Here is a 144179-nt window from a genome sequence, read left to right as displayed (position 1 = left end):
AGATTGGTTACAGGTTATGAAGTCGTTTAAGATGACACTACTACTACTACTACTACTTATCACTTCTATAGCACTACAAGGCATACACAGCGCTGTACACCATACACGAAAGACAGTCCCTGCTCAAAGAGCTCACAATCTAAAAAGACAGGTAAACAGATAGAACAACTAAGAATTAAAGAGAATTAAAGGGAATTAAAGAGGTGGGGTACAGGGCAAGTGAGTAGAGGTTAGGAGTCAAAAGCAGTGTCAAAGAGGTGGGCTTTTAGCCTGGACTTGAAAACAGCCAAAGACGGGGCTAGACGTACAGGCTCGGGAAGTTTATTCCAAGCGTGAGGTGCAGCGAGATAAAAGGAACAGAGTCTGGAATTAGCAGTAGAGGAGAAGGGGACATGTGCCTAGTTCTGCTTTGACCGTGATCTTGATTAAGGAGTGTTGGCCGATGCTTGACTAAGTGGAGTCTTCAGGAAGGAATTTTCTGAAAAAGTAGGCTTTCAGGTGTTTATGAAATGTTAGGTAATTGTTCATGAACTTTAGGTCTTTTGGTACTGAGTTCCAGAGTTTGATGTAGACATAGGCGAAGCTGGTCATGCATGTAGATTTATATTTTAGGCCTTGACATCTAGGGAAGTGTGGGGTGAGATAGCATCTTATACTTTTGGAGGCATGGAAGGGCATAATCGAACGGGGCTCCCAAGTTGTTATGAGGGCGTCCTCGCAGGACGGCCCCATAAAGGGGCGGGGCAACCTGTATTATCGAATCAAGATGGGCGTCCATCTTTCGTTTCAATAATACAGTCGGGGACACCCAAATCATGAAATTTAGGTTGACTTTATAGATGGTCATCCTTAGGTCGTTTTTGAGATGGTCGTCCCCGGTTTTCAGCGATAATGGAAACCGAGGACGCCCATCTCAAAAATGAGCAAATCCAAGCTATTTGGTCATGGGAGGAGCCAGCATTCGTAGTGCACTGGTCCCCCTCACATACCAGGACACCAACTGGGCACCCTAGGGGGCACTGCAGTGGATTTCACAAATTGCTCCCAGGTGCATAGTTCCCTTACCTTTGGTGGTGCTGAGCCCCCCAACCCACTCCCCACAACTGTACACCACTACCATAGCCCTAAGGGGTGAAGGGGGGCACCTACATGTGGGTACAGTAGGTTTGGGGGGGGTTGGGGGGTTTGGAGGGCTCAACATTTACCACCACAAGTGTAACAGGTAGGGTGGGATGGGCCTGGGTCCGCCTGCCTGAAGTGCACTGCACCCGCTAAAAACTGCTCCAGGGACCTGCATACTGCTGTCATGGAGCTGGGTATGACATTTGAGGCTGGCAAAAAATGTTTTTATATTTTTTTGGGGTGGGAGGGGGTTGTTGACCACTGGGGGAGTAAGGGGAGGTCATCCCCGATTCCTTCCGGTGGTCATCTGGTCAGTTCGGGCACCTTTTTGAGGCTTGGTCGTGAAAAAAAAATGGATCAAGTAAAGTTGGCCAAATGCTCATCGGGGACGCCCTTCTTTTTTCCATTATCGGCCGAGGATGCCCATCTCTAAATCATGCCCCAGTCCCGCTTTCGGTACGGTGCCAACACGCCCCCATGAATTTTGGTTGTCCCTGCAATGGAAAGCAGTTGAGGACGCCCAAAATCGGCTTTCCATTATGCCAATTTGGGCGATCCTGAGAGAAGGACGTCCATCTCCCGATTTGTGTCGGAAGATGGGCATCCTTCTCTTTCGAAAAGTCACCTGATTGTTAGATAAATAATGTTCCTAGTCCCACAATGTGTATCTACATTAGATTTCACACAATAGTTAGTTTTGGGGTCAGTCCATGATGTATCTTTCATAGTAGAATGACACTATTGACAGCGCCCACATGACTTATGAGAAAAAACACCATCTTTTAATTCTGGCTCATGATATCAATTCCTACCTAAATATTCCCCCCCCCCCCCCCCCCCATTGTCGTGCCCCAGGTATATGATATAATTGGGAATTCAGAAAAAACTGAATATAATTGCATATACTGTAAGAGCAGTGGACTTTGATCCTGGGGAACTGGGTTCAATTCTCACTAGATCTGCTTGTGACTCTGGGCAAGTCACTTAATCCTCCATTGCCCCAGGTACAAATAAGTACCTTTATATACTATGTAAATCACTTTGGATGTAGTTGCAAAAACCACAGAAAGGCGGTATATCAATTCCCATTCCCTTTCCCCTTTTAAGTATCCATACCACTTTCAGACTAACTCTTGTAAAGGGGAGAACACAGGTAAGGACCTCTTCCACTGGATGATTCTGTTCCTGTAACAATAAAGGGTACTGAGCAAATCTAGGGGTCCTTTTACTAAGGTGCGCTGAGCAGTGGCCTGTGCTGATGTAGACGCATGTATTGGATGCGTACAGGTTCATTTTTTAGCGCACATGCAAAAAAGGCCTTTCTGGGGGGCCGAAAATGGACGTGCAACAAAATGAAAATTGGCGAGTGTTCATTTTGGGGCGAGTGTTCATTTTGGGCCTCAGACCTTACCCCCACCCATTGACTTAGCAGTAAGGTCTTACGCATTAACCGGGCAGTACATGTCAGTTCACATACAATGCCGAATTCCACTTGGTTAGCGCCATGCCCCAGAAAATTTCTGGCACAACTAATAGGCGTGCATAAAAAATGAAATTACCACCCGAGTCACGCGGTAGCTCAAGAATTGAGCCACAAATTTGGAAAGTGGCTCAAATATAGAACCCTTAGTTGAAACAATCTGCCATCCCGGTGGGTTCTCTTGTCGTTTGTATATATTTGGTACAAAGTAAATCTTTGGCATCTGCAGATTAGATTCCATCAAGAAAACAGCTTCCTTAGAAGTCAACATCCTCCATTTCAATGCTGGCTCCGCTATATCCTTCATTTGTATCTGCCAATAATTTACAATATGCTGTCTCATTAGTCAGTTGTCTCAAAGCTTCATTTTGATATTGATCTGTCCCCCATATGACCATTGCTCCTCCTTTACCTACCTTCATTACTATAATGGATCTCATACATACATTACATTGTGGCGATTAGCGGTATTGTTTGAACATTTTTTTCAGACTCCTGATGCAGGTCAAATATGCCAAAATGTGGCTCGTATCAAGGCTAGTGAAGAACAATAATGAAGAATTACCTGAAACCTTTGGTGGATTTTTGTTCCATGTCACCTCCACAATTGTATGTAAATACCACGCACTAATGGTAACATTGGCTCTACAAAGTGCCACCTTAAATCTGGGCTTATCACATGGGAAAGGCCCACATTAGAATGTTCTAAGCTCAGATTTCACCATATTTTAGTAAAAGGGTTCCTTAGTCTTCTACTGCTCATTTTCAGTGTTGGCTGGCTAACAGATGGCTGGCTATCCCTTGGCACTGTTACAGCTGATCTATATTTAACCCTATTTGCAGTCTCAACCTTGTCTGCAAGATTGTGACTTACAATTATGCTAAAGTAGCTGAAAGATTAACTTAATACTTTTAGCTCTCACTGTGAATCATAAATTCAGCTTTAAACATAAATGAAAATGGAGGAAAAAGACCTCAAATGTCTCGACTCAGCAACAAGTATAGTCCCTTAGTGCCAGCACATCACAGACTCCAGTCTTATCATTGGTCTAAAAACCTCCAAATTTTCAATTAAATAAATTTTATATCTTTAATTTTTAAATATTTTTTATTTTTAAACCCTGCACCATAGTTTGCTTCATATGGTTCAACTTTTTCAACAGCACTTATTAACTACATGTAGTGCAAGAGCAAAAAACAAGCATGAAGTCACTTAGCTTTTCCTTTTCCCAACAGGGCTCTCCGTTTCACTCTTTATAAGGCTTCGTCAGGGTACTAAGTGCTTCCAAAACCTGAAAAAATAACTCATTAATATCATTCAATAGTGCCAAAAAATATATTTTCAAACATAAATCACAGTGGAATATAACGCTTACTGAACTTGTGTCATCAGAATATATTTATTTATTACATTTGTACCCCGCGCTTTCCCGCTCATCGCAGGCTCAATGCGGCTTACATAGTAACAAGAGAATACAATCTGTAGTATCAAAATCAACAAGGATGTATGTGATAGGACAATGAACAAGGAGTAAATGGGATAAAAGAGGTATGAGTGAAAGGAGAGGGATAGGTAATGAGGTGGAGCGATAAAGGAGAAGATAAGGAAGAGCATGGAGGGTAAGAGGTTGGTAGGAGAATATCTGAGTCATTGTTATTAATGATTAGATGAACCGATAAGTAGATGGGTTGCTTATGTTTGCTTATGATAGGTCAAGTCGTTCGGGTAAACCTGTTTGAATACATGGGTTTTCAATAGTTTCCTAAAGGGAAGATATTCACTAATTGACTGAATGTATCTGGGTAAAGCATTCCAGAGTTGGGATCCCAAGAAGGGGAAGTTAGAAGCATGGTAGGTTTTGTATTTTAGTCCTTTGCAGTTGGGAAGGTGCGGGTTAAGGTATGATTGTGAAGATGTAGACATATAAAATTCACATATATGTTTTCAAGCACAATTATCCACTTTCTAGATATTGAGGTCAACATAGCAGACCAGAAGTTTATCACTAAAGTTTATAAGAATAACACCGATTATAATACTTTTGTTCAGTATCAGAGTTGTCACCCAGTGAGACTGGAAAACAGCCTACCATTCCTGTAAAAGGAAAGACTTTAAGATCTATGCTGGAAGATTTAATAAGGATTTAGATAAAAGAGGTTATCCCAGCAAAGTAGTTAAATCAGCATATAAAAGAGCAAAACATAACAGGGAGCTTCTGTTACAAAAACCTCACTGAAATGCAGAAGATTTGGATAAGATGAATACATTTGTTGCCTGGTTTTCAACTGGTGGAGATGGATTGATCAAAATCATAAAGAGAAATTGGGCTGTGATGCAATCACCTGAAGTTTTTCATGATCACGAAGTAAGAGTGGCTTTTTCTAGGTACAAAATCTCAAAGAAATTCTTAGTCCAGCAAGTCTACCATCCATAAGATATGATGTAACCTCTGACATCGTAAGTGGACATAAAAAGTGTGGCCACTGTAAGACATGCTCTATGATGTTGAAACATAATACAGATTGTCAATCTATCTATGTGATGTACGTCTTGATGTGTGACTGTCAAAAAATATATGTGGGCAAAACCACAAGAAGCTTACATCAAAGGATTACAGAACATCGTTCCTGAGTGAAGAAACAAAAAAAAAGGGAGCACCATTGGTTGCACATTGCATTGAAAGAGAACATGGGTTTGAGGCATTCCATTGCTTTGTCATTGATCATGCTCTGTTGAGTGTCAGAAGAGGCGACAGGAATAAAATATTGGTAAGACGAGAACAATGCTGGATTTTCATTTTGAAATCCCTTGAGCCCCGGGGCTTAAATTCACAGATTGAGTGAACAACTTTTCTTTAAACTGCCTCTTTAAATTATTTATGTGTGAAAGGCATTTAACCAATTTTTGTAGGTATTGAAGTTATATGTGATGTAATCTCAGTTCTGCTTCCGGTTCGAATAAAGAGGTTGGCGTTGTGAAGCCACCAAGCGCCATTTTTTAAGTTCAGCACATAGGAGATGTTCAGTAAGCATTATATTGCACTGTGATTTATGTTTGAAAATATATTTTTTGGCACTATTGGATGATATTAATGAGTTCTTTTTTCAGGTTTTGGAAGCACTTAGTCCTCTGACAAAGCCTTATAAAGAGTGAAACGGAGAGCCCTGTTAGGAAAAGCAAAAGCTAAGTGATTTCATGCTTGTTTTTTGCTCTTGCACTACATGGAGAATTGAATCATCGACGTGCTATAGACGTAATCTACTTAGATTTTAGCAAAGCTTTTGACACGGTTCCTCACAGGAGGCTCTTAAATAAACTAGATGGGCTGAAGATAGGTCCCGAAGTGGTGAACTGGATTAGGAACTGGTTGACGGACAGACGACAGAGGGTGGTGGTAAAATGGAGTTCGCTCGGAGAAGGGAAAGGTGAGTAGTGGAGTGCCTCAGGGATCGGTGCTGGGGCCGATTCTGTTCAATATATTTGTGAGTGACATTGCCGAAGGGTTAGAAGGTAAAGTTTGCCTATTTGCGGATGATACTAAGATTTGCAACAGAGTGGACACCCGGGAGGGAGTGGAAAGCATGAAAAGGGATCTGAGGAAGCTAGAAGAATGGTCTAAGGTTTGGCAATTAAAATTCAATGTGAAGAAATGCAAAGTGATGCATTTAGGGAGTAGAAACCCATGAGAGACTTATGTGTTAGGCGGTGAGAGTCTGATAGGTGCTGAGGGGGAGAGGGATCTTGGGGTGATAGTACCCGAGGATCTGAAGGCGACGAAACAGTGTGACAAGGCGGTGGCCGTAGCGAGAAGGTTGCTAGGCTGTATAGAGAGAGGTGTGATCAGCAGAAGAAAGGAAGTCTTGATGCCCCTGTACAAGTCATTGGTGAGGCCCCACCTGGAGTATTGTGTTCAGTTTTGGAGGCCGTACCTTGCGAAGGATGTTAAAAAAATGGAAGCGGTGCAAAGAAAAGCTACGAGAATGGTATGGGATTTGCGTTCCAAGACGTATGAGCAGAGACTTGCTGGCCTGAACATGTATACCCTGGAGGAAAGGAGGAACAGGGGTGATATGATACAGACGTTCAAATACTTGAAAGGTATTAATCCGCAAAAAAATCTTTTCCGGAGATGGGAAGGCGGTAGAACGAGAGGACATGAAATGAGATTGAAGGGGGGCAGACTCAAAAAAGATGTCAGGAAGTATATTTTCACGGAGAGGGTGGTGGATGCTTGGAATGCCCTCCCGCGGGAGGTGGTGGAGATGAAAACAGTAACGGAATTCAAACATGTGTGGGATATGCATAAAGGAATCCTGTGCAGTAGGAATGGATCCTCAGAAGTTTAGCCGAAATTGGGTGGCGGAGCAGGTGGGGGAAGAGAGGTTGGTGGTTGGGAGGCGAGGATAGTGGAGGGCAGACTTATACGGTCTGTGCCAGAGCCGGTGATGGGAGGCGGGACTGGTGGTTGGGAGGTGGGAAATACTGCTGGGCAGACTTGTACGGTCTGTGCCCTGAAAAAGGCAGGTAAAAATCAAGGTAAGGTATACACATATGAGTTTATCTTGTTGGGCAGACTGGATGGACCATGCAGGTCTTTTTCTGCCGTCATCTACTATGTTACTATGTTACTATGTAGTTAATAAGTGCTGTTGAAAAAGTTAAACCACATGAAGCAAACTATGGTGCAGGATTTAAAAATAAAAAATATTAAAAAATTAAAGATATAAAATTTATTTAATTGAAAATTTGGAGGTTTTTAGACCAATGATAAGACTGGAGTCTGTGATGTGCTGGTACTAAGGGATTATACTTGTTGCTGAGTTGAGACATTTGAGGTCTTTTTCCTCTATTTTCATTTATGTTTAAAGTTGAATTTATGATTCACAGTGAGAGCTAAATGTATTAAGTTAATTTTTCAGCTTTTGATGTTGTTGATACAAGTGATTTTTGCTGAAATAGTGTCTGGAGAGTTCTTGAACAGAAGGTAGCTGACTAAACAGAACTCTTTCATGGTTGCTCAGCTGCGCTTTTAAAGTATCCTATGTCTGCTTTTATCAATGCAAACTGTAACAATAATATCTCAGAAATGGGAATTAAGAATACCAGTTAAAAGTGACCCTATATATTTAGTTTCAGTGTATTTCTCATTTCATTTTACTACAAAACCGGATTTGAATTCGTTTTAAATGAATTCAACACTGATAATGACCTTGACATATTGAAGATAATGTCCCTGACATCTAAACATAGCATTTCAAACACTTATTATTATGATTAGGGTTTAGGTGAATGTAGTTAAGGAAAAGATAGGATGAAAGAGAAATAGGAAAGGGAGCTGGGTGTCTAAAACACTAGTCATATTATTACATTGAACTAGCTGTGCTTCTGAAGCATTTTTTATATTCAACGACATAAAGAACATACCCCTGGATTCTACATACGTAGTTCACCCAAATGTGGGCGTCCAGGGCAGATGTGTGTACAAATTAGTTAACTAAACATCAACAATCAATAATTGGAGTTTACTGGCAAAAATGTGGATGTCCATGCCATCTGCCCTACTTGCTATTCTGTAACATCCTCGCCTAAATTTGAGAAGGCATGCAACTTGGAGTTCATCGAAGAGGATCATCATTGTCAGAAGTGAGCTTTTAGGGCTCTGTTTACTAAGGTGAACTATCATTTTTAGCGTGCGCTAAAATTAGCACACACTAAATGCTAGAGATGCTCATATATTCCTATGGGTGTCTCTAGCATTAGCACACTCTAATTTTTAGCATGCGCTAAAAATGCTAGTATGCCTATAGCGTGGCTTAGTAAACAGGGCCTTTTCCTTCCAAGTGCATTTTTATGGAATGTTTTTTGATATTTGTTTTTTTTTTCACTATTTTTAGCACTAGTTTGGGGAAGTGCACAAGAAATGTTCAGTTTGTTCACTTTTAACAGCTGAGACCGGTTTTTGAAGTAGTGCTATTTTGTCTCCCTAGGGAGTTTTTTCACTGCTGTTTTTCCGGTCCCAACAGAAGCCATTGATAAGAGTCCATTTAAGAGTATTGTAAAAAGCCTATGAGTCCCCCAGGCCAGTTGAGGCTTCATTTATTTAAATGTACTTATTTATGGGGTTCATTCTTATGGCTCATTCCCAATGGGTGTAGTAACAAAATATTTGGGGATTTTGAATATATATCTTTGGGGCACCTAATGGACATGCTCAGTTGTAGAATTGCCCCCTATATGAGCATACCTTTTCTGTGTCACACCCTGACCCTACCATTTTTGGATCACGCCTTTATAAAGACTGTTATCCAGATAGTCCAATACTGTTCAGAAACTTTGCATACAGACCACTGATGTATGCTTCACACCGAAACACAGTGCTGTGTCAGGTCCTGAAGAATAAAGGTTTCGTTTATTATATTCCTCCTCCTTCTTTTATGGGAGAGCTCTGTGACAATACTCCTTTTACTGGTCCCTATATCAAACAACATATTCAAACCCCTATGGAGGTAATTATATAAAGTGGGTGCTAACATTTATGCACCAATTATGTGCATAAATGATTAGAATAATACATATACATAGAGGGGCATAATTGAACGAAAACGTCTATCTCCATGGGGGTTTATCTCCGAGAACGGGTCCGTGAAGGGGCGGACCAAACCGTATTTTCGAAAAAAATAGACGTCCATGTTTTATTCGACAATTTGTGAGCTGGGCGTTTTTGTTTTTCAGTAATAATGGAAAATGAAAGCGCCCAGCTCAAAAACGAATAAATCCAAGGCATTTGTTCGTGGGAGGGGCCAGGATTCGTAGTGCACTGGTCCCCCTCACATGCCAGGACACCAACCAGGCACCCTAGGGGGCACTTTTACAAAAACAAAAAAAAAGGTAAAAGAGCTCCCAGGTGCATAGCACCCTTCCCTTGTGTGTTGAGCCCCCCAAATCCCCCTCAAAACCCACTGCCCACAAGTCTACACCATTACTATAGCCCTAAGGGGTGAAGGGGGGGCACCTACATGTGGGTACAGTGGGTTTGGGGGGGTTGGACGACTAAGCATTAAGCAGCACAATTGTAACAGGTAGGGGGGGGGGATGGGCCTGGGTCCACCTGCCTGAAATCCACTGCACCCCCTAACAACTGCTCCAGGGACCTGCATACTGCTGCCAGGGAGGTGGGTATGACATTTGAGGGTGAAAATAAAAAGTTGTGAAACATCATTTTTTGTGGTGGGAGGGGGTTAGTGACCACTGGGGGAGTCAGGGGAGGTCATCCCCGATTCCCTCTGGGGGTAATCTGGTCATTTAGGGCACTTTTTGGGGCCTTATTTGTGGAAAAAACAGGGTCCAGGAAAAGTGCCCTAAATTCTAGCTACAAACGCATACTTTTTTTCCATTATCAGCGAAAGGCGTCCATCTCTCCTCGGCCGATAACCATGCCCCAGTTCCACCTTCGCCACGCCTCTGACACGCCCCCGTCAACTTTGTACGCTTCCGCGATGGAGTGCAGTTGAAAACGTCCAAAATCGGCTTTCCATTATACCGATTTATTCGTTTTTGTGAGATAAACGTCTATCTCCCGATTTGGGTCGAAATCTAGGTGTTTTTCTCTTTCAATTATAAGGTGGATAGTCAGACTATTTTTGAAAACATGACTACTTTTCAAATTTACTTAAGATCTCTAATGTGCTTTCTAGGAATTACTATATGCAGATAAAATAATTATGATCACTATTACTCTGCAAATCATTATTGTGCTTTTTTGTACTATTTACTTATTTTATAATGTTTTTATTAGCGTTGTATTTTCTAGGAAATTATCCTACTTCTTCTATATTGTAAGCCACTTTGATCTAGTCTTGGCTTGAATGGCATATAAACAATAAATTTAATGTCATGTAATATATGTATGTATGTGTGTATACATGTAAATGGCAAAATTTGACCTAAGCGCTATTCTGTAAATCTGCATGTATCTTATATAGCACATATTTTACAGCTGCATAGACAGAGTCTGGGCAGAGTACCAGCAGGACTCATACTTCATATGCAACTTATAGAATACTATACACTATCTCCAGGATTCTATATGCAAAAAATTTGGACAAGCCTATGTTAAACTATCAAGTCATTGAACTGAAGCAGATAACATTTCACAGGAATTTTGAACCACAGTCAATATTGATTCATGATTGTCCACTTTTTATTCTAAATTCACAATCTTAACAGTTTGGAGACAATAGTCTTCCAAATTTCTTCTAAGGTAATAGGTCTTACCAGTTAAAACATACAGATAGGGAGATTCTAGGATGGGAATCCATAACTGAGGTGCCGATAGTTTTCCCTTGCTCACTAATTTGGATGTCATTATCCTCTTTGATCACAGACCCTGCTCATGCCCTGCCCTGCTCCACGGACATTGACATACTAGATGGAACTAGACCCAGTTAGTTGACTGCAGAGCATTCATTGACAGACACCATGCTTGCTTCCAACAGACTCTTCCATTTTAATGCAAGGTTGGTCAGAAGCTCTCCCTGACTTTGGGGGACAGTGAAGTGCTACATCCCAGAAATGACTAGGGTTCAGCCAAACCTTCCTTCATTTGAAGCGGGACTGTTCTGGTAGGTGGTAAGCTCACAGCATAAGCATCAAATTTTGTTTGTATATCAGTAGTATTTGTTACCTTTCCCAATACAGAGGGAACAGGCTTCCTTGGTCTCTTTTTAGGCATTATCCCCCCCCCCCCCCCACCCTGGATTCTATATAGGGTGCCTAGGGATCTACACTGATATCCAGGTGTATTCTATAAAAATGTGCATAACGTAATTGGCTTAACAAGCTAATCAGTGTTGATAACAGCACTTAACAAGCAATAGCAAGAACTAATTGGCAATACTTGCTAAGCATATTCTGTAGTGAACTGCACCTAAATTCTAATATGTGCAATTCAAAAGGAGCATGGCTATGGATGGGGAAATGGGCATTCCATGGGCATTCCCAAATTTACATGTGTTGTTATAGAATATGGTGCAGAGTGTATAAATCTACATTTTCATTGGTGAAAAAAGAAGCGCATAGTTTTAGGTGCTAGGATATCAACTAAGCATATGCTATATACCATGCCTAAATCTAGGTGCCACTTATAGAATATGCATAGGCAGAAATGTTTACCATGTGGAATTTTTAGGTGCCTTTTATAGAATCTGGCCCTAAATGTGCCAATAACACTGTGTACCCATCTGCTCTCTATGGTGGCATCTTGCCCCCCTCAACTTACAGTAAGTTTGTAAGTTTGGCACTTAAGCATGTGACCCACCCATGCCCTGCTCATGTGCACATCCTTTGTTGTTACGCACTAAAGCACTTAGGAGCTACCTTATAAAATAACTCCTAACTGCTATTTACTTACCCCCACTTTGGCACTGAACTTCCATTTTAGCATGCAAAGATAGGTGCCTAACTTGTGATGACTATATAGAATTGCCCTGAATGTTGTTTACATTGAAGTTTTGAAATATAAAGCCCCATTTTACATAGACCATAGAGATTGGAATTGAGACATCCAGGTTGGGACATACTCAGTTCCAGAGGTATCTTAGAACAGGATCTAAAATACTTGCAGGAGTACATATGTATTAGCACCCAACCCCAGGCTCCCCATTATCCCTGGATCTTGACTGGAGGTGATTGTTGGTGGTATAGTGTTCTGGGATAGGAGCAGCCCCTCTTTGCTTCTGCTCTGTCCAGCTCCTGGAATCAAATTTGCCACCATGACCCCTAGCAGTAGTATTTGGTTAATACCACTAAGGGTCAGCATTCGATATAGGGGAAATTAGCCCATATATATAGAAGATTGACCCGGGGAGGTCCATGGATGGGGAAGGGATTCTTTTACAGGTCAGGGTGGGACTTTGAGTCAGGAAGAGCTTTTCTGAGTGATATAATATCGGGGGTCAGGGATGCTCATTGGGAGGAACAGGGGGTTGTAAAAGCACATCAAGGGGATCAGGGGCTTGGGAAAGTTGATTGGGGAGGGTATCAGATGTCAGGGGAATCAAATTGGAGGCAAGGAGCAGCACCAATTGGTCTATGGCCATGCTACTTGATTTCATTGAAGACATTCAAAATATAGCTGTGAAAGGAGAAGTACTACTAGCAGATGATTTTAATATGCCAGATATTGATTGGGGTATCTCTATTGTGGGGTCTTCTAGAAGTAGGGAGATCCTGAATTCTCTACAGAGAGAACTGTTCCAGCAGATGGTAATGTAACCCATGCAGGATAAGGCCATACTGGACTTACTTCTTATGAATGGGGAGATTGTTTTTGATGTTGTAGTGAGTGATTATCTGGCATCTAGTGATCTCCGGATAGTATGGTTTAATATTAAGACAGATGTGGAAAGGGTTCATTCAAATGTGAAGGTTCTAGACTTAAAAAAAACAAACAAACTATGTTCAGATGGGAGATTATCTCAAGGAGTTGCTGTCTGGATAGGAACATCTTGAAGAAGTATGAAAGCAGTGGGCAAAACTGAAAGGAGGTATTATGAGGGCAACAAATCTTTTTGTAAGGAAAGTAAAAGTAAGAGGAAAAGAAGGCTGCTTTGGATCTCAAAAGGAGTAGCTGAAAAGGTAAGGAAAAAGAAGTTAGCCTTCATAAACTATAAGAGATCGCAGAAAGAGGAAGGCAGGCGACTTTATCTGGAAAAGCTAAGAGAAGTAGGTAGAGTAGTCTGGACAGCAAAGATGCAAATGGAAGAAAAAAATAACCAATACAGTAAAATGAGGGGAAAATACATTTTTAATAGATATGTTAGTGATAGGAGGAAGTGCAAAAGTGGCATTGTGAGACTCAAAGGTGAAGTGGAGGAATATGTAGAAGCTGATAACGATAAGGCGGAATTGTTTAACAAATATTTCTGTTGTGTGTTTACAGCTGAAGGACTGGGAGCAGGACTACAGAAGACAAACACAAATAAGAATGAAGGCGTGGTGGACCATGAATGATTTACAGAGGACTGTGTTCATGAGGAGCTAACTAAACTAATTTATTTATTTATTTATTATTACATTTGTATCCCACATACAATACAGAGTAGGATATGGGTAGAAGTACACTTAATTATAACTGGAGTGGTAAAATTCGTAGAGTTTGAAGTAATAGGATTATGTGGAAGGGGTACTGTTCATTTCTTAGTTCGATAGATTTGATGCATTGTTCTTGAATTAATTCGGGTCTGCTGGGTAGGCTTTCCGGAAGAGGTGAGTCTTGAGGTCTTTTTGGAATTTTAGATGCGTGTTCACAGTTCTAATGTTTATAGGTAATGCGTTCCAGAGCTGGGTGCAAATGTAGGAAAAGCTGGATGCGTATGTTGATTTTTATTTTAGTCCTTTACAGTTTGGGTAATGCAGGTTTAGAAACGTTCTTGATGATTCGATGTTGTTTCTAGTTGGTAAGTCGATAAGTTCGGTCACGTAGGTTGGGGCCAGACCATGGATTATTTTGTGGACCAGAGTGCAAATTTTGAAGGATATTCATTCCTTGATTGGTAGCCAGTGCAGTATTTCGTGTAGGGGTTTAGCACTTTTAAATCTTGTCTTTCCGAAAATGAGTCTAGCTGCTGTGTTCTGTGCGGTCTGGATTTTCATTAAGATCTGTTCTTTGCATCCCACATATACAGCGTTACAGTAGTCAGCATGTGATAGTACTATTGTTTGAATTATGTTACGGAAAGTTTCCCTTGGGAAGAATTGTTTGATCCGTTTGAGTTTCCACATTGCATGGAACATGGAGGCTTGGCTCTCCAGGGTTAGGTTGGTGTCAATAGTAATTCCAAGGAGCTTCAGTTTGTCTGATATTGGAAGAGTATATTCCGGGGTTTTTATGGATGAAGGGAGGTTTGTATTGTGATGAGAAGAGAGAATAAGGCAGTGAGTTTTTTCCTTGTTGAGTCTGAGTTTGAATGCCAATGCCCAGGCATCCATTAAGCTTAGTCTTTAATGCAACAGTGATTTCTGTTGGATTAGAGCTGAACAGTATGTAAATGGTGACATCATCCGCATACAAAAAAGGATTAAGATTATGCTTGTATAGGGCATGAGCAAGGGGGATCATCATCAGATTAAATAATATGGGTGAGAGAGGTGAACCCTGGGGTACTCTGCAGTCGGTACTCCATGATGGTGATATGTTTGAGTTTGCTTTTACTTGATAGGATCTCATGGTTAGGAAATCCTTGATCCATTTGAGTATATTCCCTCCTATGCCTATCTTGTCGAGTATTCTTAATAGTATATAGTGGTCAACCATATCGAATGCGCTTGACAAGTCGAATTGCAAGAGGAGTATGTTTTTACCTTATGCAATTTCCTTTTTGAACTTGGCTAGGAGAGTTACCAGGACAGTTTCCGTACTGTGGAGCGATCTGAAGCCCGACTGTGATTCATGAAGGATTGAGAAATTTTCAATGCATTCAGTAAGTTGTTTAGCTACAATGCTTTCCATCAGTTTGGTTGTAAGTGGGATGGATGCCACAGGTCGGTAGTTGGCGATATTGTTATTTTTCTTTTTGGCGTCTTTTGGTAATGGTGTGAGTAGTATATTGCCTTTGTCTTTGGGGAATATGCCATACTGGAACAAGAAGTTGAGGTGGGAGTTAAGTTCAGTGATGAATCACACGGAGGGGGGGGGGGGGGCATTAGATAATTGGGGAAAGTGTCCAATTGACAGTAGGCTGTAGAGATCTTATTGGTTGCTAGTGCTAATTGTGGACAAAATAATGGGACTGGATGGAATATATGCGGGGTACTCAAAGAACTTAGGGAAGTTCTAGTGGTTCCAGTGCTGACCTTTTCAATGCTTCTGTACAGTCAGAAGTGGTCCCAGAGGACTGGAAAAGGGCAGATGTGGTTCCTTTCCACAAAAGTGGAAGTAAGGAAGAGACTGGGAAATACAGGCCAGTAAGTCTGACTTCTGTGGTAAGTAAATTAATGGAAACACTTTCAAAACAGAGAATAATTTTTTGTTTCAACATTTTTATTGAAGACAGTGCATATTTAGTGTATACAACATTAAATTCACAAAAGACAGATTTAGTCTGTAACCAGTGAAATACAAATTTTAAACCATCCTCAAACTTTTATCCTTTTTATCCCCATCCCCCCTATCAAAGTTGTTATATTTCAACAGTCTCATGAATATATATCAGATATATATTAGTGTCAAGCCCTCTCAATCCCCCCCCCCCCCCCTTCTTTAAACAGAGAATAATTTTAATTCTGATTAATTTGTATGACTGGGTGACCTGAGAATTGGATTGAGGGAGAGCGCTAGATGTGGTAAAGGCTTTAGCAAAGCCTTTTACATGGTTCCATGTAGACGACTAATAAATAAACTGAGTGCACTTGGTATAGGCCTAATATGACTGGGTTAGGAGCTGGTTGAGTGCAAGGCAACGGAAGGTAGTGGTAAAGGGAGCTCAGAAAAGGGATGCTACCAGTAGTGTGCCACAAGGCTCAGTTCTTGGGCCCCCATAGCTACGCTCCTGTAATGCAGTACACATTAGCATGGGCCCACACTAATGTCTACTGTGTGGTAAAAGCTACATTAGCTGCTTAATGAAGCTTAGTAGAAAAGTACACATATATAAAGGCTACTAATTAAATACAGAAGTAAGAATCTATTTTCAATTTGGAGGTGGAAATAAAAGGGGATTAAAGAGGACCTCCCTTAATTCATTCAACTGTGGTTGGCAGAGATGAGCACTTTTTAAAAACCTATATGTGTCAGGGAACAGCTGTAAAACCCCACATAAAAATATTAGAGCCTACACATGCATTCTTTTTTATGAAATGAGGAATAAATATGTAGATCTTTAACCCAACCAGGCCACACCCAAGCCACATCCCAACAAGTTCCTTTGGTAATTGCTACATTGCAAACATTGAGTGCACAAATTTAGGTGTGATCCCGATTTACATGCACAATATAATTGAATGAGCCAATTAGTGCCAATAATTGGTTTTTTTAACAAGCAATTATTAGCACTAATTAGATTTAATTGGGTGATACATGCCTAACTTTAGGCGAATGATACATGCTTAAAATTTATATGCGGCCCAAAATAGGTGGTGTGGATAGGGGACAATCATGGGTGTTTTGGGCAGAACAGGGTAGAGTTTTCAGTTACATGTATAATTACAGAATAAAGACCCTCCATGTGTAAATTTAGGCGGGGCATTTGCACAATGTTTTCATTGGTGCAAATGGTGGCACCTAAATTTACATGGAACAATAATGCTCAAGTGTTATTCTATAAACCATGCTGGCTTTTTAGAATCATGCTTAAGTGATTATTTTTGATGCTGATTTTATAGAATTTACCCTATTATGTACATCCACATGTTAACTGAGCTCTTTCTAAAATCACCATTTACACATGTCATTTCCACACATAAATGCAGAATTTCCACATCAAAAGTACAGATAAGGCTTCTAAATTAAGTTCCCATAATATAACATTACATCATAATGCTTTTAGATTGAACTGAGATAGATTGACTTGGTTGCTAGGCTGTTGATGAAGTGTATGCAAAATAAGTACCAAGTATTTATTTAGCTAAAAGGCTGTCTTCCTAGTTTATAGCTGAAGCTTTAAATCATGTCCACTTTAATTCACAATAAAAGGAGAGGTCAGTGTGGCCTTGAAAGCTCATGTACTAAATTGTTTTTATGTTGGCCCTTTAAAAGGTGTCACAATCAATAAAAATTTATAATTTGTAATTTTAACAAAGTTTAGTTTTATCTAATTTTATATTGATAATTTATAAGAATTCTCGACTATTTCAACACAACAGTAGTGAACTCTTGTAAATACTTATACTCATATATATAATACTCCCACTTCTCACTGAGGGCCAGATGCACTAAACTTAATGTGCCAGCAACGTGGTTTTTAAACTAGTTCTAGCCAGTTTAGCACGCAAGTAGTAAACCGGGACATGCACAAAAGGGTTCTCCGAGCCATTTTCCTGTCACGGTAGCAGCTAACAAAAACGGAATGCAAAGTTACTATGAAGAGCTAATTACTTCTTTGAGTGTACTAAAGCCATGTCATATGTTTCTTTTTCAAATGACATGTTACTGGCAAGAAATTGGGGGGGGGGGGGGGGCAGTAACGAAATGTAAAGCATAAAATTAATGGTGACTTCCCAAAAATGCAAGGAAGACAAGGGTCCATCAAAGAAACAGCATCTTTGGGAAATGGGCTTGGTTCCACCCCCAGCTGTTCCTACTGCTTCCTTCTATTGGCCGGCTGACATCCTAGAACACCCATCTCCCTGAAGATGGACTGTCATTGGCTGGCTGCTGTCCCAACTCCTCCTCCCTGCAGGGCTTCCCTGATGACATCACTTTAGAGCTGTGAACTGATTGGATCCGAATTTCCTGGTGTCCCCATCCACAGAGAGGGGCTAAACCAATTGGGCAGCATCAGCCTGGGATGTCCCGCCCACTCACTACTGGAGGGGGACACCATCAGGGAGATGGGCATTCTAGGATGTCAGCCAGCCAATAGAAGGAAGCAGCAGGAACAGCTAAGGGTGGAACCAAGCCCTGATGCTGCTGATTCCTTACAGAAGAGAGTAGCAGAGAGGTTTTTCTTACTTTTTCCCTGCAGCGGGAGGCAGGGAGCTGCAATACAGATATGCCCACCCAAAAAAAAGTGCTTTTGTGCTTGCAGAAAAAAGGTTAAATCTACTGCTTTCATACACGCAGCTTGTCTGCGTGTATGAGAGCTGTCTGTAGCATGTGCAGAGCAGCCACGCATACTGTTCTGTGCATGCTCAGCTCACCGACTTGCTTCCCCCATATCGCATGCAAATGAGCTGGGTCGCAAAATCAACGAGCAGCTCATTTGCATGCGATTTTCTTTGTGAATCCCTCTGTGTTTCTAAATTGGTAAATTTTTACCGATTTGGAAACGTAGACGGATTCTTAACGAGACCTTTGTGCATCTGGCTGTGAGTTGGAGATTTTGAGAACTGTATATACCTCAGAATAAATTGAATCATGGACGTGCTATAGATGTAATTTACTTAGATTTCAGCAAAGCTTTTGACACGGTTCCCCACAGGAGGCTCTTAAATAAATTTGACAGGCTGAAGATAGGACCCGACGTGGTGAACTGGATTAGGAACTGGTTGACGGACAGACGCCAGAGGGTGGTGGTTAATGGAATTCGCTTGGATGAGGGAAAGGTGAGTAGTGGAGTGCCTTGGGGATCGGTGCTGGGGCCGATTCTGTTCAATATATTTGTGAGTGACATTGCCAAAGGGTTAGAAAGTAAAGTTTGCCTTTTTGCGGATGATACTAAGATTTGTAACAGAGTGGACACCCGGGAGGGAGTGGAAAACATGAAAAAGGATCTGCAGAAGCTAGAAGAATGGTCTAAGGTTTGGCAATTAAAATTCAATGCGAAGAAATGCAAAGTGATGCACTTAGGGTGTAGAAATCCACGGGAGACGTATGTGTTAGGCGGTGAGAGTCTGATATGTACAGACGGGGAAAGGGAGATTTTGGTGATAGTATCTGAGGATCTGAAGGCGACGAAACAGTGTGACAAGGCGGTGGCCATAGCTAGAAGGTTGCTAGGCTGTATAGAGAGAGGTGTGACCAGCAGAAGAAAGGAGGTGTTGATGCCCTGTTTAAGTCATTGGTGAGGCCCCACCTGGAGTTTTGGAGGCCGTATCTTGCTAAGGATGTAAAAAGAATTGAAGCGGTGCAAAGAAAAGCTACAAAAATGGTATGGGATTTGCATTACAAGACGTATGAGGAGAGACTTGCTGAACATGTATACCCTGGAGGAAAGGAGAAACAGGGGTGATGTGATACAGACGTTCAAATATTTGAAAGGTATTAATCCGCAAAAGAACCTTTTCCGTAGATGGGAAGGTGGTAAAACTAGAGGACATGAAATGAGATTGAAGGGGGGCAGACTCAAGAAAAATGTCAGGAAGTATTTTTTCATGGAGAGAGTGGTCCCCCGGGAGGTGGTGGAGATGAAAACGGTAACGAAATTCAAAAATGCGTGGGATAAACATAGAGGAATACTGTTCAGAAGGAATGGATCCTCAGAGGCTTAGCGGAGATTGAATGGCAGAGCCGGTGGTGAGAGGTGGGTCTAGTGGTTGGGAGGAGGGCCTAGTGCTGGGCAGACTTCTACGGACTGTGCCCTGAAAATGGCAGATGCAAATCAAGGTCAGGTATACACATAAAGTAGCACATATGAGTTTATCTTGTTGGGCAGATTGGATGGACCGTTCAGGTCTTTCTCTGTCGTCATCTACTATGTAGAATGTTATCATCAATTTAGGAAACAAAGATGAGGATAATGTACCCAGACAGGCTATTGATCAGCATAATATATTTAGTTAGAATTGTGTTTAAAATGTTCCTGTTTTGTTGCCTATTTAATGAAAACTGGCTTTGTGAATTCTCAAAATTGACAATAAATATATAACTCACAAACAAGGCAGAAAACAACATCTTATCTTTTTAAATGATCTGGCAAAGACAATCAGTTTAAATGATCTCAGAAAGCAACACTTCTGGGAACAATGGTTATAACAAATGGCATCAGCACTTTACACAATGAACTGAGACACAAAGGTGTCTAATCTCAGCACTGATTATGTATCATCATTTCCCATCAAGGTCCCATCAATTTCTCAACTCATTTTTTATATACAAGTAAAAAAAAACCACACATCTTCAAAATATATGAGTTTTGCAGAAAGGGGGCTTACAGAGTATCTCATAAATGTCTTCTTCAAATGTGGACCTAGAGAAGAAATATCCAATCTGACATCTATGTTTCAGCTAATCCTAGCCTACTTTTGGGGTATGGTGATGAAAAACAAAAAATCTTGCAACAACAGAAATTCTCAAAAACAAAACTACAGATCTCCACAATGTTCCCACCTCAGTAAAACACTGTATTTAAACGTCATGCCTTCCTGAAAAGAAGCCAAAGACCTTCTGAATCAAATCAACTACAATCATCTGTCCATGGAACATGCTCTCTATTGGAGAACTTAATAAAAGCAGTGTCATTCCAAATCCATATTTAAACTCAAAGGATGAACTGCGTTGGTCTTCAGTTCTTCATTAGACTGATAATTTAATTCAAGGGTGACAACCTACAATTATAGAGGCTTGCAAACTTGTTTGGTTTTCTGGACATCCCTAATGAATATGGTGACAAAAAAAGAGAAATATTCCCACCGTAGCTAAAAAATACTAACAGAGTACAAGTTCCCATGAAAGAGGTGTAATAATTTTATTAAATGAGACACATCATGTTTCTACTCTGTTCCACCAATGCAATTTTTATTTTAAAAAAGGGAGAGATATATGAAATCCAACACATCTGTTTTTTTTATTGCACAACCACCTGCATCAGGAATATCTTACAAGTTGACGAAGAAAGATCATCACAACATATATATGCAAATATATACATACATGACATACAAATTAAGGGGTCCTTTTACTAAGGTGCACTGAAAATGGCCTGCAGTAGTGTTGGCGTGTGTTTTGGATGCGTGCAGTATCATTTTTCAGCACACCTGCAAAAAATGCCTTTTAAAAAGTTTTGCCGAAAATGGATGTGCAGCAAAATGGAAAGTGCCGTGCATCCATTTTGGGTCTGAGATCTTTCTGCCAGCCATTCACCTAGTGGTAAAGTCTCACATGGTAACTGGGCGGTAATGACCTACACGCGTCAAATGGCACATTGTGCGCGTCCAATACGCATGTCTGAAAATAGAAATTATTTTTTGAATGTGCGTATCGCACGCACGCCAAATTGAAATTACCACAAGAAACATGCAGTAGCTGGGCGGTAACACCATTTTGGCGCATGTTGGGCACGCGTAGACGCTTATGCGACTTAGGAAAAGGGCCCCTCAGGGCGTGCGCTAACACTAGAGAGACCCATAGGAATAGATGAGTGTCTCTAGTATTTAGCGTGCACTAAAAACGCTGGTGTACCTCAGTAAACAGGGCCATAAGATTGTTATTTCTAATAAATCCAAAATATAGAGAGAAGAGAAGAGACTATCCAGCTTATTTTCGAAAGAGATCGCCGGCCATCTTCTGACACATGATGGCTGGTGATCTCCTGAACCCAGCCAAATCGGTATAATCGAAAGCCGATTTTGGCCTGCGCCAACTGCTTTCCGTCGCGGAGCCGGTGAAACTTCAAGGGGGCGTTTTGTCAGGGTACGGAAGGCAGGACGGGGGCAGGATGGGGGCGTCATTGTGAGATGGCCAGCTTCGCCTGATAATGGAAAAAATATGGCGGGCTCTGATGAGCATTTCGCCGGCTTCACATGGTCCATTTATGTTTACGACCAAGCCTCAAGAAAGTGCCCCAATTGACCAGATGACCACCGGAGGGAATTGGGGATGACCTCCCCTTACTCCCCCAGTGGTCACCAACCCCTTCCCATCCAATAAAAAAAAATGTTTACACATTTTTTTACCAGCCTGTATGCCAGCCTCAAATGTCATACCCAGCTCCCTGACAGCAGTATGCAGGTACTTGGAGCAGTTTTTTGTGGGTGCAGTGTACTTCAGGCAAGTGGACCCAGGCCCATCCCCCCCTACCTGTTACACTTGTGGTAAATGGGAGCCCTCCAATCCCCCCCAAAACCCACTCTACCCACATGTATGTGCCCCCCTTCACCCCTTAGGGCTATGGTAGTGGTCTAGAGTTATGGGGAGTGGGGTTTGGGGGATTCAGGGGGGCTCAGCACCCAAGGGAAGGGAGCTATGCACCCGGGAGCAATTTTTTGTTAATTTTTTGAAGTGCCCCCAGGGGGGGGCCCAGTTGGTGTCCTGACTTGGGGTAAATGTATTTAAATTTATTAGACAGAATTATGTGCAGGCTTACAGTGGATAGAGAATTGGAAGTTTCAGATTTTGATATTTATGGTATCTTTGAGAGTTACCACTTCTGTGCTTGGGTAAATGATAAGCACACACACATCTCGTATCTAGATCTCATAACTACATCCAGGGCTTATTGTGGACTGGGGGAAGGGGCTGATGGGACAGAGGTAGGAGCAACAAGAGAAAAGAGGCTGGATCAGAGAACAGAGAATCCTTCAGGTCTCTCTTCCCTTCCTGTTTTCTGCAGGCTGACTCAAATGGGGGGGCTGAAGTAGAATATCCCTGCTGATCTGGAGTCATAAAAAAAGTGTAGGAGCTGCCTTGCAGGACATTCCCAAAGAAATTAAGCCCTGACTACATCACAGAGGTAGTGAAATAATTGCTAGGCCAAATGAAGACAAGTTAATTCAAGAGGTATTTTGTTGGAAGCAGAATTATTTGAACTGCAAGAGTAGCCTATTGCTGTTGGAGTGAGTTAGTGAGAAAGCTGAGAGCAAGGTATTGGCCCCACTTTACTTTGCTGAGTTAAAATTTAATTTAATGTAATTAATTAATTAATTTATTTATTTATTTATTTATTTATTTGATGTATTTGAATTTAGCTCACACCTGATATGTTGTGGTAGAGACATATGTCTGTTCACCAGAATTGCTCCCAGCTTCAGCTTCATTTCCACTTTAAAGTGACCCAACTCATCACTGTTCTGTTTGGCTGGAGGCCAGTAACCAGTTCAAAAGACACAGTCAACTCTACTGTTTTTCTAAGCTATATTCACTGAACAGCAAAATTTAAGATGAGATGATCTACTCTTTGCATGGCAAGGTTTGCCTTAGCAAAATCCTGTTCCCAGTTTTGCTGTTCCATTTGGATTACCGCGGAATTATCCCTTCCGCTTTTACTTCTTACTTTTAACTGCAAACATCAGATGTAACTGAGTAAAAGTAGTAAAAATTGATGAAATTTTTACTTCAGTAAAAGTAATCTGGGCAGTAGCATTGAATATTATTTTTGTTCAAATAAGGGCCGGTTCTGCCCATGCTCTGCCCCTGAACCACCCTAGTTTCAAGTTTATTAAAATTTTCTATCCCATCCATGGGAGGTTCCATCTGGACGGTTTACAATCTAACGTAGTAGGAAGAAAAAGATAGTGTGGGGGCAGTCAATGCTGATGTTCAGCAACATTAACAGGTGATATTATAGAGTTAAAGGGTTAAGGATACGATATATCACCTTTTTGTGATACAGCCATGCCACTGAATGTCAGCAGTTAGCTGGCCCAAGGGGTCCTTTTACTAAGGACAAAGCCCTTCTCTCAGTACTCTTCTCCACCACTGCCAACTCCAGGCTCCGCTCATTCTGCCTTGCCTCACCCTATGCCTGGAACAATCTTCCTTTACCCATACGCCATGCCCCCTCCCTACCCATCTTCAAATCTCTGCTTAAAACCCACCTCTTCAATGCTGCCTTCGGCGCCTAACCGCTTGAGAAATATAGAATGCCCCAATCTATCCACCCTATCAGATTAACTGTTCACTCGTCCTCTAGATTGTTCTCTTGTCTTTTAGATTGTAAGCTCTTTGAGCAGGGACTGTCTTTCTATGTTTAAATTGTACAGCGCTGCGTAACCCTAGTAGCGCTTTAGAAATGTTAGTTAGTAGTAGTAGTAGTAGTAGTAAAATGGCCTGTGGTAGTGTAGGCGCAGGTTTTGGATGTGCAGAGAATCATTTTTCAGCGCACCTGTAAAAAAGGCCTTTTTAAAAATTTTTGCCAAAAATGGACGCCCATCCATTTTGGGTCTGAGATCTTACCGCCAGCCATTGACCTAACGGTAAAGTCTCATGCGGTAACCAGGCAGTAATGACCTACGCGCACCAAATGCCACTTGGCGTGCGTCCGATACTCATGGCAGAAAATAAAAATTAATTTTCGGACGTTCGGCAAAAATGAAATTACCGCAAGAGCCGCGTGGTAGTCGTGCAGTAACTCCATTTTGGCACACGTTGGGCATGCATACACACTTACGTGGCTTAATAAAAGGGCCTCCTAGTGGTTTAACTGAGCAAAAACCTCTCCTGCCCACTTAAATCACTTTGAATACCAGGCTCTTTGAGTTTAACAAAACCATCCCCATAAAAATAAAAGACAGGCATAAATCCAATCCTACAAATTTTGTGTTTTCATATTTAGCTGGATATTAAGCCAAACCTTGTCAGGTTAAGTGTGGACAAATGTCTGGATGATGCTAATCATCTGAATGTACCTGGTGAACTTTAGCCACACTTACCTGGCTAGAGTTGACCCCTATGAATTTTTTAAAATACGTTTGTTAGTTGTGGGCTTTATTAATGCATGAAAGATTCAAGCAATATCCATTAGCAAAGTTTAGACAGGTTAAAGTTAAATTTGTTTTAGCTGCTTTTGTTTCATGAATCAGTAGTCCCATCACACTAATATGTTTTCACAGACAAAAACACATCATATATTGAACAGTTAATTGCACAAAAAATATGGTGAAATTAGCACAGGTTTAACATTTGTGAGGAGGAATGTCAGTTGCCAAGATTTTAACTGTTGTCACAAATCAAGATAAATGCCAAAATCTTCTGCTTTCAACTAACTCTTCACCCACTGTAAACATGCATGCAGTGCAATCTACTGTACTAATTATTTTTAATATATTTCTCTCAAGCTGGAGGAAAAAGTCCCTGTAACTTGGCCAGCCAAAAACCACTATCCCCCTAACTCTATAAAAGTCACCAAAAATTGCATGCACAAATTTAATTGAATAAGCCAATAAATGCCAATAATCGGCCTAACAAGCAATTATTGGCATTCATTGAAATCAATTAACATGTATGCACATAATAATAATAATATTTATTTCTATTACACATTATCTTAAAAATTCTTAGTAGATCACATAATTTGTACTTTGGTCCTGGGGAACTGGGGAACTGAGTTTGATTCCCACTTCAGGCACAGGCAGCTCCTTGTGACTCTGGACAAGTCACTTAACCCTCCATTGCCCCAGGTACAAATAAGTACCTGTAAGCCGCATTGAGCCTGCCATGAGTGGGAAAGCGCGGGGTACAAATGTAACAAAAACAAAACCCTGTTTACAAAGTCGCACTAGCGGTTGCCACATGGCAATGCCAACACAGCCATGCAACACCATCAAAAATACACAACACAATGCAACACCATCAAAAACACAAAATTTTCTCTCTCTGAGATAAGAACAAAACCATAATAGCACATTCCATCCTATACCAGTAGCCTGTAAACATGACCCATGCCTAAATTTTACATGTGTTCTGGAAAAGGGGGCACGGAAATGGGAGGGTCATGGGTATTTTGGGACAGAGCGTGGGCATGGATTCTAGTTACATGTGCAATTATAGAAGAAGGGGGGGAGCCTTGTGTAAATTTAGGCAGGGGCATTTGTGCCAAGTTTTCACTGATGCAAATGAATGTGCCTAAATTTACGAATGACACCTGTGCTTAAGTGCTATTCTATAAACTGTGCCTAACTTTAGGCGTGGGTTATAAAAAAACGCTTAAGCATTTTTTCAGCTCCAATTTTTATAGGCGCAGTTTACAGAATTCACCTCTATATGGTGTACTTTAGTCATGGAACCAACCATCAGTGGTCTAAAATAACCTCCAGTTTAATCTGCCTACAATATTCAACTAATCTGTTGTGATTATGTTTGAGAATGCATTGAACTGGAAGAATCTGTGAGGGACTGTGCAGCTCCATGAAGCGTTTGAATAACATTTTGAGTAGAGAGCTAGAACTCTGCATTGGTAAAATTTGCGAACAGTCTGAATTATAGTTATAAGTGCAGGAAGGTTCAGCTCAATGCAGCATGGCACACATGTTATAGTCTGTCCGTAAGAATTCTGCTGTAAGGATATGCAAGAAGGAATGTGGGTCCCAGATTCTTTGTTTCTTGTTGTAATGCCAAGAATGCCTTCCTTCTCTCTTGTGTATCCTTACCCCCCTGTTTACTAAAGCTTAGCTCGAGTTATCTACAGCAGGGCCCATATGAATAAAATGGACCTTGCTGCAGATAACTCGAGCTAAGCTTTAGTAAACAGGGGGGTTAGTAACATCAGGGTAAATCCAGATTTTCCGACCACAAAATAATGCTTTAGAGTTTTGAATGTAAAGTTTCATCACCAAATGTAAATCTGCTCAAAAACGAAGCTAACCAACAACGTGATCCACTGTGATATTTCAGAAATTGTGTCTTCTAAAATTGTGGAAATATTGTTTAAATCCACTTGAGCATTTTGAACCCCTTGAACTGTTACCGCACTCTGGGAATCTTTTGAGGCAACGGCAAATAATACATTTTATTTAAAGGTGGCATAGAGAATTCAGGAATTTTCAAAAGGCATTTTTGAAACAAACCCTGGGTGGGCATAACTTTCATTTATTTATTTGAACTTAGCTCATACTTTTTTCAGTAGTAGCTCAAGGTGAGTTACATTCAGGTACACTGGGTATTTCCCTATCCCTGGAGGGCTCACTAAGTTTGAACCTGAGGCACTGGTGGGTTAAGTAACTTGCCCACGATCACAAGAAGCAGCAGTGGGATTTGAACCAAGCATCTCTGGATATTAAGATCAGTGCTCTAAACACAAGACCACTCCTCCACTCTTGGATAAGCCAGAAAATTTAACAAATGAGATTAAGCCTTCTGTTTTCTCAATTTGTTTGATTTTCCTATGGATTTGTCACAGTTATTTGAAAATTCTGGAGTACCTTCACATTCATATGTATTTGTTGAATCTTGCCAGAATGGTCTTTCTGAATTCCTTCAACAGTACAAGTTAAGGAATCAACTTTAGCAACAGGCATTGTTACTTCCTTTGAAGTTTTAATAGTTGGTTGTCTCAAGTCCTGCAAGAGCTTCCATAAGCTTTCCATTGTCAGTACTTCTTCATTGTTCTTTCCTTGCAGCGTCTTTTGGCATCTCATCTGTGCATTCAGCTGAGGCGACCGCAACTTCCGGACTCTCTAGCCACACTAAAGAAGCTGTTGATGTCGCTGGACATGGCGGAGTACTCTGCTGCGGAAGAGAGAGTGAAACATCATGTCCCAAGGAGGCAGCCGCTCCTTCAGGCTACCCTACAGCAGGACCTACAGCTCCAGCAAGGTTTGTGGTTCCAGTAACAAATTGGTCCATCCAAAGCTGCAACAGGGAAGAGGCCTGGGCAGGCCTGAGAAATGCCCTCACTACCCCCTTTCTCTTAGTATGAGGTATAGGTAAAAGGCAAAGAATAGAAACAGCTCAGGAGAGCACTAATGCAGTTCACCAGCCTGGAGTGATGCTGCCATTTTGGCCAGTCCCTGCTAAGTACTGTTTTTATTCACATCTTTGTGGGGTGGGAAGAGGTCAGTGACCATTTAGGGAGTAAAGGATGGGTCATCCCTAATTCCCTCCAGTAGTCATTCGGTCATTTAGGGCATTCTAGATGAAAATGTTGAAGTTTCAGCCCTAGACATATTTTTTGTTCCGTTATGACTGTAAACCGTTTAAGTGTTGAATGTTAGGAATGCCCCGAGCCCACCCCTGAAATGCCCATGACAAGCCCCTTGTGATTTGAATGCACTGCAGACAAATTGCATAGATAAATGTCTTATTTTTCAATATTTTAAATTTAGTCTATCTAATGTTTGCTTTCGAATTCAATAATTCCCTAATGCTACTAGCAAACCCACAAGAACACGCCCAGCAAAGATAAGTGCTATTGTATATATAAAAAACAAAGTATATTTATAAAAAGTAACTTTGAATTAGCACTGAAGAGGGTTTTTTTGACTCATGAGGATACCTGCCAACAGCCGCACTGGAAAATAATCAACCAGCGGCAGACCGGAGCGGTGCTTTTCAGCAATTCAATGAAACAGCACCGGGTATCTGAAGTCATTTTTCCCACAGAAAGTGACTATGAGAAGCATTTGTATGTTTGCTAGTAGCATTATGGAATTATAGATAAATGTCTGCAAAATAGATTTTGAAAATACTGATCTGGACGTTTTGAGATGAAGTTTATCCAAATGCTGCTTTATGACACTTTCAGATGTTTTTCTCTTTCAAAAATAAGCTCTAGAGTGTCTTTGGCTGGACATGTTCTGAGTTTTTTTTTTTTTTTACCTCTGACTTAAATCAGTTCAGTAGACAGAATTTATTCATCCTTAACATATATATGCACATGATACATATCTATACCATGATCTGTTCACGTATGTTATGTTACATGCATGTTACCATGTATGTATGCAACTTAAAAATAGGTAAAAAGTGGGATGATTGACCACAGAAATACAAATCCTGGAGACAATATCATAAAAGCTTCTTTATTGAAGAAAAGACTCGACACAACTGTTGTGTTTTGGCCTACAGGCCTGCATCAGGAGTCTCCTGCTATGACGTAGCGTATATGAATCTGAAATGCCTGAAACACGATTTGGTCCGTGTGACGAACCAAACGTAAAGTGATTGGCTATATTACAAAAGTGCTGCGCTCCTAGTGACCCGCTACGGACAAGCTTACCACGAAAGGTCTTTTTCAAGACCACTTTTGTAATATAGCCATGGTCAAACATCCCACTTTTTACCTATTTCTGTGTTTCCCGTGGGGCGTTCGAGTTCTCCGCTTGATTGCAGATTTTTTTTGAATGTATGCAACTTAACACATTACCATTTGTAATTCTGTTACCTGGAAATGGCAACCGCCATTACGGCAAATGTAAGCCACATTGAGCCTGCAAATTGTTGGCAAAATGTGGGATACAAATGCTACAGATAAATAAATAAATTATGTGCAGGCTTAAAGTGGATAGAAATTTGGACGCTTCAGATTTTGATATTTACAGTATCTTTGACAGTTACACTGCTGTGCCTGGGTAAATGAGAAGCACACACACATCTCATATCTAGATCTCATAACTACATCCAGGGCTTAATTTGGAGACAAAAAAGAAGTGAAATTGTGGAGCTGGGGGAGGGGGCAGATGGGCCAGAGGTAGGAGGAACAAGAGAAAAGAGGTTGGATTAGAGAACAGAGTGACTGTTCACTGCACTTCTTCAGGTCTCTCTTCCCTTCCTCTTTTCTGCAGATTGCCTCAAATGGAGGGGCTGAAGCAGAATATCCCGGAGCTGCCTTGCAGGACATTCCCACAGAAATTAAGCCCTGACTACATCATAGAGGTAGCGAAATAATTGTTGGGTCAAATGAAGACAAGTTAATTCAAGAGGTTTTTTTTGTTAGAAGCAGAATTATTTGAACTGCAGGAGTAGCCTATTGCTGTTGGAGTGAGTTAGAGAGAAGGCTGAGAGCAAGGTTTTGGACCGACTTTACGTTGCTGTGTTAAAATTTTATTTTATGCATTTACTTATTTGAATTTAGCTCACACCTGATAGTCTGTTGTGGTAGAGACATATGTCTGTTCACCAGAATTGCACCCAGCTTCAGCTTCATTTTCACTTTAAAGTGACCCAACTCATCACTGTTCTGTTTGGCTTGAGGCCAGTAACCAGTTCAAAAGACACAGTCAACTCTACTGTTTTTCTAAGCTATATTCACTGAACAGCAAAATTTAAGATGAGATGATCTACTCTTTGCATGACAAGGTTTGCAATAGCAAAATCCTGTTCCCAGTTTTGCTGTTTCATTTGGATTACTGCGGAATCATCCCTTCCAGTTTTACTTTTTACTTTTAACTGCAAGCATCAGATGTAACTGAGTAAAAGTAGTAAAAATTGGTGAAATTTTTACTTCAGTAAAAGTAAAAGTAACAAATGTCATCCTGTACTTCTTTACAAGTAAAAGAAAGAAAACCTTTACTTAAGAACAATAACTAGTTATATTTACTTAGTTACTATACAACACTGCCTATCAGTTTTATAATGGTTGCTAATTTCTTTTCCTATTATTATTTTACACTTCAGTTTAAAATATCCTTATTATGCATGCTGGGAAGCCCAACATTTTGATTAGTGTTACTTCAAAACATCATTACTTTATGGTTAATGGTTTTAAAGGTGAAATACCTAATCCCATTTTGGGAGGAAATTATCAATGTGGGCAACCGTTAACTCATGATATTTTACTATTAACACCAGCTATTAGTAGTAGTAGTTAAGGGGTCCTTTTACTAAAGTGCGCTGAAAAATGGCCTGCGCTGGTGAAGATGTGTGAATTGGACTTGCGCAGGTCCATTTTTCAGCGCACCTGGAAAAAGGGCGCTTTTTTGGCTGAAAATGGATGTGCAGCAAAATAAAACTTGGCATGCGTCCATTTTGGGCCAGAGACCTTACTGCCACGTATTGACAGCGGTAAAGTCTCACGCATTAACCGGGTGGTAATCATTAGTATGTGTACACTGTCGATTACTGCCCGGTTGGTGCCGTGCAGTGGCGTTCCGTGGTTCACTTCCACCCGGGGCGGATCGCTGCTGTGTGCACCCCCCCCCGGCTGCAGGGCAACACGGCACCCCCCCGACATGACCCAGGCGATACGGTACCCACCTGCCTTGCCAGCTCCGTCCTCGCGCGACTCCGCACTTCAGTAAAAGAAGAAAATCACCTCATCGGCCCTTCCCTTACTCTCTCTCTGTCCGGCCCTCTGATGTAACGCTCTATTTCCTCGAGGGCAGGACAGAGAGAGTAAGGGAAGGGCCGACGAGGCGATTTTCTTCTTTTACAGCAGCGCAGACGCGAGGCGACGCACCACACAGCTGCCGGGTGAATGGAGCTCGTCTCGCCAGCAGAGCACCCCCCCACCCGTTGACACCCGGGGCGAACCGCCCCCACCGCCCTGCCCTTGGTACGCCCCTGGTGCCGTGCGCCGGAAATTCTCTGGTGCGCGTAGTGGACGCATGTAAAAAGTGAAATTACCGCCCGGGCCACATGGTAGCCAGGCGGTAGTTCCAAATTGGTGCACGTTGGGCATGCATAGGCGCCTACACGGCTTAGTAAAAGGGCCCAATGTTTCATTGCATAAAATGGGACCTGTGCTAAAGTAGCTCGAGTTGCTGGTAAAATAGCACATCTTAATGGTAGCCCATATTGATAAATAAGTTCACTTGTTGTTCACTAAACCACCTCTCCTCATCCCTATATTCAACAGTCTCATTCTCAACCAAGTGGATAAACTATTGCAATGTGGTACAGATACCTCATAATTCTCTAAATGTTATACACAATTTACATAGTAACATAGTAAATGATGGTAGATAAAGACCTGTACAGTCCATCCAGTCTGCCCAACAAGTTAAACTCATTTTAAATGGAATGTGATACTTTATATGTATACCCGAGTTTGATTTGTCCTTGCCATTCTCAGGGCACAGACCGTAGAAGTCTGCCCAGCACTCTTCTTGTACTAAAAGTTCTGAAGCTAATGTGAAAGACCCTTAAAATTTACACTCAAGCCCATCCATTTCTATTTACTCACGATCAGGGCATAGACCGTAGAAGTCTGCCCAAATTTAATTAGATAATGAGCTAATTAGCACTAATAATTGGCTTTTTAACAAGCAATTATTTGCACTAATTAGATTTAATTGACATTTATGCACAATCTGAAAAAGGGGGCATGGAAATGAGAGGGGTGTTCCTAAAATTAACATGTGTTGTTATGGAATAATGGCGACATGCACATACTGTAGGCATGTACATTTGCATTTGTACCACGTTTCAGTTGATGCAAATAGCTGTGCCTATATTTAGGCGTGATTCCCGGGCATAAGCGTTATTTTATAAATCAAGCCTAACTTTAAGTGTGGCTTATAGAATAGTACATTTTTGGCGCCATAGATATCATCCAGCCCATAACTTCAACAGAAATATCCTCAAAAGTTGAATTTTTCAATGTCATTGTTCATGCCAGAAGTTGGTCACATCTGCGGCAACAAAACCTTCCTCTGACTCAGACTCTGTGACTGGTTATTAATCCCATGGCCCTTTTCAATTAATTTGATGCTTATTTCAGCTACCAACATTGTCATGTGCATCTCAGATTCATTGAAATGTAGCCACAATGGCTGTATCACAGGAAGGCTGTAAGCATTGCTTACTTAAACGTACTGCAGTTCCATGCTTCAGCAGATTAAAGTTGCAATAAGCGATGATTGCCTAGGGCAGCAGTTTCTTTGGTGGTGGTAGTGGGAGGAGGGGGCAACACAAAGCAAAACAATAGGTGTGGACAACCATACATACTCAAAGAACTATCAGCACACACTTTAACCTGCATTTTTATAGAATGTTTCTGTGATGATCATGACTGTTGAATTTATCAAAATCTGGGGGGGGGGGGGGGGGGGGGGGGGGGGGGGGGGGGGGGGGGGCTGAAAATTAGGGGACTGAGGGGATATAAGGCTAAAGGTATGCCTAGGGTGCCCACCACCCTTGTGCTAGCTCTGACAGTAGATGAGTGGTCTTTAGGTGCATTGAAATCTCTTAAACTAGACTTCCATCTTGCTAAGGTCACGTGCTTGCTGTCTGTGAAGCAGGTCCCCCAGGAAAAATAAATCATGCAGTGGCTTGGATTTCAATCAAGCAATCACTCAAACCCTGTGGCATCACTAGAAGTGCTAGAAAGAGAAAAGCGAAGGAACCATGTTCAGTGGTTAGTATATCTGCACAAAAATATCTCAGTATAGTAGGCTGGTCTATAGCTCTTTGATTGCCTTCAGAGCCAGTGTAGGACCATTTTGTTCATTCATAGTGGAAATAGTTTTAATATTGAGAGTCCAGAACTGAATGCCATCTGGCTGTGTACAATAGGAGTGTGCAGCCAAAAATGTTTTGTTTCATATCCTATTTCATGTCATTTATAAGATAACATTTGTTTTATTCTTTTATGGGAGCAATATCATTTGGAGAGCGCAGAGTGCATTCTTTTTCAGAAAGCATATGCTTTGTTTTGAGAGAGTGCACTACAGTGAAAGAGGGTGCAGTCTTTCCAAAAAAGGGTACATTCTTTTCCAATAGTGTGCATGCACAATGGTGTGCACATCTGTTCACTACTGGGAGAAAGTGCACTCTCCTCTGAAACAGGTGCATTCTTTCAGAAGAGTGCATATTTATGAAACAACGTGAAATTTTAGGTCCCGATATTCATCTGGCAGTGGTCAGATAACTGATGTTATCCCTGGAAATTCAATGTTGGGAAGTGTCCAGGCTTCTGCATTGAATTTCCAGCTATATGGGTGCAGTGGAAACTTGGAGGGGCATAATCGAACGGGGATGGCCATCTCTAAGGACGCCCATCTCTGAGGACATCCCCGCGAATGGGAGGGGCATCCTGTATTATCAAAACAAGATGGGCGTCCATCTTTTGTTTCAATAATACGGTTGGGGACGCCCAAATCTCAACATTTAGGTCGACCTTAGAGATAGTCGACCATAGAGATGGGTGACCTCGGTTTTCGCCGATAATGGAAATCGAGGACACCCATCTCAAAAATGACCAAACCCAAGGCATTTGGTTGTGGGAGGAGCCAGCATTCGTAGTGCACTGGTCCCCCTCACATGCCAGGACACCAACCGGGCACCCTAGGGGGCACTGCAGTGGACTTCACAAATTGCTCCCAGACATAGCACCCTTACCTTCAGTGCTGAGCCCCCCAAAACCCACTCCCCACAACTGTACATCACTACCATAGCCCGTAGGGATGAAGGGGGGCACCTACATGTAGTTACAGTGGGTTTTGGGTGGGTTTTGGAGGGCTCACATTTACCACCACAAATGTAACAGGTGGGGGGATGGGCCTGGGTCCGCCTGCCTGCCTGAAGTTCACTGCACCCACTAAAAACTGCTCCAGGGACCTGCATACTGCTGTGATGGAGCTGGTATGACATTTGAGGCTGTATAGAAGCTGGCAAAAAATGTTTAAATTTTTTTTTTGGGTGGGAGGGGGTTGGTGACCACCGGGGGAGTAAGGGGAGGTCATTCTCGATTCCCTCCGGTGGTCATCTGGTCAGTTTGGACACCTTTTTGAAGCTTGGTCATGAAAAAAAAAGGGACCAAGTAAAGTCGGCCAAATGTTCGTTAGGGACGCCCTTCTTTTTTTCCATTATCGGTCGAGGACGCCCATCTCTTAACCATGCTCCATCCCGCCTTCGCTACACTGCCGACACGCCCCCGTGAACTTTGGTCATCCCCGCGAAGGAAAGCAGTTGAGGGCACCCAAAATTGGCTTGGCCATCCTGAGAGAAGGACGCCCATCTCCAGATTTGTGTCGAAAGATGGGCGCTCTTCTCTTTCGATTATGCCCCTGATAGTCAGTTAAGTACAATATTTAGCATATGGTGAACTGCATAAAGATAGCATTGACTTTTATGTGATCCTATTTATGTAGTTACTGTGGCCAGTTAGGTGCTGAATATCGGCACTTAAGCAGCCAAGTGCTGACTCCACATCTGGAATGCACCCCCAAATTTTCCGGTTTTGGCTAGGGTGCTTACCGGACATTTCAGTGGCAGTAGCCAGTTAAGTGCCCATGAATACAGTATGCCTGGTTAGCTCTGGACATGCTTGGATGTTCAACCAGGCCTTTAATAGAAGAAGTAACTAAAGGGTTAGTCACACACTCACACACACACACACACACACACACACACACACACACACACACACACACACACACACACACACACACACACACACACACACACACACACACACACACACACACACACACACAAGGAGTGACTCTTTAACTCATCTTACTCTCTTACCTATCTATATGTTCCATATTGGCTTTACCCTTCACTATCAGTTATAAAGTTCTATTACATATTGTGCTGACATTGTAAATAGTATACCACGCCATACTTTGTAATGTTATTTGAGTATTTTGACTGCTGTAATTGCCTATTGCTCATGCCCTTGAGTGAATTCCTTAAAAAAGGCGGTAAATAAATCGTAATAAATAAATAAATACATTTAAATGACCAGGAGCCTGTCCTGGCAGTTTAAATTGCTTTAAATATTGTAGCGCTCAGGGCTAGAAGCCATTTATAGAGTAGTGTTTAGCGACAGGATCTGTGCCCTATTGGGGGGGGGGGGGGGCAAGGATTTACACCAACTAAAATCTGGTGTACATTCTCATACGCAGATCTCCCTTATTCAGTAAAACCTGTGTGTAAATTCCAGAAATGCCCCTGATCACTCATACCCCCTCCCATGGCCACACCCCCTTTTTAGGTGTCCACAATATTCCTATGGGTGCCTACACAGTTAGCGCACGCTAATTTTGTGCACGTGCTAAAAACGCTAGTAAGCCACATTAAGCCTGCAACTAGTGGGGAAAATGTGGGGTATAAATGTGTTAAATAAATAAATAAATAAACAAACAAACAGGGCCCTTAGTTTGGAATGTGAAATTGTCCCTTTCTGGCATGACAACCCACAAGCTTAACCATAAGTAATTGTCCATCTTTGGCTTTATAGAGATTTTATATGACTTCCTGTGGCTTCTACCTTAATTAGACCTACTTCCTGGGGCAGGAGCAAATCCACACAACCTATCTTTTGGCTGCATAAGTTTATAAATCTCTATCATATCCCCTCTCGGTTGTCTTTTCTTGAAGGTGAAGAGCCATAATCTGTTTAACCTTTCTTGATAAGGAAAGTATTTCATTCCTGTTATCATTTTTGCCATGCGTTTACATAAACCTACATTTATATTGCCAAAAATAATGTGCATAAGATTAAGGGGTCCTTTCACTAAACCACTTTATGCTCTTACCCCCAAATTCCATAAAGGTTGCCCAAATTTGGGCACCTACATTTGGGAATGAACATGAGTTGCGTTTCAACTAAGGGGTCCTTTTACTAAGTAGCAGTAAAACGTGGCCTGTGGTAGTTTGGATGTGTGAAATTTGCACACACTGGGCCATTTTTTTTACCGTTGCTGGAAAAAAGGGCTTTTTATAATGGGGTAGTAAATGGCAGTTATTTACTTCCTGAGCACTTACCACCACCCATTGACCTAGTGATAAAGGCTCACACGCTACTCATGCGGTAATTAGGGAGTGCATGTCAATGTGGTCGCACTGCCGATTACTGCCAGGAACGCCCACCATGGTAGAAAATAGAAAAATATCTTCTACCACTGGAAACTACACGCCAATTTCAAAATTACCACCAGGTGCCCCGGCGGTTGTGTCAATTTGGTGCGCATTACCCGCACGTTAGTCCTACTGCTGCTTAGTAATAGGGCCCCTAAATTAGTTAATAAGCCATTAACAAACAATAATTGGCTGTTATCAATTATTGGTGTTAATTGGCGCTAATTTTGAGTTGCACACGCAATGGCCTATATGCAACTCTAGGAAGCACATGCCTAAATTCTCTTGCACACAATCCAAAATGGAGCATGGCCATGGGAAGGGCGGGGGGGGGGGGGGGGGGGGGGGTGTCATGGGCATTCCTATAAATTATGTGTGCTGTTATAGAATACACCCACTCCACGCGGCATTTTCACCAAGTTATGCGCAGTGTTACAGATTTGAGTGGATGAGCGTCTGACTTCCACACCAGGATTTACACCTGGGTCCAGCAGGCATGTGTCCTGCTGCCAAATTTTAGTCATGGGAGTAGGCATTATTCCCCAGATTCTATATAGTGCAACTTGAGTTGTGCACGCAATTCAGGTCGTATTCTGTATTGCATGCAACTTATTTATCTTAACAAGCCAATCAGCATTGATAATTGCCAATTAACAAGCAATTATTGCCACTAATTGGCTTTAATTAGAATTTATGTGCGCAACTTGCAAAGTGTAGACTATAAGGCGATGCACGTAAATTCTAATGCACACGGTCGAAAAGGGGCATGGTCATGGGTGTGGAATAGGTGGATCATGGGTGTTTCTATAAATTATGCATGCAGTTACACAAAATACACCTGCTCCACATCTAACTTAGTTGCCAACATTTATACCAAGCTTTACTTGGCATAAATTCCTGCGACTAGATTTAGTCACACAGACGATCCCTAGGCATATACTATAAACCGCACCTAGGCATATGTTTTTCAGCACTGATTTTTAAGGTGCAATACAGTAATACCTTGGTTTTCGTTGACTTCGGTTATCGTCGGTTTCGGATTTTGCCGATTTGTTTGCAAAAAATTTCTCAGATTTCGTTGGTGGTCTCGGCAAAGGGGCGGGGAAACCCGTATTATCGAAAAAAGATGGGCGTCCATCTTTCGTTTCGATAATACGGTCAGGGACGCCCAAATCTCAACAATTAGGTCGACCTTAGTTAGAGATGGTCGTCCCTGGTTTTCGGCGATAATGGAAACTGAGGACGCCCATCTCAGAAATGACCAAATGCAAGTCCTTTGGTTGTGGGAGGAGCCAGCATTCGTAGTGCACTGGTCCCCCTGACATGCCAGGACACCAACCGGGCACCCTAGGGGGCACTGCGGTGGACTTCAGAAATTGTTCCCAGGTGTACATCTCCCTTACCTTGGGTGCTAAGCCCCCCAAAACCTACTCCCACAACTGTACAACACTACCATTGCCCTTACAGGTGAAGGAGGGCACCTACATGTGGGTACAGTGGGTTTCTGGTGGGTTTTGAAGGGCTCACATTTACCACCACATGCCCCAGTCCCACCTTTGCGAATCTTCCGACACACTCCCAGGAACTTTGGTCGTCCCCGTGACGGAAAGCAGTTGGGGACGCCCAAAATCAGTTTTTGATTATGCCGATTTGGGCGACCCTGGGAGAAGGGCGCCCATCTCCCGATTTGCATCAAAAGATGGGCGCCCTTCTCTTTCGAAAATAAGCCTGAATGTGTCCTGCTTTATAAAATGTGTATTTCAGCTGTAACTAAAAGCAATATTTTGCTAAATCAAGACTAGGTGCCAGGTCCAGCAGGAGTAAATCCATATAGCCTACCTTTGTCTGCATAGTTTTGTAAATCTCTGTCTCTTAAATGCAAAGTCTAAAATTGTCCCCTGTTGATACAAACCCTATGGGCAGGGCCACCAAGAGACTAGGCCGGGCCCGGGGCAAGGCTCCCCCTGCTACTGCCACCCCCGTCGCTCCCCCTGCCGCTGCCCCCACCGCTGCAGTCCACGGTCTCACCTGCCTGCCTCCACGGCTCCGGGCCCCCTGCATTCAAGGTGGCAGTCACAGATCGCCCCTCTTCTGGCCTTCCCTCCCTGTGTCCTGCCCTCGTCTGATGTAACTTCCTGTTTCCACGAGGGCGGGACACAGGGAGGGAATGCCCAAAGGGAGGTGATCTGTGACTGACGCTTCGAATGCAGGGGGCCCGGAGCCGAGGAGGCAGGCAGGTGAGACCCGGGCCTGGGGAATTTTGCCCCCCCCCCCCCCTCTCGGCGGCCCTGCCTATGGGTGAAAAGTAACCTCAGGATTCAAACCGACTCAGGTATTTTGTTTTTTGATCCCATGTTTTTAATATATGCTCAAATGTTTTCCTGTGTAATTACAGAGAGACAGAGCTTGGATATGTACAGTAGATAAGCTTTTTATAGATCCAGGAAATGGATTGGCCGGAATGGCTGAGATCATTACTTAGCTATTAGACTGTCAGGGAGTGTAGTTTTAATTGAATTGGACATGTAAATTCTAAATTGAAATAGACAAGCTCTTAAATGTAAATTGTAAGAAAGCTGGGTTTGTGGAAGAATTTGTGCAATGCATGAATCCTGCTGTATTTTTGTGATCAGATTCAAGCATAAGATGAATCGATGTAAGACTGGTGCAGATTCTGAGGTTTGCCTTCACTTTTTCTTTATTATATTGTCAATCAAATAACAAATAACAAACAACTGACAAGTGGGCTGTACAAGAGAATTATAATAGATACATTCACTACAACTTAAAAAGTAAGGTCTAAATTGTATCCGATTTGGTCCATTTCTGCTAACATTTAAAAACAGTATTGCCTTTTTAGTTGTAACATTTTCAGATTTTCAGAATAGATGCACTGTATTCCATCACTTTTTCCATTTCCAGTACTGAGAGATTCATCCAAATATCTATAATTAAGAATTCTGATTTTAGCTTTTAACCAAAAAAGACTGTTAAAACACCCCCGGTCACTATTCAAAACCATTTATCTGGATAATGACCACTGTTATCTAGATAAAAGGCTGAGTCAGGCCTATCTGCAAATATTCAGTGCCATTATCTGGATACTGCTGGTGCTGTCTGTGGGTGAACATAAGAAGATAACAGTAGCCAATCCGGGTCAGACTGATGGCCCATCAAGCCCAATATCCTGCTTCTAGCAGTGGCCAATCCTGGTCAAAAGGACCTGACAGAATCCCAAATGGTAGTAAGATTCCATGCTACCAATCCCAGGGACCGCAGTGGCTTCCTTATATCTATCTCAAAAGCAGACTATGGACTTTTCCTCCAGGAACTCGTCCAAACCTTTTTAAACCCAGATACGCTAACCGCTGTTACCACATCCTATGGTAATGAGTTCCAAAGCTTAACTATTCATTGAGTGAAAAATCTATTTCCTCCTATTTGTTTTAGAAGTATTACCAGGTAACTTTATTCAGTGTCAAATCTGGTTTTAGATCATCTTTTATAACTGAAATTGTTATTAGTTCTTTACTGGATAATATTCATCAATTATTATGTAATGGAAAAAAGGTGCTGATACTTCAGTTTAATTTATCTAGTGCTTTTGATCTGGTGGATCATGATTTTTTTTTTATTCTTTTTTTATAGATTAACAAATTATGGGGGTTGTTTACTAAAGCTTAGCTGGAGTTATCTGCAGCAGGGCCCTTAGGAATAAAATGAGCTCTGCTGCAGATAACTTGAGCTAAGCTTTAGTAAACAAGGGGGATATATGTGACAATATATCATCATAAAACTGCCTATAAACAGGGCTTCTATTTTTAGGTACCTATACATTGTAAATTTAGGTGTTTATTTACCTGCTAATTAGGGTTTCTGTGAGGGCACAAAAAATTAGTGTTTATCAGTATTTTTATGACACCGATACCATTGCTGGAGGTGGAATCAAATTTGTACTTTCGTGTCACTGAGGATTTGTCAGCACAGAAAAGACAAAAAAGTTGAGTGGAGGCTATGAGAAAAGTCAAGGGAGCGGTGAGAAAGTAGCAGGGGAAGTGGTGTTTTTCAGTGTCTATTCAATATGCGTAGGCAAAAAAGAGAGCAGACCAAAGCAATCCATCAAAGTCCAAAATAGCATTTATTAGGGCAGGCCAAGCTTTGACCTTACCCAGGCTGTTTAGGGGCAAGCGGTACCAACTGGTGTGCACAAATACAAACACCAAAACTGGTAAAAGTGTCTCTCTTCTTCACTCTCTACTTGTATTGCAAATTGTTTTAAATTCCTTGGGGACAATATTCAGACCATGGGAGTTAGCCCAGTTAACTCCCGTGGTCAGTGCTGAGCCCAGATATTCAATTCCAGGCTGTTTCAGGCGACCAGCACTGAATACCCGGTTTATTTTTGGCTGCTTCAAACTTAACTGGCGAAGCTGATATTCAGTGCTGGCCGGTTAAGTTTGAACTGGCCAAAGATATATTCCAGTTATTGATGTGGTCAAATATGGCTGCCAAACTCATGCTGAAAATCATAAGAACATAAGAGTTCCTATACCGGGTCAGATCAATGGTCCATCTAAACCAGAATCCTGTTTCCAACAGTGGCCAATCCAGGTCACAAGTACATGGCAGAAACCCAAATAGTAGCAAAATTCCATGCTAGAAAACCCAGGGCAAGCAGTTGCTTCCCATGCTGTCTCAATAGCAGACTATGGACATTTCCTTCAGGAATTTGTCCAAACCTTTTTTAAACCCAGATACACTAACCGTTGTTACCACATCCTTTGGCAAAGAGTTCCAGAGCTTAACTATTCATTAAGTGAAAAAATATTTCCTCCTATTTGTTTTAAAAGTATATCCATGTAACTTTCTTGAGTGTCCCCTAGTCTTTGTACTTTCAGAACGAGTAAAAAATCAATTTACTTCTACTCATTCTACACAGCTCAGGATTTTATAGAACTCAATCATATCTGCCCTCATCCATCTCTTTTCCAATCTGAAGAGCCCTAACCTCTTTAGCCTTTCCTCATATGAGAGGAGTTCCATCCCCTTTATCATTTTGGTTGCTCTTCACTGAACCTTTTCTAAATCCACTATGTCTTTTTTGAGATTTAGCAAATAGAACTGAATGCAGTACTCAAGGTGTAGTCGCACCATGGAGCAATACAGAGGCATTATAGTATTTTTGGTCTTATTCACTATCCCTTTCCTAATAATTCCTAGCATCCTGTTTGCTTTTATGGCCACCACCGCACATTGAGCAGAAGATTTCAGTGTATTATCTACAACGATACCTAGATCTTTTTCTTGAATGCTGACCCCCAAGGTGGATCCTAGCATCAGGTAATTATTATTCAGATTATTCTTTCCAATATGCATTACCTTGCATTTGTCCACATTAAATTTCATCTGCCATTTGGATGCCCAGTCTTCCAATTTCCTAAAGTCTTCCTGCAATATTTCACAGTCCGCATGTGTTTTAACAACCTTGAATAGTTTGGTATCATCTGCAAATTTAATCACCTCACTCGACATTCTGATTTCTGTTTCATTTATAAATATGTTAAATAGCACTGGTCCCAGTACTGATCCCTGTTCACCCTCCTCCATTGAGAGAAATGACCATTTAACCCTACCCTCTGTTTTCTGTCCAATAGCCAATTCCTAATCCACATCAGAACCTTACATCCTATCCCTTGACTCTTTAATTTTCTCAGAAATCTCTCAGGTGGAACTTTATCAAAAGCTTTCTGAAAATCTAGATACACTACCTGACCTTTATCCACATATTTATTCATGCCTTCAAAGAAATGAAGCAAATTGGTGCGGTAGGACCTCCCTTGGCTGAACCCATGCTGACTCTGTCCCATTAAACCATGTTTGTCTATGTGTTCTGTAATTTTATTATTTACAATAGTTTCCACTATTTTGCCCGGCACTGACGTCAAGCTTCCCAGTCTGTAATTTCCTGGGTCACTCCTAGAGACTTTTTAAAAAAATTGGCATCACACTGTCCACCCTCCAATCTTCAGGTACTACAAATGATTTTAATAAGATACATATAACTAACAGCAGATCAGCAATTTCATGCTTGAGTACTTTGAGTACCCTTGGATGTATGTCATCCAGTCAGGTGATTTACTAGTCTTTAATTAGTCAATTTGGCTCAGGACATCTTCCAGGTTTACTGAGACTTCTTTCAGTTCCTCTGCATCATCACTCTTGAAAACCATTTTCGGTACACGCAGATCTCTTACATCTTCTCCCGTAAAGACAGAAGCAAAGAATTCATTCAGTTTCTCTGCTATGGCCTTGTCCTCTCTGAGCGTCCCTTTTGCTCTTTCGTGATCTAACAGTCCAATGGATTCCCTTGCAGGCTTTCTACTTCTGATGTACCTGAAAAAGTTGTTACTGTGAGTTTTAGCCTCTGTGACAAGTTTCTCTTCATATTCTCTTTTAGCCTTCTTTATTAATGCTTTGCATCTGACTTTCCAGTGCTTATGATTCTGCTAAGACAGGCAAGGGAATGACTGGGACTCACTTCCGATTGGCCTGTTAGGGATTGAGCTGACGTCTGAGGCAGCAGACTTCAGAAGTCAGATCTATTTAAACCTACCTCTCCCTACAGCCTATGCTTTAGAGTTGATTCCTCTTATCTGAGCCTCTTTCCCTCCCTCCCTCTCTCTGTCTGTGCTAGTAGCACACTGTGCATTCGTTGGGAGTTTGCTTACCCTTCTCGTTGCTTGTAGCTTTCTCTGTGTGCTGGTTGTTCCCAGCGTATGCTTTATTGTTTCCCTACTCTAGCTGCTCTCCTTGATTACCTTGCTTCAGTGCAGCTGTGGGCGCTCTGTTTGCTCTGTCTCTGTGTGCTGCTGAGTTCTGGTAAGAACATTGTTTGTGTTTCCCCTTTGTTAGCTTTAAACCTTTGACTGCAGTGTAAGCCCTGCTTCTTCATGACTTGAGTGTTAAAAGCAGCCCTTCCCTTTAACCTGTGTTAACTCTTTGTCTACTGTGTTTGTCTCCTGATTCTTGTGAGCATTGCTCCTTATCTGATTAGTGCATGTAAAGGCAGCTTGCCCTGTTTGCTTGCTTTCCCCTTTGTCTCTAGTGTCTGTTATTTGATTCTTTGGCACAGCCTTGTGTATTCACTTCACTTCACTGGCTTCCAATCAGATACCGCATTCAGTTCAAGCTTCTCCTTCTTACCTACAAATGCACTCAGTCTGCTGCCCCACACTACCTCTCTACCCTTATCTCCCCTTAAGTTCCCGCCCGAAACCTCCGTTCACAGGACAAATCCCTCCTCTCATTACCCTTCTCCACCACCGCCAACTCCAGGCTCCGCTCATTCTGCCTCGCCTCACCCTATGCTTGGAACAGCCTTCCCGAGCCCTTACGCCAAGCCCCCTCCCTGCCCATCTTCAAGTCTTTGCTTAAAGCCCACCTCTTCAATGCTGCGTTCAGCACCTAACTCTTACCTTTCAGGAAATCCAGACTGCCCCAATTTGACTGCCCCTATCAGACTAACTGTTCATGTGTCCTTTAGATTGTAAGCTCTTTGAGCAGGGACTGTCCTTCTATGTTAAATTGTACTGCGCTGCGTAACCCTAGTAGCGCTTTAGAAATGTTAAGTAGTAGTAGAGTGGTTTCCCTTTACCTTTGAGTCCTGTATGGCCAGCCTTTTGTATTCTTGTGATTGGATTCCCTTGATCCTTGAGTGCTGAGTGGCACAGTCTTGTGTATTCCTATAAGTGGTTTCCCTTTATCCTTGAGTGCTGTGTAGCACAGCCTTGTGTAGTCCTATAGGTGGCTTCCCTTTTCCCTTGGGTGCTGTGTGGCACAGCCTAGTGTATTTGAGTGCTGTATGGTACAGCCTAGAGTGTTCCTGTGGAACTTCACTCTTGTAAAGTCTGTGTCCCATTCTGTCCTCGGTTTTCCCTTTTCCCCCTGTGGGCTTTGCCTGTGCTACCTGTGTTTCTGTGTAGCCTTTGTGTGCATTCTGTTCCCCTGGTCCTAGCCTGTACCTGCCAGCTTTTTGTCTGTCGCCCTTCCCTTGTGTCACTAGCTAGCTCTGTGTGCGTTGCATGTGCTCAAATCCCTTTTGGGACCCCTCATTGTTCTTTTCCCCTTCCCTAGTGTATGACTCAGTTCCAGTTCGGCCGTGAGGCCCGTACGCTTGGAGTCTGTACGAGTGGGTTCCCGTTCGGCCATGAAGCCCGCCTGAGTTGTCTATCTTCCTTTTCTGGTGATGCTAGTTGATTGTCCTGAGTGTGCGGGGCTTTATGGCCGTGGTATTGCTTAGTGCCTGTTTGGTCCACCCTAGGCCTAGGCCAAGGTCCTTCCTAAGCCTCGGCCTAGGCACAAGGGGTCACGAACAGTTTAACAATGTTGCTTCTTATTTTCTTCATTTGGGTCCTTTTTACATTCATTGAATGACAATTTTAGGCTGTAATAGCCTCTTTTACTTCATTTTTAACCATGCTGGCTGTCGTTTTCTCTTCTTTCCACCTTTGTAAATATGTGGAATGCATCTGGTCTGGGCTTCCAAGATGGTATTTTTGAATAACATCCATGCCTGATTTAGTGCCCTAACCTTAGCAGCAGATCCTTTTAGCTTCTTTTTAACAATTTTCCTCATTTTAATATAGTTCCTTTTTGAAAATGAAATGCAGTTACTTTAGATTTCCTTTGCGTTTTCATCCCAGATAGTAGTTCAAACTTGATCGTGTTATGATCACCGTTTCCCATGGGACCCAACACCATCACCTCTTGCACTATAACCTGCACGCCACCAAGGACCAGATCCAAAATGGCTCCCCCTCTCGTCGACTCCTGGACCAGTTGCTCCAAGAAGCAGTCGTTTAGTACATCTAGAAATTTTATCTCCCTGACACTCCTTGATATAATATTTATCCAGTCAATATTGGGGTAATAGAAATCATCCATTATTATATTGTGGTTCAATTTAACAGTTTTCCTAATCTCTGTAAACATTTCTTAATCTTTCTGTTTGCTCTGTCCCGGCAGACGGTAGTACACCCCTACCAGTATACTCCTTCCCTTCATACATGGAATTTCTCTCCATAATGATCCCATGCTGCTGTTTCATGTGGAATGATTATTTTATTTGACTCAATTCCCTTGTTAACATATAGCGTAATCCTCCCTCCAATTTGATCCTCTCTATCATTGTGATACAGTTTGTACCCTATTAACACAATGTCCCATTGGTTGTCCTCTTTCCACCAAGTTTTTGAGATACCTATTATATCTACCTTATCATGGCCAGCCATGTCCCACTGAAAATTTGTGGATAGCCGGTTATGGGGCATTTAACCGACCAGGTGCCGATCCCGGCTGGTGAAATGCTTTTATATCTGGTGGCTTCTGTATTGTTGCTACCCTAATAAATACTATTTTAGACCTTTTTGCATTGTCTCCTCCCTTTTTTGTTGGTCTGGTGCATGTGAACTGATTGCCTTTTTGTTTCCTGGAATTTACACCTATAGATCTATCCAGCCACAGCTGAATTGAATCTAGATGTTTATGTTGTTCATCTTGTGCATTTAGCAGGACAAATTTAGCCAGTTTGATGAAGGGTGATGCATGTTTATCCAGTTAGATTTAACCAACTACCAAAGTTAGCCAGTTAAATCTTTTGGAACTCTGTGTGCCCTGAACTGCCCAAATATGTACATACATTTAATATTTTAATTGTTTTTTTAAATATTGTATACTAGCAAAAAAGCCCCATTTCTGATGCAAATGAAACGGGGGCTAGCAATGTTTTCTTCTGTGTGCATATGGGAGTGTGTGTGTCCCTGCCCTCTGGCCTCTCTCCCCTCCCCCCTCTGAGTCCTTCACTGTTACAGAGCCAGCGATTTGATTTCGTGCTCTGCCGTTTTCCTTCACTGACTGTGTTACAGAGAGGGCGGGGCAGACACTCATAGGGAAACCGGATATCTCGCCCCCTTCACACTTCCGGCTGGAGGCTTCATAGAACGTTGGTGTTGCTTTTTATATAGAGAGATAGTGAACTAAAGCATTCTTTTGGGACAAAAATATTGCTACCCCAAATAAAGGAGACAGTAATTATGGGATCAGAGCAGTTCATTGAGTCTTCCAAGCATCAGTGTAGCACTAGGTGGGGGGGGGGGAGGGGTGAATGGAAGAAAGTCAGGGGTCCTTTTACTAAGCTACACTGAAAAATGGCCTGCGGTAGTGTGGCGTGTATTTTGGGTGCACGAAGATCCATTTTTCAGTGTGTCTGCAAAAAATGCCTTTTAAAATTTTTGCTGAAAATGGACGTGTGGCAAAATAAAAATTGTAACTTGGCCATTTTGGGTCTGACACCTTATCACCAGCCATAGACCTAGTAGTAAAGTCTCGTGTGGTAACCGGACGGTAATGGCCTATGTGTGCCAAAAATGAAATTACTGTAAGAACCACATGGTAGCCAGGCGGTAACTCCAAATTAACGTGTGTTGGGCACAAGTAGACGTTTACGCAGCTTAGTAAAAAGGCTCCTCATATTGGTGGTGAGATACTATTTAACATTAGTACCTGCAACATTGGGGCAGGCACACTGTCCCCTAACACTTACCATCCAAGCCAGTTTGTTTTCTATATGTGTTTTTCAGAGTCCTGATTGCTTCTGCAGTCCTGTCTTCTCACCCACCTGGAAAGATCTGGGGAAATTGCCTGAGATTTTGGGTCAGATCTAACAGTTTACCAGTTATGCCACTAGCAGCCAGCTCTAATGTGATCAAACTTTTTGGAGTTATAGAGCCGTTGCATGTGGAGTCAAGGGCCCTTGTGTGATACAGCATCTATACAAAACAACCACCAAAAGTGGAAAGAACACAAAGCTCCCATGGGGTGGATAGAATCAAAAAACAAGGAGCGGGAACTGGATCAGGCTCTTCAAGAACAGACTCTTGAAGCCAGAATGGCATTGTGGATTTTTATTTAAGCGGACTCGACACAGAGCCATGTTCTGGCATATGCAGGTACTAATGCTGAAAAGTCTCTCACTACCAATATGACTTGTTTCCCTTCACCCCTCCCCCCAGTGCTTTTCAGCACGATATCGATATTTCACCTGCTAGTTAACAATTATTTCTTTTACCAAATGGCCTTTTTGCTAAATAGATACTTTTGTTCTGTTTTCACAGAAGAAAATCCTGGAGCAGGACCGCGATGGACTGGAAAAAGTACAAATGATAGTGGAGTGGATACAGCATCATTTACAGAAGAGAGTGTGTATGAACAACTTGTAAAGCTAAAGGTGGACAAAGCCATGGGACCGGACGGGATCCACCCCAGGATATTAAGGGAGCTCAGAGAGGTCCTGGCGGGTCCTCTTAAAGATTTGTTTAATAAATCCTTGGAGACAGGAGATGTTCCGAGGGATTGGAGAACGGCGGAGGTGGTCCCTCTTCACAAAAGTGGTGATAGGGAAGTAGCTGGAAACTACAGGCCGGTAAGCCTCACTTCGGTTATTGGAAAAGTAATGGAAGCGATGCTGAAGGAAAGGATAGTGAATTTCCTGGAAGCCAATAAGTTGCAAGATCCAAGACAACATGGTTTTACCAAAGGGAAATCGTGCCAAACGAATCTCATTGAGTTTTTTGATTGGGTGACAGGAGAATTGAATCAGGGACGAGCTATGGACGTAATCTACTTAGATTTCAGCAAAGCTTTTGACACGGTTCCCCACAGGAGGCTTTTAAATAAACTGGATGGGCTGAAGATAGGACCTAAAGTGGTGAACTGTATTAGGAACTGGTTGATGGACAGACGCCAGAGGGTGCTGGTGAATGGAGTTAGCTTGGAGGAGGGAAAGGTGAGTAGTGGAGTGCCTCAAGGATCAGTGCTGGGGCCGATTCTGTTCAATATATTTGTGAGTGACCTTGCCGAAGGGTTAGAAGGTAAAGTTTGCCTATTTGCGGATGATACTAAGATCTGTAACAGAGTGGACACCCCGGAGGGAGTGGAAAACATGAAAAAGGATTTGAAGAAGCTAGAACAATGGTCTAAGGTCTGGCAATTAAAATTCAATGCGAAGAAATGCAAAGTGATGCACTTAGGGAATAGAAATCCACGGGAGACGTATGTGTTAGGTGGCGAGAGTCTGATAGGTTCAGATGGGGAGAGGGACCTTGGGGTGATAGTATCTGAGGATTTGAAGGTGACGAAACAGTGTGACAAGGCGGTGGCTGTATCTAGAAGGTTGTTGGGCTGTATAGAGAGAGGTGTGACCAGCAGAAGAAAGGGGGTGTTGATGCCTCTGTATAAGTCGTTGGTGAGGCCCCATCTAGAGTATTGTGTTCAGTTTTGGAGGCCGTATCTTGCTAAGGATGTAAAAAGAATTGAAGCGGTACAAAGAAAAGCTACGAGAATGGTATGGGATTTGCGTATGAGGAGAGACTTGCTGACCTGAACATGTATACCCTGGAGGAAAGGAGAAACAGGGGTGATATAATACAGACGTTCAAATATTTGAAAGGTATTAATCCGCAAACGAACCTTTTCCGGAGATACGAAGGCGGTAGAACGAGAGGACATGAAATGAGATTGAAGGGGGGCAGACTCAAGAAAAATGTCAGGAAGTATTTCTTCACGGAGAGAGTGGTGGATGCTTGGAATGCCCTCCCGCGGGAGGTGGTGGAGAGGAAAACGGTAACGGAATTCAAACATGCGTGGGATAAACATAAAGGAATCCTGTTCAGAAGGAAAGGATCCTCAGGAGCTTAACCGAGATTGGATAGCAGAGCTGGTAGTGGGAGGCGGGGCTGGAGGTTGGGAGGCGGGGATAGTGCGGGGCAGACTTATACGGTCTGTGCCAGAGCCAGTGGTGGGAGGCGGGACTGGAGGTTGGGAGGCAGGGATAGTGCTGGGCAGACTTATACGGTCTGTGCCAGAGCCGGTGGTGGGAGGCGGGGATAGTGCTGGGCAGACTTATACAGTCTGTGCCAGAGCCGGTGGTTGGGAGGCGGGGCTGGTGGTTGGGAGGCGGGGCTAGTGCTGGGCAGACTTATACAGTCTGTGCCCTGAAGAGCACAGGTACAAATCAAAGTAGGGTATACACAAAAGTAGCAAACATGAGTTGTCTTGTTGGGCAGACTGGATGGACCGTGCAGGTCTTTTTCTGCCGTCATCTACTATGTTACTATGTTACTATGTTACTATGTAAAGACCAGCTTATGCTCTTTTTGCAAGAAGCATCATCAGACATATATATCAAGACTCTTGAGGCAGGCACACATGTGCCAAAACATAGTTCCATGTTGAGTCAGCTTAAATAAACATACAGCACCTGTATCCATACCAGCATGATCCTGTCAATATCCATGCTTGCTTTCTAATCAGTGGCATAGTTAGGTAGGGCCACGGGGGCCTGGACCCCCCAAAATTTCATCTGGGCCCCTGTTTTTGCTGGCAGGGGTCCTCAACCCCTGCCAGCTAAAACCCCCGGCACCGGTCTCTGGCGCCGTCGTGTTCCCAGCCCTGCTCTCTCTTCCTCCTTACGTCCTGCACTCTTCTTTTAGTGAAATTGAGCATGCTCAGTTTCACTTAAAGGAGCGTGCAGGATGTGAGGAGGAAGAGAGAGCAGGGCAGGGAATGCGGTGGTGTTGGAGACTGGCACTGGAGAAGGCGTCAGCTGGCAGGGGTTGGGGACCCCCCCCCCCCCCGCCAGCCAAGGTATCTGCTGCTGTGGGGAGTTGCGAGGCGATGGCAGCAGGGCGGCAGACTAAAATATGCCCCCCCACGTCGGGCTCTGGCCCCCTTCCACCACGAGGTCTGGCTATGCCCCTGCTTCTAATAGTGGGCTGTAGTTAATGAGATGCAGCTCTATTTGCTTGTACATGAAGAGACAGGTGGTGCAAAGCAAATGTTCCACTTTTAGGAAATCTTAAGCCATTAGGCATTAAAAAGAAAATTTCCCAAAAGCTATATTTTTATTTCCATCTCTGTCATCTTTATCAGAAAAGTACATTTTCAATATGCCCTCAGCAGCAACTTAAGAATGTTTACTCGCTTGATTGCAAAGATTAAAAAAAAAAAAAAAGAGATTTTAGTTTGAACGTGTCTGTCCCTCCAGAAAATGATCATGCCTAATGAGCTACAATGAATGCTCTACCATAACGTTTTCCTATCCTGCTTCAACCCTCAGCAGTATCCTTTGTAAATAGACAGAAACTGAGGAAAATCAATCTCAGGCTTAGCAGATCTCCCTCAGCTATGCTTCTCCTTCCTTACAGGAAAAAGCCCAGCCCTTTTCACTGACTAAACACTACAACTCCCAGGATAACGCGCCGACGGCCCCTCCCAGCCGTGTCCTGCCCAAACGAGAACGACGACTCGGCAACAAGGTCTACAAGTGCTTTGCTTTCTGAGACTTTCACATTGCAGACCGACCCCATCATCCGCTGAATGAGTGCAGGAATAGCTAAAAAGGTACGTAGTTCTGGACACACTCATGATGAAAATGCTTAGCAGTATAAGAGGTGAAATAGATTCTCAAGCACTGCATGAGAATTATCTTTCTATGCGCACTAGTAGAAGAAAAAGAATCCTAAAGATGAATAAAAAAATACTCTTGAAGGTTCGTTTCTGGTTGAAAATATGACTGTAAAGATGTGTAAGTCAAAATGAAAAATATGTAAATATATATATATTGCATGGAGAAAAATCTGTATTTGCAAAATCCCTTTCTGCTTTACAACAGTCCTGATATATGCTGGATATTTACAGTGTTTCTGTGTTTTTAACTTGCGAGCGAACATGTGTTGCTTAATGTAAAGCAGAAATCGCCTGCTGCAGCAGAGCTTCTCGCCCCAACTTTGTGCTTTAAATTAATTGATGGAAAAAGTGCATACGGATGTCTTTGGGTGGTAATAATTAGAAATGCCCTTAAGCAAACATGCAGTCTACTGGTAAAAAGAACTGCCTTCTCCCCCCCTAGGATGATCAGGTTTCTGTAGAGACAATGCAGTGCTCATCCAGTTTAGGTTACTGGGGAAGTAATGGATGCTTTTCCTGAATGAAATGTGCATCAGAGCCCATTCATTTCTGACAGGAAGCAAAGAACTGGTCTTTACCATCCCCCCCCCCCCCCCCCCCCCCCCCCCCAAGACTAATGGTTGTTCTTGCATGCGATGGCCATCCTGTTTATCTTATTACTACCTGATTGGATATTTGATGTCAAAAGTTAATTAGACCCACTATTTTTTTTAAAGAGGCTTTAAGAGCTTGATCAAACCAATTAGATTTGTTATGATGGAATAACCAGAGACGTCCTGTTATTTAAATAGATCGTGTTTTCGTTGTGCTGTACTTGCAACCTGCTGCTCTGCTTCCTTGTCATGCAGTAGAGTCAGGAGCAATAGACGACAACAGAAGCAGTGAATCATTGATAAGGCCAGTGGGTTAAAGAATCTGACCTGACAGTACTTTAAATAGGAGAAGACTTTCTGGAAACGGCACAAAACATGCACTGTACTTTCACTGACATTTGTCTCCAATCTTGCCCTTCCTTTGGCTGATGAATTGTCTTTGGTTTTATGTTTATTGCTATAACGTTCTCTAACAATTTTTTTCCATCCCAAGGGCCTTAGATAAGTGCAGGGGCTCAGCTGCACCATGTCAGTACGGAGAAGCCAGATCATGAATAACTTTTTTGAAGGCAGATTTTTTTTTTTTTTTACTAGCAGGTTAGAATCCTGAATATGGCATATGTAACTATTCAGGGAGGGGGGGGGGGGGATGAACAAAGAATAGATACATGATAGTTTATAGATATCTCCTGCTGCTTAAAACATCAGAGAAACTGTAGATGCAGTAAATCTAGAGACTTCCTACAGAGACATTTGGAAGCAGAAACAAACTTTAAATATTAAGTGCACGGCAATAATATAAAAAGCTCTCTTCTCAAGAAAAGCGGGTCCTAGGCATTTTCTGCATTCAATACTTTTTTTTTTTTTTTTTTTTTACTAAGGAAAGGCTAGACTGAAAAAAAGGAGGTGACTGAAATTCCTTTTCAGATGTTTATTTGTACATTTATGTCTACCAATTTCACCTTGGGCTGCAAAATGGTTTACGATAAACGAAAATTTACAAGTAACAACACACACATTAGTAGCATACAGTGAAATTTCGGCACCCTATAGCAAAAGTAACAGCATTAGTACATCAAACAATTGTTACAAATAGCAAGTAACTAAATACTGCAGTTGAGATTGTTAGAAGTAAGTGAAATGTAATACAGTTAAATAATGAGAGTTCATTCATTCATTTCACACCTTGCATTGCTACCCTTGCTTCATTTTGTACATACCCATAGTACCAAAGACACAGACCACCCCAGTTCTGTGTTCTCATCTCCCAGAGTCTTTCTGCTAATGATATATGGCAGTTTGTAGATAAGAGCAAAGCTGATGCAGGAAGGCATTCCTAATGCATCTACCAGCCCTGCCTGAGCAAGGCTTCGGAGACAAAACTCAGTAGATGCTTAGCAGCTTCACCAGTGTTTACCTGCTTAATTCCTTAAAAATACAAGGAAAACCAGAAAATGAGTAAGTTAATAAACAGGGAGCATAAGTTAGATCAGTGATTCTCAACCAGTGTGTCCTCAAGAGGTGGGAGAACTGTCAAAAAACGTGGTGTAGACAGCAAGCCTGTGTTTGCTAAACAACCATCAGTGCCTGCAAGCTGGGAAGATCAACCATCTTGAGAGCCAGGTCCTTGAAATGCCCATAATTGGTCCCTATTTCTGCTTCCCCACAGCCTCTGAATAATAACTTCTGCCAACAGCCTCAACTGAAAATGTTGCAGGTCTGCTGTCCATAGGTTCTGTTTGCTATATAGTTTCTGAGTACAGGGCCACCGAGAGACTAGGCCGGGCACGGGGCAAGGCTGCCCCCGGGGACCCGCCCCCGCTGCCCCCCTCCACCCGAGCCGGGCCCCCCTGAATTTAAATCATAGCGCCTCACCTCAACCTCGCTCCGTGTGAAAGAAGCGCAGCAGTGGCAGTCCACAGATCGCTTCCCTTCGGGCCTTCCCTCCCTGTGTCCCGCCCTCGCACAAGTTACATCAGACAAGGGCGGGACACAGGGAGGGAAGGCCCGAAGGGAGGCGATCTGCAGACTGCCGCTGCTGCTGCGCTTCTTTCACATGGAGCGAGGTCGAGGTGAGGCGCTATAATTTGAATTCAGGGGGGCCCAGCCCGGTGGTGGACAGAGGGGAGCGGGTGGAGGGGACTGTGGCGCCGGGCCCCCCTTGGAGGCCCGGGCCCGGGGAATTTTGTCCCCCCTGCCCCCCTCTTGACGGCCCTGTCTGAGTAGCATATTTACGGGTTTTTGTGTTGCTTCACAGTATCTGGCAGTGGAGAGATTGTGTGCTGTTGTTACTGAGGTGATACACTAACTTGGAAAAAGATGAATGAATAAGGTGCATCAGTATTATACTCTCCTAAAAATTCAAAAAGCAGAGGAAAAGACTTCAGAACCACTCTGTGGACTCTTACCAAAGATGATTATAGTCTCAACAGACATCCTAATCAAAAACCTCCATTAACACTTGATTGTACTATTTTTTCAATTTTTGATTTATTTTCACTTTAACTAATATAAGACATTTTCATGAAAAAGCAATTCTAGTCAAAATAACATGTATGATTCTAAGAAAAAAAAGTTGAAAAATAAGGAAAATATAGTTCCATAAAGTGTTAATGGAGGTTTTTGGCCAATGATTATCTGGACGTCTATAAGCATCTGCAGTGGATAAGAGTCCACAGGCTGGGTCTGAGCTCTTTTCCTCCACGTTTTGAATTTTTTTAGGAAGAGTTTAATATTGATGCATCTTATTCATTCATGTTTTCTCAGCTAGTGTATGTGGGTAATTGAATGAATGCCCCATTTGCGATTTTGTATTTGCTACTGAGATGATACCAGAATTTGAATATATGTTTGTTTTGTTGTATGGCAAGTGAGAAATCTGGAACTGATGTGTTGCATAAAGTTTTTTTGATATGGAATGGGCAAAAACATACTAAACTTACAGCTAAATGTTGAAATATTTAGACATGCTTTCTTCAGATATGAATTATAGCGTTCAATATGTCACATATGTCACAATGTCTGTCAGGTGTATCGCAACAGAAGAAAGAGCTGAGAATCGCTGGGTTAGACAGAACAGAGAAATCGGAACTGAGATATCTAGGTCAAGTGCAGTTCCGGTAGAATTTTAGAAATGGATCTGTAGATGTAGAGCAAATCCAAGAAAACAGGAGGAGCCTCCACAGAGAATCAAAGCAAAACAGCAAAAGTAGAGGCTGACAAATGTGCAAACCAATACGGAGATAATATCAAGAAACAGCTTATTCAGAATATTCATATCAAGGACCTGACACGGTCCGTGTTTCGGCGCCAAAGCGCCTGCCTCAGGGGTCACAAACAACTTTCTCCAAGAAGAAGCCGATTGGCTTGAATAAATCCTTTATGTATACACGTGGTTATAAAAACAAGTTAATCCACAGACACAACAAAGAAACAGCCAACTGATCAGCAAGGTGTTGCTTGCTGATCGGTTGGCTGTTTCTTTGTTCTCTCTGTGGATTAACTTGTTTTTATAACCACGTGTATACATAAAGGATTTATTCAAGCCAATCAGCTTCTTCTCAGAGAAAGTTGTCTGTAGATGTAGAGCCATTTCTAAAATAAATGCAGGTATGTACTGGCTACGTATGTACGGGGGGGGGGGGGGGGGGGGGGGGGGGGGGGGGGAGGGAGAAACTATTTTACAAATGTGAATGGCTAAAACATCAGCAAAGGCAACTAGGTAACATAGGCCTAAGTGTCAGCACTGATACATGCAAGTTGGTACTTCAGAACCAGGCCAGGCCCGGGACAGTGCCGCCGCTGCCACGCCCCCCAGACTGCTGTGCAGCCAGACTACAAAAATTGTGTGTGTGTGTGTTTGTGTGAGGGGGCGGAGCCCAAAGTGTGTGTGGGGGGAGCACATTTTGCCCTACCTCCCTGCCCCCGCTGCAACTCCACATACCTTGGCTGGCTTCCTCCAGCGCTGTTCTCGCCGCATTGCCTGCCCTGTGGCTGCTTTTCCCCTCATTCCCCAATAATTGGCTTCTTAACAAGCAAGTATTGGTGCTAATTGGATTGAATGAAAATTTGCACGTGTACATTTTACATGCGGGCCCAAAAGGGGGTGTGGCCATGGGAAGGTGATGGGCGGATAGTGGGCGATCCCATAATAATTTATGTGCATTGTTATAGAATATTGGGGATCTACGTCTAATTTAGATATGGGGATTTACACCAAGGTTTTGTTGGTTTAAATGGTCATGCCTAAATGTAGTCATGGTTCCCAACACTAAGTGCTATTCTGTAACGACACCTAACTTTAAGCACTGTTTATAGAATAGCGCTAAGTATTTTTTTGGCCTCGATCTATTGCTCTTTATAGAATTTAGTCCTATGCCACTCAAGAGCAGGTGGTTGATGCCTGGAATGTCCTCCTAAGGCAGGTGGTGGAGAAAAAACAGCAGCAGGATTCAAAAAGGTGTGGGATGAACACAGAAGATCTCTAATTAGAAAATGAATTGTATATAAAACAAAACTTAAAGGGTTGCATATGCGTTTGCATGTCAAGTGGTGCTTAGATGTCAACTGTGGCTGTAGAAACTAATGCCGGTGCTGGGCTGGCTTGTACGGTCTGAGTCCCACTTATAGCAATCCAGATGAGGATGGGCTGGAGAGGGCTTCGACAGAGACTCCAGTAATTTGGAACATGAGGACAGTGCTGGGCAGACTTTTACGGTCTGTGTCCTGCAAATGACATGACAGATTCGGATTGGGTGGAGTGGGCTTTGACGGCAACTCCAGTAGTCGGAACATAAGGTCAGAGCCGGGCGGACTTCTACGGTCTATGTCCCAGAAACACCAAAGAAAGACCAGGATCAAATATATAATCTCACATTCATTGCTGATTTAATCTTGAATTGATAATGAATGTGACTGTGGGGCAGACTGGACGGACCATTCAGGTCTTTATATGGCATTTTATTTATTTATTATTACATTTGTACCCTGTGCTTTCCCACTCACAGCAGGCTCAATGTGGCTTACATATTATACACAGGAACTTATTTGTACCTGGGGCAATGGAGGGTTAAGTGAATTGCCTAGAGTCACAAGGAGCTGCCTGTGCCTGCAGTGGGAATTGAACCCAGTTCCCCACTCTAACCACTAGGCCACTCCTCCATCACTTACTATATTATTATGTAAATGTTAACATGGATTTTATAAAATATATGTATAAAATCATGACCACCAATGCTCGGCCCTACATCCTCTGAGAATTCCTGCTTTAAAAATTCACACTGGTGTGACCTCAATTTGAGCCCATTTATGCCCCTAAAACAATATCTTATGCATAAAAATGACATAAAAGTATCCTCATAACATGTTTACTTTCCAGTGGTTGGAACTGGGTGTATCTTCTCATTCTGCCATCTGTAAAGAAGCAAAAATGAAGGCATGTATTGTTTTGTTCATAATGTCATAATTATTTCCTGGCTCTATCCTTTCCACACATTTTACTATATATTTTGTTGTTGTTGTTATTGTTGTTGTTTCTTATGTGCAAGCCAGTGTCTCATTTCAAATTTCCTGCCCTGGGATCATTCTTCAGCCCTTTGCGCTGTAGTGAGACGACAACATTTTGGAATGCTGCCAGCAGACGTTTCTAAGTAGAGCAGCACCCAGAGTAATTGACAGTAGCTCCATAATGCTAAGAAAGTCAATAGCTAGGAGAAAGGCATTTTACCTCAAGAATGAAAGGGGACTGAGCAATATTGATGTTGTATTATTTGTGTTTTTTACACATCAGTGTAAAAAAGAAGCAGTATAGAAAACGTTGGAGGTATAGGATTTTGGTTGTTTTATTTTATTTTTTTAAGTTTCATTCTTTGGTGATCAACAAGAGATGTCCTGTTTGTAGGCCAACATTTTTACTGTGAGACTAGAGGAATAAAGGAATCCTGTTCAGAAGGAATGGATCCTCAGGAGCTTAGCCGAAATTGGGTGGCAGAGCTGGTGGTGGGAGGCGGGACTGGTGGTTGGGAGGCGGGGATAGTGCTGGGCAGACTTATACGGTCTGTGCCAGAGCCGGTGGTGGGAGGCGGGGCTGGTGGTTGGGAGGCGGGGATAATGCTGGGCAGACTTATACGGTCTGTGCCAGAGCCGGTGGTGGGAAGCGGGGCTGGTGGTTGGGAGGCGGGGATAGTGCTGGGCAGACTTATACGGTCTGTGGCCAGAAGAGGACAGGTACAAATTAAGGTAGGGTATACACAAAAAGTAGCACATATGAGTTTATCTTGTTGGGCAGACTGGATGGACCGTGCAGGTCTTTTTCTGCTATCATCTACTATGTTACTATGTAGAGAGTAACAAGTTAGAAAGTGCATGACCCATAGGTGTATTTCTCTATGTAAGATTTGCGAGACAAAATTTCGAAAATAGGCTTGAATGAGGTAAATCACTGGAAGGTAGGATGGAGGTAAGGGCTGTGGTGGATAGGGAGGTGGGGATGGGTGGGTGTCTACAAGTGAGTAGCTGGGATCATTTTGCATCCACTACCTATGTGTGAGCAGATGGGTATCTGTGTGTGTGACTGCACGGGCAGTGAGTGACAGGGTGTGGTGTGTCCAAGTATGTGAAGTGTGTGAGTTACTGCTAGTCCTCCTTCCCCTTTCCTCTCCTAGCTCCCTATCATTTTAAATTGTCCCCCTCCCATTTCTCAGCCCCTTTCTTTCTTCAACCCCTCTCTTGTTAGGATATGCATTCACTTCACTAATGTTCCTTAACCATTCAAGGGGCCCTTTTACTAAGCTGCATTAGGCAGTAACACACACCTAATACAGCTTAAAATGTCATACTAAGAGACACACTCAGGCATCCTCTAGTAACTGCCAAATGCATGCGTGCTAACTATATGCTAAAAAAATATATTTTTAATTTTTTGGAGACAACCTATCAGGGGCAGAGAATGGGCATTCCTGTGCTAATCAGCGCATCTACATTAGAGTAGAGGAGTGGCCTAGTGGTTAGAGCACTGGTCTTGCAATCCAGAGGTGGCTGACTGATGCTCCTTGTGATCTTGGGCAAATCACTTAACCCTCCATTGCCTCAGGAGGACCCCAACCCCCGCCAGCCGAGGTCCTCTTCTTCCAGCGCAAGGCTTTGTTCTGTTTGACGTCCTGCACATTGTACGTGCAGGATGTAAGACTCACAGAAACAGAACGAACCTTGCAGGTCAGGCCCCCGTGGCCCCACGTAGCTACGCCACTGGTGGTAAGTACTCACATGGTAACTTTTTAAAAATGGCTGTGCACTAATGGCAACATTAGCGCATAGTCATTCATACAAAAATGAGAAAATTGGCAATGTTATGGCTGTGGTACAAACGGCATTAACAACTGTGGCATAGCCACAGGGAACCTTGGGGGGCCAGGGCCCCCTTACCTTCAGCTCGGGCCCCCTCTGCCAAAGAGGTCACCTTGTGAGTCCCACCTGCGCTGTCAGAGCAGCACTTAAGTCAGCAGGCACGCTTAAGACGCCAATGCCAGCTCTCTCGTCCGTGCTCAGTTCAGCGACTGAACTGATCACACACAGGAGTGCCAATGTCAGCAGCTGAAGTGCATCGCCTACTTAAGTGTTGCTCTGGCAGCAGGGGCAGGACTGACGAAGAGACCTCTTCAGATGGCGGGGCTTAGCATCCCTGCCAGCAAAGGTATACTTTAATGTGGGAGGGGAGGCAGCAGCGGCAGCAACAGGGCAGTGGAGTACCAAGGGGAGGCGGTGGGGGCGGTCCGCCCCGGGTGCACACCGCTGGGGGGTGCCGCGCGCCTGTCAGCTCTTCGTTTTCATGCTCTCTCTGCCCTGGAACAGGTTACTTCCTGTTCTGGGGCAGAGGGAGCATGAAAACGAAGAGCCGGCAGGCGCGTGGCACCCCCCCCCAGCGGCGTACACCCGGGGGGGATTCTTTCACCGGGGGGGGGCGTTGCGCTGTTCCGGGGGGGGGGGGGGGGGGCGCTGCACCCGGGGGGGGGGGCGGGGCACATTGGCGATCCGCCCCTGGTGTCAGCCCCCCTAGGACCGCCACTGCAACAGGGGCAGGAGAAATCTGCATAAGGCCACTTTAAAGCCATTTTTTATAGCAGTTTAGCAAAACCATATCTAAGTATGCACAAAATTGTGTGCATTAACCCGTACAATCACTTTGTTAGATTAAAAAGTTCTCATACAGGCTTAGAAATGATTAAAAAAAGAATGTGTGCAATAAGCTGACAAAATGTCCCAAAATTGGGACAAAAGCCAAATGAATTGAAAAAGAATCAAACACTTTTGGCCTGAGCACATCCTGTTCTGCTTCCCACTGCATGGGTCGTCTCATCTACCATCAAGACTTGGGAACCCTGCTGGCACTGGCTCCTTTGTGTACCTGCTTCAGGGGTCATAAAGTGTTGTGTTGAAAACACTGTTTAAATCCAGAAATAGAGAGCTCACTTTTGTGAGTGAGACTGGTCTTGAGAAAGACCTTTGTGATTGCACGAGGTGTCTGTGGCAAAGTACCACAGTAGCATACCAAAGGCAGGGAGGAGGAGGCGGTCCGCCACAGGTGCAGGCAGCATGAGGGTGTGCAGAGCAGGCGTGCAGCTGTTGGCTCTGCCATCCCCTGACCCCTCTGACTTTACTTCCTGTTCCGGGGCATGGGACCGGCAGAGCTGAGAGAGCTGCGCGTCTGCTCCGTACACCCCCTCGTTAGGTAGGTGTGATGCACTTCGGGGAGTAGCGCTTCAGGGGCTGATGCATTGGGGGGGGGGCAGAGGTGACCCACCCCAGGTGGTGAACAAGCTAGGTATGCCACTGCATTGTCAGCCTCGATATGGGTGAATCAAATCCTTAATGTTTCTTCTTTGTTTCCTGAATGGATGAGAATACTATGAATGAATGTAATTTTCCTGCTGTTAACCTCATTTCCTTGGTACGATATCTGCATGTTAATTCATGCTAATTGACAACTTAATCTGACACATTGCATAGAATTCTGCAATGCATCTCACTACGTTGCTTCTAAGGATATGTTCAGCTATATACATTTAAAAAGCTGCTGTGTGAAAATTGAATTCTGTTGTGTTATTATTTTGTAATTTAATATTTTTTCTTCAAATTTCTTTAAATAGGTTTGTTTGAGACTGCACTTAAGACTACCATATCCATGGGCAGGACCAGACAGCAGATACCACAAAGGAGGGAAGGGGGTGTGAGGTGTCTAAAGGCACAAAGATTGGAGAGCCAGAGGAGGAGCAGAGGAAGGCCATAAGGCACAGTGGTACCCTTTTGAGGCAGCACATATCCCTGAAGCAGGGGTTCTGAAACTTGTCCTGGGGGAACCCCTGCCAGTCAGGTTTCCTGGATGTCTGCAGTGAATATTCATGAGATTGATTTGCATGCCCTGCTTGCATTGCATGCAGATTTCTCTCATGCATATTCAATATGGATATCCAGAAAACTTGACTGCCTGCGGTTCCCTGCCCTAAGACAGGTTTGGGAAACAGTGCCCTGAAGTTAGCAGGAACAGGCTCCTCTTTGACCTCGGTATCTGGTGTCTTCAAAATGTGTTTCTTTGAACCATTGCCTATGCCTCAATCCAGGCCTGGGATTATGGGGTGATTAACAAGATTTGATATCACAGTTTTAGATCCTAGCAGGTTCTTCACTTGATTTTAGACAGATCATCCCACTCATCAGCAGTTTTCTTTCTTGCAGCATTGAAAAAGCTAAGGGGTCTTTTTACTAAGCTGCGTTAAAAGTAGGCCTTAGCGGCCCTTATACAGGTGTTTCCTAGACACTAAGACCAGTTTTACTGCAGCCATTAAAACCCCCATTTTCTATTTTTTGCATTAATAGCCATGCATGTGCTAATATTGCCATTAGTGAGTGGCCATTTTTAACACTTACTGCCTCTTATTTTATACACAGTAAAGGTTCCTACATAATGTAGATGTGCTAACTGGTTATTAAAAAAAAATTGTTACTACTACTACTTAACATTTCTAGAGCGCTACTAGGGTTACGCAGCGCTGTACAATTAACAAAGAGAGACAGTCCCTGCTCAAAGAGCTTACAATCTAATAGACAAGTGAACGGTCGGTCTGATAGGGGCAGTCAAATTGGGGCAGTCTGGATTCACTGAACGGTAAGGGTTAGATGCCGAACGCAGCATTGAAGAGGTGGGCTTTAAGCAAAGACTTGAAGACGGGCAGGGAGGGGGCTTGGCGTAAGGGCTCAGGAAAGTTGTTCCAAGCATAGGGTGAGGCGAGGCAGAATGAGCGGAGCCTGGAGTTGGCGGTGGTGGAGAAGGGTACTGAGAGGAGGGATTTATCCTGTGAACGGAGGTTATGGGCGGGAACGTAAGGGGAGATGAGGGTAGAAAGATAGTGAGGGGCAGCAGACTGAGTGGATTACTGCATGATTAGCACATATACATGACAAAACCAATGTGGAATGCTTTAGCATGTCCTGTGTGAGATCATTTTTGCTGTGCTAGGCACACATTAACACCTAACATAGCTTAGTAAAGGGGACCTTAAGTTAGTAAGGAGAAAAACCTTTTCCAGAAAACATAGCTAGACCTTATACTAACAGATGAAAATCCACAACCACACAAACAGAAGAAGAGACGTACCCCACAACAACCTATACACAACAATTGTCCAAAAATGGGACCAACCAAACCCAAAACCTAATGGGTGCCAACTAGTGAAAATCCCCAAAGTTGTGATAACCAAAGACAATTATCTCCCAATACCAGTGAGATACATCAACACAAGATCAGCAATTAACATAACCAAAACAATCAGAGACTGGATACTGGAGGAAGACCTAGGATTGATCTTCCTGAACAAAACGTGGATACATGATAAAGAGGACCCCATTATCCTAGACCTATCCCGCCTGGATATAAAATTATATACTGGACCAGAACCAGTTAAAAAGGAGGAGGCATCACACTCATATACAGATCCTTCTTCACAGTGGAACCCATTGCAGAATTCATAACAACACAATTGGAGAAATTGTGATAATAGGAGAAATTAATTTATACTTAGAAAAACAGAACACAAAGCACCAGGGATTGTTCTTAATTTCTACAGCTCTGGAACTTCCAATGGTCATCAGTGTCCACAACACATATCAAATAACACACTCTAGACCTAATAGCATATAGATTCAGACTTTACAACACAAAACCAAAGTTGGACAGAGACTCCCTGGCCCAACCACTTAAAACTAAACATGATTTTATATTGGAAAGAGCAAGGACTACCCCAACACAATCAAGAACCATTCACAAAACACGAGGAAAGGTTGACACAACTAAATTCTGGTCCACCATCTACGACTAGCTCTGGTCACCTTAACCTTATTTCATAGGCTTCATAACAGAAAGGGACAAAAGGTGTACCACAGTATTAAATGAAATAAACCCCATGAAATCTAAAAACATACAGAAAAGGAAAGTGGTTCCATGGTACGATGACACACTGAAAGAACTAAAAACCCAATGTGGAAGACAAGAACAAAACTGGAAGAAAAACTAAAATTAAACCACCATTTCCATCTGGAGGAAGGCACAAAAAAGGTACAAGAACAGAATCAGTCAGGTTAAGAGGAAATTCTATAAAGAATAAAATAGGCTCAGATTACAAAGATACAAAGATTGTAAATAGTCTATTAAATACTAAATCTCTCACCATAGGAAATGTTAACTCCCCACCAGTACATGAAATGGCCAAATTTTTCAAAGAGAAAATTATCAACTTAAGGAACAGTCTACCAAAGACCAACACTAACCTCAAAATGCTAATAGACGAACTTGACTCCCCCCCCCCCCCCCAGAAGAATCAGCAGTGGACAGGACGTGGACAAACTTCACACAACTTACTAATGAGATGGTAACAAAAGCGATAAGAAAATTCATGACCACACATTGCACACTAGACACGTTTCCCAACTATTTCATGAATGCTCCCCCTAACCGCTTTATTAACCAAATAACCTCCTAAATAAGCTTAATGGTTTGAGAATGCCAGTTCCCAAAGGAAAAGGGCAACATGCTACTTACACCAATCCCGAAGGACATCAAAAAAATATTAGATACCTCAAACTACAGACCACTAACAACTAAAATAATGGAAGGCATCGTAGCCAAGCAGCTAAGCGAATAGTTCAACAAGTTTTCTATACTACTCGAATCCCAATCAGGCTTTAGAACTCACCACAGCACAGAAACAGTATTAATCACACTTTTAGCTAAATTCAAACAGGAAATCTCAACCGGGAATAATATCCTTTTACTACAATTATATAAGTACATAAGTAATGCCATACTGGGAAAAGACCAAGGGTCCATCGAGCCCAGCATCCTGTCCACGACAGCGGCCAATCCAGGCCAAGGGCACCTGGCAAGCTTCCCAAACGTACAAACATTCTATACATGTTATTCCTGGAATTTTGGAGTTTTCCAAGTCCGTTTAGTAGCGGTTTATGGACTTGTCCTTTAGGAAACCGTCCAACCCCTTTTTAAACTCTGCTAAGCTAACCGCCTTCACCGCTTTCTCCGGCAACAAATTCCAGAGTTTAATTACACGTTGGGTGAAGAAAAATTTTCTCCGATTTGTTTTAAATTTACTACACTGTAGTTTCATCGCATGCCCTCTAGTCCTAGTATTTTTGGAAAGCGTGAACAGACGCTTCACATCCACCTGTTCCACTCCACTCATTATTTTATATACCTCTATCATGTCTCCCCTCAGCCATCTCTTCTCCAAGCTGTATAGCCCTAGCCTCATTAGTCTTTCTTCATAGGGAAGTCGTCCCATCCCCGCTATCATTTTAGTCGCCCTTCGCTGCACCTTTTCCAATTCTACTATATCTTTCTTGAGATGCGGCGACCAGAATTGAACACAATACTCAAGGTGCGGTCGCACCATGGAGCGATACAACGGCATTATAACATCCTCACACCTGTTTTCCATACCTTTCCTGATAATACCCAACATTCTATTCGCTTTCTTAGCCACAGCAGCACACTGAGCAGAAGGTTTCAGTGTGTTATCGACGACGACACCCAGATCCCTTTCTTGGTCCGTAACTCCTAACGTGGAACCTTGCATGACGTAGCTATAATTCGGGTTCTTTTTTCCCACATGCATCACCTTGCACTTGCTCACATTAAACATCATCTGCCATTTAGCCGCTCAGTCTCCCAGTCTCGTAAGGTCCTCTTGTAATTTTTCACAATCCTGTCGCGATTTAACGACTTTGAATAACTTTGTGTCATCAGCAAATTTAATTACCTCGCTAGTTACTCCCATCTCTAAATCATTTATAAATATATTAAAAAGCAGCGGTCCTAGCACGGACCCCTGAGGAACCCCACTAACTACCCTTCTCCATTGTGAATACTGCCCATTTAACCCCACTCTCTGTTTCCTATCCTTCAACCAGTTTTTAATCCACAATAGGACATTTCCTCCTATCCCATGACCCTCCAATTTCCTCTGTAGCCTTTCATGAGGTACCTTGTCAAATGCCTTTTGAAAATCCAGATACACAATATCAACCGACTCCCCTTTGTCCACATGTTTGTTCACTCCTTCAAAGAATTGAAGTAAATTGGTCAGGCAAGATTTCCCCACACAAAAGCCATGCTGACTTGGTCTCAGTAATCCATGTCCTCGGATGTGCTCTGTAATTTTGTTTTTGATAATAGCCTCTACCATTTTCCCCAGCACCGACGTCAGACTCACCGGTCTATAATTTCCCGGATCTCCCCTGGAGCCTTTTTTAAAAATGGGCGTTACATTGGCCACCCTCCAATCTTCCGGTACCACGCTCGATTTTAAGGATAAGTTGCATATCACTAGCAGTAGCTCCGCAAGCTCGTTTTTCAGTTCTATCAGTACTCTAGGATGAATACCATCCGGTCCAGGAGATTTGCTACTCTTCAGTTTGCCGAACTGCCCCATTATGTCCTCCAGGTTTACCGTGAAGTCAGTAAGTTTCTCCGACTTGTCCGCTTGAAATACCATTTCCGACACCGGTATCCCACCCAAATCTTCCTCGGTGAAGACCGAAGCAAAGAATTCATTCAGTCTCTCCGCTACGTCTTTGTCTTCCTTGATCGCCCCTTTTACCCCTCGGTCATCCAGCGGCCCAACCGATTCTTTTGCCAGCATCCTGCTTTTAATATACCGAAAATTTTTTTTACTATGTTTTTTTGCCTCTAATGCTATCTTTTTTTCATACTCCCTCTTGGCCTTCTTAATCTGCACCTTGCATTTGCTTTGACACTCCTTATGCTGTTTCTTGTTATTTTCAGACGGTTCCTTCTTCCATTTTCTGAAGGCGTTTCTTTTAGCCCTAATAGTGCATTCGACATGGTCGATCACACTATCCTACAAACAATTGGAATAGGAGGGAAGGTGCTTCAGTGGTTCAGGGGATTCTTGAACTCCTGATCCTATGAAGTGAAACTAAACTCTATGATCTCCAACCCTTATAAAGCAGAATGCAGAGTACTCCAGGGCTCCACACTCTCACCAATATTATTCAACCTAATTATGGTCCCACTTGCACATTCTCTGTCCAAACAATGCCTCAGTTCCTTCATTTACGCTATATCCCCTTCAAAAAAGACATATGTAACTATCAAGGCCTGAAAAACAAAACAACGTACACAATGTACCACTAGATCTGCACCAAAATCTGGAACTCCTTACCGAAAAACCTAAAATCCATTAATAACTACCTACAATTCAGAAAACACTTGAAAGCACACCTCTTCAAAATACTCCTCCCTGGTCTACCAGCAAACAGGTCACCATTCCTATCCACGATCTTGAACCGATCCTACCAAGACTACACTGATTGTATATGTAACCCCTTTCTATAAAGTTAATTGTAAGCCACATTGAATCTACCACTAGGTTGGAAAATGTGGGGTATAAATGCAATAAATAAATAAATAAATAGCTACAAAGTTCCAATAAAGATTAAATAATTTAAAAAAAGTCTTTCACTTATTAAAAAATGTGAACATGGGTTTTAATCTTAATTAGTTTCACAGTGTGGGATTCTAGTAATAGTATGACATTATGAAATTGAGCCAATCCTGCTGAAACTCCATTGAAAGGCTGCTTTTTATTTTTTAAACACTTTTTAAAACATTTATATCAGTTGCTTTCCAATGTAGGGTAGTTATGCAGCAGCCTTCACCAGCCCTGGACCCATTAATCTGCCTTATTACCTCTAATTTTATGAAACTACATGACAAACTCCAGTTAAGGCTTATTCATTTCTTCTATTACAGCTTTATATTTCTGAAAGAAAAAAAGAAATAAAATCTAGAACTTGAGTTTTTACAGGGCTGATACAAAGATTTTAGAGATAGATGATTCTGTTTGGGGGTCTTTTTACTCGTTTAGCGCATGCTATCTACAGCAGGGCCCAGTGGAATAAAATGGTTTCAGTGGCAGATAACGTGTGTTGATCTTTAGTTGAAGATCCCTTTAGTCTCGCTGTCAGCTGAAGAAATTGGTCTTTGCTGTGCTTGATTTGGATTATGGGACGTTGGATGAGTTCTGGCCTGAATCGCAATCGTGAATCTGAGTGGTGATATGACTTAGAAAATTAATTGACTCTGGATTGATTAAGGATTGATATGATTTGAGCTGGCTATCACAGCATGTCTTTCTGTAGAGCCAGTGACTGGGAAGGGATTACTGTGGGGGAGACAGTGCTTCCTAGTGTTGAGAACTGGTGATATTATTTAATTACTAGTAAAAAAAGGCCCGTTTCTGGAACGAATGAAACGGGCGCTAGCAAGGTTTTCCTGGGAGTGTGTATGTTTGAGAGAGAGAGTCAGAGTGAATGTGCGGGTGTGTGACAGAGTGAGACTGTCTGTGTGACAGTGTGTGTGTGAGAATGAGAGTGTGTGACAGGGCCCCCTCCCCTGTTCCTAATGCCCCTCACCCCGTTCCCTCCCCTCCTTTTCCTCCTCCTTCCCACACTTTGGGTTCCTTAAGGCTTTCAAAAGTCTATGTACCCCCGTGGCCCTAACACCCAGTATCCGGATACCCCACCGCTTTCCTCCTCACCCCTCCCCCAAGATGGAATACTTTCACGTCCTTCATTTTTTAAAAAAAAGTGTCCTATCTACCCTGTGTACAAATGCCCGGCATTCAGATTGTGTTCCTCTCGTAAATTTTCATTTCTTTCATTCATTCAGAACTTGCCCCCCTCCCCTGAACACTTTTGGTTCCTTCAGTCTTTTAAAACTCATTTGTATAGTTAAGATGGAAAAACTCATGATAGGGAGGATCTAAAGAAGGGGCTTATAAGTGGGATTAACTGAGGAAAGGATAGTATTGAGTAAAGCTGCCTCGGGGTTAATTAGAAAAAACAAAAAAGCAACCAACCAGTGGAGTGGGTGAAGGGTTTTCATATTGAAAATATATACACCGGAAAAGCAGGAGTGGACAACCTGCATGCAGCTCACCATTGAATTTTATGTGGCCTGCGAAATCATGGGAAGTAACACGGAAAATGACCCACACAAACATTATTTACCAGAGTTTTATTGTCTGTGGAAGCATTGAAGGATACAACTACAGAAGACTTGGTTGACAGTGTTAGCAACTGTTTTTACTTGCCTCTTCTTATAGACCTCTTTCTGACTCCGTCACACGGGGGACTAATAGTACCTATTTCATATATCAGGTTCTGTATAGTTTCTCTAACCTCCATTGTCACCCAATCATAAGGGGGTCTGTTCTGGGGTGGCATTAGGAGCCGTAATTGAAAACTAATTCCCATAATTACTGCTTTCTGTTTTTCTGGATCTAGGTATATTCTGGGCCATTTATGTTCCCACCTAAATCTTATTAAACATCTGTCTAAGTTTCTGCAAAGACTGAGTGTCACTCGTATGTGATCTACCTTGTAGACTAAATGTTAGGTAAAGAGAAGATAGAATCAATAAAAATAGAGACAGAGATAGGTTTAGATAGATAGGTACATTTTATTTCTTACCCAAACACAGGTCTTCAAGTTGATACAAATACAGACATCAGATTCTAATTTCAACCGCACAGGGCTTCGCCGTCTGACAGAAGCTTTGGAGAAGACTCTCTAACCAAGCCAAAATCTTCCTTCTTTTATACTCTATCCTCTCCATAGAAGTGAATGGTGAAATACCTAGCTAATATTTCGCATTTCTGAGAGCATACTTTCCCATGCTGTCTGCTGTCGGATGTGCCCACCTCCTTCCGTTCTCAGCTACTGCTAATTATCAACATGTTTTGGGAAGCGTTGAGATAACAGTTTCACATCTTCCGGCTGCAATACTTTTCATACCATCTCAATACCTTTCATACCATCTCATGAACTCTGTATTACCTCTGTATCATTGTATACCAAAACTAATAAGCTCCATTTTATTCATCTGATCTTTCATTACAGGTGCTATATTTGAATTAAAAATTGTACCAATTTGTGGCAGGACTCATTGTTCAGACCTGCTTTTTGCAGATTCTCAACTATTAAATCATTTCAGTACTTTTTAGCAGTTTAGGCTGTTTAAGGTATGTAAATTGACCCACCACTATTCCAGTGGATGGATCCCAAGCGGGGACACATATTAACTTACAGGAAATGCAAGTCCTTGCTCAGCCAGTCATAGATTCTTAAACCTAGCTGGTATTTTTACAGCCTGTGTCCTAAAATCTGGCCTTCCACCCTTCCAGTGGGCATCTTGCTGTAGTATAATTATACATTCCCCACTTGTCACCCCCTCTGAGGAGGGGTGACACAAAGCTCGTCAAGCTCGTCATCATCCATTCCAGAAGGTGGCAAGCTATCAAACGAGAGGGGGAGTTTTGGTCTTACAAATTGATAGAAGGTATGGTGCAAGACAAGAAACTTCATTCTTAGGTGGTATATTTTTGGGCATATGGAATTCCCTTTATATTACCCAAACCCTTGGGCCTTAATCTTGATGTTACCCCTCTTGAGGCGTACTCAAACCTGTAGTGAGAGAGGTTTTATGAATGGGACTAATCCATGAGCTCATTTACAAAATCCCATGAAGTATAGGTATACGGGTAATAGCAATTTCAGGTGGATCATACTAATAAACACTTTCAGGTCTTTCTATGACTTCTATTGTATCTAGTGCATAGTACATGGGGAGATAATCTAATGTATGTATCTCAGTGGTCCTCGGAAGGAATAGTGGTTTTGATTAAGCATTGTTATGGTGGCTCAACAAATATATGGTTAGTATTCAGATTGCAAGCTGTTTAAGGTTGTAGGTATTCAGAATCCTTAAACAGGTCGGAATTCCTGGACCTTACTATTACTCATCATTAGCATCCAATCATGAGCACTAATAAGTGGATAGCAAGTATGAGGTTGCCTCATACAGCAAAAATGGTCAATCCTAGGAAAATTTATATTAACCAAGGTCATGCATGGATCTTGACATATGCATAATGACCTGGAAGTATGGGAAGCATTGTATATATCCGTTACCCCACTTGGAGCTTAGTCAAACCTACAGAAAGACATGCAGCTCAAGTAAGCCTACACCAAAGTTAAACAATTGCATAACAGGTTGATACTAACAGAGTTTACATCTACATTATGATATCTTAGCCAGTATTAGGGTTTGATGTTACCCTTGTATCTGAACAATATCAATTTCAATTTAAATTACATAAACAGAAATAACGGGGAAACTCGTGGAAAAACATTTAGAACAATAAAGGAAATAAAACCTTTTCAATATCTAGACAGGACTGCTGCTAAACTGAAAATAAAACATAATATGAATCTATAATGTCCATAAACAGCAACAGTAGTTCTCAAATTAAGTATCAGTTCTAAATTCTCTTTCATCGATCATGGTTGAGGCGGTGGAAGCGTTGAAGAATCTGGACGAAGATCTGGAAGATCTAACAGGGCTGGGTTTTCAGGCTGGCTTGCTGAAGGAAGTTGCCGGTCTTGAGATGTAACATCTGGTTCTGCGGCTGAGTAAACTTGTGGTCCAGTAGTTTGCAAGGTGTAAAGATTATTGCCACAACCTTGGGGGATCTAACATCATTTGGACCTGGATAGATCTTGAAGACGTACTTATGGTGTACAAATTGGGATCTTTCCATGTCTTTATTCTACCATCAACTTAAAATTAAATAAAAAAAAATTGGAATTGGGATTTGGAATTGGGATTTGCATAATATATCCCCACTTCTGGCTTGCATAATGTGCGAGACAGATTGGTAATTTTTAGAAAGACATGATCAAATAACAATGGTAAAGTATATGGAACAAAAGAGAAAAACAATTAAAATTTAGAGATGATGGTAAATGTTCAATTATTGATGTATGGAGGGCAATGCGTCGCCATTTATCGCCAATAGATATGGAATCTTCACCTACGATGACTACCATTCACCAAGGGTTGAGCCCTCAGCTGCAGGAGGCCAGCAGGACTTATAAGTTAGATGATTCAGAAAGAAGGGTAGATTAGCAAATAGTCATAGTCAAAGTTGCAGACCAATGTGCAGAAATTTAAAACTCATAACTAGTCCAGGTATTGGAAGTATCTTGTGGAATCACGGTCGCTGTCTGTTGTAATAGAGAGCTCATACATAAAGTGCCATGTATGTTCTGGAAAAGATGAGCCTGCAAAAATATTTAATATAGCAGAATATTTAAGAGCATAACCGAGAAGGTCTTAATTAAGGACTTCATTTGGACAAAAGAAAATTCTCATTGGAGAAGTTGGTGCTCCTTTTTCTTGCCAGAGGTCAGTTGCAGTAGAAGTACTAAACTGGAATAGAGGCGGTAGATCAGGAATTGGATTTGCAGTCTTCATTCAACCTACAGGACTTAATAAATTGAGATGAGATACGAGTAATGCCTAGTATTTAAATCTTAGTACAGGATCATTAGAAAGAAAAAATCAAAGAATGCATTGTTAGTTCCTTGGTGCACCAGTATGTGGAGTATAGACTCAATATATAATATCACAAATTACAAGTAGAAAACAAGTTTTCTCTGAAGAGTTGATGGTGCTGGCACAGGAAGTCAGCAGAGTTTGAGGAAACATTGTGGTCAAAGTCTGCTCTAGGAAAATACAGCCTTTAACATGATATTTTAAAAGATAGAGAAAAGGCAATATCAGAAAAGAAAGATGTAGAAACTATATATTTCTATGAGGCCTCCTCACGTGACCTTTACAAGGTTTAAATAGATCAAATGAGAAGGACAGTTACCTATAGTCCTCTGTAATAGTTCAGAGCCAATTTGGAAAATAAAAATTATATCAAATTCGAAAATGATCCTTTCTATGCTCTCACAATTTGGGCCCTAAATTATGATAGCATATCAAGATTCACATTCAGAGGGATAGCTAAAATAAGCTTATATATTCCCAGGAATCAATTTACAATTTAGAGTATATTTTAAATACAGAGGAGGAGCAGCTTTATAAGTAGGAAACAAGTAGAAGCATTTATTAAAATATTTTAGTAAAATTCAAAAATCAAGAATATAATAACAATTTTTATTAATGCAATAAATGCACAAATTGATCAGTAGGATATGTTCATATGATAAATGGAACAGCTTGTAAGCCTTCATTGTAAATTGAATTCTAAACAAAGAGTAGCAAGGATAACACAGAATCACAGAAAAACCCATTCAGTCATTAAAAATCTGAAACACGTAATGAATTCCTGCATCATATACTGAGTTCAAAGCATTTATAAAGATGAACTTTAGAGAAAATAAGAACTACAAAGGGTTAATCTTTATCATTCGGTCTTAAGGAAATCATGAAATAACGGTGCTTCCTGTGTCTAATTTGAGTTTACTGCTCACTACAAGCATTGGACATTATGGTGACTGAAGATAGGATTAAACATCAGACAAAAACTGTAAGTTCAAGTTTTCGTATTAAAACTTCATGCTGGTGGAATTGGTCTTCATAGAATTAATACTTCAGGAGAGGAAAAGGAGGAAGAGAAGGTCATTACTTTATCTGTTTTCCATAGGTACGGGTCTCAATAAAAAGGAAATTGGCAATTGTAGCTAGTCTCTTCTGAACATAACTTTAAAATAATAGCAAACTGAATTTCTTTAGTTCGGATTTACCAGTTAGTTGTGTTATGCAAGGGTTAATCTTGAAACCCTATTGAGAACCAGAAATGCTGGAACTCTGTCTTAAAACCATAAATCTTTAAGAGGCAGGGAAGGAAGTTTGAAAGTTGTAGATAAGACGTGAAAAGAAAAAATAAAACAGTTAATTCATTATTACGGAACACATCCCCAATAGAGAACCAGGAAGTGAACATCAGCACTAGTTATTTCAACCAACATCACAAAGAAACAGTGTTTTAGATGGCATATAATATAGAACCTTTCATAGGAAATATCTGAAACAATTATGCAATTTTCAAAGAACACATACACGGACATACACTTATAAAATTAAAACTAAAAAGTGCTTGTATTTCTAGTGAAAGCAATTTACCAGAAGTCAAAAACAATCAGGTATTTAACATCACGTCACAAATCAAACAAACATTGCTTAAATGAAATAATATACAATCCTGGAAAAAAAAAACATTCCTTTGAGATTTACTACCACTGCAGTTGATAGGCAATCTCTCAGAGTAACCTTAAAGCACTAATTTAAAACTAAAGAAATGATTCCTTAATAGCTAGCTGGTTTAATATATGCTATAGGAAAATGAACTAGATTAGCAATATATATATATATATATTGATTAGATCTAGAACCTAATACAAGGTCAGTGGTTCACAAGGCAGCTTCAAGGATAGCAAGGAGATCTAAAAATGATAATGTGCTAACAGTTTACAAAAACATGCAATGATTATCCTAATAGTAAAACATGCAGAGACATAACACAATCATACTCACGCATCTATTAATGTGCTCCAACAAAGGGATCCAAAATGAAAATTACTAATTAGCGGACAGCTCTATGCTTTAATCGCAAGTGACATTAGGAGAAAGCAATACAAAAACTGCAAACAGAAAATATGCCTAGAGAGAGACAGTACAAAAGTAAATAAATACGTAGTGTCAGCTATTATATATTTATACTACTCTATCCCAAATTAATAAATACTACTCCCCAGAGTGTGCTTCTAAAGACAGCTACAACTTGCCTGCCAACAACTTTTCCCGGTTATCGGCCATGGGCTACAACACCATGATAGAGCCCCCAAATAGGGACATTGCAAACACCCCCGAAAAGAACTCAAAAAACCTGCGAATAAGGTCCTCTGAGTCGAGGAGCAGCGGTCCAATGGGTTTCCGCTGATTAGCTACAACATAATCACCCCAATGAATCTTAAATGGTCTACAAACCCGTAGCGCTACAACGCAGTAAAATAAAAATTTTATAGGTTAGGCTCTCCCGCGTATACAACTAACCATTTCTAAACTTTTTGAATGCCCGAGTCAACCTGTACACAATCGCAACGAAAGTCGTTAGACGTCTCTTTATTAACCCCGCGGTCATCTGTACAAGTAACTCATAGGTGGGCAATACTGCCGAAACCGCAGGTCACTCCGAAAATGGAATGAAAGTCTGCTCTTACTAATTGAGATACCGTCATCCATTGAAGGATTCCCTTCAATGCATGTAAGTCCCAGACATCGGTATCAAAGTTAATTGCATGACACTAGTACAATAAAGTAGAGAAAAAAAATATTAAGAAATAAAGGAAAAAAAGAAAAAAGGAAATAATAAATATCGCATGTTCCTAGAAAGAACCTCTGAAATCTAATCCAGAAGTAGCAAGCAAAAAAATTATTTTAAGGGGAAAAAAACATGTAAGCTCTTCGGGGAAGGTACTACCATAAAAAAGTCATTAGTTGGAACACATTAGTTAGAACAAAAAAATGTGAAAAATTACACGTTCATCATTCGCTAGACAATATGTTTTCCACTCAACAAACCACGAGAAGGAAACTCAAGAGCATTAAAGAGGACACAAGAAATTGAGTAAGGACGGGGCAAATAATAAAAATAAATTCATCCATACAGTTATACCTGTAGTACAACAGGAAAGTAATTTATATGTAAAGATAATAGTGGAGAAATAAAAAAAGTTGTGTAGCAATGACCATAAAATTAAAACACAAAACTTGAGCACAAGCGTAAAAGTCTGAAAAATATCTGACATGCAGAATATGGGGAAGTGGGTGGGACTTAGAGATTGATGGACAGGCATTGCGGACCATTAATCAAGCAGCTTTATATTCTCCCTAGTACCGGGGAGTAAAGGAATGAGCAATAAACAAACAAAATAAACATATAAAGTATACATTAAAAAAAGAAAGGAAACAGACTGTGGGGATAACCATATACTGTATGTTACTGAAACACCGATTTCAACAAAAGGCAAGAAAGGTATTGTAACATGTGTAGTCCAGAGCTGTACCCCTAGAATAAATGAAATAAAGGAAAATACATATTAAATGCTTTTGGGGCGGGTACCAGATAGATTGGAAGTAGCATCTAAACAGGAAAACATAAGAGAAGCATGTAATTCAATAAATTGTCAAACAGGACGCCAAGATCGTGGTGCAAAGATGACAAGTTAATAGCCATAAATATGACAAATTAATAAACCCGAATGCGATGGCAGGAAACTTCTGTGCCTAAACAGGTGAAAGGGGGAAAAAAACAAATTAAAGCATGTGATTCTTACACCAAGAACTTCCAATGATACGGCATAAAACATACATACTAGTCAGTGATTGGAATGATATGTGTAAATGATGACAAACAGAACAGCTGCAGCTTTTAAAAGTGAACTGTAGAGCCTCTTCTGCCAAAGCAGTGCTGGACTGATAAGGCAGCTAAAGTGGGCAAGCTTCCCAGACTCTCATGTCCTTGAGATAGTAAACTACAGCACTTGTTAGGGAAAACCTTTAAAAGCTACAGAAAGAAATGGCAGTTTCGGAAGCCTGGATAAGGATATTAAAAAAATGTGAGAAAAAGGGGTTTAGAACTTACACCTCTTCGAGCGAGTTTAAATAGATTTACAAAGGCAGATTCGAAGCCCAAGAGGGAGTATATATTTGACAGTTACTAGTAATGTAATAAGCTTTGTTCCGAAAAGAGAATCAAACCTCACAGCACATGGGACTGAGAAGGAAAAAGAAAAGTTTTCTAGGAAATCAAAAAATAAAATGATTTCTGGTTTGCACAAGAAGCTAAAAAGGTGTCTGTAAGGTATTAAGTTACCCCAATTGGTACCGTGCGGGCCACACCCTTATAAATTTTACACGGACCACAGACATATGGTGTAGGAGTCGGTAGAGCATCAGAGAGGAGGGCAGGGAGGATTATTGTGGCAGAAAAAGGGGGACAAGAACAAAATGTTGTGGAGGAAGGGATTCAGATTGGACTTAAGGAAAGAAAAATGGCTATGGGGGGTGGGGTGAGAGCACAGGACTGAGCAGCTGTGAAAAAGAGCAATCAGTTGAACTACGCAGCAAATAATAAAGAACAGGAAATGCGCTTCAGCAGTCCAAATCAGAGTGCAGAGACACACACGAAGATGCAAAAGAAAAAGAGCGGACACTCCTACTGACAAAAAAATGTGTGTAACAGCTGAAAGTTTCCCACAGGCATAAGGAGAAACAGAAATCAGAGGTTGTAATTCAGCGCTAAGAAAAAGAGCCAAGAAAAGTACAGAAAGAAGGGGGGCTGGGGTGTTAGAGGGGAAAGCATAGTGCAGAGGACTGAAAGAATACTTAGAGAGATAAGGGGAAAACAGCAGTTAGACGACGGTAATCAGCTACAAATCTGAACACCGTAATTGCTGTTTTCAGCAAAAAAAGGGGAGTTGTAGGAAGTCCAATAGAGAGAAAGAGGAGGAATAGTAAAAGGGACAGTCTCGAGACATTAAAAAAAACAAGATCTCGTGGATAGCAGTTTCAGCACAAGATCTAGTATAAGTGTAGGCAATAGCAGATGTGGAAAGGTGGGGGCTGTCTATCAGAACACAGGGTGGGATTGGAAGCAGAAAATGCGCAATCTCTAAGGATTGTTAAGCGAGAATTGCTAGCATAAAGACCAATCCAAAGATTTTGAACATTGAAATAAACATACAGCAAAACCCCAAATCGCAGTCGCCTGGATTCGTAGTTATGCACCAATCACACAACAAGCACAGTCTTGCGCACATCACGCAAATCAAAGAGATGGACAGGATAGGAGAAAGAAAAGAGGGTAAGAAAAACAGAACAGAATATTGAAAGACAGAAACGAAGGTTTGAACACAAATATTCAACCCCACTGCAGTAGTGCAGCGCAGGGCAGTAAGACAGTCAGGGAAGAAAGTAAAAAGACAGAAGAATAGAAGAGTATTTAAAGTAGGGGGGAAAACGGACAGAACATAGGTGCCCAATACCCCTCTAATGGCCAATGTCCTTGTGAGGCAGAAGGACAGAAAGTAGCGGTAGGGAGAGGCAGGTGAGTATGAGAGAAAAAAGAGAGAAGGAAAATAAAGTGACAGAGAGAAACAGAGAACATTTGAACGCACAAAATGAAGTATCCCCTCTTGCGTTCAAAAGAAGATAAAGAAGGTCAGCGAGTACTGTCAGCGTTCAGGGCTCACCACTGTTTTTACTTGCCTCTTCTTATAGACCTCTTTCTGACTCCGTCACACGGGGGACTAATAGTACCTATTTCATATATCAGGTTCTGTATAGTTTCTCTAACCTCCATTGTCACCCAATCATAAGGGGGTCTGTTCTGGGGTGGCATTAGGAGCCGTAATTGAAAACTAATTCCCATAATTACTGCTTTCTGTTTTTCTGGATCTAGGTATATTCTGGGCCATTTATGTTCCCACCTAAATCTTATTAAACATCTGTCTAAGTTTCTGCAAAGACTGAGTGTCACTCGTATGTGATCTACCTTGTAGACTAAATGTTAGGTAAAGAGAAGATAGAATCAATAAAAATAGAGACAGAGATAGGTTTAGATAGATAGGTACATTTTATTTCTTACCCAAACACAGGTCTTCAAGTTGATACAAATACAGACATCAGATTCTAATTTCAACCGCACAGGGCTTCGCCGTCTGACAGAAGCTTTGGAGAAGACTCTCTAACCAAGCCAAAATCTTCCTTCTTTTATACTCTATCCTCTCCATAGAAGTGAATGGTGAAATACCTAGCTAATATTTCGCATTTCTGAGAGCATACTTTCCCATGCTGTCTGCTGTCGGATGTGCCCACCTCCTTCCGTTCTCAGCTACTGCTAATTATCAACATGTTTTGGGAAGCGTTGAGATAACAGTTTCACATCTTCCGGCTGCAATACTTTTCATACCATCTCAATACCTTTCATACCATCTCATGAACTCTGTATTACCTCTGTATCATTGTATACCAAAACTAATAAGCTCCATTTTATTCATCTGATCTTTCATTACAGGTGCTATATTTGAATTAAAAATTGTACCAATTTGTGGCAGGACTCATTGTTCAGACCTGCTTTTTGCAGATTCTCAACTATTAAATCATTTCAGTACTTTTTAGCAGTTTAGGCTGTTTAAGGTATGTAAATTGACCCACCACTATTCCAGTGGATGGATCCCAAGCGGGGACACATATTAACTTACAGGAAATGCAAGTCCTTGCTCAGCCAGTCATAGATTCTTAAACCTAGCTGGTATTTTTACAGCCTGTGTCCTAAAATCTGGCCTTCCACCCTTCCGGTGGGCATCTTGCTGTAGTATAATTATACACAACTGTTGGGAAGGACAGAAGTATATATGGTAATAGACCATTCTGGTAACAATTTATGTTCATTCAGTCATCACATTAAGTTTTGTTGGCAGTGAATTATTGGATATGGCGTATTTGTTAATTGTCTGCGTGTGGTCTTCCTGGGATAGTACTGACATTCATGCAGCCCTCTGTGTATAAAGGTTGCCCACCCCTGAATTAAGGATTTCTCCCTGTTACCAAAGTGGATGGGAGGGATCAGTAGAGAATAGATATATCCACCAGGAGTGTGTGCAAGCCAAAAATATTCTGGAATCTTTAATTTTATTTAAGTGTTTAAATTTCTTTTGGTCATTTTGGGGCAATGTTATCAATAATGTTTGCTACTGTGCACTAGTGAGCTCTTCAGTAGTGCACCTCGATCAGGTGTGCTCTGTTGTGCACTATCTTTATGTTTATTTTTGGTGCTTGATATACTGCAATCAGAAGTGGAGCCAGGTTGACGGCGCAGGGGGAGCGAAAGCAGCGCGAGAGCAAACTTCCGCCGGTGCATATGTTCAATGCAACACATTGAGAAAAAAATAGGCCCTGGCAGAACTCCATTTGGGGGAGCGTCCGCTCCCCTGGTGCCCTACGCCACTGACTGCAATATCTGACTCACTGGAATGCTCATTATTTGATGACATGGGGAAACAACCCAACATTTTGGGTTCTTTCCTATAATTTTGGGTTAAAAAGGTTATAAAAATAGCATGGAAAATGTTGTTGACAATTCCCATATTGTTTCAAAAAACTGAATATTCCTAGTAACCACTGTATAACAAGGTAAGCTAATATGGAATTAAACTGAAGACAATGACTTCTTTAGGTTGGTGAATCAAAATCCTGCCACCCAATATTCAAAAGTGTTTAACCGGGCAGGAGAGGCTGTTGCCTAGTTAAACCCCATTGAGCAACCCAGTACCTAATATTCAGTTCAGTTAACCGATTTATTTAATTTGTGATTTATCCCAGTATGGCAATTCTTCTGTTTCTTCATCTTGTTTTTATTCTTTAGAATTTGTTTGCTACAGATTTGGCAGTGGCTTGTCATCTTCGGAAAACCAAAATACGAAAGTGCAAAACCCTTACGGGAGAAACTACACTGGCTACCACTCAAGGAACGCATCACTTTTAAAGTATGCACCTTAGTCCACAAAATCATTCACGGTGAAGCCCCTGCATACATGTCCGACCTAATTGACCTGCCACCCAGAAACGCTAAAAGATCGTCCCGAACCTTCCTCAATCTCCATTTCCCTAAGTGCAAAGGCATAAAATACAAAGCACTGCATGGATCGACTTTCACATACATGAGCACACAATACTGGAATACACTACCCCACAGCCTGAAAATGACCTACGAACTGACCGACTTCCGCAAACTACTAAAGACTTATCTCTTCGAGAAAATCTACGGCAAGGATCAAAACACATAAAGCCCATACAATCCCATAGACGCGCACCAATACACTCTCTGAACCTCAACTCCCGCGCCTAAACCCTACCTACTGACCAAATTTGTCAGACCTCCCTATTCCCTCGATTATGTTTCCCCCCTCTCAACTCACCCCTGTTATAATCCACTATTCGATCCCCTAAGAATATCTTGAACTTACTCTGTCTTATATAATTCTTCACAATGTAACCCATAATTGTACTGCAACCAACTGCACTTCCATTTTTACAATGTATTGTAAGCCACACTGAGCCCGCAAATAGGTGGGAAAATGTGGGATACAAATGCAAATAAATAAATAAAATAAAAAATCCACTTTGAGCTGCACTGAGCCAGAAAAGATGGAACACAAGTTAAAATTAAAATGTCATCTGTTACCAACAGGCCAGCAACAAATCAGCTCATCAGAAAGCTGCCTAGACATGTTGGCTCTTCCTTTTCTACAGTGGAAAACATATTACTCAGTTACTGATTTCCAGGGACACTGTTAGGATAAAATGAGAATCTACAGTTCTCGAATGATGATTGCCATTTGCTGCTTGCTTCTTCAGTACGCCTTGCATTTTGCTTATGTTTTTTTTTCTGTTTTCAAAACTTTGTTTTTATTAGAAGTGTTATTTTTTTTGCATGCCATACTGCAGGGGCTGATGTGTATGTAAAACCAATTATATGTATGCTACAGCAGCAAAGATATGGGATATGTCACATTCAGGAGCAGTTTAAAAAGAACTGATTCATCATGACAACTCAGTTCCATTCTTTCAATTTGCGCATTTTTGCTGTCCTATGACCACTACGAAGAAATGTGATGATGTGGTGATTTTGTAATCTGTATATAAGAAACTTTGCAATTCTATTCATGCATGTGTGGTTAGCAATTTTATAACAAGGTGTCTATATGAGAAGCCCCAAAGGATGCCCACTAAGCCTCTTTGTAAAGCCTCTTTATAAAGCCAATGTAGGCCTCTATGGGGCTCATTTTTGAAAGAAAAACATGTTTAAAAAGTTGCATAAACTGGCAGATGATCATTTTTCTTGACATAATGTACAAATAGGTATTGTTGAAACCCATTTTCCAGACTTTTTTCTATACTGTTTTTCCGTAGTGCATCCAGATTTCAAAGGGACATGTCGGGGGCATGATAAGGGTGGGATTTGGGCATTTCTATGACTTGGGAGGAGGAGTGGCTTTGATTTCGACAACCTGGGTTCAATTCCCATTGCAGCTCCTTGTGACCTTGGGCAAGTCACTTAACATTTCATTGCTTCAGGTACAAAACTTAAATTGTGAACCCTCTAGGGACAGAGAAAGTACTTGCATATAATGTATACAGTGCTGTGTACATCTAGTAGCACTATAGAAATGATTAGTAGTAATACTTGGATGTTTTTCAGCCATAATGGAACAAAACGAAAATGTCCAGGACTAAAACTAAGAGGTTTTGAGCAAGATATGTTTTAATAATGACCAAGTCACAAAAAAGTGCTCTAAATAATGAAATGACCAATGAAGGAATAAAGGAATGATGCTCCTTCTTCCCCCAGTGGTAACTGACTCCTTCCTTCCCCCCACCCCCAAAATGTGAAAGAAACAGAATACACCAGCCTCTATGACAGCGTCAAATGTTATAGCCAGTCCTATTAGAGCAGCTTGCAGGTTCTTGGAGTAGCCTTTGGTTGGTGCAGTGCACTATGGAGAAGGGGACCCAGGCCAATAGTCCACTTTGTTATACTTGTGGTGGAAAGTGTGAGCCCTCCAAAATCCACCAAAAACCTATTGTACCCACACATAGGTGACACCTGCAGCCATAACGACTATTGTAATGGTGTACAGGTGGGTACAGTAGGCTTTTGGTGGGTTTTAGAGGGCTCACTATACAATACAAGGGAGCAATGGTGAGATGTGCACCTGGGAGTTTTTAGGTGAAGTCCATTGTAGTGCCCCCTGGGGTGCCCTACTGCTCTGCTGGGATGTCTGTGTGGCCAGTGTACTAAGAATGCCTGCTCTCCCTTTCACTTAGATTGTTTTTTAGCACGTGGCCATTTTTGAAAATAAAAGATACATGTTTTGCTGTTTCAAAAATTGCTATATTCACTATTTGGATTCTGGACTTTTTGAGCAAAACATCCAAAGTCGAACTTAGACGTCATATCAAAAATGCCCCGTCACGCGTCTTTATAAAATAAACTCCCATAATGACCCCCCAGAAGTGCACAAATGCTCTTGTACAAATTTGCATCTGCTCCAGAGAAGGTGTAAATGTGTATGTGTATTCTGTAGACTCCATTTTATAACACAATGCCTATTTGAGAAATCCATAAAGGTGCTATTTTAAGCCTGATTTATAAAGACAACATATCTATGTGTTTTTATAAAATAGGCTTCCAGATCCAATCCCACAAGCATACAGTTGCCCGTGTACAGTTTGACACATACTCCATATAAGGCGTAAAAGAGCAATTCTATAGGATGTCTCTGTGCGAGGGGCTTGCATTAACTAGAATCGCCAATGTTATTGTTGGGGGAGGGTGGGAGGGGGAGTAGAAGTAGTATTTCACCACATTTTAATTTTTTTATTCAGGTTGGGAAGATGAATAGTGAATAGAATTGAGAGAAACAAGTTGTTTTAGAAGCACATGAGCAGAACAAGTGACTAGAAACAGCTGTAATCAGCCAGTTAAAGAAAACAGTACTCTTATTTCGCAGAACACTGTATACTTTAGGTATTATCATGGCAAACAAAGACTTCAAATTTCTTGTTCTCAGGGTTCTTGTAAATATCCCTTTCCAGTTCTCTAAAAGGAACATAAACCTTGCAGGTACCTCAGTTGTCAGTCCCCAAAGCTCCCTCCTTAGTCAGTGTTCTTAAGGCACTCTAGTCAAATGTGTATCTCATGTTGTTACTTAAGCTCAGTTAAACTAGTGTTCTGGTACAGGCTTAGGTCTCACTGCTGGGCACCTCTTTTTTTTTTTTGGCACTGTGGAAGTCCTGGTTAGATGAATGCCTTGGGGTTCAGTGATGAGTCACTGCTCCTAAACTGTAGGCCAAACTCACTTTCTCATACCTCAGCACATTTGCCTACAATATTAACACCCCTGTCCACAATAACCAAGCAACACACTTGTTAAGAAAAGTGACCAGGATAAGCAACAAAATATAGAAAATAATTCAAGGAAAACAAAAACCATCACCCACTAAACACCACAAAATAAGGAGGGGGGGGGGGGGGAAGCTAATAAAAAAAAAGCTACCAAGAAAAATAAGTTGCAAATTCAAAAAGAAGGCAGGTGGATTAACTACTTCTCAGGTATCTCTGTATGTAAACATTAATATCTGCAGACTCAGAGCAGGGATTACCTGAACCACAGATTGATTAGTAGCCAAAAATGCAGTCAACTGTGCAGATTCAAAAAACGATGTACTTCACAGATTTATATTTAACAATGCATTTGAATGGAAATTGAAAAAGAAAAGGGTTTCCATCTAAAGTACACCAGGATGCAACAAAAGAAATTCTCTTTGATATTTCTGTCTCTTTAGTGGCATCTGAAAATATCCTGAGCGTGCAGTTATAAATAATTCTTCCTTATAGTTAAAGAAGACTCATAGCAACCAGTCTATGTTAGACTTCAGTGCAAAGGAGACTACTGAAGTAGTTTTGCGTACAGGGCTGCAGGTGTAGTTCTGCTATAGAAATGATAGGTAATAGTAGTAGATGTTGCTAAATCCATATCAGATGATTCCAAAATATCAGAAATATCTAACAAAGGCAGTCAATAGAAATCAAACAAAATAAAACATGGAAAAGAAAATAAGATGATACCTTTTTTATTGGACATAACTTAATACATTTCTTGATTAGCTTTCGAAGGTTGCCCTTCGGAATTCCGATCTGAGGAAGAAGGGCAACCTTCGAAAGCTAATCAAGAAATGTATTAAGTTATGTCCAATAAAAAAGGTATCATCTTATTTTCTTTTCCATGTTTTATTTTGTTTGATTTCTATTGATAACCTTAAGAGTGGACTAACACGGCTACCACACTCCTCTACTTAACAAAGGCAGAAAATTGGATTGAAGGTAGTATTATGTTGTGGATTGGGAACTGGTTAAAAGATAGAAAACAGCGAGAAGGGTTAAATGACCAATTCTCTCAATGAAGGAAGGTGAATAGTGGAGTGCCACAAGGATCTGTACTGGGACTGATGATTTTTAACATTCATAGCATTAGTGAAGGAGAAAGAGAGTTTTTTATACAATTCGTTTTTCTCATACATTCATGAGTTTTTGCGCATGGTTTTTTTTTCTCTCTTTTTCTCTCTCACCGGAACCAATGATATTACTACTACTACTACTTAACATTTCTAAAGCGCTACTAGGGTTACGCAGCGCTGTACAATTTAACATGGAAGGACAGTCCCTGCTCAAGGAGCTTACAATCTAAAAGACAGGTGTACAATCTAAAGACAAGTGTACAATCTAAAAGACAAGTGTAGAGTCAATCTGATAGGGCATACTATATTTCTCGAGAGGTTAGGTGCCAAACGCAGCATTGAAGAGGTGAGTTTTAAGCAGAGATTTGAAGATGGGTAGGGAGGGGGCTTGGCGTAAGGGTTGAGGAAGATAGTTCCAGGCATAGGGTGAGGCAAGGCAGAATGAGCGGAGCCTGGAGTTGGCAGTGGTGGAGAAGGGTACTAAAAGGAGGGATTTGTCCTGTGAGCGGAGGTTACGGGCGGGAACATAGGGGGAGATGAGGGTAGAGAGGTAGTGAGGAGCCGCAGACCGGGTGCATTTGTAGGTAAGGAGTAGAAGCTTGAATTGTATGCGGTATCTGATCGGAAGCCAGTGAAGTGACTTGAGGAGAGGGGTGATATGAGTATATCGGTTCTGGCGGAATGTAAGATGTGCGGCAGCGTTCTGAATGGATTGAAGGGGGGATAGATGGCTAAGTGGGAGGCCGGTGAGGAGTAAGTTGCAGTAGTCAAGGCGAGAGGTAATGAGAGCGTGGACGAGAGTTCGTGTGGTGTGCTCAGAGAGGAAAGAGCGAATTTTGCTGATGTTGAAGAGGAAGAAACAACAGGTCTTGGCAGTCTGTTGGATATGCGCAGAGAAGGAGAGGGAGGAGTCGAAGATGACTCCGAGGTTGCGGGCAGATGGGACGGGGAGGATGAGGGTGTTATCAACTGAGATAGAGAGTGGAGGAAGAGGAGAAGTGGGTTTAGGTGGAAAGACGAGGAGCTCGGTTTTGGACATGTTCAGCTTCAGGTGGCGGTTGGACATCCAGGCAACCGCCTGAATACAATAGTGGATTTAGCAATATTTGCAGTGTTTTCCCTATTAGGAGCTCTGAGGTTCCCTGTTGGTTAATTTGCAAGCAAGGATCTTTGTGATTGATTCTTTGAATTACAAGGAGAGACACCTGCAAAACTTTAGTTTCAAACCTTATTTGAGATTTAGAATTTACATTGATACTGTTTGAAATTCCCTGTTTAAATATAGAGTTTTAACATATTTATAAATGATCTGGACATGGGAATGACAAGTGAGGTGATCAACTTTGCAGATGACATAAAATTTTCAAAGTTATTAAATCACATGTGGGTTGTATGAAATTGTGGGGGGGGGGGGGGGGGGGAGGGAAGGGGAATGGGACTTGATATATCGCCTTTCTGTGGTTTACATAGTATATACAGGAACTTATTGAATCCCAGTTCCCCAGGATTAAAGTCCGCTGCACTAACTAATTAAGGAGGACCTTAAGAGGCTGGGAGACTGGACATTCAAATAAATGAAATTTAGGGGTCCTTTTACTAAGCTGAGGTAAAACATGGCCTGTGGTAGTGTGAGCAGGTCTTTTGGGCATGCACTGGGCCATTTTTTTACTGCATCTAGGAAAAAGGGCCTTTTTTAAAGGGACTGGAAAATGGACGTGCGCTAAAATTGAAACCAGCGTGCGTCCATTTTTGGCCTGATACCTTACCACCATGCATTGACCTAGCGGTAAGGGCTCACGCGCTACACACCACCGTGGTCAGCATGTGGCAACAGCTGAGTAACGCCGGAAACACCATGTGGGGTAAGAAATTTAAAAAAAAAAATTGTCCTGGCATTATAGGCACGTGCCAAAGTTGAAATTACCACCAGGAGGGCGTGCTGACCTGGTGGTAGTCTCATTTTGGCATGTGATGCATGTGTGTAGAGCCTACCACACTTTTGTGAAAGGGCCTCTTAATGAGGACATGTGCAAAGTGATGCACATTGGGAAAAATATTCCAAATTATAGTTACATGATGCAAGGCTCTACATTATTTATTTATGTTTAGGTTTTGCTCACACCTTTTTCAGTAGTAGCTCAAGGTGAGTTACATTCAGGTACACTAGGTAGTTCCCTGTCCCAGGAGGGCTCATAAACTAAGGGCCATATTTACTAAGCTGTGCTGTAGGTACTCCAGCTTGTGCTAAAAATGCTAATGCACCTTAGCAAACAGGGCTCTTAAGTTTGTATCTGAGGCAATGGAGGGTTAAGTGACTTGCCCAAGATCATAAGAAGCAGTGGTATGATTTGAACCGGCCACCTCTGGAGGTCAAGACCAATACTCTAACCACTAGCCAATCCTCTGTGCTTTGGGAGTCATCACTGAGAAAAATGATTTAGGGGTCATTGTGGACAATATATTGGCCAAATAAGCAAAGAATATGTTAGAAATTATTGAGGATGGAATAGAGAATATCATAATGCCTCTGGTGAGACTGCATCTTGAATATTGTGTGCAATTCTGGTTGCTGCATCTCAAAAAAGATGTAGTGGAACTGGAAAATGTATAAAGAAGGGTGACCAAAATGATTAAGGGGATGGAATGACTCTCAAATGAGGAAAGCTAAAGAAGTTAGAACTTTTTAGCTTGGAAAAGAGATGGCTGAGGGGGGATATGATAGAGGTTTATAGAATCCTGAATGGAGAAGAACAGGTAATCCTCAATTGATGGTTTACTCTATATTAAAGTAGAAAGACTAGGGGTAACTCCATAAAATTACACGGTAGCACTTTAAAAGAAATAGGAGAAAATATATTTTTCATTCAATTCATTGCCAGAGCATGTGGTAAAAGCAATTAATATAGCTGGATTTTACAACAAGCTTGCACAAATTCCTGGAGGAAAAATCCATCAACTGTTACCAATGTTGACCTGGGGAAAATCACTGCTTGTCCCTGAGGTTAAGTAGCATGAAATTTTGCTATTTTTTGGGGGACTCTGCCAGATGCTTGTTATCTAGTCTGGCCACTGTTGGAAACAGGATACTGGGCTAGGTGGACCTTTGGTATGACTCAGTATAGCAAATCTTATGTTTTTATGACCAAGTTTCAGTAGAGACACCACCAACTGCTTCCAAGCCACAGACAAACCATTTATTTGTACCATCGGAGCAGTGGCATAGCTACATGGGGCCGGGGGGCCTGGGCCCCCATAGATTTGGCCCTGGAGCCCCCTGCTCACGACCCTCTCGACCCCCCCCCTCCCGCCGTCGCCTGCCTTTGCTGGCGGGGGACCCCAACCCCCACCAGCCGAGCTCCTCTTCTTCCCGCAAAAGGGTTCCTTCTGTTTCTAACGTCCTGCATGTGCAGGACGTCAGAAACAGAAGGAAACCTTTTGCGGGAAGAAAAGGACCTCGACTGGCGGGGGTTGAGGTCCCCCACCAGCAAAGGTAGGTGACGGCGGGTTGGCAGCAGGAGGGGACATCGAGAGGGTCATCGGCGGGGGGGGGGGGCAAAGTTGGCGATGGCGGTGATGGCGGCAGCGGCAGGGTCAGCAATGGCGGGGGGGTCGGCGGCGCCGGGGGGTCGGTTAAAATGTGCCCCCTCACCTTGGGCTCTGGACCCCCTCCCGCCGAAGTCTGGCTATGCCCCTGGCGATAAGGGCTCCTGCAGTAACCTGGTGGTAATCGGGCAGCGAGCGGCGATGCCTGATTATCGCCAGGTTACCACTGTGCAAGCCATTTCCAAGGGTTTTATTTTTCCCCCAGAAATGGCGAATGCTCGAGGCAAAACTACCGCCGGCGGCTACATTGGGCCAGTGGAAGTCCTGATTTAGCATTCGGTAAGCCCGCGTTGGGCTTACCCACGCTTTGTAAAACACCACCTGAGCTTGTTAGTAGTGGTATTTAGCGGCACTAATTGGTTAACTGTTGCTGAATATTAGGTGCCGGGTCACTTAGTGGGGTTTAACCAGGCAGGAAGCAAAGGAGAACTGGAAACCACCTCTATGGAAACATAAAGGCAATGAAACAAAGTAGAGGAGACAACAAGAGTTACAGCTGTGGGGGGATATGCAAAAAAAAAAAAAATCCCACACAGGTAACTGTCCAGAAGAAAACCTTTATTTGCACTTGTGTATGGGATTTTTTTTTTTTTTGCATATCCCCCCACAGCTGTAACTCTTGTTGTCTCCTCTACTTTGTTTTATTGCTTTAACCAGGCAGGATCGTCTCCTGCCTGGTTAAACCCTTCAGAATATTGAACCCATTTTATTTTAGTAGAGTCTCTAGGAGTCACTGCTTGAGCTCCATAGGATTAGATTTACCACCTTCCAGTTCCCAACATATGAATCACAAGCCCTCTACTTATTTTCCAGATCATAAATTCTCACTGCGTGGCCATTCATCTGAGGGGTTAAGGTTTGCTCCAGCTCCAAAATAGGTTGTCAAATTGTCTCTAAGATAAAATGTGCAGGGCAGTGAAGAGAAAAATGAAACTGAGCTGCATTTGAGGATAACCGAATTGAGTCCTCAGTAGTGCTGCACTTGCTGCAGGCACAGGGGCTCTACCCTTCACAGATCCAGCACCATTTCTCCCAGTCCCTGAATGCAGATTCTCACTACTCAATGAATCCACTTGGATTTCTTCACCAATCCCTTCAGTATGCTTTTGGCTCAAAAGTTTCTATTATTTTAAAGATCCAACTAAGCAGGAAACTTGCAGTGCTTGTGGCCACTGTCCTTTCTGTTGGGGCTCTGGGGGGGGGGGGGGGGGGGGGTCTCTGCAACTCACCTGCGCTCTGTGGCACTGACACAGTTGCCTGCCTCTCCTTGGATTTCAAGGGTGGCTGCTCCTTCTCTGCTGGCAGTCTTTGTCACTGTTGCAGTGAGTTTAGTATTCTGCTCGGTTCAGCTCTGAACTGCAATTCTTCACTGGGCTCTGTACAGGTTGGCTCCCCCCCTCCCTCCCAATTTGGATTCCCGGACTGTCTTCTGGCACTGTGGTCTAGTTCCTTCTCCCTCCTGCACTTCACAGGTACTGCTCCTCTTCAGACACTTTCCTGAGGCTGCTTCACCTTATACTGATACACACAACCTTCTCTGCTGATCTTGCATGGCTGTTTGTTTTCTCACTGTTTCTGTTCTCTCTTTATTTCCTTCTCTGGTTGAAATCTGTGTTTCCTCTTCTCTGTTCTGTTCTTCTGTCTTCCTCTGTCTCTGGCCTGTTCCCTTTATGCTTTCACTGCCTTTTGAGATGGGAGGGTGATGAAGGGGGCTCCTTATCTGCTGGCTGTTCGTGGGCTTCAGTTGACCCTGTTGCACTTGCTTTCCAGTAAAGCAAGCAAGTGTGAAAATTACCATGAACAGCAGGGTGTGGTTAACAAGAGCTGTAAAGGACTGGGTTTTTTTTTCCTGCTTATTTGAAATGTATTTTCCTGTGATTTACCTTAAGTGTATACATGTGTTTATGTTGCTGAAATAATAAAAAATTAAAAAAAACATGATATATTAGATATTAGCTATTTCGCCTTGATACAGACTAGTTTTAAAGACAGCACAAAATGAACACAACACAAGAAAATTACCAGCAAGGTATTCTTGGCAAAGACTGCCAAATCCTATATAATAATTCTCACCTCCAACATTCTAATGTGCCTGGGAACGTGGCTCCCTCGGAGGTGGTCTGCTAGGCAGTTTAGAATGCACTGACGTCAGTGATGTCACTGACAGCTGATTCCAAGGCAAGGGGAGGAGTAGGGAAACATGTGGAGCGTGTTTCACTACTCCTCCCCCTGTCTGGGAAACAGCTGTCAGTGCCCGCCCTCGACGCATCACCCAAGCCCCTTCGCCCCGGCGCATCACCCAAGACCCTCCCCCCGGCGCATCACCAAAGCCCCTACCCCCCCCCTCTCGGGCACATCAACTCCCTCGCCACCCACAGCCGCCTATACTAACGCTGTCCGGCCGCTGCTGCTTCTCTTGTGGAGCAGCAGTGGCCGGTACAAAAAGAAAAAAGCCAAAAAAAGATTTTTTTTAACCTGAAACGCGGCTTTGTAGACAGTCATCTCTGCAGTCGCGCCTCCTCTCCCCTCCACGTCACTGCCCCTGCAGGAAGACCCCAGAGGAGCGCAGCGACGTCAGAGGGGAGAGGAGGAGCGGCTGCAGAGATGACAGCCATTGCCAGATGGCTGTCTACGGAGCCGTGTTTCAGGTTTAAAATCTTTTTTTGGCTTTTTTCTTTTTGTACCGGCTGCTGCTGCTCAACAGGAGACACAGCAGTGGCCGGACAGCGTTAGTATTGGCGGCTGCGGGTGGCGAGGGGGTTGATGTGCCCGAGGGGGGGTAGGGGCTTGGGTGATGCGCTGGGGGGGTAGGGGTTTGGGTGATGCGCCGAGAGGGGAGGGGAGGGTCGCTGGACATGGGTGGCTGGAGGGGGCAGGGGGAGGGGAGGGTCGCTGGACATGGGTGGCTGCAGGGGGAGAGGAGGGTCGCTGGACATGGATGGCTGGAGGGGGGCAGGGGGAGGGGAGGGTCGCTGGATATGGGTGGCTGCAGGGGGAGAGGAGGGTCGCTGGACATGGATGGCTGCAGGGGGGCAGGGAAGAGGGAGGTGGGGAGGGGGTCCTGAGACCAGATGGGTGGCTGCAGGGGAGACAGAAAGGACGCTGCAGGGGGGGCAGGGGGAGAGGAGTGTCTCTGGACATGGGTGGCTGCAGGGGGGGCAGGGAAGAGAAGTGAGTCGTTGGAAATGGCTGGCTACAGGGGGGCAAGGGGAAAGGAGACGAGGGTCGTTGGACATGGGTGGCTACAGGGGGGCAGGGGAGAGGAGGGTCGCTGGACATGGGTAGCTGCAGGGGAGAGAGGTGGGTCGCTGGACATGGGTGGCTACAGGGGGCAAGGGGAAAGGAGACGAGGGTCATTGGACATGGGTGGCTGCAGGGGGGCAGGGGGAGAGGAGAGTCGCTGGACATGGGTGGCTGCAGGGGTAGCAGGGGAGAGAGGAGGGCCGCTGCACATGCATGGCTGCAGGGGCAGAGGAGGGTTGGTGGGCAGGGGGTCCTAAGACCAGATGAGTGGCTGCAGGGGGGGGCAGGGGAGACAGGAAGGACGCTGCGGGGGGGGGGGATTACCTTGCTAGCGCCCGTTTCATTGCCTACCGAAACGGGCCTTTTATACTACAAAAAAGAATTTCCCTTAGTTGACAGACTACCCTGCTTGGTGCATTCTAGGGTGCACCGGGAGGAGTCAGGTGCTGTCATTTTCCAAGATGGCAGTGCCAGAGGCAGGAGTTGATATCCTTCTTGCCTTTTCAAGATATGCTTGGGGGGGGGGGGGGGCTGGGGATTTTGGAATGCCACTAGGCATCTGGGACGTCTTGTATGCCAGAGCACGAAGATTGGGTCAGGGGTAAGGCTTGCTAGACTACCAGGGATTTTTTTTTAATTTCAGGTTGGGGGGGGGGGGGGTCAGATGGGGAGGCACTAGACTACCACAGATGTTTTAAATTCAGGGGCAAAAGGTTGGGTTGTGGGCAGGGAGAAGGGTTGCCCTACTACTATTAGGGAATATGTTTTTTAAAATAGGGGGAGGTGGGGTTGGGTCAAGATGCAGGGAATAATGGGGTTAGGGGGATGCAGAGCACCAGTGACTTCAAGGAGAAAATTATACAATTACGACTTAAAATACCCACCAGCCCTATTGAATACGCCACACTCCTAAACTGCCTAGACCCAGAAAACGGAATATATCCAGCAGACAGGATCTGTACCGAATTCGAATTACTGTCAGAGGACCTCATCTCTAAAACGCTCAAAAGATTCGCCAAATCCCAATGCAAACTAGATATCTGCCCAAACAACCTCATGAAATCAGCTGCTCAACAATTCATAATAGACCTAACGAACCACGTGAACTTCATGCTACAAAACGGACTTTTCCCAAAGGAAAAAGGAAAAATTTTACTCACCCCAATACCCAAAGCCACAAAGAAAAATGCAAGCGAAATAACTAACTACAGACCAGTAGCATCTATACCACTAATATATAACATAGTAACATAGTAGATGACGGCAGAAAAAGACCTGCATGGTCCATCTAGTCTGCCCACGATAAACTCATGTGTATACCTTACCTTGATTTGTACCTGTCTTTTTCAGGGCACAGACCGTATAAGTCTGTCCAGCAGTATTTCCCGCCTCCCAACCACCAGTCCCGCCTCCCATCACCGGCTCTGGCACAGACCCCGTATAAGTCTGCCCTCCCCTATCCTAGCCTCTCAACCACCAACCCCTCTTCCCCCCGCCACCCAATTTCAGCTAAGCTTCTGTGGATCCATTCCTTCTGCACAGGATTCCTTTATGCCTATCCCACGCATGTTTGAATTCCGTTACCGTTTTCATGTCCACCACCTCCCGCGGGAGGGCATTCCAAGCGTTCACCACCCTCTCCGTGAAGAAATACTTCCTGACATCTTTCCTGAGTCTGCCCCCCTTCAATCTCATTTCATGTCCTCTCGTTCTACCGCCTTCCCATCTCTGGAAAAGATTAGTTTGCGGATTAATACCTTTCAAATTTTTGAACGTCTGTATCATATCACCCCTGTTCCTCCTTTCCTCCAGAGTATATATGTTCAGGTCAGCAAGTCTCTCTTCATACGTCTTGGAACGCAACTCCCATACCATCCTCGTAGCTTTTCTTTGTACCGCTTCCATTTTTTTAACATCCTTCGCAAGGTACGGCCTCCAAAACTGAACACAATACTCCAGGTGGGGCCTCACCAACGTCTTATACAGGGGCATTAAAACCTCCTTTCTTCTGCTGGTTACACCTCTCTCTATACAGCCTAGCAACCTTCTCGCTACGGCCACCGCCTTGTCGCACTGTTTCATCGCCTTCAGGTCCTCAGATACTATCACCCCCAAGATCCCTCTCCCCGTCTGTGTCTATCAGGCTCTCCCCACCTAACACATACGCCTCCCTTGGATTTCTACTCCCTAAGTGCATCACTTTGCATTTCTTCGCATTGAATTTTAATTGCCAAACGTTAGACCATTCTTCCAGCTTCTTCAGATCTTTTTTCATGTTTTCCACTCCCTCTGGGGTGTCCACTCTGTTGCAAATCTTGGTGTCATCCGCAAAAATGCAGACTTTACCTTGTAACCCTTCGGCAATGTCACTCACAAATATATTGAACAGAATGGGCCCCAGCACCGATCCCTGAGGCACTCCACTACTCACCTTTCCCTCCTCCGAGCGAACTCCATTTACCACCACCCTCTGGCGTCTGCCTGTCAACCAGTTCCTAATCCAGTTCACCACTTCGGGTCCTATCTTCAGCCCTTCTAGTTTATTCAAGAGCCTCCTGTGGAGAACCGTGTCAAAAGCCTTGCTGAAATCTAAGTAGATGATGTCCATAGCACGTCCTTGATTTAATTCTCCTGTCACCCAGTCAAAGAATTCAATGAGATTCGTTTGGCACGATTTCCCTTTGGTGAAACCATGTTGTCTCGGATCTTGCAACTTATTGGCTTCCAGGAAATTCACTATCTTTTCCTTCAGCATGGCTTCCATTACTTTTCCAATTACCGAAGTGAGGCTTACCGGCCTGTAGTTTCCAGCTTCTTCCCTATCACCACTTTTGTGAAGAGGGACCACCTCCGCCGTTCTCCAATCCCTCGGAACCTCTCCCGTCTCCAAGGATTTATTAAACAAATCTTTGAGAGGACCCGCCAGAACCTCTCTGAGCTCCCTCAGTATTCTGGGTGGATCCCGTCCGGCCCCATGGCTTTGTCCACCTTTAGCTTTCCAAGTTGTTCATATACACTCTCTTCCGTGAATCGGTGCTCTATCCACTTCATTCTCAGGTGTACTTTTGCCAGTCCCTCTCGGTCCTTCCCCAGGAATTTCTTCAGTGAAAACAGAACAAAAGTATCTATTTAGCAAATTGGCTTTTTCCTCATCATTTTCTACATAGCGTTTTGCTGTATCTTTTAGTCTCACAATCCCCTTTTTAGTAAATATAACCAAATATAACCAAAATAACGAAGGAATGGTAACCAAACAACTCACAAACTATCTCAACAAGTTCTCAATACTGCATGATGCCCAATCAGGATTCCGGTCAAATCACAGCACAGAAACAGTATTAATTACCCTAATGACCAAATTTAAACAAATGATCGCAACCGGCACCAATATACTCCTCTTACAATTTGACATGTCGAGTGCCTTTGATATGGTTGACCACGGAATCCTATTACACATACTTGAATATTTTGGCATCGGAGGCAATGTCCTAAACTGGTTCAAGGGGTTCTTAACCTTACGCTCATATCAGGTCACATCAAACTCAACTACATCTGCTGCATGGACACCTGAGTGTGGAGTACCACAGGGATCCCCCCTCTCGTCAACTATTTTCAACCTAATGATGATCCCCTTGGCAAAACTTCTATCAAACCATAACCTTAACCCTTACATATATGCCGATGATGTAACGATTTATATTCCTTTCAAACAAGACATTAATGAAATCTCCAACGAAATCAACCAAAGTCTACACATCATGAACACCTGGGCAGATGCATTCTGATTGAAACTGAACGCAGAAAAAACTCAATGCCTCATACTTACCTCCCAATACAACATGAATAAATTTACCGCTATTAACACACCTAAACTAAATCTGCCAATCTCAGAAACTTTAAAAATCCTTGGAGTCACTATTGACCGCCACCTAACATTTGAGACTCACGCGAACAACACAACCCAAAAGATGTTCTACTCCATGTGGAAACTGAAAAGAATAAGACCATTCTTTCCAAGATCTGTCTTCCGCAGCCTAGTACAATCACTCGTACTCAGTCATCTGGATTACTGCAACTCACTATACGCAGGCTGCAAAGAGCAATTACTAAGGAAACTTCAAACAGCCCAGAATACAGCAGCCAGACTCATCTTCGGAAAACCAAAATACGAAAGTGCAAAACCCCTACGTGAGAAACTACACTGGCTCCCACTCAAGGAACTCATCACCTTTAAAGTATGCACCTTGGTTCACAAAATCATTCACGGTGAAGCCCCTGCATACATGTCTGATTTAATAGACCTGCCACCCAGAAACGCTAAAAGATCTTCCCAAACTTTCCTCAATCTCCACTTCCCTAAGTGCAAAGGCATAAAATACAAAGTACTGCATGCATCAACCTTCTCTTATATGAGCACGCGATTCTGGAACACACTACCACGCAACCTAAAAACGATCTACGAATTAACCGACTTCCGCAAACTATTGAATACTCATCTCTTTGAGAAAATTTATTGCAAGGATCAAAACACATGAAGTCCATACACACTAACAGAAAAGCACCAATACACTCTCTTCTGAATTCTCTTCCCCCGTATTTTCACCACACTTAGAACTCTACCCACAGATAAAATTGTTATACCCTAATGTTCTCTTGCTATTGTTCTATCGCCCTATCATTTCCCCATTGTTACAGTGGGGGAAATAAGTATTTGATCCCTTGCTGATTTTGTAAGTTTGCCCACTGACAAAGACATGAGCAGCCCATAATTGAAGGGTAGGTTATTGGTAACAGTGAGAGATAGCACATCACAAATTAAATCCGGAAAATCACATTGTGGAAAGTATATGAATTTATTTGCATTCTGCAGAGGGAAATAAGTATTTGATCCCCCACCAACCAGTAAGAGATCTGGCCCCTACAGACCAGGTAGATGCTCCAAATCAACTCGTTACCTGCATGACAGACAGCTGTCGGCAATGGTCACCTGTATGAAAGACACCTGTCCACAGACTCAGTGAATCAGTCAGACTCTAACCTCTACAAAATGGCCAAGAGCAAGGAGCTGTCTAAGGATGTCAGGGACAAGATCATACACCTGCACAAGGCTGGAATGGGCTACAAAACCATCAGTAAGACGCTGGGCGAGAAGGAGACAACTGTTGGTGCCATAGTAAGAAAATGGAAGAAGTACAAATGACTGTCAATCGACAAAGATCTGGGGCTCCACGCAAAATCTCACCTCGTGGGGTATCCTTGATCATGAGGAAGGTTAGAAATCAGCCTACAACTACAAGGGGGGAACTTGTCAATGATCTCAAGGCAGCTGGGACCACTGTCACCACGAAAACCATTGGTAACACATTACGACATAACGGATTGCAATCCTGCAGTGCCCGCAAGGTCCCCCTGCTCCGGAAGGCACATGTGACGGCCCGTCTGAAGTTTGCCAGTGAACACCTGGATGATGCCGAGAGTGATTGGGAGAAGGTGCTGTGGTCAGATTAGACAAAAATTGAGCTCTTTGGCATGAACTCAACTTGCCGTGTTTGGAGGAAGAGAAATGCTGCCTATGACCCAAAGAACACCGTCCCCACTGTCAAGCATGGAGGTGGAAATGTTATGTTTTGAGGGTGTTTCTCTGCTAAGGGCACAGGACTACTTCACCGCATCAATGGGAGAATGGATGGGGCCATGTACCGTACAATTCTGAGTGACAACCTCCTTCCCTCCGCCAGGGCCTTAAAAATGGGTCGTGGCTGGGTCTTCCAGCACGACAATGACCCAAAACATACAGCCAAGGCAACAAAGGAGTGGCTCAGGAAGAAGCACATTAGGGTCATGAAGTGGCCTAGCCAGTCACCAGACCTTAATCCCATTGAAAACTTATGGAGGGAGCTGAAGCTGCGAGTTGCCAAGCGACAGCCCAGAACTCTTAATGATTTAGAGATGATCTGCAAAGAGGAGTGAACCAAAATTCCTCCTGACATGTGTGCAAACCTCATCATCAACTACAGAAGACGTCTGACCGCTGTGCTTGCCAACAAGGGTTTTGCCACCAAGTATTAGGTCTTGTTTGCCAGAGGGATCAAATACTTATTTCCCTCTGCAGAATGCAAATAAATTCATATACTTTCCACAATGTGATTTTCCGGATTTAATTTGTGATGTGCTATCTCTCACTGTTACCAATAACCTACCCTTCAATTATGGGCTGCTCATGTCTTTGTCAGTGGGCAAACTTACAAAATCAGCAAGGGATCAAATACTTATTTCCCCCACTGTACACTCCATTGTTCTACTCCCCATATGATGTTTTGACTTTGACTTTGTCTTCCCATAACTCTTCACAATGTAACCCATAATCGTACTGTTACAAATTGTATTTCCATCATTCACAATGTATTGTAAGCCACACTGAGCCCGCAAATAAGGTTGGAAAATGTGGGATACAAATGCAATAAATAAATAAATAAATAAATAATAAATAATAAAAAAATGTCCCCCTTTCTGTGAGTGGGCGAGGAAGGGGGACATTTATTCAATAAGTTATGGATTATTGTAATGATTTTAACACAGTAATAATTTGCCTGCTCATTGATTACTGTACCCCACAGGTCATTTTTTGTGGAAAGCTTGTATTAGAAGCCGTGCGGTCAGCAGCTCTAATGCACAGCTTTCCGTATCAACTCTTATGTGCTTCTATGACAGACAATGAACTTCACGTGCCTGTCTGTCATCTTCTTTCTTCTTCCATGTTTGAATGGATGTCTCTTGTACTCTCCTGGGGGGGGGGGGGGGGGGGGGAGGAGGAGGTTGCTCTTGCTTCTCTGATTTCACCTCCTTCAGCCTTTAGTTCCTTTGTTTGTAGTGGTGTTGGTGGTCTGAGGGTGGGGGGGGGGCTTCTTCCTTCATTGTCCAGGAAAGGGGGTGGGGGTTTAGGAACTATCTTTCCTCTGGCTGCTGCAATTAGTGCGGGGGGGGGGGAAGCCTTGCTACTCCTGTTTCCTGTAGGAGCTCTTCATCACTGCTGAACTTCCTCTTTCTTACATGGGCCATTCCAGTGCTGTCTCTTCCCAGTGAAAGGGGGGGGGGGGGGAGTAATGATCACTGGGGATTCTTCTCAATGGACCCAACTGCTGGCCCAATGGTACCAGTACCATCTTTGATCCTGGCATTTCTGCTTTCTAGCGGCGCTGGAAGGCAGGGGCACCATCTTTGATCCTGGCACCATCCCGAGCAGCAGCACAGGAGGACTACTGCATCCAGGACATACTGCAGTTTCAGATGTCTATATCCGGGCTTTCTAAAATCAGCATTTGAATGTCCATGCAATATGGACGCCTAAATGCTGATTTTCAGATGTCCAAAACATGAATTAGGCTTCTAAAATATGCATCTGTGTCTTCTAAACTAAAAGGTATCGAGCAATAATTTGAACACCAGATGTCATGTATCACTGTTACGTTTGAGAAGACTTTTTTGTGGATTCCTGTAAGAATTGCTCAAAAATGTCTGTGTTGTTATCTTTTTATTTCCCTTAGAGAAGTGTGAGGAGGGATATTGATCAAACATTTACAGTGCCATCTCCTGTAGGTGACCTTCTTTTTTTCAGCTGAGCTCTTGATATAATGTAACAATCTCTCTCAAGAGTGCTGACTGGAAGAATTGGAGTACAGCTGAGACACAGGAAGGAGGAGGCAGCAGAACTGAGGAGAGAGGGAAAACCAGCTGTGTAGCTTGTCTTGCTTGCATTTTGGAGGCAATTTTTGGACTGTGCATATAAATGTAATGTGTAGTTTGTACCTGCAGACTTTACACCATGTTTTTCCCTTTAAAAATCTACTAGGAAAATGCTTGTGCACAAATTTGCATTTGATACTTGTGTATTTTTTCTATGTAAACTTACGCTTATACTCAGGGCCAGTCGTAGACAGGGGCGGTCGCAGAGGGCCTCAAACTCCTAGGGACCCTGCACCTCAGGCATGTCTGTCCTCCTGTCTTGGAACACCTCCCTGCTCTGTACCTTAATGTGCATCCACATTTCAGTAAAGAGCCTCAGGCAGCAGCAGTGATTTTCATATCCTGTCAGCTGCCGAGCCCGGAGCCTCCTTGCTGCTGTATCCCGCCCCTTCTTTTGATGTCACTTCCTGCTTCCTCAAGGGCGGGATTGCAGCAGCAAGGAGGTTCTGGGCTTGGCAGCTAACGGGATATGAAAATTGCTGCCTCTGTCTGCCGCTCTCTACTGAATAGTGGTGGATGCATATCAAGGTGTATTGGGTGATGTGGGGTTCCAAGAGCTCTAAACCTCCTTTTAAACTGATAAATTATGGCTTATGGTGTTGGGCGCGGGGGGGGGGGGGGGGGCAGCGCGGTTAGGGGGCCCACTGAACTGGTATGCACAGGGCCCTGCATTTGCTAAGTCCGGCCCTGCTTATACTTTTGAAATTGCCATAGTATGCAACCCCATCTCCACCCACAATCTATGAGAATTTGAAGAAGTGGGAAGCTGAAGGAAGCCATATATCCCCAGACAACTGTTCATGCAGAAATTTCTTAACACCTGTTGTGGTCACTGGGTAGATGAACCAGCTTAGTACCAGCACCATATACCCCATCCACCTTAGCAAGTATGAACTAAATGGTCCATGGAATTCAGGCATATGACCCTATTTAGCAAGCTCCCACTAAAGCTCAGTTTACATCTTAAGGTCCTTCATTTACATTCTTAGAAATGTTAATTTTAGCACATACAAGTCAATGTCTGTACAGATTAGCTGAATATGCATGTTAAGGGGGGAATTCTGTATAGGGTGCTATGCGGAACTGTCTTTATAGAATACAAGCTTAAGTCATTTTTTTGTCTCTAACTTTAGGTGCAAGTATTTACACCTGCCAAAGGCTACTGTAAATACTCGCACCTAACTGCTGTCAGGTACAGATATGGAAGTATTCTATAATTCCACACCTAGATCCTGGAAATGCCATAACCCACCTGTGCCCCTCCATTGCCCACGGCCGCTTTGGAGTTGCATACGAGATGAATTAGGTGCCTCGGGTTATAGGGGCACAGAGCAGATACACATGTAACCGGTAATTAGTGCCAATTACCATTTGTTAAGGCCAGTTTATTGTTATCACCAATTTATTCAATTACTTTACAAGTGTATCTGCTATCTGTGCCCAAAATTGCATGTATAACTTTGGGTGACCTATACAGAATTTGGGGGTTAGTATGTAGCATGCTCTTTGAAGTACGCAGTATCCCCCTGTATAAAAGTTGCCAAAAATTGCGTGTGCAAATTTAGGCGTGCTCCTGATTTGCACGTGCAATTTAATAGAATAATGAGCCAATTAGTGTCAATAATTGCCTTTCTAACAAGCAATTAGTAGCACTAATTAGATTTAATTGGGACTTATGCATGCAGTTTTAAGCATGGGATCTGTGTCTAAATTTAAGCATGGCCCGAAAAAGGGGGGCACAGAAATGGGAAGGTCATGGGCATTTTGGGGCAGATCAGGGGTGTGGTTTTGAGTTATTTATTTATTTTATTTTATTTGTTACATTTGTACCTCACATTTTCCCACCTATTTGCAGGCTCAATGTGGCTTACATAGTGCCGTGAGGCAATAGCCACCTATGGTGAAGAAACAAATATAGATTGAAGTTATTTACAATGAAATAGATATAAACAGACACATCAATGGATCATAAAGAGGGAAGTTATATAACGAATATAAAGTTCAATACAAGTTTAGATTTCTTTGTGTTGTTGGATTTAGGTAATTAAGTTGGGTCAGTAGGATATGCTCTTCCAAACAGGTAAGTTTTTAGTAATTTCTGGAAGTTGAGGTGGTCGTACGAAGTCCTCAGGGTTTTTGGGAGTACATTCCATAGTCTTGTGCCTATAAATGAGAAGCTGGATCCATGAATTGATTTATACTTGAGACCTTTGCAACTAGGGTGGCGGAGATTTAAATAAGAACGTGATGATCTGATTGAATTCCTAATTGGCAGGTCTATAAGGTTAGACAAATATCCTGGAGCATCACCATATATAATTTTATGGACCAAGGTACAAAGTTTAAAAGTAATACGTTCTTATGCACGTAATGATAAAATAATGGTACTCTGCATGTAAATTTGCACCATGTTTTCTTCAGAGCAAATGGTGGTGCCTAAATTTATGTGTGATCTCTATGCTTAAGTGTTATTCTATAAACCATGCCAAACTCTAGGCATGGCTTATAAAATACCACTCAAGTGGGGCTTTTTCGGTGTTTTTTTAGGTGCCACATATAGAATCTAGCCCTATATGGCCCAGTTTCTATAAATACAAAAATAAACGTTGAAATCTTAAATTCTAGACCTAGTCTATACATTTATGACAAAATACTAGACTTTGATTTTAGTCAATGTGCTTTCTAATATATATATATATATATATATATATATATATATATATATATATATATATATATATATACAGTGGGGGAAATAAGTATTTGATCCCTTGCTGATTTTGTAAGTTTGCCCACTGACAAAGACATGAGCAGCCCATAATTGAAGGGTAGGTTATTGGTAACAGTGAGAGATAGCACATCACAAATTAAATCCGGAAAATCACATTGTGGAAAGTATATGAATTTATTTGCATTCTGCAGAGGGAAATAAGTATTTAATCCCTCTGGCAAACAAGACCTAATACTTGGTGGCAAAACCCTTGTTGGCAAGCACAGCGGTCAGACGTCTTCTGTAGTTGATGATGAGGTTTGCACACATGTCAGGAGGAATTTTGGTCCACTCCTCTTTGCAGATCATCTCTAAATCATTAAGAGTTCTGGGCTGTCGCTTGGCAACTCGCAGCTTCAGCTCCCTCCATAAGTTTTCAATGGGATTAAGGTCTGGTGACTGGCTAGGCCACTCCATGACCCTAATGTGCTTCTTCCTGAGCCACTCCTTTGTTGCCTTGGCTGTATGTTTTGGGTCATTGTCGTGCTGGAAGACCCAGCCACGACCCATTTTTAAGGCCTTGGCGGAGGGAAGGAGGTTGTCACTCAGAATTGTACGGTACATGGCCCCATCCATTCTCCCATTGATGCGGTGAAGTAGTCCTGTGCCCTTAGCAGAGAAACACCCCCAAAACATAACATTTCCACCTCCATGCTTGACAGTGGGGACGGTGTTCTTTGGGTCATAGGCAGCATTTCTCTTCCTCCAAACACGGCGAGTTGAGTTCATGCCAAAGAGCTCAATTTTTGTCTCATCTGACCACAGCACCTTCTCCCAATCACTCTCGGCATCATCCAGGTGTTCACTGGCAAACTTCAGACGGGCCGTCACATGTGCCTTCCGGAGCAGGGGGACCTTGCGGGCACTGCAGGATTGCAATCCGTTATGTCGTAATGTGTTACCAATGGTTTTCGTGGTGACAGTGGTCCCAGCTGCCTTGAGATCATTGACAAGTTCCCCCCTTGTAGTTGTAGGCTGATTTCTAACCTTCCTCATGATCAAGGATACCCCACGAGGTGAGATTTTGCGTGGAGCCCCAGATCTTTGTCGATTGACAGTCATTTTGTACTTCTTCCATTTTCTTACTATGGCACCAACAGTTGTCTCCTTCTCGCCCAGCGTCTTACTGATGGTTTTGTAGCCCATTCCAGCCTTGTGCAGGTGTATGATCTTGTCCCTGACATCCTTAGACAGCTCCTTGCTCTTGGCCATTTTGTAGAGGTTAGAGTCTGACTGATTCACTGAGTCTGTGGACAGGTGTCTTTCATACAGGTGACCATTGCCGACAGCTGTCTGTCATGCAGGTAACGAGTTGATTTGGAGCATCTACCTGGTCTGTAGGGGCCAGATCTCTTACTGGTTGGTGGGGGATCAAATACTTATTTCCCTCTGCAGAATGCAAATAAATTCATATACTTTCCACAATGTGATTTTCCGGATTTAATTTGTGATGTGCTATCTCTCACTGTTACCAATAACCTACCCTTCAATTATGGGCTGCTCATGTCTTTGTCAGTGGGCAAACTTACAAAATCAGCAAGGGATCAAATACTTATTTCCCCCACTGTATATATATATATATATATATATAGAAGCCTTTTTACTAACGAGTGGTAAGATTTTGCAGCTACCAAGGCTTAACAGCTAAAATTAATGTATGGTTTCTGCAAAACCTCTTTTTTTTATCTGTTGGGGATATTTCCAACAGTTTGCCATTCAGTTAAGGCAGAGAAAAGTTATTTACTGCACATTTACTGAATGTCAAATAATGGAGTTGTGGCTAGCTGAAGAAGGCTTTTTTTTTTCCTAAATACAGTAAGTGCAGCAGTGGGAAGAGCTTGGGACAAGTCTTTTAAAGATGTAGCCAGACACTGCTAACTAGCTAAGGCCCTGAAGTAATAGTCCATGACCGTTATTAAATGGACTGGGGAAAACCCACTATTTCTGGGATAAGCAGTTTAAAATGTTTTGTACATTTTTGGGATCTTGTCAGTTATTTGTGGCTGGGCTCGATGGACCTTTGGTCTTTCCCAGTATGGCAATACTTATGTACTTATTAGCAACTAAGGGGTACTTTTACTAAGGTGTGCCGAAAAATGACCTGTAGATGCATGTTTTGGGAGCACACAGAATCATTTTTCAGTGCACCTGTAAATAAAATGCCGTTTTAAAATTTTTGCCTAAAATGGATGTGTGGCAAAATAAAAATTGACTTGCGTCCATTTGGGGTCTGAGACCTTACCACCAGCCACTGACTTAGCGGTAAGGTCTCACACGGTAACCGGGCGCTATTCATCTACATGCGCAGAATGACGAATGCCGCCCAGTTTTTTGCGCCAGATAATAAAAATTGTGTTCTGCCGCACGTGGCGGACATGCGTCAAAAATGAAATTACCACAAGGGCTACACGGTAGCCAGGCAGCAACTCAAAATTGACACATGTTGGGCACGAGTAGGTGCCTACGCAGCTTAGTAAAAGGCCCCCCCCCCCCAAGTCTCATTGCATAAAATGTTACCTAAAGTAGAATAATGTGCGCTACTAGTTATTATCATGTGCTAAGGTGGTAGCATGCATTAGTAATGTAACCCTAAATTTACAAAATTAAGCCAGCCAAATTCCAGCCAACTAGATTTAGGTTAATTTTCAGCTGAAAACTTAAACAGGTTCATCTGGAAATTTTCCTTAAAATGACTAGCTACAGTTAGCTGATCATCATGCCTCTTAGGATGCCTTTGAATTTCCGTATCACTGTTCTCTCCTATCCCCATTTTTCCTTTCCCCTGGATTCCATAAACACCATTCATGCTTTAAATAATATTTAATATTTCTATCTATCTATGTATCTATCTATCTATAATGCTTTGGCATGTCAGCTGGTTGCAGTCAGTGATTTGTAAGGCACTGATCATCATAGGCTGAACTTCAACCTGGAAATTCGGGGGTCCTTTTACAAAGGCACGCTAGTGTTTTTAGCACGTGCGCGCTAAACGCTAGAGACACCCATAGGAATATATAGGTGTCTCTAGCGTTTAGCAAGTGTTTATTTTTAGCGCACGCTAAAAATACTAGTGCACCTCTGTAACAGGACCCCTTAATGCTGGGCCAGATTTGGGTACTGGCATTGCATAGCTTGGCCAGCAAAGTTATTTACGCTGACCAGTATTTAGCAGCAATATCCGTACAACTATCCGGGAAAGGTAGGAAAGCTACTTCTGCAGTCCTACTTACCCAGATATTTATCAGGGCACAGACACTCAATGTGGAAACTTAAACGCATAAAACCTTTCTTTCCACGTGATGTATTTCTCAACTTAATACAATCAATACTATTAAGCCATTTAGATTACTGCAACGGAATTTATGCAGGTTGTAAAGAACAACTAAGAAACTTCAGACCACACAGAATACAGCAGCTAGACTGATATTCGGAAAATCAAAATTTGAACGTGCCAAACCCCTTCGTGAAAAACTACACTGGCTTCCCACCAAGGAACGTATTGCCTTCATGGTTTGCACTCTGGTCCACAGGATTATTTATGGCAAAGTTCCTGGATATATGTTAAACCTCATAAATCTACCACCCAGAAACAGTACTAGCCTATCCCGTACTTACTTAAATTTGCATTATCAAGACTGCAATGGTCTTAGATACAAATTAACTTATGCATCCAGCTTTTCCTACATAAGTACACAACTGTGGAATGCTCTGCCCAAAACCTTGAGATCTATTCATAACCATCTCAACTTCAGGAAATTACTGAAAACCAACTTGTTTAAGAAGGCCTATCACCCTGACCCAAATTAACTTTCTACTTCCTGCGACACAGAAAAACTATGGACCGTATTGGACTTCTATCACCACCCCCTCTTTATTTCTTTGTTGCTCTATACTTATGTTTCTTTCAAGTTGATTACTATATTGTGTATTTGTATTTTATTGAACCGGAGCCTGCCTCTCCAGTATTGTGTAAGCCACATTGAGCCTGCATCTAAGTGGGAAAATGTGGGATATAAATGTGTTAAATAAATAAATAAAATATTGGCCACTCTGACGTCACTCTTGGACTGCCATGGCATTAACTGGAGAGAGCCATAGCAGTCAAAGCAGATATTCAACAGCAGCCCTATATGTTTTATACAATACAGTATAAAATCTTTTATATACCATCAATACTGAAAGCTTCAGATGGTTTTACAATTTTTAAAAAAGAAAAAGTAGAACAATCCTCTCCTGAGCTCAATTCACGTATTTAGAAAATAACCAAGGCCCCGATATTCCAAGTGATTTAGCTGGCCGCTCATTGGTTAAATCGCTTGATCAGAACTAGTGCTAATATTCAGTGGCATTTAACTGGCTAAGTGCCGCTAAATATCATGGTTAGTGCCAAATTTAAAGCCGCCTATGTTGGGGGAGTTCCGGGGGTGGAGTCAGCACTTGCTTGCTTAAAGGCTGATATTCAGCCCTTAAAGGCCAGATTCTATATATGGTGCCTAGAAAATCAATGCAGAAAACATTTCCACATAAGCGTATTCTAGATTTAGGAGCGGTATATAGAATATGCTTAGTCGATATCTTAGTGCCTAAAACTATGCACCTCCATTTACGCCAATGAAAATGTGGCATAAATCCCATCATGTAGATTTAGGCTCAGAGGACCATATTCTATAACAATGCACGTAAATTTGGAACACCCACGAAATGCCCATTTCCCTGCCCATACCCACACCCCTTTTTGCCTGCATGCATTAAAAGTTAGGCGTAGTGCATTACATTGTTGTGCATGTAAATTCTAATTACTGCCAATATGTGCTCATTATTGCTTAAGTGCTGTTAATAATGCTGATTGGCTTGTTAAGCCAATTAAGTTACACTTGTTGTTACAGAATATGCTTGGAGTTTGGCACAGAATGCTAGGCGCGCTATATAGAATCTGGTGGTAAGTGGCCATGTGTACAGCATAAATGGGACCACATAAAAGTCTGTCCTATTTTTATGCGATAACCCATAGCCGCTTAAGTGATGAATATTGACTTAAATGATTATGTCTTAACTGGCTTAAAAATAACAAGACATTTAAAGCCGAAGCCTGCACAGGTCCCATCTTTGAATATCTGAGACTAATGCACTTGGCGGTGAGCAGAGTGCTCACTGCCCGATGCCTGAATATTGCCCCCAGGTTTTCAATTTACATATTTAGAGAATAACTAGGTTTTCAATCATTTAAGAAACCTCAAATAATTACATTCAATTCTCAATAAAACTGGAAGAGAATTCCAAAAACTGGGAGCAACTTCTTTAACCATTTTTTTTACGAGTAGATGCTAGCCTAATGGATGAAGCAAAGGGATATCAGGTTTATTAAGTTGTGTTGACTGTGATTGAATCAGAACAGATAAATAACTACAATCAATGTGGTTCTATAGTGGTTATTTTAGGGAGGAGCCCTCTCTTTATTTACAGGGTTCTTCCCACTATGGATATACCGCACAGGCACCACTTTTCCCTCAGATAATATATTTGTTGGCAAACAATAATTTAAAATTAATACATTGCACACAATGTCCGATGTACCAACCACTATGTCCCCTAAAAGTTCTGTAACTCAAATTACCCAGTATAAAAACTGGAACTGTCTCACCCAGATGTTTCAGTGTCACACTGTCACTGTGCCAGGGTTTCAAATCTCAGGCTTGTTTGGTTCCTTCTGCTGGGATCTGGAGTTCCTCAGTCATTTGGCAGGATCTCTCCAGTTTCTTTTTCTTGCTGGATCTCCTCCGGTGAGGTTCATAGAGAGAGCACCAGTGCAGGCTGCAGATAGCCTATGAATGCCACTGTCAATGGGCGGAGTGAAGACTGGAGGTGATTTTAAGGTAGGGGGGAGGGAGAGATGCGACAGGAGGGAGAAGGGAGGGAGATGCAGCATGAGATGCACCCTATGTTCAAAATTCCTGGCTATAACACTGGCCTCCACATTTTCTCTCAAATACAGAGTCCTTGTCCATGCACATCATCTGGTCCTTGTTCTACTGATAACTCCAGGGAATGGCCTTTCTCAGACCTCCTACAAGAGATTCCATGTTATAAGGCTTCATTGTTCTTAGGAAAGAAAATTCATAATTAAATGTCTGCCTCTTTTAATTCAAAGTTTATTTTAGCAGATAAAATTCTTCTGAAAGAAATTCACAGCAGATATGTTTAATAAAAATATCTTTAAGTTTTCATCTGTTGTTAGGAACCAGCCCTGTGGGTGCAGTAGGTCTTTGGATCTCCCAGTCATTTGAAATATTGACACTTGTGCTCTGTTATACGGGATTCCTTTCTGTTTCTTTCAATTTATCTGTCTTAAATGCAGCAGCTCTAAATAGTTCACGAGTTTTCTTCATGAGAGTTTCTTTTTAGCTGTCAATATGTGTATTGCTTACTGAGCACAAATCACTTTGTTATAGCAAGTACTTCTTTCAACAAGATAGGACTTTGAGAGAAACATCAAAGGAAATAAAATTGCCATCTCCTAAGATGAATTGCTAATTCCTTCAGAATAAAATGAATGACCAAGGGGCTCATTTTTGAAAGAGAAAAGCATCCAAAAAGTCAAAAAGCTCCACTTCAATGGATTTCTTCTCAAAATGTCCAAATTGGTATTTTCAAAACCTGTTTTGCAAAAGTGTATCTATGCATTTTCCTTGCAGAGTGTCCAAATCACAAGGGGACGTGTTGAGGGTGTTTCAAAGGTGGGATTACATAGTAACATAGTAAGTGACAGCAGATAAAGACCTGAATGGTCCATCCAGTCTACCTAAAAGTCATCACATTCATTATCAATTCAAGATTAAATCAACAATGAATGTGATATTATATACTTGATCATGGTGCTCCGTCGTAAAAGGACCCCCATGAAACCAATTCAAAACAGTATCACATACTCCAGTATTGTTTAGCCTTGCAAACATGATGTTATGGTCGACAAGGTCAAACGGATATGACAGGTCAGATTGGATAATAATCATTTTCATAGCACAACTCAGTAAAGCCCTACCATTAGCCCAAATGGCTGCAATAACAGTCTTAGTACTGTAGTTTTATTTTTTCTGAAGCTGGACTGCAATGGATGTAACAAGTCATGATCTTCCAAGTAGGGGCGTAGCCAGACTTCGGCGGGAGGGGGGTCCAGAGCCCGAGGTGAGGGGCACATTCCCCCCCCCCCCGCTGACCCCTCTGCCATTTTTGTCCCACCTCCCCCACCGCTGCCACCAACAACAACTTTGACCCCCCCCGGCACCAACCCTTTCGACCCCCCTTCCCGCTGCCACCAACCCTCCCCCACTGCTGCCGTCACCGTCAGGTACCTTTGCTGGCGGGGGACCCCAACCCCCACCAGCCGAAGTCCTCTTCTCCGGTGCGGTCGCATTGCTGGCTGATCTGCAAGGCTTCATTCTGTTTCTGTGAATCTGATGTCCTGCACATTGTACGTGTAGGACGTCAGACTCACAGAAACAGAACGAAGCCTTGCAGATCAGCAACGCGGCCGTGCCGGAGAAGAGGACCTCGGCTGGCAGGGGTTAGGGTCCCCCGCCAGCAAAGGTACCTGGCGGCGGCATTGGGGAGGGTTGGCGGTGGGAGGGGGGGTCGAGAGGGTCGTCAGCAGGGGGGGCCAGGGCCAAATCTACGGGGGCCCATGCCCCCATGGCCCCACGTAGCTACGCCCCTGCTTCCAAGTACTTATCCAACATCTTGGAGATGTAACCTTCCAATAGCTTCACAAATAGCAATATGGAAGCAAATGGACAATAGTTGCTAGCAGATTGCAAATTACCCCCAACATTTTTCAGAATGTATGCTAGAACAATTTTCTCACAGTATGTTGGAAACTGACCTGTCATTAAACATTGATTCAACCAGGACGTCAGAACAGATAAAAAAAAAAAGCATTGCTCATAAAATTAATCAGATATGCTGACCACGGATCTAAACTGCAATTGGAATTAGCATATCTTGTAACCAACCTTTCAGTTTCAATGCTAGTTATTGGAGTAACATTATTCTAACAACAATCTACCAGAATTTCATTCAATAGAACCAAAAATTCAATCTTTCTATAAGAGATACGTTCAGCTTCTTACGAATAGTTGCTGCTTTTTCTATAAAATAAGAAACCAAGCAGGAATACCAGAATCAATAACAGTTAATTATCAGTGTTTAAAAGATTTTCCAAGACATTGAACAATTTGCAAGAGTCAGAGAATTAGAGTCAGTGAGCTTGGAGTAAAAGGTCTTTTTCTTTTCTAGCTATTAACCATTTATATCAAGACACTTTTGATTGTCAGATTTGTTTATCTATATATTGGAAGGAGATTTTCTCCAAATTCACTCTTCCAAGAGTCCTGTTTTAAACAGAGAAGTCCATCATCAAACTGTGTCTCAGATTTACGAGGAGCTTTAAATTAACCTTAAGAGGTGCTAGTTCTTGACTTAAATTAAGATCCTTCTGCGCCTCCAGGATCCGACCTTATGACAGAACCTGAAATACGCTTCCTCTTTTACCCCTTTTTTGATTTGATCCCTCTTCCAGCAATCATTTTACATTCTTCCTTAACTACAACACACTATCCCAATTTACACCCTCTTCCCACTCCCTACCTCTACCACCTTCTTCCCTTACCCATCTTACTTACCCACATTTTATTATCCACCTCTTTATATACTATATTCAGCTGTTTTATTTATTTTGTGTTATCTTGTAAACCTGTTATATTTGTAAGCCGCATTGAACCTGCTATTAAGTGGGAAAGTGTGGGTTATAAATGTTACAATACTACAATACATCTAAAATATTTGGTGCATAAAACCACCAGTTTAAAAAGAAATCCTGCATAGTGCACAGTAGAAGTTTTCATCAAATCTCCTATTTTGTTCCAAAACAAAGGAACATCAATTTTTCCGCTGGTCTGTGTGTAGGCCTATGATTTTTAGCTTCAGAATCTTGCCAAAAGATCGTAAAATTCATTTAAAAGTGATCATGGCAATGGGGTACAAGTGTTAAAATGCAAATATGGATAGTCTAAGTTCCCATTAGTCATTGCTAAGATATCCAAGTCATGACCCTTATCATGTGAGCTCTGTAATTTAGTGAAAGTGGAAGTAATTACTCAGCAAACTTGTTTTTCACCATTTAAATCTGAATCCAACGACATACCCAGACTATGAGTAGATGTTGACAAAGAAATAGGTTTGTTGTTCAGAGTCAAGCAAAGATCAGAATTTAATTTTTTTTCCTTTCCCACCCATATTAAAACAGTCTTTTCATCATTCAACTTTAAATTGTCCACCCTTAGTTATACTTATGCCTGTATGATGGAACCTGTTCATATCGTTTGCAGCTTCTACTGATTTTTCTGATGTTATGAGTAAAATGAACTATTCTGTATTTTAATTTTATTATGTTTCCACAGAGTTCCTGGAGGATGACTCTATGTAGCACAGTTGTTTGAAGACATTTTAAATGGCTGGTGTGGAGCTTCTGTATATCGCTAAAGATGATGGAAAACCTGATGTGTGTAACAATGTGGAATGGAGTTTAAATACTTGCTATGACCATGATGAGAAAGCTGTAACAAGTGGATCAACCTTTTGCCATGAAAGTCAGTGTATAGCCTCGCAATGGGTATCACCTACTGGTGATTTCGGCCCTTCGGAGAAAAAGAAAGTGTGTTGTGCAGAGGAGCTGGAGACCTCCTTTACGTACATTGATGAAAATGTCAACGTGGGACTTAGAAGTTCCCCACTTACTATCAGAAGCTGTCAGCTGCCTCCCCATGATGCTTCCTATAGAGAAATTCAGCTAGAAGGGATGCACGATCCCTCCATGATTTCCGAGGATGAAACCATATCAGAAGCTTCAGGAAAATCTGTAGATTATGGGTTTATTAGTGCGGTAACATTTCTGGTGACAGGGATCTTACTAGTTATACTTTCTTATGTGATACCAAGAGATGTGAATGTGGATCCAAATACAATATCAGCAAGAGAAATGGAACAGCTGCAGAAGAAAAGTGCTTATATCGGAGCCCATTTAGATAGGTGTGTGATTGCCGGGCTATGTTTTTTAACCCTTGGTGGGGTAGTGTTGTCTAGTTTATTAATGGCATCGATGTGGAAAGGAGAACTATACAAAAGGAATAGATTTTTGTCTTCTCAAGAATCTGCAAAACTGTATGGTTCCTTCAACTTCAGAATGAAAGCCGGTACAAATGAAAATATTGCAGAGCAAACGTTAGCGGAAGAAAATACACTCGCCATAAATAATTAGTGTGACGGTGATTTTAATACATATTTTTACTGAAACACTATGCATTCATACAATTTTTATGAAATTGTTAGAAGGATTCAAGCCAAGATAACTGTTATGAGGTTGAGGCCTATTAACCTAATTGATATTTTGCCTCTTGAGTTGTTATTGGCGAATTACATGTACAGTTTTCCTAACTAATAAGGGTGAAATATTATAGTATAGATTGGAATTTCTAGAATAACACCATTAAAGAAATTTTAATTTGATTGAAACTTTAGGTTTCTTTATTTGTACACTTCCTTTCTCAAAAAAGATATAGTAGAATTAGAAAAGGTACTGAGAGGGGTGATGAAAATGAAAAAGGGGATGGGATGACTGTCCTATGAGGAAAGGCTGAAATGGCTAGGGCTCTTCAGCTTGAAGAAAAGATGGCTGAGGGGAAATATGATAGAGGTACATATAATAATGAGAGGAATGGAATGGGTAGACGTGAGTCGCTTGTTTACTCTTTCCAAAAATAATAGGACTTGGGGCATGCAATGAAGCTACAAAGTAGTAAATTTAAAATGAATCGGAGAAAATACTTCTTCACTCAATGTGTAATTAAAGTCTGGAATTCATTGCCAGAGAATGTAGTAAAAGCAGTTAGCTTAGCGGGATTTAAAAAGGTTTGGATATCTTCCTAAAAGAAAAGTCCATAGACCATTATTAAAATGGACTTGGTGAAAATCCACTTCTCATTTCTAAGATTAGCAGCATAAAATGTATTGTACTGTTTTGGGATCTTGCCAGGTACTTGTGACCTGGATTGGCCACTGTTGGAAACAGGATACTGAGCTTGACGGACATTCGGTCTGTCCCAGTATGGCAACACTTATGTACTATTCATGCTAAATGATTAAAAGACTGTCCTTTTAAAGCCATTGCTTCATTATGTGGGTCTTTTACTAAGCCGTGGTAGTGTTTTTAGTTCGTGGTAGCAATCAGCTTGCAGTAAACGCTGAGATGCCCATTATATTCCTATGGGTGCCTCAGCATTTACCACCAGCTTATTTCTACCACTAGTTAAAAATGCTACCTTGGCTCAGTAAAAGACCTCCTATGTGAAAATATGTTATAGGATATGTACAACTGTATCAGAAACTAAAATTCTGGGGGAAAAAAATCAGTGCAGTGGCATGATGGTAGTAAACAGCACAATCATGCAGAAGGACTTGGATTTGATTCCTTTCCTGGCTCAAGTCTTCTACTCCCTGAGTTATCCAGAGCTGGAGAAGCTGCAAGAGCAGTGTTTGGGACCTTTCAAGGGCTAGGATTGTAGTGATGGTGCTGGTCAAGGTTTCTAGATACAGTTCTGAGGCATGACTCCAAGGTGCAGCCCTGGTGCAGTGATATACACAGGATTAAAAAAAAACAACTTTTGTTCATTTGGGCTTTTCCTCCCTAATTTTTAGATTTTTTTTCTTTCAAGTCATCTCACACATTTATTTAAATAAAAGTTTCACTTCTCATTAGAAGTTTTTTAACGCATGCTACAACTTGCTTTAATTTGTAGTTTAATGCATGTTAAATCAAGTTAGCATGATCTTAGGGGTTGATATTCAGAGCGATTTTACTGGGCAGGACAGGCCTCTGCCTGGTTACATTGCTCTGCCAATGCTAATTTCAGTGATACTAAACTAGACAGTGCCACAGAATATAAGCTCTGAGTGCAGCACATTCTCTGGTTTGTGCCAGGGCAGTCTAGAATCATAACTACTATGGACCTGAGGTGATTGGGGCACCACAGATATTCAATTCTGGTGCCCAGATAACTAACTGGGCGAGCGAACTACATACAATGCTGTCCAAGCTATGCCCACTTAGTTATATTGAGTATCAGCTGGACCTGGATAACTTCTGGTGGCCTGTAAACACCCAAATATTCAGGGCTGGTAGATGGATTAGGCCCGACACTGAACATCCAGGTCTAATTCGGCCCATGGTAGTCAGCATTTAAAACATCGCTGAGCACTGTGAGCTGAATATTGCCACCTAAATTTATTAAGGTGAGTTACCGAAACAAGTGCGCCCTAACAAATGCACATTCAGTACTGAGGACAATTGCCGCAATGGACTATATGGACAGCGTCACCACGTATGAAGGATTTTTGCTGGCATTAGCCAGATAGTGCCACTGAAAATCCACCGATGGCTGACTTATTCCCCTGAGAATATGCTCATACATTTTCATTGAAGATACATTCAACCCAGCAGAAAGAAATGCTATGATTAAAGCACACTGTGCATCTCACAAAAAATACATGATCTTGTGTACGCTGGTGTCAAACATCAAGGTGTGCTAGCATTTGTAGCACATGCTAAAAATAAGTGTGTGCTAAATGCTAAAGATGCTCATAGGAATATATGTTACAGTAGTATATAGACATATAATCGATTATATATGTGAAGGGAGTGTGCAGTTACTCCCTGAGTCTCCACCGCATATTACCTATTGTGGCTGAAAAGCTAAGTATTAGCTTTTCAGCCACAATAGGTAATATGCGGTGGAGACTCAGGGAGTAACTGCACACTCCCTTCACATATATAATCGATTATATGTCTATATACTACTGTAACATATATTCATTTGAAACTAAAAGATAAAAATGGAGAAATTGAGAAATATGATATAAGTAAATGTTATACTAGAAAACCAAAGAAAAATTTAAAAAATCGGGATTTATGAGGATTGCGATACCGCCTCTCTCAAAATGCTTGGCTCAAAATACTTAAAGCCATTTTAGAGGTCGGTATGCTAATCTGAGGATCTCCTGCAGACGCCTCAACGTGTTTAGTTATACAATGAGGATAAACTGAAGTGAAGTTGAGTATACATGCATAGGAATATATGGGCATATCTAGCATTTAGCGCATGCTTAGTTTTCGCATGCACTTAAAACACTAGTTCACCTTTGTAAAAGGACCCCACTAATTCTTATGTTGCTGCAAATGGCAGCCCATTCCTACCAAATAACTGCCTCTGCTACCCACAGGGAAAAAATGGGTAGCTATCAATGCACTGTCTCTGTCCCACAACAGCTGCTCCTCTCAGCTAACCCTCTCCCTTACTCCACTTTCTCCTGAAGCAATACTTCTGTTATTGACAGAGGGAGGCTGCCAATGTATGCCTCTCACCACAAGATCTGCCTCCAATGCTTAGTCCTTGACCACTCTCCCGTGAAGAACAATTCCCAATTTATTAGATTTTTTTATTATAATGTTAATTACGCAGAGCAGAACGCCTTTGGCGGAAAAATTACAAAAGTTGTGCTTTGAAATAATCGTTCATGGAGCTATCTCTTTGTTACAACTCTGAACTTAAACTTGCAAAGAAGAATTATTTCATCAAAATTATTAGTAGCTCCTCTAATCCAGCTAGGAGGTTGTATAAATTTTTTTCTGACCTCACTCATTACGATAGTTTGAATGCTGGTCAGAATTTTCCTTCAGCTACTGCTTTGGCTAATTATTTTCAATTGAAAATTGCTAGTTTACAATTATCACTAACTCCTAGTACTGAATCCTATTCATCCACTACTACTGAGGCGTTAAGTTCCATCAATTGTTCTGTATACTAGAGTGATTTTAATGTTCCTTCTCTTACTGTTTTAGAAAAGACAATCAGTGATATCCATCTTACCACTTCTTTATTAGATTCTGTTCCATCCAATTGGTTAAAGATTTTGCAACATGGATTGTCACCCTTAGTTCTTCACTTGGTAACCTTAAGTGCAACAATTGGCAAAGTGTCACGTTTTCAAAGCTGGAACTAGGTTTGTGAGCCCTTGGGCCATTGCTGAGGAGCGGCAGTGGCAGGCAAAACCACCCCACACCGGAGACTAGGCAGAGCAGGACTGGAACCCTGGACTGGAGTTGCAGCAGAGGCAAACAAGCAGAAATAAGCAGAGCAGACACACTTAAACTTCACCTGCATTTGGCCGCCTTTCACCAGGAGTTGAGCCCCTGACTGCAGGTGGCTGGCAGGACTTACTGGGCAAGGCAGGACTGGATACCCACTCGGCTGAACCAGGACTGAGGGTCAGAGGGGAAAGGAACATACAGGGGCAGCAGGGCAAGGAAGGGAAAGCTAAAGGGCAGGACTGAAAGCTGCAAGCAGCCACTAAAACAGGGAACAAAACACTGATAACAAGACACAGAACTGAAAGCTGCAGAGCAGCCACAAAGACACAAACAGACAAAGACTAAACACAAAACTATAACCCAGAGACAGGACTAGCAAACAAACAACAACCAAATCTAAACTACACACAGCCCAACTAGAAACAAACAAGAGTCTCAGGCAAGAACTTAAACAGAAGTGCAACAAGCACCAACATACCATGCAAAGGCAGAGAATATCCAACTGACTAATAAGTCCCGCAGCATCTGAGGCTCAGCTGCAGCAATCACCAGGCAACTATGGGTGCTGTGTAGGTTCAATCCAAGCAAGCAAGTCTGGCAGCCCAGAAGATCCGGACCGGACTGGACTGAAATCTGGAACGGGTGACAATAACCAGATAGTCCATTGCAGCCACCAGGTCTGCCACCAGGTGGTGAGAGGAAGGAGAGCACGAAACATGGGCACAACCGTGACACAAAGTGCCTCAGTCAGGGAAAAAGGCTGTCGTTAAGCCTATCTTAAAGAATCCTAAGTCTGATCTGTTAGACCCTTCTGACTACTGTCCGGTCTCTAACCTGTGCGTCCTAACAAAAATTACATAAAAAGTAGTATTTAACCAACTGGTTGCTTATGTTGATCAAACTAATATTCTGCATCCACAACAGATGGGTTTTAGAGCTATACATAGTACAGAAACAAGAGTGACCACATTGCTTAGCAAACTACACACTATCCAAGAAAAGGGAGATATTGCTCTCCTCATCTCTTTAGATTTATCAGCTGTTTTTGACCTTGTGGATCATTCTTTGCTTTTGGCACGCCATCAGTTAATAGGTCTAATAGATACTACTCTGGCTTGGTTTACATCTTTTCTCAAAGGGAGGGTTTTTTTCTGTTTACACTGTTACTGGCACATCTTCTAATTATGAATTAACTTGTGGAGTACCCTAGGGGTCAGTCCTTTCACCGTTACTTTTCAATATTTTTCTTAGTCTACTCGCAACTTTACTTCAAGATCATAATATATGTTTTTTTTATTTATACAGATGATATTCTTCTAATATATCCTACATCTCCATATTCTATTGATCTAAAACCCATCCAAAAGGCAATTACTGCTTTGTTCAAGTGGCTAACATCCCAACTAAAATGACAGTGTGTTGGATCAGAGGTTCCCTTAGCGCACCATCTATACCTTTACATTTCTTCGGACATCAAATCACCTCTGTTGAGTCATTCTGTTACCTGGGAATATATATTGACTCTAAACTTTCATTTAACACACAAGTTTCAAATGTTGTAAAATCTGGGTTTTTCAGGTTGTGTTGCTTAAAGTCGATTCGAAATTATTTGGACTTTAATTCTTTACACACACTATTACATGCTATTTTGTCAATTCTCAGCTAGACTATTGTAATTACCATATATGCAGGCTGTCCACAATTCCAATTATGTAGACCAGACCCTCCAAAATTCTGCAATCCATCTATTGTTCAAAGCAAAATGTCTTGAATCTGTTATGCCATTATTCCTTTTGAATCTGTTGTGCCGTTATTCCTTGAACCTGTGTCATACCATATCTGGATTAAAATTCTGTTACTTACCTTTATTACTTTATATTCTGGTAGCTCTGCATACATTTGTTCTTGAATCATTTCTTGTACTCCACCCCATTCACTTCGATCACTTGACGCTAATTGTTTGGTGTTGCCTTTCCCCTAATCAAGCTCATTACAAGTCAACTCGAAACTCAGCGTTCTACTTTCTGGCTCCCTCCCTTTGGAATAATTTACTGGCAACCATTAGGGTGGAACTCTCATTAAGTTTAAGAAACAGCTTAAAACTCATTTTTTTTCAATTGGTCTTTCTGTTTAGGGCCCATTGATTTTGCACAGCCAGTACCTGTCGGACTTGCTAACACTATAGTTTGTGTCTATAGTATTTGATTTTGACCATTTTGTAATTTATTGTACTTGAGTGAATGGTTTCTTTCCGTTAGTATATGGAGTTCCTTTTCTTTGAGTTTGTGTTTAATATTTGCATTGTTAACTGCTTCGACCTATTGCGATGTAAAGGCGGTATATCAAGTTGTAAATAAACATAAACATAAGATGTAAATAAAAATGTGGATAAAGGTGAGTATCTGGATTTTTCTGAAGGTATTTGACAAAGTTCCTTATGAAGGACTCTTCAGAATTTGAAAAAGTCATTGGGTAGGATACCACGCCTTATAATGAATTGGAAACTGGATAAAAACTGGAACCAGAAAGTAGGTCTAAAATACCTTTCCAATTGGAAAAACAAAAGTCAACAATAAAGTGCCCCAAGGGTCTGTGCATTAGCTGAACTGTTTAACATATTCAGAAATGATCTGGAGAAGGAGCAACAAGTGAGGAGATCATAGCTGCAGATGACATACAATTTTTCAAAGTCATTAATACAGAAAAAGATTGGGATTAATTGCAGAAAAATTGCATATGACTAAGAAACTGAACATTTAAATGGCAGATAAAATTGAATGTGGACAAATGCAAAGTGATGCACATAAGGGAAAAGCAATCCAAAATGCTAAGTTCTGATTTATTATGTACCACTGAAAAAAATATATCTTGGCGTTATTCTGGATATGTCCAGTGTGCCACAGCTGCTGAAAAAAGCAAATAGAATATAAGGGATTATTTGAAAAAGAATGAAGAACAAAACTGAGGGTATCATCATGCCTCTGTATAGTCCATGGTGTGAATGAATTGAGTCTCCCTATCTCAAAAATGACATAAAACTAGAAAAGATTCAGAGAAGAGTGAAAGAAATGAGAAGTTAGAAAGTGCACACTTACATTGTGGCATAGTTGTGCATTTCCCCTTCTTCCATTCAAAAACTGAGACATTTGTATGCGGAGAACATCCTGGTGAGAGAAGTGGTCTGAGAGTACCAGGGACTGGGTGGGTTATTGGAGGGGAAACTATGGTATCTATGTGTTCTGACTGATGGTGTATGAAAATTGTGTATACAGGTATCTGTGACATAGTGTAGGTGTGCATCTCTAAGAATGTCTGATGGGTGTGTAGGGTGTGCATGAGATGGCGGAGTTTAATAGAATGGGATGTTGTCTTGAGAGGAGTGTGGTAGGGGAATATGAGTCACTGTATGTGTGTGAGGATTTGTGTGGGATGTTGGGTTGTTTGGGATTTGTTTGGGTATGTGGTATCTACTGTATGTGGTGCAGTGTAGAAAAGTCTGGATATATGTTTAGGGATGTTCTCACATCTTTTCCTTCCCTCACTTCCCTTTTCCCCTTATACTATTTCCAATTCTCTCCCCCTCTCTCTTCCCTTACATATTGTTCTTTTCCCCCTTGTATGTACCTCACCTCCTCTCCCCTTCCTTATACTCTCCCTTTCACCTTACATTCTTCCTTCTCTTTTCTCTACTTCTCTTCCTCCCTCATACTCTCCATCCATCTTACCTTCTTTCGCCACCCACTTTCCTTCTTGCAGTCTTCCATCTTCCCTCCCTACTCTATTTCCCCTTCATTCTCTCTCTTTCCCTTAGTGCCATAGGGAATAGGAACCCAGTGGCTCACTTCAACACTTGGGCCCATTGTTGCCCTCCCACCAATAAGCTGATTCTTGCTGGCCTCTGCAGAAACTTATATGTAGATACAGAAGGACAAACAGATGAAGCAACATTTCCCCCTCCCTCGAATAGGCACTACTGCTACATCGAAATGCATCTAATAAAGGGAATAGAGCACCTCTCATGAAGAAAGGCTAAACATCTTCAGTTTAGAAAAGATAATTGTCAGAGAATATGATAGAATTTTATAATGTCATGTGAAGTGGAGTGGTTAAACAGTGAAAAGTTGCTTAATCTTTCAAACAATGCCAAACTAAGAGAATGTTCTGTGAAACTAACAACCAGTATATTTTTTTATTACATTTGTACCCTGTGCTTTCCCACTCATGGCAGGCTCAGTGCAGCTTACACAAAGGGGCATAATCGAATGGAAACGTCTATTTCCATGGGCGTTTATCTCCGAGAACGGGTCCGTGAAGGGGCGGACCGAACCGTATTTTCGAAAAACATGGACGTTTATCTTTTTTTGAGCTGGGCGTTTTTGTTTTTCAGCGATAAGGGAAACCGAAAGCGCCCAGCTCAAAAACGAATAACTCCAAGACATTTATTTGTGGGAGGGGCCAGGATTCGTAGTGCACTAGTCCCCCTCACATGCCAGGACACCAACCGGCAACCCTAGGGGGCACTTTTACAAAAAAAAAAAAAGGTAAAACAGCTCCCAGGTGCATAGCACCCTTCCCTTGGGTGTTGAGCCCCCCAAATCCCCCTCAAAACCCACTGCCCACAAGTCTACACCATTACTATAGCCCTAAGGGGTGAAGGGGGGCACCTACATGTGGGTACAGTGGGTTTGGGGGGGCAGTTTGGAGGGCTCCCATTTACCAGCACAAGTGTAACAGGTGGGGGGGGGATGGGCCTGGGTCCACCTGCCTGAAGTCCACTGCACCCCCTAATAACTGCTCCAGTGACCTGCATACTGCTGCCAGGGAGGTGGGTATGACATTTGAGGGTGAAAATAAAAAGTTGTGAAACGGCATATTTTGTGGTGGGAGGGGGTTTGTGACCACTGGGGGAGTCAGGGGAGGTCATCCCCGATTCCCTCCAGTGGTCATCTGGTCATTTAGGGCACTTTTTGGGGCCTTATTCGTGGAAAAACAGGGTCCAGGAAAAGTGCCCTAAATTCTCGCTAAAAATGCATATTTTTTTCCATTATTGGCAAAAGGCGCCCATCTCTGATCGCCCAATAACCACGGCCCAGTTCCACCTTCACCACGCCTTTGACACGCCCCATCAACTTTGTCCGCATCCGTGACGGAGTGCAGTTGAAAACGTCCAAATTCAGCTTTCGATTATACCGTTTTATTTGTTTTTGTGAGATAAACGTCTATCTCCCGATTTGGGTCACAATATAGGCATTTTTCTATTTCAATTATAAGCAGGATAGTGTATACGGGTACTTATTTGTACCTGGGGCAATGGAGGGTTAAGTGACTTGCCCAGAGTCACAAGGCACTGTCTGTGCTTGAAGTGGGAATTGAACTCAGTTTCTCAGGACCAGAGTCCACCACCCTAACCACTAGGCCACTCCTCCACAGTATATTGAAAACAAATCATTAGTGCATAATTAAGCTTTGGAATCTGTTGCAAGACTACATGGTCAAGTCGACCAACTTAGTGTGATTTAAAAGAGGACTGGACAAGTTCCTGGAGTAAAAGTTCATAAAATTTTTATTTAGCCAGATAGACTTGGGAAGTCATTGCTCATCCGTGGAAATGAGTGTTGAGAAGGTAATCTACTTTAAAATTTCACATTTCATACTTCACTTTGTTATACCACATATAGTTAAAAATATTTAAGTGATTTACAGTCTAGATAAAATTAATAAGGTAAGTGGAAAAGGTGGAAGTTGAAACAAAAGTGACCTAAGGTACACTTTCCAATGTATAAGAGGATAGGGAAAAGGTTGGAAGTAAACCCATTCAATGTAAGATACAAGAGGAGGGGATGGAATCAAGATGGCGTCAGTAGCGGATGTGTGCTCCCAAAGCTCCTGAGACACATCGTTGTTTTTTTCGAGAGAAGTTCTTTTCCCCGATTTCAAAATGGGGAAAAGAAAGGGGAAGACGGCAGTTCCTACCTCCGTGGTTCCGCCGACGACGCCAATCTCCCGACAAACAACTTTGGAGATCTTCGGAATTGGGAGCCATGGTGAACAGTTGACTGCTTCGACGGGTTCGGCTGTTTTAGAAGCGGACCGCAGCATTGAAGGAGCGACGTTGAGTCCTCCTTCTTACACCGCTCCTCCACAACCCGGAAGCGAAAGACTTCCTGAAGGGCCACGGCAGTTGGAAACGCTATTTGCAACGCCGTTGGGAGGAGGACCTTCAGGCACTTCAACCCCGGGAAAGGAGATAACAACGCAGGAGCAATTGCTGGTCAATGCCCCTGCTCCCCGAGGTTTCGCCGCCGAGAGTAATGGAGGAATACAGAGACCTTCAGTGGTGACTATGAATTCATTATGGGACGCAATTCAAGGGGTTAATAGTACATTACTCCAGATGAATATTACTATTAATGGTGAAATTAAGGAAATTAAACAGACTAGTGAAAATCTGTCCAAAAATTTTCAGGAACAGAAAGAAAAAGTTTTGAAGATGGAAGCTGAAGTTGGAAAACTTCAAAATCTAACGTTTTCCTTAATTAAAGAAAGAGAAATACAGGAAAAGAAACTAGAAAATCTGGAAAATAATGCCCGAAGGAACAATCTAAGGCTAATTAATTTTCCAAAATCACCCCTTGTTACTGCTATAGATATGCTTAAGAGATATTTTACTCAAATACTGGGAATCTCAATGGAGGGTTATCCCCCTATAACGAGAACCCAGTATATTACGGGTGTTTCTAAAATCCCAAAGGAGCAATTATTAGCTGCTCCAGATTTAAACCTGACAGAATTTCTAGAGAACTCTCTGGAAGTTGTTACAGAGAGAACGACACTTATTGTGACTTTCGCACTGGAAATGGACAGAAACAATATTCTGAGACTTTATTTTCGCCATTTAAATGAAATCTTCTTGGGTCAAAAAATACAAATTTTTCCGGATTTGGCAAGGAGTACGCAAAAAAGAAGAAAAGACTTTTTGATATATAAAACTAGAGTCTTAAAGCTGGGTGCTACATTTTTGCTTAAATTTCCTTGCAAATGTTATATTACCTGTGAATCAGTTAATTACGTATTTTTTACTCCCTCGAAGTTATTAGATTTTATTGTTTCCAAGGAGAGTGCTGGTATACCTGTTGTCTTGCCTCCCTAATTAGAAATGCTGTTTAGTTGGCTGCAGAAATCTGTTTTGACCCTTCCGTTTAAACAATTTAGTTTATATTAATAATTTCTTGTATAATATTTCCTAGTATCTTGATTCAAACTTATTGAGGACAAATTTGAAATATTATTTTCTATAAGTAATGATAAATGTATATTTCCTTATTTAATTTTCTGATATTGCTGAACTTTATATTTTGATGTAAATGGAAAATTCATAAATAAAGAGTTAAAAAAAAAAAAAAGATACAAGAGGAGGGTAGGTTGGGCAAAAGGACTCGAGGACATATGTGGTGACCTAGACTGGGCACTGAGTAAAACAGAATGCTGGGATTGATGGACCTTGATCTGACCCAGTAGATAACGTTCTCTATTAGTACAGGGAAAAAAGCCAGCTAGCAATCCCTTCCCCCCTTTCTCCCTTGAAGGATTCCTGATGGTACTTCAAGGTAAGATGGAGCTGGCACATCTCATTACCTTTCCTGGGAGAGCCATATGTTGTGGTATGGAGAGAACTGGCCAGTGATCCTCTTTCTCTCTTTCCTAAAGAATGTTCACTGCCAGAAGAAGACAAATAGTACACTGAGGTAGAGGACATTTTGGAAGGGGAATAGAAAAGTGAGGATGGAATAGTAGTGAGAACATAAGTCCAGGAGATCATATGATTTCTGGAAAAAGACAGAGAGATAACTCTTTCCAAAAATACTAGGACTAGAGGGCTTGCAAAGAAGCTGCTAAGTAGTACATTTAAAACAAATCAGTGAAAATATTTCTTCACTCAACAAGTAATTAAACTCTGGAATTCATTGCCAAAGAATGTGGTAAAAGCAGTTAGCTTATCAGAGTTTAAAAAAGGGTTGGCTAATTTCCTTAATGTCCATAAGCCATTATTGAGATGGAATTGGGGAAAATTCATTGCATATTCTAGGATAAGCAGCATAAAATCTGTTTTGCTGTTCTGGGATCTTGCCAGGTATTTGTGACCTGGATTGGTCACTGTTGGAAACAGGATACTGGGTTTGATGGACCTTTGTTATGTCCCAGTATGTGCTTAATGTAGGCTATTTCAGTATCTTACAGGAAGCCCAGCACTATGCCAGTGATGATTTTGAATTATAGGCTATTACTCCATGCATGTTATCTCAATATCTTCTTGCTAGGCTTACCTTTACGGCAATTGCCTATTTGCAAGTTCTTCAAAATACAGCAGCAAGGTTGATTTTCAAAGGATCTGGGTGGAATAGTGTTTCCTATTACTGTTGCTATTAGTTCTTAAAATTCTTACACCTCTTTGCTTAATTTAAGATCGGTATATACTTGTAAACATCTCTGCCGTCTCCTAATCAGGTTAGGTTGAAGAGTAAACTGAAGAAATCTATAATGGGTGCTGAACAAGGATTATGCATTTTGCTTCCACTGTTGGGCAGACTGGATGGACCATACAGGTCTTTATCTGCTTCTCATCTACTATGTTACTGTCCTGCTTATTTTCGAAGGAGAAGGGCCACCCTTCTCTCAGGTGCGGCCAAATCGGCATAATCGAAAGCCGATTTTGGCCACCCTCACTTGGCTGCCCTTAGCCGATAATGGAAAAAAGAAGGGCGGCCCTGACGAGCATTTCGCCGACTTTACTTGGTCCATTTATTTTCAGGACCAAGCTTCCAAAAAGTTTCCAAACTGACCAGATGACCACCAGAGGAAATCGGGAATGAGCTCCCCGTACTCCCCAGTGGTCACCAACCCCCCCCCCCCACCCTAAAAAAAAAATTAAATTTTTTCACCCTCTATACCAGCCTGAAATGTCACACCCAGCTCCATGACAGCAGTATGCAGGTCCCTGGAGCAGTTTTAATGGGTGCAGTGCATTTCAGGCAGGCAGACTCAGGCCCATCCCCCCCACCTTACACTTGTGGTGGTAAGTGTTGAGCCCTCCAACCCCCCCCCCCCCCCCAAAAAAACCCCACTGTACCCACTTGTAGGTGCCCTCTTCAACCATAATGGCTATGATAGTAGTTTACCTGAAAAGCAGTAATATACATTGTAAAACAGAAGAAAACAAGCAGCACTCAAATTCTAATAAGTCCAAATTCTATTTAAATTAGCACTTAGGTTTCCTGACATCTAAAAAATGACAAAGCTGTAAAGGTTAAAAAAAATGTAGTACACATTTACGTGGGAATCTTAATTGAAATTTGGCCCCCAAAGACAATGCTTCCTGCCTCATAGAGAGAAACATCTTCCTTCTCGCCTGTGTCCATCTAGAAACATTAGGAAATATACAAACTCTCTCTCCCAGAAAAATAACTGAGGCGGTTTGACGTAAATGCAGTCTTTACATCTCTCATTTTCTTTTTGATTGTAATTTTAAGTCTTTTGATGAAGTATGTTTTATTCTTTTCCTTTTCTTATTTCTTTTTAATATTGCAAACTGCTGTGAACTCATTATGGCCAAGCGATATAAAAAATGTAATAATAAACTGTAATGAGATGCAAAATATGTATTTGCATGCTTTGTAACTCATTACTATATAACCTGTGGCAATTAAAATATCACCGCAGTAAATTTTGTCAGGCTGCGTTAGGGCCCTTTAAGTTGTGTTAAGGGGCAAACAATGGGCACTTTTACAGAATGGCGGTAAGCCCAATGAGGGTTTACTGCTTGCTTTTTCAGGACTGCTGCCGGCCCAATGCGGTCGCCAGTGGTAGTCTTGCCCCGAGCACGCGCCATTTCCAGGGGAAAAAGCAAACCCCTGGAAATGGATTGCACGGCAGTAACTTGGCGGTAATTGAGCATTGCCGCTCGCTGCCTGGTGACTGCTGGGTTGATTAGACATTTAGACAATCGAAAAGGCTTTCAACGTATTTCATCCTTCACATCGCGGCTGTAATTCTCCTACAGACATGCTCACTTATGAGAAATTTTCTCATTGCCTGAGGCATTGGATCTATATACTTTACATACTGCAGAACAGAGAACTTGACCCCTGAGGCAGGCGTCTTTTACACTGAAACACGGCCCGTGTCGGGTCACTTGTCAATAAAGAACCACAGTTGTCTCAGTCTTGAAGGCCCAGTGTTGCTTTTTTTATTTGTATACTGCTGGGTTAGCGCAGGAGCCCTTATCGCCACCTCAATAGGTGACAGTAATGGCTTCCCATTATATGGCCATGCAGTAAGAGTTCTCTTACCGCATGGCCATTTGTGCTGGGGGCTTTTTTACCCGCTGCTATATAAAGGGTCCTGGTGCACGGGAAAATTGGCCCCCACCACCAGTGCAGGGCCCTTTTTCCCACAGCTTGGTAAAAGTGCCCCAATGTGACTTAATCCCTAATGCAGCTTGACAACTTCCTTCCTTAGTGGGACTATGTAGATAGTGCTACTGAATATCCACCTCAGCATTATCGGGATAGTGTTGGGGTGGGGTTTGAGGCCCTTGGGCACAGCTGAAGCTGCGTTCAATCTGGTTAGTGACAAAATTTAGTCTGCTAAGGTGGGATTCTATATATGGTGCCTAATAAAATCCACACAGAAAACATTTCTGCCTAAGCGTATTCTATAAGCTGCACGTACCTTTAGGCGCAGTATATAGAATACGCTTAGGTGGCAAACAAAGAGCCTAAATCTATGCGCCTCCATTTACATCAACAAAAACATAGATTTAGGCACAGAAGGCCATGTTTTATAGCTATGCACATAAATTTTAGAACACCCACGAAACGCCCATTTCCCTCTCATAATCACACCCCTTTTTGTCTGCGCGCATTAGAAGTTAGACATAGTGCGTTACAGAATACTCTGAGTTGTGCGCATAAATTCTAATTATTGCCAATTAGTGCTCATTATTTCTTGTTCAGTGCTGTTATCAATGCTAATTAGCTTGTTAAGCCAATTAAATTATGCATGCTGTTATACAATCCACTTGGACTTTGGCGTGGATCTCTACGCATGCTATATAGAATCCGGGGGTATATGAATAACTGTCTGGATAAAATTAGGATGGCAAAAAGGCTGTCCTAACTTTATCAGGTTAGCTACCCAGCAGTCTCAATATCACTGCCACCTGGATAGTGGGTAGCGCTGTGCACATCTGAATCCACATTAAATTCAGCCATGGTGGCCAGCATTTGAAATAGACACTGACCACCCTGGCTGAATATTGACACATGAATGATTATATCTGACAGATAACCTTGCTCAGCAGGCAAAGAAAACTAAATTCAGTTGAACATGAAGAACAGATGGCTGTGAAAGAAGACAAAAATAAAACTTGAGGTTTTCTGGCCTATCCTGGGTCAGTATGGGGGTTGTCAAAAATCCAGGACTGGCTTAAAATCTCATTCTTGGAACTGACAGGTCTGACATTCCCACCTATGCTTTAGAATAGCCAAAAAATGATGATGAACAGATGGCTGAATAAAAGTGGCAATAACTTTTTTTCAGGTTGGGGCTTTCTTTCTGTCTTTGATTTAATTCCTCCATGCATAGATTGGATTTTCCTCAAGTCTCTGTTAAAAGTTTTGATATATTGCACATAAAAATGGCACAGAAAACAGATGGTGTCCAAGTAAGTTGGCAGGAGCCAAGGTGAGTATTTCACTTACTAAAGCCAGCTGTTTATTTTGAAGCAGTGAGTATGTCTGTTTTTTGTTCCAACAAAGCAAGATAAAACTACTCCACAGGACAGCATATCTACACAATGCTGTTTTTTTAATGTTGGGTGGTATAGAATGAAGCCATCATCAGTGCTATCAAGCTTGGGGATTAGATTAGATTCTAAATTTTTATTTATTTATTTATTCATTACATTTATACCCCACATTAGCCTGAAGTTCAATGTGGCTTACAAACAAACAATAAAGTGAATAAAACATAATATTGTACAGAATATAACACAAATTACAATAACTTGTAATAAAGTCTACATATGCCCAGATATCATCTGTTGTGTGCAAAACATTTAGGGGCCCCTTTTACTAAGCCACGTAAGCGCCTATGTGCGCCCAATGCATGCCAGTTCTGAGTTGCTGCCCGGCTACCCCGTGGCTCTCACAGTAATTTCATTTTTGGTGCGTGTCCACTACGCGTGCCCGAAAAATATTTGTTATTTTCTGGCCCATGTCTCAGCTACACCCGAAAGTGGCATTTGGCGTGCGTAGGTCATTAAAACCTGGTTACCGCATGAGACTTTACCGCTAGGTCAATGGCTGGTGGTAAATTCTCAGACCCAAAATGGATGCGCGGCAATTTTCATTTTGTTGCAAGTCCATTTTTGGCAAAAATTTTAAAAAGCCTTTTTTACAGGTGCGCTGAAAAACAATTCTGCATGCGTTCAAATCCCGAGCCTACACTACCGCAGGCCATTTTTCAGCGCACCTTAGTAAAAGGACCCCTTAGGTCTTTATGGCAAATTTTTCATTTGTGTCAGTAATACATCATTTAGAAACAATAATCCAAATTACTGCAATTCGGTCTAAGTCAGTACAGTATTGATTAGAGTTATTACAGAACACAGCAGAAAACCTTAGGAAGAGGTTGAAAAGGTTTGATCACAATTCTGCAGTTTTTCAAGTCTTCACTAGCTCCAGGTAAAGGTGAGAATAAACTTTAAGGTGTTATCTTTGATTTTTGAATACATACAATATGGGGTACCAACTTATCTGATGTAATATTCGTTACCTTATCAACCATATTGAAAATTGTGACCATTTCAACAGCCATCATTGGCACTGCATCTATATCATCAGTATGTTTATCTCTAACTAGACAGAGAGGATTTAGATATTCTGGCCTTCATCTGTGGAACTCTATTCCTCTGGAGGTTCAGAGTTGAATTATGTGACTATTAGGCCAAGATTTGGCTGTTTACTCAGTTCAGGCCTTTGGAAGGACTTTATTATATGGTGGTGTTAATGGAGACAGTAATGAGTTTTATCTTCCATAGCTTATATCATCTTAACTCTGCTTTTACACATAAACTGAACGAGTATCAGGTTCAGTAGCTTCAGAAAGTTTCTGAGTCACTCCTCACAAATCTAATGCACTGAATTATCTGACAAGAAAATTAGATCAGACCTCACTCATTACAGGTTACAGGAATATCAAGAATCTCAGGCTCACAGAACTGCTTACATAACCCTGACACAGTGAGGAAATTTCAAAGGGATCCAGCCATGTTAAAATGGAGTAAAATGGCTAGAGAAAGTCATATAAAAATATCTACTTTCAATGCAGGTAAAAATATGTATGAATGCTGCAGCACCAAGTAAGTACTTTTGCCTTGCGAAGAAAGGGCAAGGGTAAGGGGCAACAGAAAAAGTCATAAAGGGGCAACAGAAAAAGTCGTAAATTCCCCTTATTATTGGTCTGACAATTTGTGATAGTTTTAATGAAGAATTGCTTCCTTAAATGGGAAGGATTAGTGATGCAATATATAATATGCTAAAAGATCTGTTTATACCTTATTAGGCATTACCTGAATGCTCTCTTAATGTTTTGCTTTATATAAGCAAGAGGTGCACAGTAAATACAGCTTTGCTTGAGAATTAAAGTGTGACTTTTATTTGACTCAAATTAATAGGTATACAGATTAATTGCAATTTTAATTAAGGTCTGAATAAAGAAATAAGTAGAAACTTACAACCTCTATGTTTCAATAAGATTTTATGTTTAATGTTTCTACACAGAGTCAATACCACAGTTTCTCTAGCTTACCCCCTGTTTGCTCGAATGGATTTAAGACTGTGCTGTGTGCTATCTGACTAGTACTGTCCCAAAAGAATCAGACCTTCTGCAAGTGAAAAGACAGGTCTATTTTTTTAACAGGATATAATAGGAGGTAAAGTCAGCAGTTTATCAGGAAGATATTAAGAGCAGGATACAGGTAACATTAGTTTACAATCAAACCAAGTCTGAAAATGCCCAGCTTAGCTCAGACAACTCTCAATTTAAACTTAAGTTCTGTTTTTTCTTTTACCACACAGCTGTGTACAAATTGGCCCACTTCCAGAGGTATGCAGTCTATGAATCACAAGATGCTATATAACCAAATTGATTGAATTTTATACCTTTAAGACAGAAACCAGATTCACCAGATTCTGTGTAACTAAATTGATTGGATTAAGTCTCTTGGTACAGGTTTAAAACACAGTTCTAATGAGAGCACCTTTAAGACAATTCCAGCATAAAAATATGAAATCACTGACACAGAAGTTCAAAACACAGTTCAATAGAAGCACCTTTAAGACAGTAGCAGCATAAAGATATGAAATCACAATGCCTCAACACTTTTATGTTATAGGCAATAAGATGAAGACAGATTAGAAACTTTTAGAGGTCAGACCCTCTGCAAGTGAAAAGACAGGTCTATTTTTTTAATAGGATAGAATAAGAAGTAAAGTCAGCAGTCTATCAGGAAGATATTAAGAGCAAGACACAGGTAACGTTATTTTACAATCAAACCAAGTCTGAAAATGCCCAGCTTAGCTCAGGCAACTCTCAATTTTCTATAACCACACAGCTGTATACAAATTGCCCCCCCTCCAGAGGTATGCAGTCTATGAGTCACCAGATGCTATGTAATCAAATTGATTGAATTAAGTCTCTGGCACTGAAGATTCAAAACACAATTCACTCCTTCCGGAAAGCAAGGAAGCGAAAACAAGTGAAACAGGAAGCCTATAAGGTTCTCCAAACAAGTAGCTGAAAAAATAAGAGCAAAAGAGGCTTTGTTCAAGAAATACAAAAGAATGCAATGAGAGGATCATGGATTAAACTCAAAGACGCAAAGAGGGAAATACGGCTAGCGAAAGCGCAAACAGAAGAAAAAATGGCTAAAGATGTAAAGAGCGGTGACAAGACCTTTTTCAGATATATTGGAGGAAGGAGAAAAGATAGGAATGGAATTGCAAGACTGAAAGATAATGAAAATGGCTGTGTGGAGAGTGATGAGTTTAAAGCAAACATGCTAAACAATTACTTCTCTTCGGTGTTCACGGAGGAAAATCCTGCAGAAGGAATATGGTCAGCTGCCAAGGGAACATCTGGAAATGGAATAGATACTGTGCTGTTTATGGAAGAAAGAGTTTATAAACAACTTGAGAATCTGAAGGTGGACATAGCCATGGGGCCAGATGGGATACATCCCAGGATACTGAGGGAATTCAGAGAGGTCCTGTTGGGACCTCTTAAAGATTAATTTAATAGATCTTTAGAGACAGGAGAGGTTCCACGAGATTGGATATGAGTGAATGTGGTCCCTCTTCACAAACGTGGAGACAGGGAAGAAGTGGGAAACTACAGACCAGTAAGTCTCACGTCAGTGGCAGGAAAAATAATGGAGTTGTTGCTGAAAGAAAGGATAGTTAACTTTCTAGAAGACAACGGGTTACAGGACCTTAGGCAACATGGCTTTACCAAAGGAAATCCTGCCAAATGAATCTTATTGATTTCTTTGACTGGGTGACCAAAGAACTGGATGAAGGATGTGTGACAGATATAATCTACTTGGATTTCAGCAAAGCCTTTGATACGGTCCCCCACAGAAGACTAGTGAATAAGCTGAAAGGGCTGAAATTAGGACCAAAAGTGGTGAACTGGATAGGAAACTGGTTGACTGACAGGTGTCAGAGGGTGATGGTAAATGGAATCCACTCAGAGGAAAGGAAGGTGAGCAGTGGAATTCCTCAGGGGTTGAATATGTTATTTTAGTTCTATTAAGCCACAAACTAACTTTGAATTTGAGATTATTTGAATGATAATTGCTTGCATTTGTATTCAATAAAGAAAATGATAATGTGCAGATCTGAAGGTTTGGTTCTTCCTTATCAGGAACAAATCCTAAATTTTAGCTTCTTTTCCTCCTTTATTCTTTGAGAGTAAAGGACGAGGTTAGTTTATTTGTTCTACTCACTCGGCTGTGAGTGTGTGTTCCCTGGATATTCGCCACGACTACAACAACAGGTATCTGGGAGCACACCACTCAAGTCCAGCCGAGAGGGGTAGTTACATTCGACGTTAGCTTCAGAACTTTTAGTATAAGAACAGTGCTGGGCAGACTTCTACAGTCTGTGCACTGAGAATGGCAAGGACAAATCAAACTTAGGTATACATATAAACTACTACTACTATTTAGCATTTCTATAGCGCTACAAGGCATACGCAGCGCTGCACAAACATAGAAGAAAGACAGTCCCTGCTCAAAGAGCTTACAATCTAATAGACAAAAAATAAATAAAGTAAGCAAATCAAATCAATTAATGTGAACGGGAGGGAAGAGAGGAGGGTAGGTGGAGGCGAGTGGTTACAAGTGGTTACGAGTCAAAAGCAATGTTAAAGAGGTGGGCTTTCAGTCTAGATTTAAAGGTGGCCAAGGATGGGGCAAGACGTAGGGGCTCAGGAAGTTTATTCCAGGCGTAGGGTGCAGCGAGACAGAAGGCGCGAAGTCTGGAGTTGGCAGTAGTGGAGAAGGGAACAGATAAGAAGGATTTATCCATGGAGCGGAGTGCACGGGAAGGGGTGTAGGGAAGGACGAGTGTGGAGAGATACTGGGGAGCAGCAGAGTGAATACATTTATAGGTTAGTAGAAGAAGTTTGAACAGGATGCGAAAATGGATAGGGAGCCAGTGTAGGGTCTTGAGGAGAGGGGTAGTATGAGTAAAGCGACCCTGGCGGAAGATGAGACGGGCAGCAGAGTTTTGAACCGACTGGAGAGAGGAGAGGTGACTAAGTGGGAGGCCAGCAAGAAGCAGATTGCAGTAGTCTAAACGAGAGGTGACAAGGGTGTGGATGAGGGTTTTGGTAGAGTGCTTGGAAAGAAAGGGGCGGATTTTACGGATGTTGTAAAGAAAGAAACGACAGGTTTTGGCGGTCTGCTGGATATGATATAAAGTATCACATACCATGTAAAATGAGTTTATCTTGTTGGGCAGACTGAATGGACCATACAGGTCTTTGTCTGCCATCATTTACTATGTTACCATGTTACCATGTTACTATGTTTCTTTTCATAAATTGGAATTGAACTTAACACAGACTATTGAAGATGATACTTTAGAACTTAAACCATCCACTTTGATTGTGAAATTTGTATTAGAACCAGAGAGAGAGACTGGATATTGTGATCTTTTTGCAAAATAAGAGTTTATCCTGCCCCCTCTCTCTCTCGTCCCCCCTCCCTCTGAGTTCCAGGGTCCCCCTCCCTCCGAGTTCCGAGTTCCAGGGTCCCCCTCCCTCTGAGTTCCAGGGTCCCTCTCTACGAATTTTAAAAGCCATCTTCTTACCTCGTCGGGGTTACGGCGGCAACAGCACGCAGTAAAAAGCGTGCAGGCTCGGCGCTTCAGCCTTCCCTTCTCTGTCTCTCAGCTCTGGTCCCGCCCTTGCGGAAATAGGAAATGAGGGCGGGACCAGAGATGAGAGACAGAGAAGGGAAGGCTGAAGCTCCGAGCCTGCATGCTTTTCACTGCATGCTGCTGCTGCCTTAACCCCAACGAGGTAAGAAGATGGCTTTTAAAATTTGGAGAGAGGGACCCTGGAACTGGGAGGGAGGAAGAGAGGGAGGACGGACCCTGGAACTGGGAGGGAGGACGGGCGGGCCCTGGAACTTGGAGGGCGGGCAGGCAGCAGCACATGCAGCACCCTTGAAGGCAGGTGCCCCCCTGCGGTGCTTACCCCGCTTACCGGGTTGGGCTGGCCATGGGTATTGCCATACTGGGACAGACCAAAGGTTCATCAAGCCTAGCATTCTGTTTCCAACAGTGGCCACTCCAGGTCACAAATACCTGGCAAGATCCCAAAGAAGTACAAAACATTTTATGCTGCTTATCCCAGAAATAGTGGATTTTCCCCAAGTCAAATTTAATAATGGTCTATGGACTTTTCCTTTAAGAAGCCGGCCAAACCTTTTTAAAACTCTGCTAAGCTAACCACCTTTATCACATTCTCTGGTAACGAATTCCAGAGTTTAATTACACGTTGAGTGAAGAAAAAGTTTCTCCAATTCATTTTACATTTACTATTTTGTAGCTTCATCGCATGCCCCCTAGTCCTAGTATTTTTGGAAACTTAAACAGACGCTTCACGTCTACTTGTTCCACTCCACTCATTATTTTATAGACCTCTATCATATCTCCCCTCAGCTGTCTTTTCTCCAAGCTGAAGAGCCCTAGTCGCTTTAGCATTTCTTCTTAGGGAAGTCACTCCATCCTCTTTATCATTTTTGTCGCCCTTCTCTGCACCTTTTCTAATTCCACTATATCTTTTTTGAGATGCAACGACCAGAATTGAACACAATATTCGAGGTGCGGTGGCAACATGGAGAGATACAGAGGCATTATAACATCCTCATTTTTGTTTTCCATTCCTTTCCTAATAATACTTAACATTCTATTTGCATTCTTAGCCGCCGCAGCACACTGAGCAGAAGGTTTCAATGTATCATCAACGACAACACCTAGATCCCTTTCTTGGTCTGTGAATCCTAATGTGGAACCTTGCATGACGTAGCTAGAATTCAGGTTCCTCTTTCCCACATGCATCACTTTGCACTTGCTCACGTTAAATGTCATCTGCCAGTTAGACGCCCAGTCTCCCAGTCTCGTAAGGTCCTCTTGTAATTTTTCACAATCCTCCCGCGATTTAACCACTTTGAATAACTTTGTGTCATCAGCAAATTTAATTGCCTCACTAGTTACTCCCATCTCTAGGTCATTTATAAATATGTTAAAAAGCAACGGTACCAGCACAGACCCCTGGGGAACCCCACTAACTACCCTTTTCCATTGAGAATACTGACCATTTAACTCTACTCTCTGTTTTCTATTTTCTAACCAGTTTTTAATCCACAATAGGACAATACCTCCTATCCCATGACTCTCCAATTTCCTCTGGAGTCTTTCATGAGGAACCTTTTCAAACGCCTTCTGAAAATCCAGATACACAATAATCAACTGGCTCACCTTTATCCACATATTTATTCACCCCTTCAAAGAAATGTAGTAGATTGGTGAGGCAAGATTTCCATTCACTAAATCCATGTTGGCTTTGTCTCATTAATCCATGCTTTTGAATATGCTTTGTAGTTTTGTTCTTTATAATAGTCTCTACCATTTTGCCCGGCACCGACATCAGACTCACCAGTCTATAATTTCCTGGATCTCCTCTGGAACCTTTTTAAAAAATCGGTGTTACATTGGTCACCCTCTACTCTTTCGGTACCACACTCTCTCTTCTCCAAGGGAACAGGCTCTCCCTTTCGGTGGAAGGGATTTACCTTCAAGGCCCTGTGCAGAGGTCCTTTCAAACACTCCAAGACAGATATGACATGTTCCCAGTGGCTTTGCTGAAAGTGCAAACCAAACACTGCTTTGAGGTAAGCTTTCTGTCTTGAGCATATACAAATTAATTAAATGCTGTAGCACTCCATGCACTTCCTTTATCTGTGTATGTGAGCCCTTTAAATAAATACCAGTCTTTTAAAATGTAGAGGTTACTCAATTGTTGGGCAAATCTGGTCCCTGCTGTTCAAATATCTCCCTCTCTACACCGGTCCTCCCAAAACAGTAATTAATTGCATACAATACCTCTTCCAGTAATCCAACTCCTAAATGGGGCTGTTCTTTCCTTGTCCTTTTGGGTTAAGGGTTAAGCAGCAGTTCCACCCCTTAACTACAGGCAGATGGGTGGCTAAAATGTCTGGTTTTTTATTTCCACTTCACATTGGACACAAATTCTAACTTTCAGGAGGCTACACTCTGGTCTTAAACTAAGTAGGCAAAAAGGATGAACTTTAAACACACACTGGTCAATTTTCAGCCAGCAGTGGGCAGAATTAGTCCCACAAATTCAATGTTGTTCCATGTTAAGGCACCAGCATTGAATATCAAGGGCCATGCTGGCATGTGCTTGCCACTGGGTATTATGTGAGTCCTAGTTAAATATTGGTCAGAACCCGCATAAGGCAAGCCGGTGTCCAAAGACAGGAAGACCCCAATTGGGACGTCCCCCATTCTCTACCTCTTTAGGCTCCCCTGGATTTACCTTGTATATCTCTGGTGGGATATACAAGATATGCTCAGGGGGCCTATGAGGTTGGGGGAGGGGCCTTGGTCAGGGTCTTCCTGTCATCAGGGATAGAAGGAAGGAGCACCAGAAGCCCTGATGCCACTACTGGAAATTCACCAGGCATCTATTAGCTCAGTGGCTAAAGTTATGACAGCCTTTTGCTGTCCTAACTTTAACTACTCAATTAAACAGCCAGTGTTCTGAATATCGCCTTTAGCACTTTTAAGCCCCAGCTCCATCTATGGACCACCCTAGCAATATCTGGACAGTGCAGGGGCAGTTATGTGTTGATATTCAATGCCACTGTCTGGTTAAATACCTGTAATTATCAGAGGTTAGGCAGGTACAAGGGATTTAACTGGGCTTTGAATATTGAAAGGATACTGCTTCTATCAGAAAGTCCATATACATTCACCAAACCAATTCACACCTTGCCCCAGGAGCAGGCAGTACCATTGCAGCCATTGTAAAAGAGGGATGCTTTAACCATGTAGAATACAGCTTCTCTCAACACTGTTAGTCCTGAATGCAGGAGCATACTAGGATAATAAGGATCCATCAAAATAAATTCTGAGGGGGTAGGTGGGGCTACAAAATCATTTGCACAGGGCAGCAAAACAGGTAGCACTGGCCCTGACCTCAGTCTCCCCAACCTCGCTTAAAACTTCAAAATCTGTAGCTACAAGGCCTAAAAAGTTGACTTGTCTCTGTTAACTGTCTTTTACAAATATGAACTCCATTAATTACAGTGAGAACTGTTTATGATAAAGAATATAGTGGAATGAATAGTTAGCACAATATTGCCAAGAAAATAGAAAGGTTATTTTGTATATATAGCTCTGATGAATAACTTATTGGCAGCTGGTGTACGTGTTTTGGGCTGTACTGAATTTAGTCAGATTGCTTGTGACTTATGTAAATGTTTGAGTCATAACACATGAGAAAGAAAGAGAAAAGCAGCTTCTTTTTGTGGCTCATCAGAAAACATTTAACATATGAGGAAAGCCTAAAAAGGTTGGGATTCTTCAGCTTAGAGAGGACAGCAGGGGATGATATGATAGAGGTCTACAAAATCCTTAGTGAACTGGAATAGGTAAATGAGCATCAGTTGTTTAGTCTTTCAAAAACTACATAGACTAGGCCAGTGGTTCTCATACCTGTTCCTGGAGGTACCCCAGCCAGTCAGGTTTTCAGGATATCCACAATGAATATTCATAAGAGAGATTTGCATGCACTACCTCCACTGCATGCAAATCTCTCTCATGAATATTCATTGTGGATATTCTGAAAACCTGACTGGCTGGGGTACCTCCAGGACCAGGTTTGGAAACCACTGGGGATATGGCATGAAGTTACTTAGGGACCTAGTGGCCTAGTGGTTAGGGTGGTGGACTTTGGTCCTGGGGAACTGAGGAACTGTGTTCAATTCCCAGCACAAGCAGCTCCTTGTGACTCTGGGCAAGTCACTTAACTCTCCATTGCCTGCCGCATTGAGCCTGCCATGAGTGGGACAAAGTGTGGGGTACAAATGTAAAACATATATATATATTCAAAGGCATTGATGCTGCTAACTGGAAAATGCCAATGAAAGGGATATTCAGTGGCACTAACCAGATACTGCTGCTAAATATGTACTCTGACTGCCCAGGCACTATCCAGTCAGTGATAAAGCTGTCATAATTTTATTTACTTGGCTGTCCAGTTACTGGTCTGAATATCACCACTAGATGGATAGCACCACCCCTGTGCGTGGGAACCAGATATTAAATACTAGCTGGTATCTGTATACAGGCCGTGAACAATTTTAACCATTGCAGTCAGTGTTTTAAGAAATGCCAACCACTGCAGTCTGAATATCTGTCCCAAAGTTGTATATCTAAAACAAACTGGAGGATATTTTTTCACTCAGTGCATGGTTAAGCTCTGGAATTCATTGCCAACAGATGTAGTAAACGTTTTAGCTTAGGGTAGTTGGGTTTTAAAAAGTTAGGGCAGTGGAACACTTTTTTGTTTGTGTGTGCCCAAGCTCTGCCCCCAATCCTTCCGTATCATCCTAGTACCCTCATATAGCCTTCAACATATCTCTCCTCCCCCTTTCCCTCTCATATCCCCTCCCCATGGCATCAATCATTTCTCTCCTTCCCCCTTTCTACCATCTTACCCAACACCTCTCCCTTTCCCTCCCTCTCAAACCTTCATAGTCTACAACATCTCTCTCCATCCTCCAAGGTTTCCAGCACCTCTCTCCTCCCCTGTCCCCCTTCTCTCTCTAGCATCTCTATCCTTTCCTCCCCCTCCCCCTCTGCCACTGGTGTCCATCATTCAAACCCCCTATGATATGTAGCATTCTCCCCCATGATTTCCAGCATCTCTCTTGTTTCCTCCCTCTCAACCCATCATTGATTTCAGTATCTCTCCCTTTCCCTCCTCCTCCCCCAGCATCTTCTCTTCAGCATCTCTATCCTTCCCTTCTCCTTCAACATCCCTCTCCTTATGTTCTTCTCCCTCTTTTGTCTGTGGTGTCTGTCATTCAACCCCCCCCCCCCCACCCCTCCATCTTCAGGGTTTCTCTTCATCCCTGCTCTGTTCATGAGGTATATATTCTCTTACCATGCACTTCTGGGGATGGCAACTGTAAAAGCAATGTTAGAGATATCTCACTGATGGCCTCGTGCAGAGATGTGAGATGCTAAAGGCCTGCCAACTCCCACCCTCTCCAAACTTACTGTTTCAGAGGGTACAGAAGCCGGCCAGCAAGCCTTAAGCACATACAGAAAAAAGGCAGTCGAGTAAGCCACGGACCCTGAAGCAGGAATCGAAACCTTGGCGAAAGTTGGCCGTGGACAGTTAAACGAGACTGAGCTGCTGCAGAGATAAGTTCAAATTTAATATCTAAAGTCTGATTAAGTCTAATAAAGCAAAACTAATGCATAAAGAACAGTTGAAGGTTTTTATGCCAGTGATGAGTGTGGGGGCTCCCTAATGTTGACGCAGCTTGGAAGCAGTTAACAACGGAGTGACCCCAATACCTTTTGAGGCTTTTCCTCCATTTTTTGAGCATCACCACATTGGTAAATAGCCAAAGGATCAGATTGTGTTGATTTGATATTTTTGTATGCCACTTTGTACTGCCTTTAGCTGAAAATATGGATTATGAGATGTTGTATGAAATTAAATCACCAGTCACTTTTCTCTCAGAGAGTGACAAGATTAGAGCATTGAAGCTTTTTTTTTTTTTTTTTGCTAATAAGCAGGCTAAATTTTGTAGCCAACCTTTGCTCATATTTCCTGATGTCTCCTAGGCTACACAGTCGAGAAGGAGAGTTTTTCTTCAGCTAAAGCCTAAAGTGGAGGAGTGGCCTAGTGGTTAGGGTGGTGGACTCTGCTCTCTGAGGAACTGAGTTCAATTCCCACTTCAGGCACAGGCAGCTCCTTGTGACTCCGGGCAAGTCATTTAACCCTTCATTGCTCCAAGTACAAATAAGTACCTGTATACAATATGTAAGCCACATTGAGCCTGCCATGAGTGGGAAAGCACAGGGTACAAATGTAACCAAAAAAAAATAGGAGCTACTTCTTTTTCTTCATTTCCCCTGTAAGTGTTTAATTAAGTAACAGGGGACTACATTTGTGTTCCAGGATTTTAGTGCAGTTAGAGACCTTATTGATTGGGAAAATGTAACTTTATAAAATTATGTTGTTTTCTTTTCAGATTAGAGAAGGGAATATTTAGGGAATACATAAAGGGGGACGTTCTATAAATGGTGCTGAAAATTAGGCAGTGATAAATTTTGGTGCTCAGTACTATTCTCTAAAGGGTGCTCCAAGATGAGTGCTCCTCAACTTTGGGCATGAGGACTTACACCAGTTGAAACCTGGTATAAATCCTGTTATGGAAGTTCGGTGCGGATCCGGGCTATTCTGTAACATCGCGTGCATCTTTTATAAACATCACTGAATTTCCCATGCTCCTTCCATGGCCACACCCCCTTTTGAGTTATTGAAAAATGCCTTTTTTTCCGTGGCACAGTAAAAAGTGGCCTGCAGTAGTATGAGCCCATGTTTTGGCGCATACTGGGCCATTTTTTACTGTGCCACGGAAAAAAAGGCATTTTTCAATAGGGCAGTAAATGGTCGTGCCCTAAAATTAAAAGTAACACTCAGCTATTTACTGCCTGAGTCCTTACCACCACCCATTGACCTAGTGGTAAGGGCTCACGCGCTACATGCACAGTAATCATACAGTGTGCGCCAATGTGACTGCGCTGCCAATTACCACCAGGAACACCCCCCACTGTAGAAAGTAGAAAAATATGTTCTATCGCAGGAAACAGCATGCATCAACTTTGAAACTATCGCCGGGTTCTCGCGTTAGCCCTACCGCTGCTTTGTAAAAGGGCCCCTAGCTGTCCATTGATACAGAATAGCACACTGCCAGATTGGCGCCTAAATCATAATTATTGCCAATTGCATGCTTATTAACTCCAATAATTAAATCATTGGAGCCTATTAACTAGATATTTTGGATGCCAATCTGGGATCCATGCTCAATTTCGGGTGTCCAAATTTGGGTGACCTATAGAGAATCCAGGGGAAAGTGTTTAAAATTGGGTACCGGTTATCTCTTTTTCCACTTGATAAGGACCAAGTATGCTGAGTTTATTTTGTGGTTCATGATTCGTGTTTATTTGCATATTCTAATTAAAATCATATTAGTTGCAAAGTATCAAACTTGGGGATAAGAAAAGGATAATAATCATAAACATGATCAAATACAGACACAAGGGATCATTAAAATACAATAATTTGTTAATTCAAAAAAGATAAGTTAAAAAAAAAGTTTAAAACAAAAAGACAGAACAATAAAGGATGGGTTAGACGACATGCCAATCCTTAACACTGACTCTCTGATAATCAATGAATATTGACCAGATCTAATCAAATAGTAGTCCATAAGCTTTTTAATTTTTAATATGTTTTAAGATAATCTTTAAATCTGACAAATCACTCCTCTAATCTAATATATAGCAGTAATGAATTCCACAATTTAGTTAAATTTGGCATTACTGACAAAAAAAGTAGATTAGCGGGTGGCATCAAAACAAAAAGTAGAACAATGGGTGGTATCAAAGCAAATCTACTGTAAAAGTCCCAAATCTACTTGATTTATCAACATTTCTTTCCATCCTATTCCAGAAACTATGTTTGCACCTGTGCCTCCTCTTACCTACCTGACCATGCATATCAGTTACTTTACCAAGCCTAACAGTTCTAACATGAATCATTATCCTGGCATATCCACATTTTGCCCTCTGGACCTCATCCCATCTTCCTGGATCTCTCTCCTACACCATTATTTTATCCCCTTATTACACTAGATAATTAATAAAAGCCTTTCATGTGGAGAGTTCTCCACAGTCTCAAACCTACCCAATTCATCAATATTTCTCCCCACCCTATTCCAAAACCCACACTTGCACTTACACCCCCTACTTTACCAACCCGACTATGAATATCCTTTGCTTTATCAGAGTATGTATCTTTTCCCAGAGTGGTTTTGGTAGTGAGCTGAACAGCTGGATTTGAGGTTAGTTTCATAGCCCACTTATTCACTTTGGGTGACTGGATTGCAACCCTGCTGTGGGTGGTTATAGTTGGTCAGGGAAGACTATAAGGGAGGTGGGAAGGGGAGTCTAACACTTCAGGATTTCCATTAGTACAACAAAATTGGAGGGAAACAAGAATGCTCAGCTAATGAATTGGTAACTGGAGAGATATTTGCATCTCATTTGCATATAGAAAGTGAGCTATGAACATTGCTGAAAAAATCTTGGAAGGGATAATGAAACCTGTTAGGCCTTGGAAGTGGGCAGGAGGGGGGGGATACCTGTCTGCCCCAGGACTCTAGAGGACAAAAGACTACCTATCATGGGGAATGAGGACTCACAGTAACTGTCAGGGGGACCAAAATAAAGATCTCTCAATAGGTGAGCCCAAGGAATTTGGAGATGGATAGGGCTCTTTTATAAGGAGTGATAATTTTGTTGTGGAGATGAAGGTCAAGGAGAATGAAGTAGCTCAATCAAGGGGGATTATGGACTGATTTTTGGTCAGAGAAGTAAGGCTTGGAGAATAACAGTCAAAAAAGCCTCACAGTTCTAATACAAATCATTAATCTGGTATGTCCCATAACTTCTTTTCTAGACCCTATCCCTTTTTTTTAATCTCTCTCCTATGCCACTGTCTTATTCTTTTATTACACTAATTAATAAAAGCCTTCATCTGAGAATTCCCCAGTCTGGAAACAGGTGCTTGCTTGACCCATATTGAAGAAATCAACTTCAGATCTCACAATGGTATCCAACTATCAACTGATTGCTAACTTGTCCTTCATTTCAAAAATCACCAAGAGAATCATGTCCCGACAACTTCTAAACTATGGTAACCATATCAATATATTATATCCATGTAATGATATCAGTTTATTACTGAAATATGTAGCATATTTGCTGGATTATATATACACCAATATATTTGTGTATCTTTTAAAAATATATATTTGACACTGCAGCAGAGAAAATAGTCTCATTCCAAAAGCCCTCTTCCCTCTCCCTTTGGGGCCTCACCTTGCCTTTTCTCATTCCTTAAACAAAAGACTTAAGACTGCTTTAAAGTTTTAAATTGACTCTATTCCTCTGATCAACACAACAAAGATTGGACCTAACCAGAGGATGCAAGGAGACAGAGAGTCTGGAGAACCCATTGAAGACAAAGACTTCAGAGGGGAGACCATAAACAGGACATTTGCTTGTCAAAGGTATACCTGCCCCTCCCATCAGCTTTCAGACATGTGCAGAAAGGAAGGACTTATAATGTGGTCATGTGAACAGACTACATTAACCATAATGCCTTGCAAAATATCCAAGACATGCACACACCATGCTTCTCTGCTAACCTTATAAAAGGCCTGGAAACAGCCCAGCTCGCTCTCTTGGAACCTGCCTCCTCTTGGGACCTGCCTCCTCTTGGAACCTGCCTCCTCCAGTCCTCTTGGGACCTGCTGCTCTCTTTGGGGTCTGCTGATGCCTTGCTCCTGAAACATGTGCTCATCAATCAGCTGGACCACAGCATGCTTGTAACAAGGACTTGTAAGTTAACCTACCTGCTACTTTGTTCTATTTTATGCACAGATTACCTGTAAAGATCTCTTAAAACCTACCTCTCGTGTGCAATTGTATATTAAATCAATCTTTTTGAAGCTAAAAATACGGTCTCCTTGTGTTCTGAATATATATATACTTAATTTATTTAATTTATTGCAATTATCACCTTTGGTGATTGGTGGAGAAATTAATATCCTAAAACTTATAAATACAGCACCTGCTCTTAAATTATAAACAGTAGCGAGTGCTCTCGAGCTCTTTCCCCAAAATAAATCATTTCTTGTAACATCCACACCAGTCTGCTTTCTGACCAGGACATAGCTGTGAAACAATCTTTGCTGCTTTATTTAATGATCTTTACTCACAGTAAACAATAGTAATATTGCTGTAGTGGTCTTTTTAGACTTTTCTGCAGCCTTCAACCATATCAGTCATAATGTTTTACTATCTAAGTTGTCAGGGCTAGGCATCTCTGGTACCATCTTATCCTGGTTTACATCATTCCTCAAGGACTGTACCATCATTGTATCAAACTAATCCTTTCTCAAGGAGCTGCCATGTATCTTTCAGTTTTCCACAATGTTTTATGCTTTAACCTCTTCTGTTCAATATTTTTTAAGCTCATTAATTATGCTAATTCAAGACCTGGGAATCCATGTATTTTATTACCCAGACAATATGCTGCTTGTACACTATACCAATCCTATCTCTCCTGACATCTCCAAACTCGATGCTGCACTGACCTCAGTTTCAACATCACTTCAATGGACCAACTTATTCTCAATATGACAATGACTATAGCTTGTTGGATCACTGGTGTCATGCTTAGACTATTCTAATGTAGTGTACTCAAACCTACCATGTTACCCATGATCCGACATCTCCAATCAGTTCATAACATAGTTGTAAAGATTTTTTTCCATATCTGTAGATTTGATTGTGTCTCCCTTACTGTGCA

At 42.0% G+C, this 144179-nt stretch overlaps 1 protein-coding gene across 1 annotated transcript; it reads left to right on the top strand.

Annotated features, from left to right (window-relative positions):
* Positions 1-51028: 51028 nt before the first annotated feature.
* TMEM74 (transmembrane protein 74) lies at positions 51029-112018 on the top strand. The gene is made up of 2 exons (XM_030190204.1): positions 51029-51111; positions 111103-112018. Exon 2 carries the CDS (start codon positions 111153-111155, stop codon positions 111957-111959), a length of 807 nt encoding a protein of 268 aa, XP_030046064.1. The 5' UTR covers positions 51029-51111; positions 111103-111152; the 3' UTR covers positions 111960-112018.
* Positions 112019-144179: the final 32161 nt, after the last annotated feature.

Source organism: Microcaecilia unicolor, chromosome 1, assembly GCF_901765095.1.
Source record: "Microcaecilia unicolor chromosome 1, aMicUni1.1, whole genome shotgun sequence".
Lineage (NCBI taxonomy): Eukaryota > Metazoa > Chordata > Amphibia > Gymnophiona > Siphonopidae > Microcaecilia > Microcaecilia unicolor.
The sequence above is the reverse complement of the archived record's forward strand: the minus strand, read 5'-3'. Positions and strand labels throughout refer to the sequence as shown.

Coding starts and splice junctions, on each gene's coding strand:
- TMEM74 (XM_030190204.1), top strand. CDS start 111,153: ATGGCTGGTGTGGAGCTTCTGTATATCGCTAAAGATGATGGAAAACCT.